General features: G+C 39.8%; 3 protein-coding genes and 1 non-coding gene across 8 annotated transcripts; 2 read left to right on the top strand and 2 right to left on the bottom strand.

The window, feature by feature from the left end:
• Positions 1-2314: 2314 nt before the first annotated feature.
• NCOA4 (nuclear receptor coactivator 4) lies at positions 2315-15243 on the top strand. Of its 4 annotated transcripts, none has more exons than XM_034062033.1 (10): positions 2315-2426; positions 8210-8363; positions 8813-8953; positions 9072-9160; positions 9637-9745; positions 10336-10407; positions 11019-11162; positions 11367-12368; positions 12846-12935; positions 13485-15243. In XM_034062033.1, the coding sequence occupies exons 2-10, from the start codon at positions 8223-8225 to the stop codon at positions 13488-13490; spliced, it is 1794 nt and encodes a 597-aa protein (XP_033917924.1). In that variant the 5' UTR covers positions 2315-2426; positions 8210-8222; the 3' UTR covers positions 13491-15243. The 4 variants fall into 4 exon arrangements, with proteins under 4 accessions (XP_033917924.1, XP_033917923.1, XP_005153695.1 ...); XM_034062032.1 differs by having other exon boundaries at positions 2329-2426; positions 11022-11162; XM_005153638.4 differs by lacking the exon at positions 2315-2426 and adding an exon at positions 2588-2753.
• A 3736-nt stretch (positions 15244-18979) lies between these two features.
• TIMM23B (translocase of inner mitochondrial membrane 23 homolog B) lies at positions 18980-34753 on the bottom strand. Its single transcript, XM_005153637.3, has 7 exons — positions 34596-34753; positions 34109-34167; positions 31006-31099; positions 30706-30790; positions 28337-28395; positions 25636-25746; positions 18980-19638 (listed from the first exon to the last, which is right to left on the bottom strand). The coding sequence occupies exons 1-7, from the start codon at positions 34690-34692 to the stop codon at positions 19523-19525; spliced, it is 621 nt and encodes a 206-aa protein (XP_005153694.2). The 5' UTR covers positions 34693-34753; the 3' UTR covers positions 18980-19522.
• On the bottom strand, positions 29000-29199 carry LOC115947304 (small nucleolar RNA SNORA74). The gene has a single exon (XR_004081250.1). It is a non-coding gene; the product is annotated as a small nucleolar RNA SNORA74 (small nucleolar RNA).
• A 112-nt stretch (positions 34754-34865) lies between the features above and the next one.
• On the top strand, positions 34866-98468 carry PARG (poly(ADP-ribose) glycohydrolase). 2 transcript variants are annotated; one of them, XM_005153636.3, is made up of 18 exons: positions 34866-35240; positions 38289-38355; positions 41393-42373; positions 44572-44755; positions 45844-45966; positions 47299-47382; positions 48328-48402; positions 63732-63824; positions 65869-66026; positions 74167-74246; positions 76261-76321; positions 76983-77058; positions 79183-79330; positions 85171-85249; positions 86065-86173; positions 89431-89536; positions 94189-94317; positions 95052-98468. In XM_005153636.3, the coding sequence occupies exons 1-18, from the start codon at positions 35063-35065 to the stop codon at positions 95216-95218; spliced, it is 2898 nt and encodes a 965-aa protein (XP_005153693.2). In that variant the 5' UTR covers positions 34866-35062; the 3' UTR covers positions 95219-98468. The 2 variants fall into 2 exon arrangements, with proteins under 2 accessions (XP_005153693.2, XP_030909007.2); XM_031053147.2 differs by lacking the exon at positions 38289-38355 and having other exon boundaries at positions 35203-35240.
• The last annotated feature ends 12852 nt before the right edge of the window (positions 98469-111320 follow it).

Here is a 111320-nt window from a genome sequence, read left to right as displayed (position 1 = left end):
CTTAATTGTGTGGTAGGGTTGCAGAACAGGGAAATTACATTGCAGGACTTTAAAAACAGAAGTTAACACAACTGATTCTCTTCAACTAAATTCCTGTAGTTATTGAAAGAGGAATGGTCTAAACAGGAAGCAGAAACATTCCTCAAGAACATGTGTGTAAACCCCCTGAAATTTCCTCAAGTCCTTTGTGTTTTGGGTTATGCAGAGTAGTACAGTTTGGCAGGCCCATACCTATGAACTGCAGGAAAAGCTTCCACTTCTCTGCTGAGGTGCCTGTTTCAGGGAGGGGTGAAGGGATGAATCCTGCCCTGCCCTTTACTCTCACACTGCAGCAGAGCAAGAAAGAATGTCTTGAAGTGTACAAAGAGGGTCACGAGGTACTTTTGCTGAATCAAGGCAAAGCCAAGTGATGGCTTGTCAGGAAGGTGTGCTTTATGCTGCAGGACTACATGTGTGATTCCCATCCAGCAAGACATAGTACAGAATTCTGGATACAGAAGCATGTTATGTGGTGTCACGCACTTCCCAAGGGAAAAGCTTCAGGCATTTATACTCACTAACTACTTCTGATGTGTATGTAGATCCCTTTTATGCATCCAAAATGCTTCTTTCTGTACTCTGGTTGGGAACTTACTGTCAATACTGATACACAGTTTTATTGAGTACTGAAGAACAACACAGTACACAAGACTCCATCTTAGCTGCTGTTTGAACAGAAGGAGATCTTGTTTGTTTTTCCATAAAATCACATCCATACCCAGCCTTTTGCCCCTCTTTGAGCAGAATGCCAATCTGTCCTTGGCTTAGGCTAGAGGTTTTTCGGTCTGCTGTGTAAGTTTGGGTAAAAGGGCACATTTGGTGTGGCTATGGGTATGGCAGAGGGAGGAGTGGTGTGTACTGACATCAGTGGTGGGAGGAAAGAGCACACTAAAAATAGGTGTCTGGCTCCTTTCTCTGAATCCCTTTGGGAGGAGATGGAAGATGTATCCAACTGGTGAATCCTCCTAGGAAAGCCTAACTTTAGCCACAGTGAATCCACACAGAGCAAATCTACCAGCACGAGTGGTTCCACAAAAACCACCCAAACCGCCTGGATGATGACATTGCCAATACAAGGCAAGTACAGAACAGCAAACTGCTTTGTCTGCTATGCCTGCCTGCCTGCCCAAGGGCGGCTGCTCTATGCAGGACAGTCCTGCTGCGTGGCTGGCTGTGGGGACACCACAAGCACATGAGTGCTGCTGGTTTTCAAGGTCAGACAGGGTTGGTATTATTAAATCCAAATACACAGAGCAGGATTATATAACACATCCTGTCTCCTGCCTGGTTAGATGGGGAAGCCAAATGCCTGAAATGCAAGTTCCTAGGGCAACAGGACATGTGGGATTAGGCGGCTGACTCTCTCTTATGTCAGCATTGCTTTATTTGTACTGCAGCCATGAGCCCTAACCACAAGTAAGGCCTTGGCCAAAAGAACCTCTCCTTGGTCTGTGCCCAGATCTCCTGTGTAGAAAATGTTGACTCAGCTACCACATGTATTCAGAGCTGCACAGCTACTAGTTTCCATTTGAAGCCCTTTTTCTGTGTTAATGTATGTTTTAAGTACTGTGTAAACACCTACATGCATTCTCAGAGATGGTGGCTGGGTGGTCCAAAACATGCTGAGACCTCCTTGCCTTGGATAACTACAAGCATGGGCAGCAGCAGTACAACCTGCTCTTGCTACCCTCCAGACCAGGTGAAAACCCTGATGGCAGGTATTAGAGAGTATTCTGCTGTGCTCCACACCTGGGGAAGTACAACACCAAACCACAGGACCTGTGTAAAGCCAACCCAGGCAATGCCCACTGGGAATCTCCCAGAGGTACAAAACAAACCAAAACCTGTGACTCGCTACATACAACCATAGAATCAGTTAGGTTGGAAAAAACCCTTAAGATCATGAAGGGCAACCATTACCCCAGCACTACCAAGACCAACACTAAACCATGTTGCTGAGGGCCTCATCTACACATCACCCAATATGTTCTCTATCGTTCTCAGGCTGCTCCCCTGCTGTGGGCCATACTGGTGCCCCATCGGGTGCTGCGCAGGTGGCAGGCCCTTACCTCCACCAGCATTGCCTCTGCCCTGCCCCGGCTGGTTTGCCGTACCGGGTTTGTGTTGGTATGTATAACAGCACCCCCGTCGCCGCTCCCCCGCTGACAGCACCAGCCGCCGCCATTATGGCACCACCGGCCGGCAGCCCCGCACCGCTCCGCCGTGCCGCTAGGGGGCGGACGGGGGCGGCGCTCTCGCGAGAGCGGCCGCTCCTCGGGGACAGCTGCGGCTGCGCGGGGCAGCGGGAGGACACCGTACCGGACACCGCACCGGACGCCGCACCGGACGCCGCACCGGACACCGCACCGGACACCGCACCGGAGCCGGTGAGCGCGGCCCCCCGGGCATCGCTGGGCGCTACGGGGGGACGGGCCCAGGGGGACGGCACAGGCCGGGGAGCCCTCAGGCCGATGCACACTGGGGGCCGGACACGCGTTGCTTGGGCGGTGCTGCCGGTAGGGAATGCGGTGCCGTTCGTCTCCGTTCGAGTGCTCTTGCGGCGGTGTCGGTGTCGCCGCCAGGCTCGGGCCCGCTCGCGGCCCTGTGCTTGAGGAGGTGGTGGGTGCCCCTCTCTCGGGGCAGGGGGTCCGCGCTGGGCCTGGCCTGCAGGGGAGGCAGTAACCGAGCAGAGGCGCTCATCGGCGGAAGGCGAGGTGAGCTGTGTCCGGGAGCCTGGCTGCGGCCCACGGGAACGAGCGGAAAGTCGCTGAAACGGCATGGGTTGGGTCGGGCATGAGCCGGCAGGCTGGTCGGGAACTAACGTTGTGTGGTGGAGGGCTAACGCTGGTGGAGTGTGAAGGCATGGGTTGTTTTATTCATCTCGCTTTCTCTTTATGCCCGTGAGAAGTTAAGCCTAGAGAAAATCTTGCCCCTTAATCGAAAAGTCAGAATCTGTTGTAAACAGCTGCGGTTTTCAAAGGTGTGTAAGCAGGAGCAGTCCGGGGTTGGATTCCAGTGACCAGGAGTGCTCATGCACTGTGTTCACTGGAGGGCTGGCAAAGGCATGTTGGTGGGTATTTGGTAAGTGGCTTGAGCCAGGGCTTGCAGGGGTTTTGTTAGGCATGCTTTCAGCTTCAGATTCCGTATTTGTGGCTGGGATCACATGTAAAGGCTGACAGAGGAGCAAGGTTGTTACAGTGGGGCTTTAGGTAAGGTATGCAGTCATGAAAGGGGAAGAAAGCTGGCAGTATGTAAATACTGTTCATAACTCTGCAAGTGCATAATGTATTGATGGATGTATCGTGAGCGTGGCCATGCTATCTCTGGGGCCATATGCTTTAAACAGAGTGAGGGATTTCCCAGGTGTTTTCCAAAGGGTTTTAAACACAGACGTTTGAAAGCTGGTTGTGTTGTAATGTGAAATCTGTGTTAAGATAATAATGTGTCTTTTCCACTCTGGGATGCCTACTTTGGTATTATATGTAATCCTGGCATAGTGATTTCAGGCCTTCATATTCAGATGTTCTGTGTTTTTACTTTTATGCCTGCTGTGTTGTACTTAAGGAATACGTTTTTGCAACTGATGGAATAAAATGATGACCAGGCTTATTGTCTCCACTGCACTGGTGACTTGCAATGCCTCAGAGCCCAGCTCTCGTGAAGACATCTCAGTACCTGTGCTCTGTGCACATGCACAAAGTTTGCTCTTCCAGGGCTAAAGTAGGCTGGAAATATAGTTGTGTGTGTTAGGTCTACAGCACAGATCCAATACAGTGCAGGCAGATAGAAACTACCTGAAGTTTAGAAAATTATTACCCGAAACTGTTAAAATTACTGTCTTTTAAGGTGTTCATTTCACTTTCTCTTATTAAGAACTCTTAGAGGTCATAAACTGACATATGGGAGATTTAGACTAGCTATAGGGAAGCTCTTCCCAGTGAGGGTGGTAAGACACTGGAACAGCTTGCCCAGAGAAGCTGTGGCTGCCCCATCCCTGGCAGTGCTCAGGACCAGGTTGGACAGGGCATGGAGCATCCTGGTCTAGTGGGAGGTGTCCCTGCCCATGGCAGGGGGATTGGAACTAGATGGTCTTTAAGGTCCCTTCCAACCCAAACCATTCTGTGATTTTATTTCATTTATTTATTTTATGCACATGGCTTGTGAGTTAAAAAGTCTGGTGGTGCCTGTGTGTTTTGGAGCAAAATGAAGTCCCCAGCAGAAGCTCTGCACGGATCCTGGCTTGTGATGTGGATGCTGTACCGTACAACATGCTTGTTATGTTTGGATGTAAATGGAATTTCTGAGATCCAGCTCATGTTCTTTTAGTACTTCGCTCCCTGACCGCAGCTCCCACGCTCCCAGTTTGGGACAGTTTCTTAAGAGGAACTACTGTTTTTTTGGCGGGGTAAAATGGAAATGAGGGATTTCAGTTCAAACAAGCCACCTGGTCTAAAACCACATGAAGTCAGGTCAGAGAGACCTTTGGAACAGCCTTATCCTGCCAGTTGAAATAAATCATTCCACATTTACAGAGTCTGTTCAACGTGAGGTTTTGTTCCCTTCAGAAGCTTTTTCCCAGTAAAGCCTGGAATCTGCCATCTTTTTGAGGTTATAACACCCGTTTGAAATGGAAAACAATGGTCTTGGCAAGCAGTGGCAGGTATGGTTGTACTGAAAGTGAAAAGCTGGTAAAACCAGTTTTGTGCTGGCCTGTGAGTGGTTGTGCAGGCAAGGAAAGGTTGTCTGTGCTCTCCAGCTGTGGGACTTAATTGGAATCTGAACTATGACTCTTGTCCAGCAGTTTCTGATCTACAAATAGAAACAAAAGAGAACAAATAGAGGAAGTTACATGTTAATAGAAACAGACAGAAATCTTTCTGCAGTTATTCTGTGGAACAGTAATATTATCTTCCTGCCTCATTCGGGAAGTTTCTTTGGTTTCATAGCTGTGACATTTTTACTGATTACATGCAAATGTATACGCGACCCTTCCTCAGCTGCATGTGAAGTTGTGGAAGCAGGAATAGAAGCGATAAGTAAGAACTGTGCATGTGTCATTCTGGCCCTTCCAGGAGTTAACGGCATCCAAGCGGTTTGTCACAGAAGGATTTCCGGAGCTTCAGAGGTGCGGTGCTGGGCTGGGGAGCCTCTCAGTGCTGCGGTCTGTGTGTGCCCAGGCCCTTGCTGCTGCAGGAGCAGTGTGTGGCTAAGCATCCTTAGCGCTCGGGTGTGCTTCATTGCATGTGTTACACAAAGCAGGTGCGTTGCCACACTTCCGAGGTTGGAAGCGATAGCGGGTTTGCTGCAGAACGTTCTGGGTTTGCGGTCTAAGCTGCCAGCGGGATGTGGGGCGGCGCTCGGACGGGACGGGACGGGGCAGGGCTCCAATGGCAGTGCCTGGCCCCGCTCCCCGGACGGGACGGGGCAGGGCTCCAATGGCTGTGCCTGGCCCCGCTCCCCACCCGCTGGATAGGGCTGTGGTGAAGGGGCCGGGCAGCAGCACTGACGTGCGGGCCGGGCTGGACGCCACGATAACGGGCGGGCGGGGGCCAGGCTCGGGTTGTGACACTCGGTTTGCGGTTGCACCGGAGCTCTGTAAAGCCCGTTTGGAGCCGCTGCTGCAGGGGAGGACATGGAGGCCGCGTTGTGAGCGGCACACCGGGAGTGAGTCGGTTCCCTCGCTCGGAGTGTAAGTGCAGGTTCAGCCGGAGGGGGGTCGAGGGCGGTGCGTCCCCCGAGGCAGTGTGCCCACGGTGGGGTAGCTCCGTGCGGGTGGGAACAGTCCCATAACACCGCAATTGCCGACGGTGGTGACTGTTGCAACCATGTATCCTGTTGCAGAAGTAACTGTATTTGTTAGGGTTGAGGCCAAATGTGGCGTTTTGGGTGCTTCAGAGCGTGGGACAGGAAAATGTCACAAAACTGCTAGTGCTGTTTGGTGGTGATTGGGAAGCAAGGAAAAGGGGGTTACCCCCACTTGTTTCTGTTAGAAGCTTGGAGTGATTGAAAAGAAGGATTGAATCTTACCCTCAACAGTAATGATGGTTTTATTGACTAATTTTTGACAAAGCATTAGAACAGCTGTCTTACAGGAGCTGTCTGGCTGGAGGAAAGCATCATTTGTTCTCTCTGCATACATTTTGGAGAGAGATTCTTGCAAGCAAATGAAAAACCAGAAAAGCAACAAGCACAAGTGCTCAGAGATCATTAGAGCAGCATATGCAAGTTCCTTCAGTTGTATGAAGTTGCTAATGCAAAGTGTGAAAAAGTAGCATTTCTTCAGGCACTGAGCTGAATTCCTTAGTGGCATAAGTTCAGCAAGCATATAAATGGTAATGGAGGATACTTGGGGCTTGGCATTTATAGATACACAGCTTAACATATGTTTTCTCAAAACATTATCTAGTCTGCAAGCAAATGTGACAATTGCATTTAGCCTTTCAGACTTCGGCTTGGTTGTTACATAAGAGTATGAGCAATGAAATGATAAAGAATGATATGAACTCTGTTGTTTACTTTTATGAAGCTTATCTCTACTGTCCTTTTGTATATCTCTTCCTTTGTATTAATACTTTTAGATTACAACTGAGAACTGGGGCTTCTACTTATCTTTTTCTTGTAGGCTGTACATGAAAGAGTTGACGAGCACGATAAAATCTAAGGGGTGTTGTGAAGAAAAAGCTTACCCTTTATTGAACATCATTCGTAAGGTGAAGTTCATGAAACCTTACAGAATTTAACCTGTGCATGAATGAGTGGGTGCAAATACAAGGACGAAACTGGCATTCATTGCAATGGAGAACGATACATTTTGGACTTCTGCACCCCATCTAACCTGGTGTAGAATTAACATAAGCTTAAAAAATAAACTCAAGGTTGCTCTCTTGTAGTTGTGCTCTGCACTTCTAGATGAGCTGTCATGATGAGGATGGGAGTGACTTGTGTGCAGGGATTTGGAGTGTCTGCTTTGTGTCCCATGGCAGGGGGCACATGGGAGAAGGGGAGCATGTGGTCTGGAGGGAACCAAGGGAGGTGCAGCCTCTCCTCACAACAAACCTTGGTTTTCTGTAAGCTTCCACTTGCAAACTACTCCTATCGCCCTCTCCTCTCTGACATACACAACTGTTACGTCTGGTGGATCTTGGCTGTAGAAGGATTTTTGGGTTGCAGGTCATGGGGCTTGGATATTGCAGACAAAATAGCTGCTCAGTAACACGAGCTCTGGTTATCTTGTCATATTCAGAATACTTCGTTCCCTCCAGAGAGGTGGGAAAATCTATGAAATATTTAGGTTGTCTTTAATTAATTCTGGGAATTTCCATAGCTGTCATTGCTGAAGACTCATTTTAAATAGAACATGTGCAGTGAGTCTTTCGTTAGTGCTTAGGAGTCACATAAAACCAACAGGAGAATTGGAACTCTTTGGTAACAAAATATCCACCATTCAGAAAAATGCATATATCAGTGCTTCCCATTTTTTTACTTAAAGTCCATATTTAGCTTTTTTCCCCCTTTCTTGCAGAATCCTTACCAGGGTAGCTTCTGTAGAGATTTTGTACTTGAGCCCCTTTTACTTGAGGATATGCTGAAGCTGAATAAGTTACTGTGGCTGTGACCACCACAAAATAATGGGCAGCTGCCAAAAGTTTTAGCCTTTGCAGCTTTGTGAAGCATGATCCTTGTATCAACACTTGCTTTTCCAGTTGGTCAAAGGGTATTGGAATTTTCTCATTTATGGGAGCCAGTTCATTGGCTGTACATGGAAAAAGGGTGACTGAAACATTTCCTGCCCCTGGCCAGGCTGTTCTCCAGCTCTGGCAGAGCTGCTGGACCTCACTCAGGTCAGGCCTCAGCTGCTGCAGTTTGCTGGCTAGGCATAAAAGCCAGGGGAGGGTTGCCTAAGTTCTTGTGGTTGAAGCTGTTGTCCAATACCTGTTGGTTTTCCTGCAACTGTGGAAATTCTGTGGGCTGAGGAGTTTGAGAGACAGTTGTTGCTCCTGGAGAAATCTTCATCTGTGTTTAGAAAATCTGCAGCTGTGTCAAGTCTTAGTTGAGGGTTTTTTTCCACCTTTATAGTGAAGTGGAGCAGATGGTTCCTTACATGATGCTCTTCCTCTTTTCTTAAAGAGGAATAGAAACTGCTACAATTTTTCTTTCCACTGTGTTTTAGGAACACTTCAAGAATGAGTCCACCACAAGATAGAAGCAGAAATTCTTGCAGCAGTGAGCCTCTGGCAAAGTGCCTTCAGGCAAAGAAGGACCTGGAAACAGCTATCTCTGGAATTGTCAAAGCTGAGCAACAGATTAAAGAGAACTGGCGGGAGGTAATTTTGAATTCTTTGTAAAAAGTGTTTTAATAACTAATATAACTCTAATGACAATTCTTACTATTCCAGAGTACTCTTATTGCAATGATAGCCTGAAACTTTCCTAGAGCCGTGCAGCCATCTTGCTGTGTAATTTGGTGATGCTTTTGATAAAGGTATTTCTGTATTACTAGCTTAGGCACACAGAATTTCCTAAAGCTGTTGGTTGAAACATCAGAATAGAGAGATATGGCAAATAACATTGTTCTTTGATATTTCTTTGAAGGGGACCTGGAACTTTTACAAACTTTAGTCGTGATGCTGTAGGTGACTGGTTTGTGTTTTAGAAACAAATTGCTCCAAAAATACCACTTCCCTGTGAGAAATACTGTTTTATCATCAGTGCAGCACATGTGTGCTCATAACGTTTGACAGATGCTCTAGAGATGCTACATGTTTCCTCACAGGTGAAAGCAAAGATTCACAGCCACATCAGCCGCCACCTGGAATGCCTGCGCAGTCGTGAGGTTTGGCTCTTTGAGCAGGTAGATCTCATCCAGCAGCTCAAAGAGGAGGCGTTGCAGCAGCAAGCACAGCAGCTGTACTGGGTATGATTTGGTTGTAAATGGGTGCACTGGAATTTAAGCAAACTTTGTCCTTGTGAGTATTTTCTCAACTTTAATCTTAGAAGCCAAGACAATGATGTGTGTTTTGTCTTTCATGCAGTATCTGGGACAATTCAACTGCCTTATTCATCAGCTGGAGCGCTCCTGTAGTAACGAACTAGCAAACCAGATTTCAGTTTGCCTCGAGAGGTAAATACATTTTATGATGCAAGTTAATTGGCATTTATTTTGATTTCTTAATTTAATCTGATTTTTTTATTTCAATGGAAGTAATAACAGATGTAACCTGCTACATTTTTAATGGTTCCCAGAAGTAAGATGTTCAGAGCAGTCTGAGATATGATTCCTTTCATAATTTTTATCTTAAATTACAACTAGCACAAGAGGTTTTTATTTGTGCAGATAATTTCACATATTAGTTGTTGATGGCAGTTGAAGTAAGAAGAACAAACTTGTGTTTTCCTTGCTATTTAGTCTGTTCTTGGTTTGTGGACAGGCATCTCTATTCAAGTATTAAAAGTCTTTTTGTTACCTAATTAGTGCCAAGTCAGTTGGAAACCATGTTATGAAATAACAGGCTGATTCCCAAAGCATGACATTCCAAAGCAAGAAGATAGTAATTTTTGGTTTTTATACTTTATGTCACTATCATCTTACTTTTTCAGACTGGAGAGTCTTACTCTTAAACCAGAGGAGTCTTCCATCCTGAATTTTGAGGCTGACACCGCTTACCTTCGCCAGGCTATTACCTCATTTGGTTCAATTAAAACGATGGTAAGCACTTTCCCAGGCTGGAATACTTGGAAAAAAATCCAAGGCAGTATTGTAACACATTCCAAGTGGTATTTCTACTTTTAGTTACAGCTTGAATGGATCTTGTGTGTGAATCACATGGTTTCAGCTGTATAATGTATACCCAGTGGTTTATTAACTATTGCATGTAGTTCTGATTTTGACTGAGCTTCAATCTAGTTATGTACATGTTATCTTAATATATTTCGGCAGAGACTGAGGGAATAACGTTTGAATTCTTACTCTATTCCAGCAACTGAAAATTAAAGTTATGGTTTTCTTTAGCTATTAATGGTTACACGTCATAGGTGGCTTTCTGTGCTATAAATATTGTGGGCTTTTTATATAAGCAGCATATTTCCTGTATTATTTGGTATAATTTTCTTAAAGGAAGTGGACTGAAGGTGGTGTTTTTATAGTAAGTCTTTCTCCATTCTGTTTTAAATATTGAGAAAATTGTTAGCCACAAAGAACCAGTGAGTTGTAACTGTGCTTTACTTCTGCTTTTGTGTAGAATACATCCTAGAAACTGGAGAAAACTGACGTTCAAATGAACTTTTCTTTCCTTACAGCAAACCTCAGAGAAAGAGAATACTTCTCCTTGGTTCCCAGGGCAGAACTGTGCCCTAATGAACTGTGAGCAGGTAAGATTGTGTCTGTGAATGGTTAATTGTAGTAAAGGGAAAAAGAGATTAGATTGCTTGAGTAATGACTTCTGTTTGTTAACATGCTTGAGTAGCCAGTAAGTCGCTGTGGTCAGCAGTAGTGATCTGATGGTACTGCTCCAGGAACAGACATGCAGGAACATAGTGTGAAAGGGAATTTGGAGTGATACTGTCAGTCAGAATCTTTTAATTGAATTTCCTCACTGCTGTCAAGCCAGGATTGGAACTGATTCCTTTTAAGGCAGAAATTCATGGGCTGTGTAATGTTGGGCTCTGCACAGAAACAGCCTCAGTGAAAGAGGGGAGTGAATTGGTAAGTGTGGTCAGAAGGAGGGTTACAGTTATCAGAACTGTGCATTGTAGAAGTTGTCACTTTGGGGTCTTGTCACTTCTCTGAAGAATCTGGGATCACAAAACAATCTATCAGTGCAGTGGTTTAAAGTCATACAAGCTTTTTACTTACTTAAAAGGGGCTGATTTGATTCTGGTTCAGAAGTACTGATGCATGTCGAATGCCTGTTCTGATGTTCACCATAGATTGCCTCAGCAGTTGAGAGCTTCTCATAACCAAGAACTTTCTTTCTCCACAGAAGACACTGTATGGGACAGTGAGTGCCTCACTTGCTGACTGGTTACTCGGGAGCAGACCTCTGGGTGCTTGCCAGGCTCCTTATGTTCCTAGCACCAATCTTGCAGAATGGGTTACCCAAAACCGTGTGTCAGAGCCCAGCCAGGTAAGGCTTTTATGCACTAACCTAGTTTTTAACAAAGGGGAAAACACATGCGGTGGGAATTAAACCCTCTGTAATTCTCTTCACTCTGCCTCATGGTGAACTAAGACTCTTGCACTTGCTATCAGAATGCTCCAATCCATCCTGTGCAGTCACTGAACATTGCCTTTCAGTGTTAATACATGTGTTCTGATGTGTCTTTACTAGGATTTAAATTCTTCCAAAGTTTGTTATTTTGAGCAAGCCTGGGGAAATCTGAAGGATCTGGAAAACTGGCTCCTGCAGAATCAGCAGTGGGATGTTGCTGGGAAGACAGACTCCCCTGGCCACAAGGACTACACCTCTACTTTCAGCTCGTCCTTTTCCGCTATTGAAAAGGTGGAGGAATTAGAATCCCTTGGACAAGAAGAGATGGACCTATCTGACTGGCTGCTTACAGCTGACACAGAAAATGGAAGCACTGCTTCAGATGAGAAATGGAAGTATGAATTCAAACCTTTTAGGGAAGAGTTTAATCTGAATGATTGGCTCCTCAAGGCTGAAACATGTACTAGTTGTTGTGGCAGCCAGATCAAAAGTGTGGAAATTGAGAACCTGGGAAATCTGAAGTGCCTGAATGAGCATCTTGATGGAAAGAAATCACCCACTACATCTGCTGTGAATGCTTGGCTTCTTCAGCATCCCCAGGCCCCATTTAAAGTGGAAGATGTGTGCAAAGCTAATGAGCTGTGTGCCAGTTTTTCAGAATGCATGTGTGATGAAAACTGTGGAAAAGTGGCTCTGTGTAAATGGCTTCTGAGGAAAGAAGGGAAGGATAAAAATGGCATTCCAGTCAGCCAGAAAGATGTACCAGACCCTGAGCATGCGAAGGACAAGTCTGCTACCAGTAGCTGGCTTAACCCCACACAGCAACTCACAGGGGAACCTGTGAGTGCAGAGAAAGCAGATTATTCAGCAGAGATCGCAGAACCCTTGAAAGTATTGCTCGAAAGGCCTCTGACAAGCTGGCTAGCTAAGGCTGAACACAAAGCAGAAGGGGCAGAAGAAAAGGCGAGTAGGGAAAAAGCAGATAATAGTTTCAAGAGTCCTTTCCTAGACCTCTTCCACCTCCCCTTGAACGTAAATAGTTGGGTGCTGACTTCAAACAACCCAGAAAATGCTAACCCACCTCCAGCAGAAGATAAATGGCTTCTACGCAAGAAAGCACAAGTGAGCATAAGTTTTTGTTACTGCCCTATCCTAAACTAATGTGCCGGGTTTATTGTTTTACCAGATTTAATGCCTGCCTCCTCTTCTAAATTCATAGTTCTGGGTATTACTGACTGACAGTTGTTAGGTGTCTTACGTCTTGTAATGTTTTTGTGATTATTACTTAGTTATGTAGATGAGATCAGTGTTTAACACAAAGAAAGATAATACGTTTTACTGAACGAAGCATGTGTCTCAAAGTCTCAGAAGTCAGTTTTATTTTCTGTTTAAACACTTGACAGAATGTGAAGATACATCAGAATTGTAGAATTACAGAGTCAGCTAGGTTGGAAAAGACCTTTAAGATCATCAAGTCCAACCTTTACCCCAGGACTGCTAGTCCACCACTAAAACACGTCACTAAGGGCATCATCTACACGCTTTTGAACATGATTGTATTTGTTTTGAGATCAGTAATTAAGATGACTTCTCTTTCAGGACTTTGGCCTTCCTACAGTTTGTGACCTTTTTGCCTGTATGAAACTCAGTGGCGATAAAGATAAATGGCTGTATCAGACTCCTTTACAGGTAGGATACACAGAATGTATGAGAACAGCTGAGCCTAAATGTAGCTCGGCGGTACAGAATACAGGCACTGGCAGCTGACTGGCATCTTCACAGTTCTCAAAATGTAATGTCTAACAGCACTGTGGTTCCCTCCTACACACCTTTCAAACAGCTTGGACCATTCTAGTTTTTCATCATTCCTCCTCTTTTGATCACAAGCCAGGAAGGGAATTACTTGTGTTCTTGAGCAGATCACTCTGCAGCTAATTGACACTTGGTAAAATCCTGGTAACTACTGCAACTAGAACGTGCAATTGGTGTCTGAATTTCCAGGCAGCTTCTCTCTTATCTCAGTAGTGTATTTACAATTGACGTCATGTTTTCCTTTCTGTCAAGATAACTCTTTATCATTGTTTTTGAAGCTCATGAAGAAGTCCTTCTTAGCAGGCACATTGCAAGCCCTAGAAGGCAAGATACTCAGTTCTAGGAAGTATTTTAGTATGTATTTTGTTTTCCAGAAGTGTTGCTTTTGGGTTACCCCAGAGAATAACCCCCTTTTAATTTGTTTAGATGTGAAGAACTGGAAGGATGGAAACCGTCCCCTTCCCGCTGATGGATCGCACATCCCGCTGAGTGACTGCAGCCGGCTGAGTTCTTGTGTTTTGTGTTTGGCCATCCGCTTTTTCTTCTCAAATTCTAACAAAAAGATTACCCATATAACCGAGTTACAGTGCAGAAGATGCCTTTTTGTCATGATTAATTCTGAAATGTAAATCCACTGAGCACAAACAATCCAATACTATAGAGGTGTTAGTAAATTTGTATCTGTTATGGGACTGTGTGAATCTTTTTAATGGGTTGTCACTTGAAGCCAGTGCAAATACAAAGCAGATCTCCCTGGTGCTGTGAAACGTTCACCCTTAGCAGGAACTTTAGGAATGTTGCTGTTCCTTTCAGCTGCTACGTGTTTGTGGTGAGCTGGGTTCCACCTTACTGGGATTGCAGGATGACTTAGGCTGTATTTGGAAGTAATTTATTTTATTGAGCAATATCGAACTTTAAAGTTTCCATTTGCATCTTGTAGAAGTGCATTTCCTGGCTGAGTGTGTGTAGTCTAGACTTTGAAAAAGGCAAGAACTTATGGTATGTGACACATGGCAGGAGAATCGGTAACTTAGTTGTGAATGGAAACTTTCTTGCAGATCTTTGAGCCCTTCAGAGAACAGAGTAGGGTGTTAACCTTCATGCATCAGTAGATCGGATCCTGCTGTGTCCCCAGTACTTTATTTGAATTTCACTGGAAAAGCTCTAAGATGAAATATGTATGTTTCTGCTGGTTCTAGATAATTCATATTGAACTTTTATTGACTAAACCACTGAAAAGCAGGTGTCTTAGCCACATAGTATTTAAAGGTAGTATTTGGGGAATTAGATGCCTTCTCATCAGATTGATGTGATGCTATTTAACTGGGAAACACTAACTTAGTAAACTGCGTGGCTCCCACTGGTGCATTTTACAGACATTTCATCTGTGGAATTCCATGCTATGCATATGAAAGTGGGATTGGGCAATTCCGATTCCTATAGCTGTGGACATAATATGAACAATACCTCTTCAGCTATTTAGCATTTTGAGCCTGTAGGAAAGAATGTGGAGATGGAAATGTGGATCATGCCTGTCAGCTTGCATGAAAAACTGTGAAGTTATATAGTTCCTGGTGCAACTTATACTGACTCTTAAAGACTATAGGAACAGCCTCCCCTGCTCCCAGCCCACCACCCTGCCTGGGAATAAAAGTGGTTGTTATTCTTCACAACCTTGTAGAAATTATTAGCAAGATCCAGTGTTGGTGTCCCATGGCAGTGTGAACGTGTTCCTGCCTGACAGAACCTGTGCATTTGTTTAAAATCAGTTTAGTCTGAGAGAGGGACACTGCACATCTGAAAGAGGCCCCGAAAGGAAAGCAGCAGACCACCTGCAGTGCTCAGGCTTCTGTAGTCAGGGCTTTCTGCTGAAAGCAGTAACGTGTTTCTGAAGTTCTCTTTACCCATTGAACGTGTCCTTGCTGCTGCATGGGAAGACTGCACTGTGACTAACTCCAATAACAGCTTAATTTGATTAGCAGTTGAACTTAATAAATGTGATTGACATGCAACCCACCTTGTAATTCCTTGTAGTTGTCATTGTGTGCTACTTTGTCAGTTCATTACGAGCCTTTAAAACTTGGGGGTATGTATTCCTTTACTTACTCAACTGACTTGTTATCACTAATTGATATTTATGTAAAACATTGATTAGTCTTTTCCATTAAAAATAATTACAACGAAAGGCTGTGGTACATCTCCTTTGCATGGTGGTTCATGCAGCACGCTGTGGGGCACTGCCCAGGTAGCCCCTGCCAGGATGTGGCTGCAGCTCTGTCTCCAGCCCTGGCCTGCACTCACCTGCTTTAGCTCATCCTTTCTCCAGGACATACAGTTGCACTGAGCCCTGGCACCAGGCGTACACCAGGGTAACCCCTGTCAGTTACTGCACTGCAGCACGAAATGCAGATTTAGACAATGTGACACGTGTGTTTCTTACAGCTCTGGAATACTTAAGGAGGCTGTATGGGTCTAGGCAGCCTTTGGTCCTTTTCTCTATGGCTGGGAAACATCTCTGGTCTGGCTGTGCAACTGGAAGTTAGCTCCTCTCTGGTGCTTCTGCTTTCCTGGTTTTTGGACATTGAACTCACTGCATGTTTTGTTCCTCCTTTGAGGATTTTCCATTTCTTTCCACTGGGCTGCATTGTACCATGAAGAGAACATTGTCATGAGGCAGCTGGGCCTGGCAGCCCTTCGACCACTATACCTTGAATTTCACGTGTGGCTGTGCGTATGCAGTTTTTCTAAGTGGATTGGAGGTTCTTTGTTAGAAACAGCCATGTACTGAACTCCTGGACATGTATCCTGCATGTTTAGGTTTCAAAGATGGGGGGGTGGAGTGGGGAATACTTAAGGTTTCCCAAAGATGAGGAAGACACAGTAGTGGGAGCAGAGAATGCTCTTCTTTTGAACAATCTGAGATTATCCGATTGATGCCTTGTACTGAGTAGTGCTTAATTCCATTTCTCTCTCCTAGTGGAGCTGGAGCAGTTACTCCCTGCTTCTCCCTCAGCTGTGTTTCTGCAGCAGATGAATACTTGTGCCTTACTTCTGGGCAAAGCAACTGAAGTGCTTTGTGGCTGTGTAATGTCTGTGCTGGTGACTCTACAAGTTAAGAGTATGCCTGATGAGGACCTGTTACGTCCCTGCACTTGAGATCTGCCACAGGCATGATGGGGGGGGGCCCAGCCTGCAGACAGCAGAAGGGGGGAAAGGCCAGTACTTGATGGGGTTACAGGTAGAGGCTCCACAAGTCAAGAAAGCAAACTGCCATTTCTGCTATTAGACGCACAAAAGAGCAGGAGGGTATGAACGGCAGCAGAGGTCTCCTTCCCTCCCAAGTGCCCACATAGAGCAGGGCACCAGACCAGTCAGCTCAGACCCAACCCTGCTGTTGCAGGTCCGGGGCTGTTCTCACAGGACAGGGTGGTGGGGAAGGGACACTCAAGGGGAACAAAAGATAAGTAGTAATGATGCTGTAAAAGTACCAAAGGGCTGTGGTACCCTTTGGTGTCTTGGCAGCACCTGACATTCAACAGTGCAGGCCCCCAGAGTACACAACACTGCACTTGAAACATACTGATTTCTTATCCAGAAGTTAGTAAGCACATGGTAACCTTGTGTTAAAGCGTAAAAAAGGATTTTCCCTCTTCTTGTCAGTCCCAGATTAGGTCAGAGGTAACACAAGTTATGAACACTGGACCATGTTTTGTGCCCCAACATACATTTGTCTCTTGTTTTAAGCAGCAGCTTCTGGCTCATGGAGGAAGCTGGAGATTCCTATCACAGGACTAATGACTTTTCAACATATTCCCCAGTTGTAAGAGAGGTCACCTGCTGACAGGGAATGGTGGAAGGGGTTTGCTTTTCTCTCTTCCAAAGACTACATGCAAGCAGCTTTACAAGGTTCAGAAAGCTTTCATTATAGCTGTTGTCTCAGGCTCCCTCACTTGCTGCCAGAGCATGGAAAAGCTGTCTTGGCTTCATCAGCAAAATTAGATGCCATGACTGGCACTGAAGAGGACAAAGCATGGCTCTTCAAGATGGCTGAGGCTGTTTGCTCCCATTCATGTAACACTGCACAGCAGAACTAAAACTTGCTTGCCAAATCCTGCTTGCAACCTGATTTTGCTTCCTTTTATTCCAACTGAACTTGAATACACTTTTGGTCACAGATTTAAGGAGCAACTTTATACAGTGTTCACTATTAAATTGTGAACACAGCAAGTCTCAACACAGAACATCATAAAGCTGTTCTCTGTATTCCATAATGACAACACACCTCCCTCACTGCTGCCTCTGTGCTGGCTGTATTTCATAATTCAAGCTATACATGACTCCATATACAAACAAGTAATGAACCAAAGCTTCTAGTAGCCCTAGAAACACAGCTGTTTCACCAAAATGCACCAAGCTCTACCCCTGAAGCAAGCAATTCCAGGAAATCTGAGATCAATGGAGACTAGATAGCATGCTACGTTGTCTAGAGTCAGCCTAGCCTTAAGATCACGGCAACTTTGCTTATAAAAGCTTGTTCCTACATGATCTCCTGTCCACCATTTGTTAAGCTTCAGTTTTCCCACTTCAGCTGGAAGAGAATTATGTGATGGGTTATGTTTCAGTCCTGTGTTACGTTTCAGTCCTTAGAAAGTTTCTAGAAAACTTAAAAAGATCATTTGTTAAGTTCCTGACACTTAAAAAGCCACCCCTGCCCATCAGCCCCCAAAGCAGCCATCAGTCCTTCATCCAGCACCGTCAAGCACGCACGAGCATAAGTCCTACTAACAGTGATGAAGTCATGGATGGGAAGGAACTCACTGATGTTGAGGAGAAGCTCGGGAAGAAAGTGCACATGTCCTCCTAGTGTCCCAACTGACAGCACTGCACAACTGGCGGCTATTTCTCCTTTCTGAACTCTGGGAGGACCACTACTTTGGTGGTACAGCCCTTGAAAAATGTGTGCTAGAAGGTCTGGCCCTAACACAACAGTAATCCACAGCTCACAGAGGAAGGCATGGCTTAACAAGAAACAGCATTTACAAAGTGGGTGAGAAAAGGCCCCTTTTCTTTATGCACCTGCTGTGACCTGGTATCCAAGGGAAGCTAATTGAATTCAGCTGTGAAGGCTGATTTCCTAGAGCACTTGCTCTATAAGAAAAGCTTTTCTCAACAGCTATCTCCTGTCCTTTTTGGAGGAAGGTCAGAGCTACCACCTTGCTTCTGCTGTCTCTGTTGTTTTGATTTTGTTGGGTACAATGTAGTTCTCAAAACTGTTTCAGTAGGCAGAACTCAAACTCTTGTTTTGCATTGAGCTGTCTACTGAGCATCAAGTTGCTTGGTTTTTCTTCCTTTGCCTTCATGCTGTTTAATTATTTAAAAATGAACGAGCTGTTATACAATAACTAATCACTGAACTAATACACAACTTACTGTTTATCTGCAAGCAATGTTTGATATGTATTTTAATACTGGAGAAGGTGTCGGTTCACATGACTTCACTTTGCCAATAACCTACGAACATTATTTGGGGTAAAAAACTTGTCACTAATTAAAAATCCTGTAACAGAGAATGAGAGAGGAGTCTTTGTATGGCTTTGTATCTAACTCTTAGCTAAATGAGTTCTGAGATCCTGGAGCACCCAAGTGTTCTGATAATCTCTCCTACAACAGCCATGATACCTCATTTAGAAATAACCAGCTCCTTACTTACTAGAGCAAATAAGGGAGTGGAGTTAAGCTGCTATGCCTCATCACGAGCCCACATCAGGAGACAATCAGCCTGACAGTTTGCTTCCCCTTGCCCACTAACTCCCCCAGGATTTTATCACACTGGTCCTTCAAAACAAAACTGTAAACAAAAGTCACTTGATCAGACACATTGGTCTTATCACTAGTAGCTACAGCAAAGCATAGAAACGGTATTGCACAAGTACCACCCTTTTTATTCATGATGATGTCCCTTTTTACAGCTTACCCTGTGCTGTCAGAGTAACAGGCTTTGCCCTGTGCCAGCTGCCACTTAAGGTTCCTACTGCCTCCAGCTGCTTGGGCAATGCATGTTGAAAGACTGCAGTGAATAGCTCTATGGACACAAACTTTATTATGCAGCGCTATCGTGGTAGCACACGCAACCATACCTGGTAGCGCAGCAGTACAGCTATGGGACTTGAGCATGCCTTGTAGCTCTGGCCCAGGGCTAGCTGGTGAGCGTGTCAGGGAGACTACCTTGGTGGCCACTCTGTTCACTTGCAGGTCCAAGAAATACTTCTGCCTTTCCAGCAACTGGCTGGCAGGAAGGAAAGGGCCAGTCCAGTTACGTGATGTCAACAGGTTCTTCCCAGCATAGCTTCCTTCGGTTTCACACTAATTGTAAATAAAATAGGAAGGGGCACCAGACAGGTCTTGCAACTGATTTGATTGGTGACTGTGCAAGCATGTCCTCTGTCCCGCACTGGCTGCCCTGCTCAGAGGGACTGCCCAGCTATGGAGTCCTTCATGTGCTCCCAGTTGTTGTAGAGAGCGTAGAGGCCAGTCAGTGTCAGACCTGCAATACCACCTCGTGCTATCCCACGCACTCCACCTGGAAAAGAAACACAGATTGAAACCCATTAAAGTTACATCCGAGGGAATGGTCAGCTATAGTGGCTTCCTAGAAGCTGCTCAAATGCAGAGGCACTTCAATGAAACTTTCTTTTTTGAGTAACTTTCCAGAAAGGGTACCTGTGCTAATTCTAACCCCCCCTCAAACCTACCTCCACACTTGAGAAAGGTCATTCCTGATCCTGACACTAATTCTGCTGGTATGACTTCCTCTCTAACTATGTTAGCACTACTGCCTCAGAACACTACTGCTGCAGAACTAAAGCAAAGATGGCTTTTCTCAAGTCCTACTTTCTGTTCCATCTGTTCTCAGCACAGGTGTTTACAGATGGGGTTTATCTCTTCCTGCTTCTGGAACTCCTCCATTTGGTATTTCAGATGAGGAATAATAATAATGGTTGTCAGTTATAGGAACTGGATTTGGGGGGAAGGAGAAAGGGACAAGTGGGAACAAGTAAGCACAACAGCAGCTGATACGGACATGACCCTAAGCTCCAGAGATTCATGGGGCCCTCACATAACTTATCACTGCTTTGATATCTTTGTAATTTTAAAATCTTTTTTTTGGGGGAAAACCAAAACTTTTACCCTCAGTAAAAGGAGTGCCTTGGTAAAGCTCCCAGAATGCATATAATTGCACAGGAACCCTGACAGTGTGACCCTCAACACCAGGAAAACTCCAGAGTATGATTCTGCAATGTTAATAAATCCTAGCTCAAGCAAGTTAGATAATGTGTCCAATATATAGAACAAGGCCATGTTCTGCTTACAGCCAGATAAAGCCTGCCTGCTTTACTGGGGAAGCCGACTGGAACTTGGGTTCCTCAAACTTGAAAAGAAATGCATCTCAGTAATCAGTGATTATTTGTTTTTTCCATTATGAGTCATAAAGTTGTTTCACAGAACTGCAGTTAGGCTTTTAGTGGGGCAAGAAGCTGCTGGCGTCAGCTAGACTGAGACTGCACTACCTGTGCTGCAGGATTAGACAGATTTCATCAGAGCTGTTGAACCCTCTCACATTGCCCAGGCATGCAATGGTACCAAACAGCTGCAGAAGTGATAGCAGAAGTTGGACTTGGTACACAAAGTCATGTGTAGCCATAGCTCCAGAAATTTCACTCCCAGACCAGCTGTGATGATTCAGGAGTTTTTTTGGATATAAGCCTGAGTTCACTGCTCAAACTGTTGAGAACTCAGCAGGTCTAAGAAAAGGCATACTGTTTATGCACCTACCTGCCTAAGGGATTTAGGAATGCAAATGGAGACTTCTATTTTTGATAATTCATCCTGAATTTGTTGCATAAAAAGCTTTTCACATGAAGGGCTTGCAGCTGGGTACACAGAGCTAACCACATGCAGGCAGCTTCTGGCAAAAAGCCACAGGTGAAATTCAAAGGATATTTTGTGCAAGTATTTGAGATAATCTGTAAAAATACTAAATCCTTGTTACTTTTGGGGAAAATGAACAAAACATTAGGGAGACTGATTTTCTTGCTGCTCGTATTTAGGAAGCAATAGCTCGTAGAAGAAACACCCAGGGGGTCCTAACCATTATGCTGTACATTTCATGCACAAGATGTGGGATATCGTCATAGGGTGCAATGCAGTACAGAGGTACAACTATTCCTGTAGACTCTTCCCTCAGCCCCCAAGTTCAATTCCTCTTCTTTCCTGCTAAAATCCTATTCTTCCTAGGGAATAAAGGTAGGCTGAAGGCTGATCAAGGCTGGTTCCAGACTCTGTGAAGTCAGGGTTGTATAAAAAATGTATCTTCTTTAATTTTCACAGCTAAGCACCTGTGCACACTTAAGACACAGTGCTGCTAAGAGGTACTGCTCCTAACACAGATGTTGTTAACACTTTTCATTTGCTGGGGTCAGCCAGGTGAGGATGGCAGCTCCTATCCACTTACACAGTGATCAACCACAGGGCCAAAAGCAGTCTGCAAGTCTTGCATTCAACTTGGGCACCTTGCTGAAGATGTTTAGTGAAGTCTGTTTCATGGACAGAAACAGTTGCTAAAGGTCTTTACTGGGTTAGGAAAAATCCAAGAAAACATGAAAGAAATGTTTCTTACCAGGTTCCCTTCTGCTTTGTTTCTGCTACATAATTTTATCAGCAATTTGCTCTGTAGCAGTTGCACCTGGTTTCCGAATCACCCACAGTAATTACCAAAAAGGGAAAGAAAAAACTTCTTCTTTCCCTAAGTGGTTAGATTTGCATTTGAGTAAACAGCTCCAGGTCTGTGGCAGGCTTCAAGCAGTAAAGCACTGCAGAATGCAGTCCAGTTGCTGAGCAGAAAATGTTAAACCTTCTGAGAAGATTACCTTGTTAAAAAAGTAAATGAAGAATTCTCCATCCCACCCCAGCTGTGTTTGCATGATAGAACTTGTTCCCACCCCTCCTCTGCAATCACTTCCTGCAAGCCTCCGATACAGAGTCTGCCTTGACAAACCCTGGTAGAAACATGGTCATGAGCCTCTACTCTTGCATGTCTGAGCAAGATAACTTAGAAGTTCAGCTGACAGACACTTCTGAAAGCAGCTATTTTTGAGATCGGGCAACTTGCACAATAGTTGAATATTGCTGTGGGCTTCCAAAGCTATGTCTGAGGCTCTCTAAGTGATAATTTAGTTCCCCAGTTTTAGCTGCTGCACCCTTTCACCAGAGTACTGGCCCTCTTCTATGCATTTGAAATACGTTTCAGAGCACACTTTGCAATGACACAACATTCTAATAGTGCAGCTTTGTATTTCTTCATGGCATGATCCACTCCTAACACTGAATTTGACTTGTATAGCAGGTAAACCATTCTCTGTATCACATAACATGAGGGCGAAACCTATGTAAGACCTTACTGTCTCCAATTTCAGAATTTCTTACTCCACTATGCTGGCACAGTTCCTGGAATGTTTAAAGCAAGAACCATCCAACAGCAAACATTAGAAATACCTTAACCGAAAACCCAGGCCAGGCCCACATATTTATGCCAAAAAAACTAAGTGTAACAGTCAAGTTGTGATTAGTTTTCTGCCCTTCAATCTCCCTCTGTTATTCAAAATGCAAACAGTTTCTTTCCATTTAGGACTTCAAGAACAGGGCTTATTTTAAAGGTCTTGAATTTGGTACAAGGCAACATCAGTTTTGGTCCAAATTCAAGCACAGTGGTAGAAGTATTAAAGCTGTTACTTTGCAAACATTACTAAAATTGCCTGTCTTCTGAGTGAAAGCACCGGCACCTGACTGACAAGAGACTGCTTCAGCTACTGTAAATAGCAGCAAGAACCCTGCAAATCCCTGCAGCACTGAGAACTTCGTTCACCGTTTCTGCTTAGCAGAGCTGGGCAGAAGGCAGTGCTGCTCTCATTGGCCACATGTATTCTTAGTCATTAGCCCTCCAGTAACAAAGCTCTGAGTACCTGCTTATACTTTGCCCTTCTTTCCCCCTTATTTCAGACAGAAACAAAATCCCTTCACTAAACACTGTTTGATTAATAGTCTTCCAGACTACTTATAGTCTGTATTTGATTAATTGTCTTGCAGACTATTTAAGACAGCAATCTATCTAAAAGCAGATTTGAATAGAGGTTCTTCATTCCTAAAATGCCTGACAGCCCTGAGCTTCAAAGTTCAGAAAGCAAATCTTTTACTTCCTTTCCTCCAAATAATGCAGAAAAATAAGATATCCCAGGGCCATACCTGCAGAAGTCTACAAAAAGCTCCCCACTAAAAAGAAACTAGAAAAAACATCAACTATCTAGCCCAAAGAAAAACACAGATTGAGCCCCAAGGCAGTAGGCTTTTAAGATCAAGAAGTACTTAGCCAACACAACTGCCCTGAACTCCTACCCACTGAATGTCACAAAACTGATCTTTAGCTCTGGCCAGGCTTTACTGCTAACCATTGACCATTTAGATCTTCTTAATTAATTCATAGCATATTGACTTTTCAGGGTTGTGTTCTGAGGTTAAAATGATAACTAGTCCCTTCAGCTACTGCTATGCAATTCCCTTCTTTTTCAGGCACACCCTATTTTATACCAAATTATGTAACATCTATTGTGCAAAAGGCATGAGATGCTCCATCTAGTATTAATTTCCTACTGACAAGCACAGTAATCAAAGTAATTTAGTTTGTCCAAGACAGTATTTTTGTTCTTGTTTTCCCTAACATGGGGGGGGGGAATTATCTCAGAAAGAGTACCTATAACCTGCATAACCCTCAGGTAAGAGAGAAATGTTATTTAACTTTCTTGCTTACTGACTTCTCTGTCAAGAATTGCAATGGGAAACTAATAGCTGTCACACTGGGTCAGATCAAAGTTCCACCTAACTGAGGATATTCTTCCTGAGTGATCGACCATGCATGCCTGAGAAGGAGTGCAAGATCCTCAGCCAGCTCTGCCTTTGTGATATGATGACTGGAACCATTTGTGTTTTCAAGGTGGCAGGGAATATTAGTGACAACAGTGCACTTCTTGCTACTTTCAGAAACTAATACAATTATGAGAAAACAGAATGAAGATGCTTGATTTAGGAAAAAAAGGTTGAAAATGCATGCAAGAGGACTAAATATTTGTTTAAGTTCTATTACTGTTTGTGCTTTGTGACATTTAGCAGAAAAAATCTAGCATAACAGATCTTAATTTTAGCCTTTGCTTGAAATTAAAGAATAAAGAATAGTATCCTATTAAATAGAAAAGCCATCCTCATGGACTCAGAATATCAGACTGACTTTTAGCAAAACTCAAACAGGCAAGTTAATGGCAAGTTAACAGTGTCTGACTAATTTCAAGGACTATCAGAGGTCTTAGGGACTTAACTGATTTAGTCACTTGCAATGGGGAACTGATAGTGATTAAAGTCTCTTCCAGTGAACACAGTGAGGCTGAACTTCCACAGTCTTCATCTGCAGACCTTTTAAAGCTCTTTTATCTTCTCAGAAGTTGTGTGGTAAATAACCTTGCACAAAACTGCTCACAATCTAATGGTTTTAGAGCATGCATATTTCAGAAAGCCTTTTTTTGTTTGACTGCTGGCATTTTGGTAATGATTAACAGCATTTCAAGGCCAGGTTGGACGGGGCTTTGAGCAACCTGGTCTAGTGGAAGGTGTCACTGCCCATGGCAGGTGGGTTGGAATGAGATTATCTTTAAAGTCCCTTTGAACACAAACCATTCTATGATTCTGTAATACTTCTACAAGGATAAATTGTGAAAAATGGGACCAGTTTGGGGCAATAAACCTCAGCCTTCAAATTTCTCCCACTATTTTTTTTCCATTCATTCATCCCCCTCAGCAAAGGCTTAACAGTTTGTTTCAGAAATTCAGTTTAGGTTTTGTGGTGTACACAAGGGTATTTTTCAGAGCAACAGGGCTGCTGATGTGTAATGAATCATACAGGTACTTAAAACTAGTATTTTTTTCCTGTGGTAGTCAATCCCTGGTACCCAGTAGTCCTCCAACTCTTGAGCTTGGTATTATGTGTTAACAGGTGTTTTCCTGAAGAAACTCAGGTCCCTTCTTCTGCCAACAATTCAGTCTGCATTAGCAAACTAATCTTAAACCTATGCTGTTCTCAAATAACATTGTTAGTTTTGACCACTATGCAAAGATTAGAGTCCTACCACAAGACAACTGTTTCATAAACAGTTAAGTAACTGAATGTTAATTCAGTTTATATGTGTAACAGATATAATCTGGCTCTCATGATTGTTAGTCCTGTGCAAGTTGGAAAGAATCCGATTTAATTCAGCTCGAACTTTTTAAGTGCATGTTTTCCTTCAGTGGTCTTAGCTGGGTGAAAAACAATGTGTGGGTCAGGGGACATTGTCCTTAATAGATCTTAGTTCCTACTGCACCATTTTTACACTGCAGTTTTCAGAGCAGGACAGTATTTAGTAAAAAGTAGTGAGAATCCTAATAACTAGGATAAAAGTACAAGAGAAGAAAAACTAGAAATATTTAGTTACTCTACCAGTGCTTTTGTACAGCATTCCTGTCAAGGTTCCAGCAGCTATGGTATTCAGGTCGTCTTCTGCACCTCGTGTTTTTTCAATGATGACTCCAAATGCACTGTAAAGTAGAGCTGGAAAAGAAAAGGTATGAAATTCAAGTTAACTGAATCTCTCATTCTCTGAGACACAAAGCTTAGAATCCAATCTTGGTGTAACTATTTAGCCCATGCTTCTGCAGCACAGATTTTCTGTTTATTTAAAGGGGAGGAATCCTCAGCAAAATCCCATCTTTGGTGTTTTTTTTCCAGACCTATTTCTATTTTACAGATGATTTTTCCTTCACCAGCTGCAGTTTGGTTATAAAGTAGCATTCTTCATGGCCTCTAGTACTGCCTCAAGACATGATAAATATGTGATGTAAAGCACTGACTGAAATTTAAGCCCATTTTACTAGTTCAAATGTATCTGGAAAACTTTTGAGGGTTAAACTCTGTACTGGGAGGCTTTATACTGTCTTGTGTGGATGGTATGGAACTAAACACCACTTTCTAGGTAGCAGAGAAAATAGTTTCCCACATGTGACTGAGATATAAGTTAAATGCAGCATTCAGATCATGTTATTAAGGGCTGGGGTACAATGTGCCATATTTCCCTTACAAATTACTATTGAACTGCTTAGGATTTGACATTTACAGCTATTCCCTCTCTGCCCGCATGTGAGAACTTTGTCCCCAGAGGGCCTTTTGCTTTGGGAAAACTTTGAGGACTGTCTGGAAACAATTAGAAATGTGTGGGCATTTAGTATAAATGCATACAGAATCTATTGTTTTGAGGAAGGGTGAAGGCACCTCCATCCTCCCTCCTCATAATATATTCTTATTTCATGCTGACATGGAACAGTAGAGTATGTCATCATTTTACAGGGATAAAGACACTATGCCACTTTAGTTCATCACTTGTCCTCCAAAACTTTGAAATCTCGGCGTCTGCTGGAAATCATGCAACTCCTTTATAAGCAACTGTATTAATGTCTATGAGTTGAATGGTAGCACCTTTCTTCGCTCGCCATAGGCAGTGGTATTTTACCTTGTCTTAGTAGCATGTAGTATTAACAATAAGGGGAGGAAAAAGCTTAAGTCAACATTGTTTAGAATAGTTTAACACAGATGTTGCTACCTCTGTTCAAGAAGGGAATGACACAAATTGTCAGTGGTGACAAAAGCAATTTCTGAGGTACAGAAATGCTGTACAAGTGAAATAAGATGAAAAATAATACTTCAGCTGCTTGAAAAGAACTTCTCTGGTAGCTAGGACAAGGCAGAGCTATATCAAATCCCAAAATAACAAGTTCTGCTTAACTCTATGACAAAGGAGGCCATATTTTGTAAGTAAAATAACAATTTGTTACTGGAATGCACAAACATTTTCTCGAGTAATCTTTCTTCAAACACAGCTGAAAAAACTGTTAATGTGTCACTTAACCTGGGACCTTGAACTGCAGTGTGCCTGCGTCTCAGTTTTCAGCTGTTTTGATTAGATTTGGAATAGAAAATAAGAAAAAAACCAATCCCATCATAAAAGTCACTAGGCAGTATGCACCTGCTAGAAGTGCCATTCTCGCAGTAATTGAGCATCCCATCTCTAACAATGGCCTTTCTCTTATGCCTCAAAAGCTGATGTCCAAGTTAATCGGCAGGCTAATCTACTCTTTAGAAATAAGACTGAAACAAAATGCAATAAATGTAACTTAGCCTATGTTTTGATGCACTTCTCAAAATTCAAATACGTGTAGACTGGGTTATAAAATGATGTAGTATCTGTTTTAAATACTGCTAGCTTCTTTTCTATTACCATTTTGTAGAGCAATGAGTCTCATCATTAACCTTCAAAATATCTTCACCAGTTCTGGATTTCTCCTTTCAAAGTAACTGAGCACCCTTTGGTCTTTTAAGATTGAAGGGGGAGGTGGAGTGGGCAAAGAGCTTGTATTTTCTATGGCATTAAGTTACTGCACTGACTTTTATGAAATCATCTGAAGTTGATTTTCTAAGGCAACTGATGGGATTTTAATTTCCTGCCCCCACGCAAACCTTGGTTTACAGAAGTTTTTCTCATACATCAAGCTTTTGTTCATTTTCTTTACTCTTTTTTTCTAATCCGTACTAGTTATAAGCAATGTTTATATTTAAAGTAGGTGGTATAATACGTGATTTTTATAGCTAAAAAGGATATCATAAAAGGATAAATCTCTGTAGTCACTATCACATTTCTTCTACAGATGAACATTTTATTGATGCTTTAACTGGAATAGACATCAGGCAGTTGCTCACATAACCACTGAGTCTCTTCTTAGATTACTGAAGTTATTTCTGAAGTATTCAATTATATTTTTTGCCTTAAGTTGCTAATTAACTGCAATTTATTAACAAGTAAGCATTAACTATTATTTTCAGTTATTCCTGTTATCCATAGCTGGAGTTTTTAGTTTTAATATACTACAAATTTTGGGGGTTAACTATAGGCTTTTGGCCATGAATATTTCAAATCCTGTTTTAGCCTTTAATTTCCTTTTCAATGTCTACTGAAATGCCTTCACATCCCAAGTAAAAAAACCTGCAACTTTTTCTGATGGACGTCATAAGGAAAATTTAGAGAATAAACTTCACCATCAAACAATTACATCTTTAAGCTGTTTTCCTATGAAGTCATGACTTTACTTACCCAGAGATCCCAGAGTGTTAGCCCATAATGCTCCTTGCCGTGTCACCATATTTAGAATTCTATAAAGGAGTTAAAAAAGAATTAAAACTTTCAGCTGTCTGTGTTTACATTGAGGCAGTATTTAAGACAGGTGTAATGTGTCTACACTACACATTTGATTAATAAAACTGGACAAATGAACCAAAAGCTCTTAAAAAAAAACCAGCAAGGAAAAGCATGTAACTTATATACATGATCTCCTCTATAATGAGTACTACAAATAGCAATGAAGCCAATTACAAAAGCAAAAATTTTTTCTGTCAAACCTTATGAAAATCTTTCTCTCTTTTCAAGTCAAACTTGCCCCTTACCAGGAATTCAGTCTCTTCCCTTCAAATTACTTTCTAAACCTAGCTGATAAATGCTCCTTATGTGTTTATTGCACATGGTGACTGAGAATGACTGGTACATTTATGCTCACTTGGTAGAAGATCTCCAGGAAGGCTAGACTGATCTTCTAGAAGGTGCAAGCAATCCAAGGACCAATATCAGGGAGCATAAATGGCATGCATATTAAAACTGAGTCTGAACTAAAGCAAGTTGGGAAGAAAAGTAGCAATCTTTTGCACTTCCATTTGTCACACTTAGCACTCAACAAAAGGTAAAGTACCCTAAGTATTTCTGTATGTATGCTTCCAGACTAGCACTAAAGAGGGAAAGCAAATCTTTAGCGCGCTCTCAGGGAAGCACATTGACACTTCCTTTTGGCATTAGCTGTCTCCAGAACGGTGACAACAGCAGCAAGAAGAAATGATTGATCTTTATCTCCCAGCAGTGTAACACTATCACAGGCATACAGGTCTGGACAGCTGACTACCACTGGAGCCCAGTTTATCTTTTATAGCAATGAAAGTGTCCCACATCACATTCTTTCTGATTTGTATTCATTTTACACTATTTTGCCTTTTTTTATTATTTTCATTAGGAGACATAGGCCACTACCAAATATGGTTAGGCAATGTACTAAACAATAACGGAAAACACTTTCAAACAAGAGAAAATAAATAATCCAAGAGACTAGTGAATTGCCAGCCTCCCCCTAATTATAATTCCCAGCCCCATTTTGTTAACATTACATCAGTACTGAATTTATATTGAATATAATAACCATGATTTATTGTTTTATTATTGATTTCATAACCATGACACATTTTGTAATATTCAATGACAGGGGATCAACAGCAAAATTCAAATCAAGAAAAAATATCTGTGTACATTAAGGATAAATTTGAAGAAAATCTACCTAGGCAAGTCTTTTCCTTGCATCTGATTAGGATAACATGGAACTTAATACACTAATTGAAGGTGATGACCTTCAACAGCCTTTTCCCCTGAAGGGCGAGGACTAACAGCACCACGTGCAGCGACTGCCACCTACTGGGCTCGTCCCATCGAAGGTTGCACTAACAGCATGGTTTTGTCTGATTTAGTTCATTCTGAGTATGTAAAATACAATTCTGTTCATCTAGAACGTTATGGAAGAGTCAAAATTATGGTTGGGAATATCTCTAATAGCTCTAGAGAAGGTAAGGAAGGGAATGACAAATACAGAAAGATAACTTTAAAAGGAGCAGAGCCAGTACAAGCTATACCAGGAAATGGTAAATTCTTCCATTAACGTTGCTTTTTTACAAAATCCTGTGGGAGTGAAAATGGTTTTCCCCAGTTATTCCACTCTAGTTTCCTATGTCTTTTTCACAGGCACTAAAGTTTTCTCATAGTTATGTGTAAACTACTACTAATTCCAGAAGCATACTGCCACCAAAAAAAAAAGTAAAGATCATTCCTATCTTAACTGCATTCTTTCAGACAATCAGGTAAGGCAAAACCATGGGAATGCTATGGGCATCCATGGATGCTGTAATCCAGAACTACTTCTGCCATTCAACACTTGCTCAGCAGCACCTGCCCATGTCATCCCTAATGCAAACCCAGGCTGGCACAGCTTCTGCATTTTAAACTCTTTCTGCTTTTGAGAAGTTTGGGAAAGAAGAGTGAGCTTGCTCTCAGATATGTGACAGCAAAAAACAGCTCAAAGCAAAGTGTGCTGCTTTGGGGGTGGCAATATTTCAACCAAACCACTGGTTTGACTTTGAAGTAAATTTCTAGTAAACATCAAAGTAATCAATTCTCAAATATTTAATGTAAATCAGAGGACATACCAATTGTCACCAAATGCAAAGCAAAAAGATTGAACTGAGTATCATTATAACTAAAAACATTTAATAACTTGATGAACTCACTGGTTCTTATTTGTCCCCACTAAAGACACAAAAATACAAGCTGGAGGAAACAACAAAGGTGTACTTTTTTGCAGACTGAACACTTACTGTACATTTCTAGGTTTTGACCATGCCATATTCTGTGTCTCCTTCAAGCCAAGTCGCAAGCCATTCAGTGCACCAAATGCTGCTCCTAGTTTGCATAATAGGAGTTATTACTTTTTAAGAAGAAAAGAAAGAATACTAGAAACAAATACTGAGAATAGACTTTGGTGTACAGACTGAAGTAGCTCTTTATGTAAGACCAGATTGCAGAATAAGATATTTACAATCTTATAAATTACTGTAGTACATGCATAGTACAGGTGTTACCTGGGCAGCTGGGAAAAGTGAGAAACACACATCTACCTGTCATACAACATCCTCCAATGGTAAAAAAGGCCAGCTCAAATCTGCCTCGAGTTTTGTTGGCTCCTGTGGGCAAGATAAATTCATCTGTATCCTAGGGGGAAACAAAACAAGTTTGTGTATTTTCCAAGTGTACCTGCCTCAGAATGTAGGCCATATAATTTTTGTTCTGTACTCCATACAGTGAACTACAGAAAAGATATACAATCAGTGCTCCTGGAAAACTGCTGTCTAAACTAGCATTCTCTACAGAGAATGGAATAAACTATGTGTATACTTTAAAAAGAATTAAAAAAAAAAACCTTAGAGTTGCCTCTTTTTTCCCCTATATTTCATAACTTTTTATAAACTACATCAGGCCGCATAATACTTGAGATGTTCACTGTTTTTTTAATAATTTGCTTATTTATTACATCTTGCATCAGGCAACATAAGACTCACTGCTCTCTAAAAACCTTTATTGCCTGATTATGCAGCACTGAGCAACCTATACCGATGCAGTAATTAAGTTTCCTGCTATTATGACACTAAAGGAAAATTGCCTTTGTACTGAAAAAGTACTTCCCTGCACTAAGTGACCTATTTTGGAGACATGAAAAAAGCAAGGAATACACTCAATACTGGTAATGATCAGGCATGAAATGTGTGAGGTTGGCAGTTGTTTTTACTTATGTATCTTTCTCCCACAGAGCCAGGCTTGTGTTCTCCTAAATAATATTGTTCTAAAAAGCTGGAGAAAAGGGCTGAGAACTAGCATTTGTGAAGGGATAAGGTGGGCCAATGCACTCTTGGTATGAGACACTGACAAGATGCACACGTGTTGACAAGGTGCTAAAGCATTAAGATCTCTTTCTATGCTTCCATGCTTTCCAGTCATAGTATTATTCACCACCAGTTTAACTGGTACATGATTGCAACAACTGCAGGCTCAAGTAATTACATTCTAAGGGGTTTCTTAGTCCATACTTGGCACTAAACATGGATGGCAATACAAAAAAAATACAACTTCTGAAGTTCAACTTTATCAATAAACTGAACCTATAAGGTGGTTTCTCTCTTCCCTGTCACTAATTATTTGGAGAAATTCTATGTGTACACTAGTTACCAGCTTCAAACAGTTTTCGCTATTGATCAGTCAGAATGAAGCCATCATTGGCTGCATGCAACCTCTGTGTTTCTATACAGACAACAACCTAGGAAGCCCACCCTTGAGCTTTCTGACAAAGGCTGGCATGTTATTTTATAATGCATATCTACTAAAGGTAACAAAATCACTGCAAAAAAACATATGTATGCATGTCTGCATCAATGGACTAATGAATAAAGTGGGTTTTAAAGTCATGAGCAGCATTGTACCATTTGCTGTTATGGGAAGGCCAGGATCAAAATGTAAGGTTGTCAACAGTAAGGCTGACTTCCCCTCTGCATTCTGAAAGCAAATGGATGGTCTTTAAATACAAGAGACTCTCAGCCCTCTACGCACACCTCCACATACAAACTGGTTTTTTAAAACTCAGAGATTCTAAAATATTAGCTATGTCTTTTTCCTTGAGCTTTTGGAATCACAGAATAGTTCAGATTTTAAGGGACCTGTGGAGACTGTCTAGTGCAACTTCCTGCAAAGCAGGGCCAGCAAGTGCTGGGGGTTCAGGGGTTTTTGCTTTTCCAAGGATGGAGACCCTGCAGCTTGTGTGGGCAACTTGTTCAAGTAAAAACATTTCCTCCTCGCATTTAAATGTAATTCCCTTTTATTTCAATGTACTTGCTAGTGCTGAACATAAAGAACAGTGAAGTGTGGCAACATAAAATGCAGCCTCTAGTGTTACACCAATAGGTGTTTTTATAATTGTTTTATATGTTATTCCTGACACTAATGCCAATAATTTCTTTTCTTTTAAAGCAAGCGTAAAAAAAAGAAAAACCTATTAGTACACATGCAGTTTGTTCTAAAAAATATTTTACCATTTTTAACACCAACATGTTCCCAGATGTACTGTACTAAGTAAACAAGGCAACTTGAGAGGGTATTTTTGGGAGAGGTCTAAATAATCACTAAGCATTTTCATAGAATAGCATTTTCTTACTACTCAACAAAAGCAGGCCAGATAACCATTACAGAATCCACTTCAGAGGTACATTTCCTGTTTTATTACATGTTACATTGTAATCTTGGCAATAGCTTCTAGAGAAAGAGAAATATAAACACCAGCTCCCACTAGTAGCAGTGACCCAGTGTGCCATGAAACAAAAGGTACCCAGATTAGCAGATACTATACAACTGTTTCCTTCAGTGCTACTTCTGCAGAATTTCACATTATAAGGTAATATAAGCCATATATTCATAAATGTATAGGAAATATTAACTAAATAAAATCATTAAGCCATGCACCTGTATCAATTAACTTACATCATTTCAGCTATAGTTAATATTGTTGAGAGGAAAACATAGGATTTGAAATTATTTTATTTTCCTTATGGTGGCCTATGGGCAATGTGAACTAATATTAAGCTATGTATGTAAAATAGATCCATTATTGTGCAGCCTAAACCAGAAAGCTCTACTTCATTATGTTCTCCTTTCAGCTGGGAAATGACATACAGAAAGTGATATGAAATTTATTGCTGCTGTGATGACAGCTTGCATTACGACAAAGCCTATATAAGGTCTGGGGTTTGGCTGAATACCTCTGTAAACTCATCAAACTCAGCACAGAAAACTAATCCATCAAGTAAGCGGAGTTTCTGCCTGCTAGTGCTGATTGAAGGAGCTCAATGGAGGGTGTGACAAATGACAGAACTTGTACAAGGGTGTGTTGGGGCTGTATGCCTCAGTACAGGGAGGAAGACCTCTGTTTTTCAGTAGCAGCAGGCTTATATTAACACAAGTCTTACTTATCCTCTATATTAAAGCTGGTTTTCTTCTCCCAGACGCCATGGCACCACAAGCTTTTATTAGGAACAATACTGGAAAAATCATTCCTTTCAACTGCACATCACTTCAAGATTTCAGTACATAGTATGCAACAGTACAGCGAGGTCTTCACATATGGCCATAAAAACACTGGAATCCAGTTCAAAACAGTAAAACAAGCCACTTTCTCACCTGTACTAGATATCTGGGGTCCAGGTTTAAATATGGGGACAAAGGGCTCATTCCAGTTACTGAAAGAGAAAAAACAACAAACTTTTAACACCCCTTTTCCCAGCAAAAAATTCACATCCGGTAAGTTAAAGGGGGACTGATATCGTGTCTCGTAATAGTGAAAATTCAGCCGTTAAGTTGCACAACTGATTAACATAAGGCACCGACGGACACCCCTCGGCAGTGCGGGCAGCGCTACAGAGGCAGCACGGGTGGGATGGACACAACGCCTCTGTAGCTGGTGCCACCGCCGTGGCGGACCCGGCCTCCTCCAGCTCCAACCGCCGGCAAGTGCGGCCGCTGGAGACTCCGCGGCCCCTCAGAATCCGCGCTCGGCCGCACCGGCCTCCCGGGGCTGCAAGCATGTGCCGCAGGCCCTTCTGGCTGACGGGAACTGGATACCGACACCCACCTCCCCAGCCCTAGCCCCTTTGCCACCGGTACTCACGGGGCACCCCGGCCAGGTCGGCGTTGGAGTACCCGACCCCGCCGGTGCCGAAGAGCCCACCGAGCCCGGTGCCCTTGGAGTTGCCGCTGCCCTCCATGGCGCCGCGGGGCCTCGCGCCCGCCGCACGGACGACCTCCGCGCGATGCCGTAAAGCGCGCCGCCGCGCTGCTTTCCGGCCCGCGCGCCGGCTGCCGGCGGAGGTGGAGCGCGGTCGCCATGGTGACAGGGCTGAGGTGGGCGGGGAGCCATTTTGCTGCGTGGGGCCGCGGAGCCGGCGACCCCGTGTAGTGGACGCGGCTCTGTCCCGGCTCCGCCGTTCCGTCCGGACGAGCCCGGTGCTGCGGGCCGGAGGATGCGGAGGAGTAGAGCCGCTGCCGCCGCATCGTCGTACGGTCCCCGGGGGGCGGCTGCCGCCTGGCCCTGGCGGCCGCAGGCGGGCCCGCGCGGCTGAGGCGGGCCCGCCGAGGATGAGTGCGGGCTGCGGGCCGGACCCCCCGAGGAAGAGAGTCCGGTCGAGCTCCGCGAGCCCTGTCGGAGACTTCCAGGGAGAACGGCAGCTGCCGCCGCCGCTCGGTCCCCGCCAGGAGGGGCCTGGCGGCAGTAGCTTTGGCGGCGGCGGTACCGCCACCGCCGTGGGGAACAAAGGTTTGTACTGGCCGGGGCTGTGCTCTCCCTGGAGCAGGGGCAGCGGACAGGCGAGTGCTGCGGCTGGGCTCCAAAGGGGGCTCGCTGAAGGCCTGTGTCTGCCCATCTCCCTTCCCTGCGGCGGCTTGGGCGGTTTCAGGGTGCCCGGGGGCTGGGATGTCTCTGCCCAGAAAGCCTGGGCAGTGCTGAACTTGCCCCAGCTTGGCCGGAGCCTTGCTTGGCCGCCCTCGCCAGGCCTGCGTGAGCCGCGGTCTCGGCGGGAGGAGACGGTCGGGTCTAGTGAGGGCTCTGCCGAGCCGCTGTGTGTTTCCTAGATGCTCACTGTATCTCTGTTGTGCTTCTGTTCCCGTGATACGCTTGAGGGAAGGCAGTGTTTAATGGCGAGAGGCCGCTTGTTACGGTGCACGTAGCCTCGCCGGAGCTGGCCTTCCGAATCGTCTCTAACGTGGCTTCGTCGTGCCAGCGTGTCTCGTGTACGCGACCCCAGTGGTGTGGGGCAGTGCTTGTTGCTTCCCTTTGGAGATGGCTTTGGGTACAGGACGTAATTCTGGCTTTGTGCCTGATTCCTTAGAAACTGTCAGTGACTGAAACCATCCAGGTGAGGTGTGAAGGTAGTGTATTTCGTATGTGAGAGCACAAGTACTTGTTGCAGGAGAAATGATGTTCAGCCGGGCTGTCACGGCAGGGAGAACTTAAGGGTAAGAACAGGAACCCACATGAGCATGTGGCTGCAGGCCTAGAGCGCTCTAGGTGGCGTGTGGAGCTCCTCCTACTGTGTAACAGTGCTGTGTTGAAAGTTCCCACATGGCTTCCTTAAGTTATTTTTATTTAGAGCTAAGCTTGTCAGTATGAAATTTTAATGCACAATACAGTACCTATTTCAGGAATAGAAAAGAATTCAGGGAGGGAGGGAAAAAAACCCAAATTTGCTATGGTATTTGGTTGATGTGTTAAGTGTCAGTAACCTGTAATGAAGGTGTAACTTTGTATAGATAATAGTGTAAAGTTATTATCTACACATAAAGTGTATGTACTCCTACAGAGTGATGAATAAGAATATTTTAAAAATTCAGTTGTTTTCCTCATTGGCAGTTCCTGAGGAATGGCTTGTCATATGGGAATGATTTGAGGAATCTTGAATAGAAATTTAGAGACTACTTTAAAAAAAAGAAAAAGAAATTTATGCCAGAGCTTGGGTTTATTGTTTACTATGAATGTAAGCAGATGTTGTCTTTTTGTTGCCTCTTAAGTTTTTACCACTTTATCTGTAACAAAAAGAGATGTTAGTAGCATTAAACAAAAATTATGTGTGTTGGTTATAGAGCTTAAATGGCTAGTTGGATGCTAAAATTCAGACCAAAGCCATTTCAGTTCTGTTCTGCATCTGCTGCTATCGTTCCTGTTTGTTGTGCTAATGAGTAAGTATGCTTTCAAGTTCACAGCTGAAGAGGTAGTCGGCTACCTTTGAAGAGATTTATTTGTCCCATGTTTTAGCATGTCTCTATTTTTTTTTTCTGGCTGCTGCTTTCCTCTTTAGGTAGTATGGGTTAACACTTCAAATAGAAGGGGGTAAAATTTGGTAAACAGACTAATAAACTTCAATTTTAGTAAATCTTTAGAAATAAAGATGTTTTCATAAAAATCCATCAAGTTGATGTTTTTGTCTGTGTGGGATGAAGCTGAGTGTTGAAAATTTGGATGGCTGAGTATGACATAGGTAACCTTGTTCCTGTAATCCACATGCACTTTGCATTACTCCCTGGTGACCTAGTCACATGGCGGCAGTTCTGCACTGAATTAGTGCAGCTTCAAAAGAACTTCAAACGATTTAAACATTTTCTGTTGATTACTTTTCCATTTTAGAAATTCTGCCTTGTTGATGGGGATACTTGGTAACCAGCTGTGGAAGGTTCAAGGCCTTGCTTGGTAGCATTTATGAAACAATGTCTCTGAAGTTGCCCCTGGCCTAAGCTATCCCTGCTACAAGTTACATAATCTCCATTTGCAGTAAAATGCTGAGTCTTTCCATAGTGACCATTAATAAGAATAGTCAGATCTGCTATACTGGTTAAGTTTGCAAAACTATTGTTGCAGTTAGGGGGTTACACATTTTTCTTACCCATTTGAAAGCAGTGAGAAAACACCTTGCACAGTCAGCAGTGGCAGGTATGTAATTTCTCTTGGAAAGGGAACTAAAGTTAGTTGCCAAACTTTCAAAATTACCTTTAAATAACACCAAAATTCAAAAACCCTTCTTATACTAATAAAGACTACCTTCCAGTTGTGAAATAATTGATTTGATTTTTTTCTCCCTATCCTCCCAAGTCTCTAAATAATGTGCTGCTGTATTGAGCACTTGTCTGAACTGCAGCATCAGAGAAATAAGACTGATCGAATTCACTGGAGCTCTGTCATTGGCAGTAAATCTGAGAAAGTTGTGTCACATTTTGTTGCTATTTAGGGGAGTAAACATCAATAGACTTTACAAGTTATGAATGAAAGGGAAAAGAAAAAGTCCTTTTCTCAGCACTTCCAGTGTGTACGATCTTTATATTAAGTGCTATGTTTCACAGTATGCTACTTACAAATAAGGTTCTCAGCTGGCCCTTCTAAGATGCTTAGTTGTTAGATTTTTGTTTGTTTAAGCTATGTCATGTTGCCTCTTCATTCCAAAATTCATCAGAATTAAAGGTGGTAATGAGAGCTGGAAAGTTCAGTTTGCCTTTTTTTTCTTTTAAACTAGTTATTCACTCTTTTTTTTTTTTAACCATAGTGAAAAGAATGTTGGATTAAAAAAAACACCACACACCAAGCCTGGCTTTTATAAAGATTATTACAGAAGCTATAGCTGCTGACTGATGTGAATTAAATATTGCATCACATGTAGTTTTAATAGTGTTAGTGCCTTGATGTTCCCTGTATTAGAGATGTTAATGAGAACTTGAGGTGTTTTTATCTTCATCAAGTACAAGCCATCTTATTCATATGCAATCATTTTGCAGTTTTATCATGCTTCATATAATAATGTAGTGAACTGTGGTTTTTCAGTTTGTAAACAACGGACAATTACCAGTTGGTTGGAGAATAAAGGACCCAAGACAACTGAGTCCAAAAGGTAAAATGAACAGCCTATCTATGCAAAAGTTGTGTTGTTTGAGTGGTCCTGTTGGGAGCTCAAATTGCAGGTTGTTGGTACAGCTAGCTACTGAAGAAAAAGACAACCCCATTTCTGCTGCTTTCCTTACCTTGGCACATCATCTTGAATATAAATAACTGAAAGATTTTCACTACAGAGAGCTAACTAGTTGCCCATCCCTCCCATCTAGCCCCAGAACTTTATTGTTGACTTAGCTTCCTGAAGCACCTCACTATTTAGGTGAATAAATAATGCTGTTCCTGCAAAGAAAAATATTTGAACATGTAGTGAGGGCAGGCAACTGCTGCATCCTGTGACAGTCAACCAGTTAGCTGTAATATCAGACTATGTCCTTTAGTCAACAGTTCTGCTTTTATTTTTGTTTAATGTAGGACAATAACAATTACAGATTTTGGCTGATGTTCCTGTATTTAACTCAGTTCTGTTGTTAATTTACAGACAAAAGTCTGTTTTGGTTCATCTCATTGGACTGTGATTGTAGTATAAGCATGTGCAGCTTGACTTAGTTTGGACCAGAATTTACAGGTACTCAAATGTGTCTTCAGGTTATTTTGTGAAGGATGTTGTAAAAGTTTTGCGGTTGAACAGCACCAGGTCAAGTTTGGTATCTTCTGCTCATGTAGCCTGTCAGGAAAAATATTTGCAAGGTAGCATTAAAGTTAAACTTCTAAGAGTTTAACTATGTGATGCAGAGGAGTAACATATTTTTCTGTAATTACAATTGTAAATGTAGTGGTTTATTTTTCACTGATGTTTGTAAATAAATAGAAATTGAAATCTGTAGCAGTCCTAAAATAGCTGGGAAAACTTGTGATAATTATTAATACAGAAGTACACAGGGCCAAGGTACCAGCTTACAGGTTGCAGAAAAGCAAAGATGTTAAGAGGGTGCTTAAGGAGGGAATGTTTTTGTTTTTATTATTTTTTTTAAGATGCTCTATAGGGTATTCCTTTTATATGCCCTCTTCAGCCTTGCTGACAGATTACAGCCTAGCCAATTTCAAATAGCAAGTTAGTCATATAAGCATTTCACATGTCTTTCTATTGAAGTTAACATCACAATTTTAAATTGTCATAGAATTGCAGATTGGCTTGGGTTGGAAGGGACCTTAAAGATTATCTACTTCCAACCCCCCTGCCATGGACAGGGACACCTTCCACTAGACCAGGCTGCTCAAAGCCCCATACAGCCCAGTCTCAAACACTTCCAGGGATGAGGCATTCACAGCTTCTCTGGGCAACCTGTACCAGTACCTCACCACCCTCAGAAGAAAGAATTCCTTCCTAACAGCTAATCTAGATCTGCTCTCTTCTAATTTAAAGCCAGTTCCCTCTGTGCTGTCACTGCATGTCCTTGTAAAAAGTCCCTCTTCAGCTTTCTCTTAGGCCTCCATCAGGAAATTGAAGGCTGCTCTAAAGTCTCCCCAGAGCCTTCTCCAGGCTCAACAAGCCCAACTCTCTCAGCCTGTCTCTATAGAAGAGGTGCTCCTGCCCTCTGAAGATCTTTGTGGCCCTCCTCTGGACTCGCTCCGACAGCCCTTGTCCCTGTTGTGTTAGAAGCCCCAGATCTGGATGCAGTACTCCAGGTGGGGTCTCATAAGAGTAGAGTAGAGAAGAAAAATCACCTCCTTTGACGTGGTGGTTACAATTCATTTGAATTTGAACACTGTTCGATTTGGTGTTGTCAATACCTTTAAACAGTCACTTACTGAGATGGCAGCAGTAGCATAACTTTAACTTTTGTTCATCAGAATTTTCAGTGCAGTAACATGCATACATGGGGAGTTAAATTATCATAACATAAGCCCCTCTAAGATTGTTTTGGTTTTAAGTAATCTTCCTGTGGATGAAGTTCCAAGCTATCATCTGTTGCTCCAAGCCCCTTTATTGTTTGCTTTCTTTTTGTTCTGTACTGGTAAAGTTATGAATGCTATCTCTTTATCCAGAGCACTCTTTTAGAAGAGAATATGTTACCATTCAGGGAGGCAATTAGTGCCTTCAGGAATCTATTAAGATGTTCAGTTGCTGAATTTAGGACTGTATAATAATTGCATATTTTCCTATCTAGTAGATATGGGAATCTGGGCAGCGAACCGATACAGAGTTTTTAGCATACTTAGCTTGCACTGTTGATATAAAATGTTGTCACAATGCATTCAGAAAAAGGTATTGACAAAGTGATATATTCACCAAAATTAGTCGGGTTTTTTAATATTCATATGGCATTTATGTGTTTTCATCAGTACACTGACACAAAAATTAGCAGGTATGAAATGACTTTCTAATGTTGTCTTGGAGAATTTTGTCTGCTCATACAAAACTCACTTAATTTCCCTGTGTAACCATTAGGACACATTTTTTTCATGCTTTGTGTAAAATGGCACAGGGAAAACTAGATAATTTTTCTTAAAAAAATTTTAATTGATTTAATGTCATGTAATTTTTATCATAATTTCTTAATATATTTTGCTCTTATGCTTTGTATGGTGAATATTTTTTAAATCAGGGGCAGCTTGTTAAAATAAGAAAATAATAGGATGGGTTTGAGACTATGGACTGCTCTGTCCTGCTCTTGTAAATGATGGATTTGTAGCTCTGAGGGAATGGCTACAAAACCATTGATTTCCTTGCTCACTGTATTTAACCAATTAAAATGAAAGCGAAGGAGTACTTTATCATGACTTCTGAAGAAAATAACTACATAATATCGTAATACTGTTTAGATTTTAGAATAAGGATAAGGAATCACTGGAACATGTATCTAAGGTAAGCAACTGATTCATTATCCTTTGGAGCTTTTAAATAGAAATAGGTTGTTACTGAGCTGCATTCCCCAGTGAAGTAGAAGCTGTTGATCCTAGTAGTGGTCGCATATTATAATGAGTAAAATTATGCAGTTATTGTATATTTATAACAATTCCTTTAAAATAGTGGTATATGTACAGGAATTCCATTTGGAGATAAGGCATTTAATTCTTCTACTTGTCTTTCACAGCTTACACAGCAAAATTAGTAACAATACTGAAGCAAATTCCAAGATGACTTCCATTAAAAAAGAGAACTTTTGTGAGCATGATGTGAAAAAGCTAGAGAATATTTGTCAGCAAAATTACTCAAAAATATCTGCGGAAGTTGGTGCAAAGCATGTAAATTTGCCTCAGACAGGCAGCGTTTGTAGCTGGGAGGCTGAGGACAAAGATCCAGTCTTAGACACAGAGCCTGTGAAGGGGATGCAGTCTGGAGACATCTTTAAAAATGCCAACATTGATCAGATGCACAGAACTGGCAAGCAGGTTCAGAGAGGCTGTGAGGAGAGCAGTGATAACTGTGCTCAGAGGAAATCATCATCTAGCCGGTCTTTGAAAATGGGAAATATGAAACTTTCTTCAAAAGACACTGAGACAGATGGACAAGTGCCTTCATGCAATTCACAGAAGCTGAAGACTTGCGATTCTGTCTGTTTAACAGGTGAACAAGATGTGGATGTAGTTCCAGAAAGTCCACTTTCAGATGCTGGTTGTGATGCTTGTATATCTGATGTTGGGGGTCCTGGGAAACTGAGCAAATGTCAGAGCAGTTCAGGGGATTCTCCTGCTTTTGAGAAAGAAAGTGAACCAGAGTCACCGATGGATGTAGATAATTCCAAAAATAGCTGTCATGGATCAGAGGCTGATGAAGAAACCAGTCCATTTCTTGATGATGGAGAGGAAATTAATATGTCAAAATCCATAAACAAATCTTTTAGAATTCAATACGGAGATGCTGAACTGGAGTCAAGAAAATCACATTTTTCTGCCAAGGGCTGTGAAAGTTTTGAGGAAATAGATAATTCCGTTAAAGAGGATGGTCTGCATACAAAGTCACCTGGGACCTTTCCTGCTCCATCATCAGAACTCAAATGTGCAAAGCAGAGTGTGAAGAGGGATTCCAAAATCACCTCTCACTTCATGAGGATACCTAAAGCTGAAGAGAAAAGGTAGTGTTCTCTCTGCCTCTTCATCTGTTTTTTTCGCGTTTCAGAATTTGGAGCCTGGATTGTGTAACGCATTTTCAAAATGTATGTTAAGTCACAAAAGACAGCTTTGATGCAAGCTTGCAATAACTTATTTTTAATGGGAGTACTTGTGTGTTGTTTTTTAAGGGGATCTTTGTCCAGTCCATTTAATTATTTTTTAATCATTAGAGATCTATTAAAATTGAGAGTTAAAGACACTGTAGGAAGTTACTTTCTTTTAATAAAGAAGTGATTTAAGACCATGGGGCTTTTAGAGCTTGAAAGTGAGTGATAGTACAGGAATGCTTAATGGAGTGTATCTCTGGCATCCATTACTTCATTCAGAATGTCTGAGGAGACCGATGTTTTCTTTGTGTTTTTTTTTTAGTTTCATGTGTCAAAAATACTGTATCTAGTTTGTTAAAGCATCAGTGCTATGTGAAATGAACAGCAGTGGAAATGGAAGCCCTGAGCGTGACCCAGACTTCACATGCTAGGTGTTGTGCAAAGACAAAAGGATAATCTCTGCTCTGAACAGCTCGGATTTCAATGAGAGCTGAGGAAGTGAATGAACAGTAAAGGGAGTAAGCAGAAACAAGTGAACTGTGTGTGTTATAGAACCATACAATAGTTAGGGTTGGAAAAGACCTTAAGATCATCTAGTTCCAACAAGCAGTTATCTCAGTAGAACTAACGTAGGTCAAGGAAGTAGTTTTGCACGTCTTTACTGGGAGATCTTTTCTGGATGCAAGGAGCAGCACAAACCATACTGTTCAAGGAAATGAAGAGGGTGGCTAACTCAGGGTGGGAGTTTGCATTTGAGAAATCTTAAATGAGTGGGTTGGTAGTGGAGTTGTTGGAAAACAAAAAAAGGAAAAAAAATGAATGGGTGAAGAATTTGCTAACAAAAGTATGGAAAAGTGAGTCATAAAGTTAAAAACAATAGATTTAGTCTTTTCACTAATTTAAATGAATTGCTGTTGTAGCAGAGCAGCTTATATTTGTCAGTGCTAGAGCATTGTGTGTTATGATAAATCATGTTTGAGAAGGGAAACTCATGCAAAAGTTTTACTGTATAGGGAATCCTAGAAGTGCTTTACAGAATAATTAGTAAGGTAGAATATGAGGCTGTAGAGAGATTACCGTTTTCATTTTTGGGGCCTAAAATAAGCTTATGTGAAGGTTATAAACCTCAGTGCCAGATGAAATAGTACTGCCTACAGTGCTTCAGAGGGCAATTAGAAAATGTTAAAGCTTTTCTCCTGGTTTTTGTTAGACCAGGTCTCCAGCAGGCAATAGTGTGTCTCAGATCTTAACTTGTTGTGAAAGAAGCAGTAGAGTACCAAACACATTTCAAGTCATCAGTAGTGCTATGCCAAAACTGTCCTTTGGCTCTCAGATGAGCACCTGGACCTGTACCCAGTGTCAGGTTATGTGTCACCATTTGCATGTGATCGGGCAGGTTGGAGGCATTGTCTACACCTGAAGAGACTGGTATATGCGTAGACCGAACAGCTTGGACAATGTCTTTATTGAAGGGTGGAGTAAGCTTGCTAAAGGGAATTTAGAGGTCAGAACAGTACCTCAAAGTGTAGGCTTTTCACTTGTTTTGCATTTCACTCTGAGAGCTTTGTCTTGCATGAGAAATGTGGTATATTACACCAGACATAGAGCAGATTGAGATTTTTCTTCCTCATATCATCTCAGGTATACAAAATACCTTTGATCACTAAAGACGATTAGATTAGTTCATCTGCTCTTGCATATATTTGAATTTTGCAAGTGTTTTTTGGATTGCTTTTCAATTTCTACTTCCATTGCAAGTATCATATGCCTGGTGTGAATAATAAAATCCTAGTGAGAAAGGGTGGTTAAGAAGTTGGAATTAGTTTTGTTGGTTGCTTGTTTTGTTTGTGTTTTTTTTTAGTTTGAAGAAGGAGTATGTGCATCTGTGTATGCAGGTGTGCTTTCTAATAGTTGAAAAGGGGCTGCAGAGGGTATCCTGACAAATGCAGACCAATCAGTCTGTCTCCTGTCCCCAGGTAAAGCTTTGGCCTGGGGTCACAGCAAAGGCTAGCAAATAAACTGTTATAACTCTGGAATGGAAATTTTTGTGTTTGCCTAAGAGGTTTTTTTTTCAGTGGAAATAAAATTTTTCAACATACTTTATTTAATATCAGGAAAGAAAAGTGTGAATTCGAGCCCCAGAGGCCAGGAAGGAAGATTCCGAAGTATGTGCCACCTCCTTTTCCAACTAATAAGAAATGGTTTGGGACACCGATTGAAGACATGAGAAGAATGCCGATGTGTGGGACTCGTCTGCCACATCTGCGACCCTCAGCCAACCATACAGTAACCGTCAGAGTATGATCATTCAGTGTATTACCTGAAATCAAATTTCTTACTGAATTGTTCAATAATATGAAATGCCAAATGTGAGTCTGGTAGTATTAGCAGGTTGTGGAAAACAATGTGTGCCATTCCTTGCAAGCAGACTGGCTGATTTTCCTAAAAACTGGCTTTTCTGTTGCATAGGATTTAGGATATTAAGATCCAGAAGAAATGTAATTATGGTTTCACTGCTTCTGGCTTGTTAGGGACAAGTATTTTTCTTTTGCATAAGAGTGTGTGTACTTCCTTGCCTGAGTTGTAAACTGGAGGAATTTAAATACGCCTTCAGTGTTGTCATGTTACGTTCTCATTTTAATATTTTGGTTTGGGTTCAAGATACATGGAATTTTCAAGACATTTGAGATATGAAAAAGACAATGAAAGATTTTCTGTTAATTTTACCACCACATTTTAGATCCGATCTGATATATTTGAGTTTAACATTTTGGAGTAGTATGCAGTCAGATAATTGTTGAAATGAAGCATGTGAGCAGAAACCTATGGAGTCACAGATAAATCCCAAACAAAATAAAGCACATTAAGTTTAAATGTAAGTTCTGAGAGAATCCGTGCTGCTGGAAGACTGTATAGCAGATTAAGTCATATTATTTATTTTTATGCTTCTGATATTCTGTGGAGTACATTGAAACATTGCTATATCTAGAAGGATTTCTCATCCTCTTCAGTGTTAGCTAAAGAATGTTTTTTTTCTGCACATGACTATAGTTGTATTTTAAACTACCTTTTGAAAATATATGGATGAAGCTATGTAGACACTTAAATACATAGTTGAGGAAATCTAGCTGATAATTGGACATAAAATTATTGCACATATTACCTTTATTTCAGTATGTTTCAAGAGGTTAAATGATAAGGTGGTATTCTTTTCACCAAGTGTAAAACAAGGCTAACAGATTTTCTAGCTGGTCAGTTTGTAGCTTTCCCGTTTTCAGAAAGGATGACTGTAGAGGAGAGCTTTTCTACTTACGTTTTTGTTTACTTTCTATTTCTTTCATTAAAAAACTTAAGAAGTGAGCTCCCCCGCCCCACCTTTGTTGCAGGTTGATCTTCTGAGGGAAGGAGAGGTGCCTAAACCTTTTCCAACTCACTACAAAGATCTGTGGGATAACAAACATGTTAAAATGCCCTGCTCAGAACAGAATTTTTACCCTGTAGAGGATGAGGTAAGATGAAGTATTTACGGTTGTGTAATCAAATAAGTTTGTTCACATATAGGTGAGTTTTCAGTTTACTGCATTTGTTCAGTTGGCAAACTGTGTATAGAATTGGAAAATCAAGTAGATGAACATAACCTGGTCTGAAAAGCCTTATTCTGGGTTATAATGCTTCAGGCAGAGCAGAAGACTTAGTGGTGGTTGCTTTGTTATTGTTCTTTGTTTGTTCTGGGTTTTTTTTTTCCTAGTTATTTTACCCAGACATTGATTTGATGATGTACATCTTTATATATACTTGGAGTATAAACTTATACTCTATATATATATTTCTATACTTTGCTATTTATATGTTACATATATTGTGTGTGAAGCAATTTGGAATACCAACAGATGTGAATGAATTTGTGACCATGTTTTGATTGCAATACTCTGTCAGGTATTGCTGATAGTGAGGTGTACCTGCTGTTCTGGTAAAACAGTGGTTGAGAGCTTAGAGTTGGCCTTGTGTTGCTTGTTGATGTGGTATTTCTTGTCACTGCTCGAGGCTTACTTAAACATACAAACTGAAAAACTTTACATTGGTGAGTAAAATCAGTAGTGTGTGCTATAGCAAAGGCTGTATAATAATTACTGATACTTGAATCTGGAACAGACAATTTTTATAGCCTCTAGGAAGTACTCTGTCTTTTCATTTATCTATTTAACATATACAATATAAATTGAATTTAGTTGATGTTTCAGAGAGAAAGTGCTGATAAGATTTTTGTTGCTGCCAGTCAAGCAAGAAGAGTTGTCTCTGTCCTTTTGGTAGTCTAATAAATGTCATTATTGCTTGCAATGAGCAGTAAGACTTTTGTGTCGAGGCAAAATATCACAGAAAATACAAGTCTTAAATTTGGGTAGGTAGAAGAGTCAGCCACAGCTATATGCTTTTATAATCTGTGCCCTTATTATGTTTTTTCCCAAGTCCAGTTTATATTTTTGAGTTGTAGATTTTATAACTGTGATCATGTTTTGTCTGCAAAACCCGCTTTTTCACAAAGAATATAGAGAACATTATTTGTTCTTGAGAATCCATGAGGAAGAGTGCTGCATATGTGAAAGGCTCTTCATGAAATTTGTGACTTCTTCAGTTAAAAAGGAATTCAGGGAAGTAAAATGCAGTGGACTAGAAGTTGCAGAAGTGCTTTACAGTTACTCAAAATGTGGTTTATCTTTAATGACTTTCACAAATGAAGCAAACTTTATTTAAAAAACTGTCAGGGAAGATAATTATTAGTAAATATGACTTTCTGTTTTGCATAACTTCATCTGACTTTGTTTTGGGGTTTTGTGTTAAAGAATGGTGATAGAACTGCTGGAAGTCGATGGGAACTAATCCAAACTGCCTTACTTAACAAGTTTACTTGCTCTCATGATTTGAAGGTAAGCTGGTAAATTTGAAATCAAGTCTATATACATATAAGTACATTCAGGTTCTCTGTGTGCTATTAGAGATTCTGGCTCAGTCCTGTTTGTTGACTCACTCACAAAAATGAATTAAAAAATTTCATGCTGTTCAAGGTATTCTCTAATGAATTAAGTGTCTTAATGAGTCTCAAGTGTTACCACTGAATATATTAGTTATTTTTAAAACAAATTGTATTTTATAAATCTATGTATAACTGTCCAGCAATATCTAATAGTTTGTGACAGACGTAGCATGGAGGACTTTCCTATAACCAGATGGTAGAGCAATGCACAGGTGCGAGAGTTTGAAACCTTAACTGTTGACACCACTAAAACTGCAACAATTTAAGCTGCTGACAAAAATCTGTAAATCATGGAGATTAATGTGCTGTTGAAAACCCTTATAGTTCTTACTGGCTTTTAATGAATTGTGGTTTGGAGCATCTTAGAATTGCTATGTTTTTTGTGAAGAATAATATAATTTAGATTACACCTGAAAGGCAAGAAAGGAGGAGGGAGGATGTTGTTCTAAAGGGTCTATTTGTTGTTTGGATTCTTTAAGCTCTTAATCTGGTAAAACATCTGCTGTATTGCTGAGGAACGCTTTTTTTTGGTATTTTTAAAGACTGTGAGCACAGGGTGAGGAATATTTACATTGCATGTTGTAGGCAGATCCAGACATGCCTTGTCTGGTTTTGTGCTAGGAGGAAAAACCTGTAGATTAAAGCTTATTCGATGCTAAACCTAAAATAATAGGATTCAGTATTAAGGAGTTGCACTGTATTAATCCAGATCTATAGATTTTGGTAGGCTCTGTGACAGGTTTTAGCCACTAGATGGTACTGTTCCTTCACAAAGGAAATTCCATAAAATCGGTTTTCTTAATATGTCTAAGTTTTATTTTGTTTGCTCTTTCCCCAGGAGGCTATACTGAGGTACAACATTGCTTATTCCAAGAAATGGGACTTCACTGCTCTTAACGACTTCTGTGAGAAGGTAAACCAAGTTGACTTGAAATAGGAACTAAAATAAAATAAAAGTGATTGCTTTGTCTATACATCTCAATGCTTTTGGCTTTATTCCCCTTTTCAAGAGTAAAGGTTTTGCAGTCACCTCTGTGGATGGTTATTTGCCTAGTAACTTCAACTGAAATGATAGTTAAGATTTCTAAACTGGATTAATTTTAAATCTTGAGCAGATAATTTGAGTGCTTCAGTAATACCTAAGGTTACTGAAGGCAAGGTGAGAAATGCCTTTATGAAAAGCAGACTTACTAAGAAATTGTATTAATATTTTCAGTGTATTACTTTTTGTGTGTATGTGGTTTGGGTTTTTTTAAAGTGTTGCTCTTTTTCCCCTTTTTTTAAGCAACTTTTGCATTGCAGTGGTATGTGTATAGTCTCTGTTTTGCTGGTCTAGCAGTAAATTTTTCTGTATGCTGCGATGATGAATTTCAACTTTAGAGCCTTTGAAAGGTTGGTGTGGTTTTCATGACTTCATGTTACCTTCCTGAAAGAAGAAAACAAATAATAAGTGATAAATGCAAGTTGGACTATTATTAATGTACATGCTGGCTGAGAATGAGAAACTGTGCTAGCTAAATCAGATTGAGGTGCAATAGAAATTGTTGTATTTTTCTTCCACCAGCTCAGAATTGCTTTTAAAATGTGTGCTTGTTTTCTTGGGAGGGGCTTGCTAAACTGTGTTGTTGAGAAGTGGGGATAGGTATAACTGTATTGAGGTTCAGCAAAACTAAATTTGGTTTGAAATTAATTTTGTTAGTTGGTGTGTTTAAAACAGATGTCTTTTTAATTTATGTGATCAGAGGAACTGTTTTTTGTATTACCTGTTTCCATTGCGTATAGGGACAGTTTTGCAGGAAAAGTTTTGTTTTGCATGTAACACGGTGTTGTTACTGACAGAAGGTACCTATAAAAATACCAGTGGTATCATATTTACTAGCTGTGAGAGCTACTGTGTTCACTCATCTTGCTATTTTAGTGCTCCCTCCTCTCCTTGTGGGAGTCTGTTTTTCAGGCTGCAATGGATAGCTGGATGCTAGAGGCTGTGGATGTTTGGTCTCTTTGCTCCTGTTGACTCTTCTACTATTTGAACTGAACTTGCCCAGTTCAGCTGTTACTAGAGAATCATATTTAATTTATTAGAATGTTTTAAAGTACTAGCACTATTTAAAAATCTGACTCGGAAATGTACCAGATTTGCACTGTATTGCTACAAACACAACTGAGCTTGTCCTAATGCGATCATATTATGCATCTGGGAGTTCAGAAACTATGGGTGATTAGATTCAGAGATCATCAGCCAGGGAGAGTAAATGTTATCAGCTCCCTCCAGAGAGGAGAAGAATGATAGGGAAATCAACTACATGTTGGGTATCAATCTTTCACTGAGGGTGAAAAGGCAATTTCTGTCACCTGGCAATAGTGATGTATTTGTGAGGTTCCCAGAAGAAGTGAGGAGACCAGTTTCAAGATAAAGATTTTTGGACCAAGGTGAAAAACGTGTAGCCATATATATTAAATAAGGAACAGTGAAGCAGTACAAGACAGTGGCTCCTTGTAGACCACAGGAGCAAAATCTTACCCTGGCCTTATCGAATATATTAAGTTTAGTGAACAGAATATACAGAGGGGATACATTTTGTAAAGAGGTGTAAACATCTATTATGAAGGGATATGTGAACTCTTCTAGTTTTGTAAATTAACAAGGCATCTGCTATCAAAGACTATTCACAGTCTGCTTAAGTGAGCAGCTATTGAGTGGAAAGCTAAGATCCTCTGTGGAAATGACCTAAATATACTAGCTGTAGTGCAGTGAGGCTTTTGAAGTGACTGTGTTTGGGAGTTAACAATTAATGGCTTACAACTGGCTTGTGTATTTTCTTGTTTATTTTATGGTTTTGAGGGAGCAAGGGAACTGTTTCAGATTATGTTTGCTCAGCAAAAGTTGAGAGGGTTGGCTGAAAGAAAAGCTGACTTGAGTTATCAGCCCAGAAGGGAGGGGCAGCAGCAGCTCAACAAAGGGAGAAATAATCACAAGTACTACAGAGTTTATGATCCTTAAATATCTATGTATATTCTTGGGTACTGTTGACTTCCAGTGCATTCTTAACCAAGAATTCTGTGGTCTGATTTAAAAGGGAGCTGGGTCTGATGGTGTCTATTTTAATGATTTGTTTACTGTATTCAGATAATTACTTCAGTAGGTCAATGGATCTGTGTTTGGTACATTATAAAGTAACATTGGTTATTTATTTTAAATTCTGATTCTGGACAGAGCTCACCTTATCTATTAATCTGTTAAATGCTTTCATGTTTGTCTTAGGTTGTGTTTCTTGTTTTAGACAGTTTCCTTCCAAAGTTACACAGGCAAAATGTATGTTACTTTAAAATCCTACTTATACGATTAAAACCAGTCCTCTCATAATAATTACCAGTTTCTTGGATTGAAGTTCATTTTCCTTTAAGATTAAAACACTTTCAGCTTTCTTAAAAAATCCTGGCTCAAATATATGATAGTTATTTCTAGTCAGTTCTTTTCAAAGTGTACCTTGACACACACAGGCTGTTTGAAGTGTTGTCAGGAGGGGGAGCCCTCGCACTATTTTAAAAGGATTCCATAGTTAACCAGTGGAATTAAAATTCCTGTTTGTACAGTGAAGTAAATGTGGAAGCTTGGAGGTTTTTTAATTCTTTAAGTTCATAGCACCCACCAGTAATGTATGTAAAACTCTTGGTGGTTTATTTTCTTGAGACATCCCACAGTTCTGTTGTTCTCTACAGGATTTCCACACTGTTGTATTGGTTTGTTTTGCCATCTGTTTGCTTATGTTTGGCAAGCAGGCTTAGGATTTATTCAAGTTATTGCTTAGTGGATGAAAATTGTTAGTGCTGACATTTTTCTTCTTGCTTGCAAAACTCTTGTCACTTACAAGTCATCCTTGTGTCTGTTTCTCTAGAATTTACCTAGAAGACAGACAGCAAAGAGTAAACAACAAGCAGAAAAGGAATGGTGAGGAAACTGCTGTGGATGGAGCTTTCTTGAGATCCACAAAGTGCTGTAGATGAGCTTTATTTATATGAATGATAATAGGCTGGGAATGTATTACATGCTTTGGATCAATAGTGCTACGTGCTGTGGAAGTGTTTTTTTTCTTTCTCATAGATTTGCCCTTCCACTTCCAGGCAGAAAAATCCTTTTGCTTTTTCCAGGTGCATGAAATAGTGTCTAGTGGGGTCATTGAAGGTTTATGTCTTAAATTAATCTGCTGCAAAAGCAACTTTATTTAAAGGGAAAAATAGAGTTTTATCATTTAAGACAGTTTCATGGTCTGCAGCTTTAGATTGGGCCTTCTTGTTCTGGACATGCTTTGTGTTTACTGTATTGCTTTAAAGTCTCTTAGAGCTTAAGCATAATTCTTGCTAATGTTGTTTCATGAACTCTCCTTATTGCTGGCACCTGTCTTGCTCTTTCAGGAACAGAGGAATGTTTAAACCTGACAATGACATGACATTGTATAAGCAGTGCATAAGTTTCTTTGAAGGTTATCCTTCTTTTAAATTCAGCTTTAGTTGCATAGTATACAGGAACTTAAGTCATCAGGATTTATGTTGTGTGGCTTCAGGAACCTTCTTGATACAGAACCTGTGTTGCCATTAAATTCTGAGCTCTCTTGAGGTAAACCAGTTGGTGACCAGCCTCATAACTTGTTCTTGCCCATTACAGTAGAGCAGTTTTGAAGAATTATTTGGTCCCATCTAAAACTTGTGAGATTTAGCACACATATTTAAGTTAGTAACAAATTACTGAAAAATATATGACAGACACTTAAAGTGGCAAAAAAAGAACTCTGCAGGCATTGAAAGAACAATGTGCGTTTTTATTGCTTATATGGTTTAATTTCCGTTGTCTCCTCAACTCCTTTGAAACCTGGAGAAAACTGTAGCAATTACATCATTTTTGTATCAGACAACAAGAACAATGTTCTATGCTTTTTAATTCTTACTTGCAAGCTAAGTTATACAGGCTTTTGTGACATGCTTCAGCAAAAGGAAAGAATCAGATCCAGTTATTTGATTTTTAGCCACTCTTCCTGCCTTTTTTTTGGTATATGCAAAGCAGAAAGAGAAGGACTCATTATGTAAGGACTGCTGGCATTTAGAATCCCCTAATATCTGTGTTTGAAAAGCTACTTGGTGAAATTATGTCTGTATGCTGTCAAGGGCTGAAAATTATTAGATCCAGTACTGAGGTATATCATTAAAAGACATGTCATCTCTGGTTATTGCTTGTGTATTGGAAATGGCAAATAGTTTAGACATAAGTTTGATCTCTTAGGCGTAGACTGAAGATTGGAGTTTATGTAAATTTGTGTGGCATCCGCAGGGATTGTCTCTGAGCTTCTGTGTGTCATCTGAAAAATGGATCACAATACATCTTGGAGATGTTCACATTGTGTCCATAACTGTTTTTGTGTTTGTCTGAACTGCTTGAGCTTGAACATCTTGGTGGGAAACTTGTGTCTGTGAAATGGAGAAGATACTATGAGAGGAATCAGGAATGGTGTAAAGGTATGTAATAGTTTCCATATGAGGAACATTAAATAAGCTAGTACTGTTTGATGGTTCTTATCTTGGCTAAGAGAAGTGAGGATAAGTATAACAGTGCCATCCAATATGAACGTAAGGGAGGGTGAAGAGAAAATGCCTAATTATTTGTCTAGTGCAACAGTTAAGGGACATCAGATGGGTGTTTCTAGCCAGGTAAGGGTTTCAAAGCCAAACAAAAGTACTTATTTAGATACTGAATAAAAGGCTGTGGAACTCCTCAGTGGATGTAAAGGATGCTATGACTTTACATCAGGTTTTGAAGGGATCTGGAGAAATTGCAGGTAGAAAGACCCCAGTGACATCTACACAGATACTAAGATGGGCTCTGGTACTGAAAAGAATTACTGCAAGTAAAGAGCATTGTAAGGAAGTGCTGCTAATTACTTGTTTTACTTGTTAGACTTTTCCAGGCATCTTTTATTGATGGGATTTCATGAACTTCTGTCCATTTTTACATTCTTATGACTTTGCTGGGTGGTAGATGAGAGGCAGAATTTGCCTTGTCACACAAGCCCCACTGTGGCAGAGTACCAACAGGAGGTGTTGCTGGCAGAAGGGCATGGGGATCTATATACTAACCTCTTCTGGGAGAACAAAATAATAATGGTAACTGACATTTTAGCTGAACCTCACTTGAAGGTACTTACACCTTTTAAAATGTACTTTTTCCAGGCTCTGCAGAACTTGGTGCCTACTTGATGCAAATAGGGTATGCTGCTGGTATCTTTACAAAGATAGTCTCTCATTCTCCACCTTGTAATGCCCAGTTTCCAACTGTTAGATTTGGCTTTTAGTATAGGAAAAAATATGTATGTGTCTGCAATGCCTGTTTATGGGTGTCTTGTGGTGGTCTTGTCTATTGAGAAAGCTGTTTGAACCAATCCATGTATTTAATGACCAGGATTTGCACATTTGCTCTTGATTCCTATATAAATTCAGCATTCAGGAAATCCTTTTCTCTTATGAAAGAAGTTCTATAACTCTTAAATTTGAATTTTTCTAAGAGGTTGAAAGAAACGTGATAATGCTCTTTAAAAAGACGAGTGTCTCTGCTGTCTATACTGAACTGCAGAGAAGAGCCTTCAGCATGAAGGAAGAATGTACCAGACCACTTTATCTGTGCTCCTTTTCATCTTTCCAGTCAAGCATGAGCTCACTCATTTTAGCCTCAAAATTGGCTGTTAGCATATTATTTTTTTTTATGGCACAAATCTCAGCTTATCCTAGAATCTGATAAAAAGCTATGCAGCAAGAAAACAAGGTCAGTTGTCAAGCTGAAGGAATATATTGCTATTTTTCTTCACCTTTTAGTTGTTCTTTTACATTATATAGAATGTGGGCTATTAAAGTTTGTCTTACAATTACAGCTGTAATTAGTTTTGAAACAGGATTAGAAAAGTCCCATTTCTCCCTGCTTTCTGTTAAAACTTGCATGACAATTATACTTTCTGCATACTAGGTCCTTTTAGAAGTCCAAAACAGTCAGGATGAGAGGCTGATTTTACATGCAAGTGTCAACTTGTAAATTTCTAGAACCTCACTTAATACCTTTTTCACATTTTCTATAAATTTGATTTAGAAATACCTAAACTTACATAATATGCAGTGCAAATACGTCAATAAGTTAATTTATAAACACAACTTTATATTTTCCATAAATATCACACATCTCTATTACAGATGTTTTACTCATTCCAAGAGTCTGGCTTCCTTTTCTGGAAAAGAATTGAAGTTAATTGTTGTATGAGAAGCTATGTTTCAATTGGACAAGTCTTAACTATTTAAATTTTGACCTAGCAATATTCATATGGATATGTGCACATGCTTTCTAAGATACTGCTTTTTCTACTGCAGTTATTCTGCACAGATTCCAGAATATAGGAGAATATTCTTAAAGTGAGGAGTGGTGAAGCATATTACAATGAGGCTCATTTCTGTTAGTCAGTGTGTTGCACTTAGGAATAATTAAATTAAATAGAAGAACAATCTTATATTTCACTGGACTATGTAACAAATGTATTACTGAATTGCTTACTGAGACCTGGGATAATACTTGCAGAATGTGCTTAGTGCATTTTATTCCAAACTATATTTTCTAATTTGAATGTATGTTACTACATAGTATAACAGCACATTTAGCCTGAACTAGGTACTTTCGGAAAATGTGTCAGATGCAAGTAACAGAGTTAAGATGGAATATATTAAATGTTAGAGAACTGAGCGTAAAAATCAGATGTGCAAATATTAGCAGTATGTCTGCTTCCTCTCTAAGAAGATTGGTTGAGTTTTGGGATCACTGAGTGGATTTGAATGAAATTAAGAACTGTCTTTTCAACAAAATACACCAAATTTCAAGCAGCCACAGGACCACACAGCCTTTAAGTGTGTATGTGTGGTTTTAAGCTTAATAACCTTAATTTAATAAAATGAAACTTAATAACCTTAAGAAATTTTGGAAATTACCTGGAAAACTCTGGAAATTATACTTCAATATTTTTTACTGTTATTTCCCTTTTGAAAGACTACAAATGCAACATCTGAAGATGATTTGACTGTCGGGTAGTCTAAATGGTTTATATGGTTGAGCTCTGGATCTTCTCCCATTTGGAAAAGCTTGAACTGTTCGAAAACACCTGCTACTGTTAAGTCTTGTGCATAGCTTGGGAGAATTTTATGTTCTAATATGGTTTTACCCGACTCTTGTTTCCTAGGAGGTCTTATGAACCATGACAGTCTTTCCTGTGTGTTTTGTTGTTTGAATGACTTGCTTGAAAAATGATTGCTGCAATCAGTGATCCTGGAATAGAAGGAATTTTAGCGTACCAAATTGTTCTGGTGACTGGGTTTTTGATAAATCATTTTTATAATTGTCTGGACAGTACTAACAGAAGTGGGCATTGTACAGGGATGTCAGCACTACAAATGTAGGCTTTTAAGCAAGAAACAAAATGTCCCAAGGCTGAAAATAGCCTATCCATTGCTCCTTGCTGCATTTCATTTTAGTCCAGATGTTGTCAAACAATTTTCATTGCATCAGATTACCTTTTTGAAAATCTAAACTGAAAAGGTCTTTTGAGTGTGCCATGAAGGGTTTTCTTTTCACAGTAGCAGAAAGGAATTTATCCCCATATTGAACAAAATGTGAACTTTTCTGGGGTGGGGGAAATATGCATCCTGTACACATTCAAAACATTAGAAGCAAAGCATTGTACAGGAGAAATGGCATTGAGTGCTGAATTACAGGCTTATTTGTAGTTTTCTGTACTTTCTCAGCAAAATAGTTGGGTATCTTTTAAGTGGTGTTTTGTAAGCACCATCACAATGGCTATTGCATCAGACTGTTGACTCAGAATTACCAGGCAAAGGATATCTATACATACTAGGTGCAGTTTTAATTCTGTTGTATCTTAAGTGTTTTGAGATAATGTAGATATATCCTGAAGATCCCTTTCATAGTTTTTCTTCACTGTATTGTATTTTAATAATTAAGAGAATAAAGGTTTCATATTTCATAAAAGGCAATAGCTGTGCTGTTTCATGAAGCTTTGAGTGCCAATGTTATTGGTTTCAGAAGCGGTTGAACAAAGCTATGTAAAAGTTAATTATCTGATGTATCATGGCAGTACTTAATACTATCCCCCCCAACCCTCTCCTTCAAGTACTGTGTTTAGAGAGCTAAGGGTTTTGAATGAACCTAGAAATGAATAAGTTGCAGCCTTAGCTTGTGTCAATCAGATGAATGATACTTTTTATCCTTGTTACAGCCCTGGTATAGAAACAAGATCATTGTCCTTTCCACTACGTTGTACTTCCTCAGAGTAGCTCAAAAAGTATTTAGAAAGCAGTATTTGACTATTCTTCCCAGGACTGCGCCAGTGCTTTGGAAATGGTTGTGATGCTTCTGTTTGTGATATAATTGCTTTGCAGCAGGGTACAGGTAAAACCTGTTGGTGGCCTGTAGAAATACGAGGACTGAGATTTCACTTATTTGTAATGAAAATGACTGAGGTTAGATTTCCAGTACCTTGGAAGTATAAACTTGGCTTCTTAAACCATTAAGAGGAGATAAAAAATAAACATACTTTTTTCTTTTTTCTCACACGTTTTATTTGCAATATTGAAAAGTTTGAGAACAAACCTGTTTGAAAGCTGCAGGGATGATACACCCAAGAGATCATTCCAGAGTTGGATTGGCAGATGACTTGAATAAGCCTTCATGGGGGGAAAAATTAGGCAAAATTGAATTAACCTCTGCCTTGTAAGCTGTCTTCTCTTTTTCTTTTGAAGTGTCAGTTTGTGGTTTTGATAAATGTCAGAGGCATTCTTCTTCTCAAATAAGATCTTTCTCTGCATAATCCAGCATTATGGGCTTTTTTCTTCTTCCCTCTAAAGATTACTTTATCCTTCCTTTGGTTTCTAATCACACAAGTGCTCAAGAAATGGGATGGATTTGACAGCTAAGTGTGTTTCCTGCTGACTTAGTTTTATAAGGAAACTAAAAGAGGCAGATGAGAGTATCTTCCCTGCAGTTCTGGCCATTCATTAACCCGATAAAATGGGAACTAACACACACCACCTTGTGCTTTGCTTCTAGATTCCAATCTTGTTTATATGTATAATATTTGACATTCTGACAAAGAGTCTGTTTTACTTATCCATACAAGTTAGTGGACTGCACCCTAGTATCTCTGTCTAGGTATCAAATACAGTGATAGTCATGGCAGAATGCGTTTAATTCATCTACTCTTTGTCCAGGAGAAAAGGCTTTGTAGAGAGTACGACTTAGTGAAGCTTTTTTTGGGTTACTTTTTGGGGGGTGTATTAGCTTAAATATATTAGTTTTTTTAAGTTGCTTGATAACAACTTGTTTAGGTTGTCCCCCTCTTCCCCCCCCACTCCCCAAGTGTACCTGCTTTTAGGATTATAGGGTTATGTTTAAAAGCACTTATGGCAAGGGCTAGGGGAAGAAGGGGAGTTCAGGTGAGCAGTCTGACATTGATTTACTCTAAGGTAAAAGACATAAAAGTTATAGATAGTGGCTTGGTTGCTTTTTGGCTGTGAATAAAGTACATAGAAGTTATGCAGTTTGTCTAATTGGTTAAGGAGGCCATTACCATGTATGATATCTTACAGTAAAATTATTAGGAAAGCTATTACTGGAAAGGCAGATCAGTATTATAACTGATGGTACAGAGCACTTACAAAGTGAAACAAAGTAATTCTGAGAAACTGCATGAGGCTTATGGCAGCCAGAAAGGAAAAAGTCAGAAGGTCAAAATCCATTAGAATTAGGAAGTAAGACACAATCTGAGGGAAGTACTCTGGTGTTCTCCTTTATCCTTAGGAATGTGGTTCAGTTGGTCCCTGTCCTGCCACAGAAGTTAATATGGGGAAATAAAACCAAACAAATTGAAAGCATTCAGCCATTGCTGTTTTAGCACTCTGGTTACCTGTTGATGTGATGACTCTGCCTTCCCATGTGATAGATAGAGCTGTCCAAATTTGTGTTCTCTATTTGCAGTTTGTTTGGTTTGATGAGCTGTCAGATTTAGATTTAAACTCTCTACCATCACTATCACCCTGTGCTACCTCAGATCCTTCTTACTAGGATGGTTGGGCATACTCGTTCATTATGTTTTGGAAGACTGGTTTATAGTGACAAGAGGACATTACTTATGGCTGTGTTTAGTCAGGCCTCTTTGCTGCAGTATAAAGTGTTCATTTAGCAAAATTGCAATGCAAGTTTGGCCAAAAGCTCTTACCTCTGCTACAGCTCGCTGGATCATTTGCATCTTATGAATTGGAGCCCAAAGTCATGTTCATTTAATCAGTTGCTGCAGTGTAAGTACTGATGAAATTGCCAAATGATTTCTTTGACAAAAGGCAAGTCATGCTCTGTAGCTCTGATTCTGTATACTTTTCCCATGGGCTTTAATATAAACCGTGCTTTGATTTCATTTCTAAATGATTTTTCTTGCATGATGGCAGGACTATGAATAAAGTCAACAGTATAGGTTTGTTTTTATTTCAAATCCTGGAGGAAGCTGCAAAGGACATATATACGTAATAAAGAAAGGAGAAAACTGATCAATTGTTTAAAAATAAAATTGCTATGATGTTTAAAATATTGTCCTTTATCAAAAGTTGACAACCTTTTAATATAGTAGAATTCCTTAAGTTATAAAACAAATGTTTTTTTTGAAGAATGAAAATCCAGCCCTTTCTCCTGCTGTTTGTGTACTTACAGCCTTTAAAAAAACTGTAACCAGTTTAAAGCATGTTACTGAATCAATAGAGAGATTCCTGTACTAGGAGATGGACCTCAAAGTGTGATGCTTGTTGTAACAGCTTCACACTAACTAGAATATTAGTACTTTTTCAGTGAGAGGAGTTGCAACTGGTAGCTGCCTTTGTAGCCCACTGACAAGGGGTTTGACTAGTTCTGTTTCACATACCGTCCACCCTGCACAACATTGATCAATGTATGACTCTGGTAGGCTAGTTTGACTTAATGCCTCCCCCCTTCAGGTTATTTTTCTGCAGTGTTAGCAAGCTGCAGGATCTCAGGATATTATCAAATTAATATGGGTGAAAAATATGGTTGTGTGTGTTTGAGGGGGGATACAACACCACATCACTCTTTCAGCAGCAACAAGTAAGTAGAATATGTAATGTGTCTCTAAGTACTCTGGATTCTACCTCAGTACAAATCACTGCTTCTTGAAGAGAGTTCCCTTCTAATAAATCTTCATTTGATTCTGTGACCAGGTATTCTTTGTGCTTAGGGTAAGTTCTCCCAGATTGGCATTTGCATCATAGGATGCCTGCCAGATACACATGTGGTGTCAACACTCCACATCCTGGAATCCTCTTACTTTCCATGATTGAGTGCTCTTTATTGCTGCTTTCAGAGTCTGGAAAGACTGTCACAGATAAAACCAGGCTCTGTGTTTCACTGAGCGTAGCTGAGAATATGCAGTGGTTGCTTTACAAAGCTCCAGCTGTGGTGGTGTGTTGGTTTAGTGGTCAAAAGAGGATGAGGGCCAAGTAGCCAGGGGTTTGCAGCTGGGTTTTTGGTTTCTTTTTCATAGAAACCTCATAGGAATTTTACTGGTACAGAAAGAGTCCATGGGCAGAAGGGGTAGGTTATGATTACATGGCTATGTCCATGACTGCAGTTACTTAGGTTTTTGTTTTAGAAACCTTAAGCAAGGAAGGTTATATATTTCTCTCCTACTGACAGAAATTTCTGGCCTACTGTTCAATAATGGGTTATAGCTTCAAGACGTAAATGGGAAGCACGGGACAGAATACTTGCCCAAGGAGTTACTTTTTTTTAGGGAGAAGGTTTATTATGGAGAAAGGTTCCTTAGTTTCTTTAGGGCTTTTTTTTTGTTTTTAAAACTGCACCTGTGATTGAACAGCAAGTTCGTAAGTTATGTACTGCAGCAGCTCTTTTGTGAAGTTGTAACATATCCAGGAAGAAACAAACTATGTTTGAGCCAGAAAACTATTGATGTACTTCTCTGCACTATATAAGAAACCTTTGGCTAAATAGGGGAGTAGTCAAAATAAGGTTGCTTGGGTTGTTTGGTGGTTTGATTAGAGAGTTAAGAGTTTCTTGGCAAGGTCTGTGAACTCACAGTGATCATCTTAAAGTTGTGTGGTCCTTAAAGTGACTTGTGGAAAATGTATTAAGATTTTCATGCACCCAACACTCTTCACTAACACACACCTCCTCCGCCCCCGTTTGTCATTTCCCTGTAAGAATAATCTGCCTGGAGTCAAATAAGAACACTTCAGGGCATTAACAGTTCCAAATATTGAGGATTCATTAGTGGATGTCTAGTAAAAACCATGCATAGAAGTAATGTAGAGGGGAGAGGATATGCTGATACAACATCAGGAAGGTAAGGAGAAGTAGAATTTCAGAGTTTGAGAAATGACCTTTGTTTAACAAGTGACCTTTGTAGTTATGCATTCTGCATCAGATCTGAGCTGTGCAATTGCTGGCCCTGCTTCTGTTTTGGGAAGAAATTGTCTCGTACTATTATTCTGTTGTTTTCAAAGAAGCATAAAGAAAAGGTTGAAGTCTTGACAGCTGTGACAAAGTCCAGTGCCATAATGTGTCACCAGATAAGTGATACTGTATAGTCTGTGGCAGTCAGCAAAGCATAGCAGCCACTATTTATATGTCAGCTTTAAAAGAGAGAAAGTGTTACCCGAAGGGGAGAGAATATCAGAATTTGACAGCCTGGTAGACATCTGAGGTTGAATGCCATCTTTTGATTAGATTTAACTTACATATTCATTTTCTGTATTGAGATTTGAAATTCCAGTCTTTAAAAGCTCACTTTGTTACCTTATGGCACTTAAGAATTTTGTGCCTAAGAACAGAGTTTTCTGCTAGAACAGATGATGTTAAAGGTTAGGTCATAATTTTTAATTTGTGACTTATACTGCATAAGTATGTAGGTGCATATGCAGCCAACAGCAGGAGAGACGGATGCATACTGGTAATTTCTTAACCTTAAAAAAAAGAAAGCTTACTTTCAGTAATAATTTGTATATTACTTGGATTCCTCCTCTATTATACCAAATAATTTTGATGTTTCCTAAGCTTGCTGTTCTTTTTAAGTTCTTGTTTCAATTTAAAACTTCAAATTAAAACCTTGTTTGTATGTCTCCATGAGCAGCATACATAATGCATGAAAAGGAACTGTGTAGGTATTTGGGGTTGTTTTATTTCACCCCCACATTCACTATCATAAGTTGTTTGCCCTTTGAGCATTTGTTCATGTTTTAACTTCCTTCGTAGTCTTAGCACTTTATATCACTTGGAATGGGAGTGAGTAGAGCAGAGATACTCCTATGGTTATTGTAATGGTCATAGAAGAATAGAAGTTGTCTTCAAACGATACTTTGCTTATGGGAAGCAGTATGCTTTGAATCAGAAGCACTGTATTTTCCTCTTCCCAACAAAATCATCAGTGTGTTTTTTACATTCTGAAGTCTGTGAAACTTTCCATTGACGTGTGAATTACAAAGCTTTGATTATGTGACTAAAACGATCGCTTTCTGTGGCCATTAGTCTTAAGTGTTGAAGAGACTAAGGTTGATAATCCCCTGATGCCATTTCATCCATTTTTTTCTGCTATTGGTTTTGTGTAAAACTGGTAATAAATCCAATTATTTTCTAACAGTTTTACTTGAAAAATAATATTCTGTACTTTTAAAGCCACAGTTTCAGAATTGTAATGATTTTAATGTAGAAGCAGGTAGCAGATAGTTGTCTTAAAGACAGAGTTTCTGGATGCAGGGGAAAGAGGGAGGCAGAGGGCTGACCTGTGACCTTCTGTTCCTTAGCTGTAGTGCAAGCAGTGTGTTCTCTTTCCCTCTCCATTTCCTCCTTTTTTCTCTGCGTTTTGCCTTAAACACAGCACACAAATTTAACAGCCAGTCACATCTGATGCCTGGATCCTTAGGTCAGGGGAAAAACGTGCCACTGCACAGGAAGATGGAGAACAGGCATTTATCTCCTTGAGTTTACTTCAGCCTGTTCACTGGTCAGGATATGGGACTTTGGAGGATATTGCATGCTTTTTTGCTGCTTTGCATTTTGCAAAGACACTGCTTTATGATACTTTTCTTTTTACAGGCTCCCATTCATGTGCCTGTCCTAGCTTTTCTTAGAAGAGCATTGTCCTCTGTAAAGAACCGTTCATACCTTTTAAAAACAAGGGTATGATATATGAAAGGGGATGTGAGTTCATCTAAACCCTGAGTATGTGATGTTGAGCTCAGATCTAGCAGTTGCAACTCAGAAGATAAATTTTGGACTTTCTCTGAATGCCTTCATTTTCTCTGATATGTGTTGGCAACCAAACATATCAGCAGTGGGCCAGACAGTGTCAGAAAGGGAACTGAGAATAGGACAGAGTTTGGTATGACTTGGTCTCGAGTTTAAAAGCCTTGAAAAGCCTTTTGAAACATTGGTGTGCCTGTTTTTTTGAGCATTGTCAATTCTGATATGTCCTTCTCAGGAAGAGTGTTAGAGCAGGTAGAGAGGGGTCGCTATAATAGTCATGGGATCAGCTATCTTACAGGGAGAGTCTGAAAAGATTGCAACTTCAGCATGTGAGACCAGACAGGCTGCACCCTTTAATATATGTAATCCAGTGGCTATAATTCGTGACAGAGCATGATGAGGATGGACATTAAAAAGTGCTCAAAATAGCTTGCATGCTCTTCTTAAAAAGCATTTCCTGCTGCTGTGGACCACTGATCTTGACAGAAGAATGTCACAGTTACTTGTCTTGGACTATGACCTGAATATGAAAGTTCAGTAAATCATTCCAATACTCTTATGGAGAGGTAGTGATTTTTATAAATTGAGAATTTGGTTCATTGCTTTGGAGATTAAGTGGTAACTTAATCAGTGTTCCTTTATAGGGCATTTGGTGACCTGTTTTCTCAAGTGCAACTGAAAGTTATTTCTGTGTTTCAGGTAGTAGACTATTGCAAGGTAAAATGCAGAGAGGTACCACCATGAAAAATGCTATAGATTTGCATGAAACTAATGGGACCATTTTTTTTTCTCTCATTTCTTTTGGATGGGTACTGATTGCACCAACTTTTTGTACAGTTGTTATTTCTGAGGTAAAAACTTTCTCCCCCTCCTTTTATTTTTAACAGGTTCTTGAAGATGCAGAAGCTCAACATTTGTTCCAGTCCATTCTTCCTGATATGGTCAAGCTGGCACTCTGTCTCCCTAGTATCTGCACCCAGGTAAGCAAACACAGACAGCTGTGTGGCAGAGCACTTTTGTGCAAACTGCAACTAATGGCTGAGGTCAAAACACCAGGACTTTGTTATGTTCTTAATAGAAGCTAGAGTTTTTGTGTTGAATGTAGCTGAGGTCTAAGGAGCAGAACAGACAATGCACATTTATAATGATGTAGCGGAATGTAAATATATCTCACTGTCATATTTTTAGCCTGAATTTTGGTAACACTTCTTATATGTTGAAGTTGCTTCTTGCTTTTCTTAAATGTAACTATGTAACCTTTCAGATTTGAAGATGACTGTTAACTGAAAAACTTAAATAATCTTAGAGCATCTAATTTTTCATTTTAGTTTTTTTTTGATCCTAGAAGACAGTATTTTCATTAAACCTTCATATTTTATCCTAGCTGGAGCACCACAGTATTTGTGCACGTACAAACCTTAACTAATTCTTCATGATTGTAATGAGAATCAGTGCTGTAAGTAGTAAAACTGCTAAAAGTGAATAGGACTGATCAAGTGAGGATGTACGCTGTGTAACACATTAGCAGGATAAGGACTTGAGTTTTTAAGCTCCTTTGTTACAACTTTTTAAATTGATTTTGTTGGACAGGGGTAAGAAGGTCTCTCCTTTTACTAGTCACTTGATGGGGGAAGTTTTTGAGCAAGCGACAAAGTTTCTACGCAGTCAAGCACAAGACTCACAAGTTCATGTAGTAATCCCTTTTATAAAGATGATGTACTGCTAGGCAGCATAAAATGATGAAGAACATTGTTGGACTAATTTTTTGTTAGGCATAAAGCTAAATTTGTTCCAATATAACACACTGTCCAAAATATTCCATTTTTATAGGCATGTGGAACGCATTAGAAAGCTTCTTGGGCTTTCCCCCCCCCCAGCTGTGTGCCTTCAGACATCACAATAGAGCTTATTAATTAAACAACCAGATGATGGAATGAGAATCAGTGAATGTGAATGTAGTAGTTATAAGAATGATGGAAAACATGTTTGCTTTGTGGATTAAACAGGGCTGTATACTCAACAGTCTAAATTAGTAGCAATTTCTGTATTCACAACTAAAAGGATTAAAATGTAGCTGCTCAGCTCTCCTCGACCTAGGCTAATGGTGATGGCTGAGAATACTGGAAGAAGTGAAAACTGTTCTCTTTCTCCTGTCAAGTGGCTTTATCGTAATTGATACTGGACTTCTCAGCAGTCAGATTGATATCCCTCCCCCCCATCCTGTATTATGACTTAGTTTTGAAAATAAGTAAAATGCATGGATGTGGTGAGCAAAAATTCCATATCAAGAGGCTAACACCTGGTAAAATGGAAGATGTGTAACTCTTCAGGGGATTGGTTTTTTCAGTTCCCTGGACTCCTTCGTTTCTTTTTATATTAAAGAAACCCTGACTAGAGTCAGATAAAACTCCTAACTGAAGACCAAAGTGAAACTGAGGTTTTTGTCCATACTGCATATAAAAATAATAGACAATCATACACTTTCTGCAAATATTGTCAGTGTTATTTCTTCAGGTAGGATGGAAAAAAAATCAAAACAAGTCATAGAGTGGTGACCTCTAGTATGACTTCCGCATTTCTTTGTAGAGTATTAGGCATGGTTATTGTAGCTGAAAGCATTCCTTTAGGATTCTTAAGTATACAGCTATTGAAAGTGGACTTTTACTTCAGGTTTTAGGTTTGCCTAAGATTTGCAATGCCCCATCTATATTTTCCCCTCTCTGTTCCCTATGGTTTTGTTTGATAAATTCTATTTTCTTGGTCTTTCGTTTTGTTATTGATTAGAAATCTGCACTTCGTCAAGCAAGCTTTTCCTGAATTGTCTTGAATAAACTGTTCTTGACTTTAATGGTGCTGCTGATTAAAGGGTTCACCCATGGCCTGAATTACTCTTGCTTTAATTTAACAAATGTAATTTTGTGCTCCTGGTTTTTTCATTTCAAAACAGGTAAGCTAATTATTTTTCTCTCTCCTTCCCTCCTTTCTGTCCTGCCCCTCCCTCCCCCTCACTTCTTTTTTTGGTAGCCAATACCTCTCCTGAAACAAAAGATGAATCACTCCATCACAATGTCACAGGAACAGATTGCTAGTTTTCTAGCTAATGCTTTCTTCTGTACTTTTCCACGTCGCAATGCGAAGATGAAGTCTGAATATTCTAGTTATCCAGACATTAACTTCAACAGGTATGGCACTCTGGAGTAAATGAAGCTGATAACCCTTCAATGAAAATATTATTGTTGTCATTTAGAGGAGAAACTTACTGTTTCTTTCATGTTTTTGTCAGTAATTTCAGTAGTTTGCTTTCTTTCTTTTTGCTTCTAAGTGACAAGAAAACTTAGTAAGAAAGGATATTGTGCACAGGGAAGGTATGCTTAGCATTCCAAATTTTTCTGGTTTTCATGCATGCACATGTGCAGACATGTTCTTGCTCTGGCATAATTAGGCTGAAAGAATTCCCAACCTCCTCAAAAGCCATGGGATATTTAAGTTGTGCTTCAAGTGTTCTATATATATATTCATATATATATATATATATATATATATATTTAAATTCAATGTCAGTGTTTCCCCAGCCATGTTTCTGTTGTCTCCTTCGTGTCAGCAGTCACGATCTGCACTTTTAAGTCAGATCAATAAGACTTCCTTCTTCAGCATCCATACAACCTCTTGTTGTTTTAAAGCAGTTAGAGCTGCATGTTAAAATAAGTTTGTCCTTTTTCTATAAGTTAACCTAAAAAGGTTTCAAGAACACTGTAAGAATTTAATTAAAGATACTGTGATTTCTAAACAAATGCTTACAGTTATTTAGAGTTTTTCTTATTCCTCACAGTTAACATATGTAGTATATATGCTCTGAAAACTGAGATGATATACAAAAATACTGTTACTTGTGATCCAGCACACTCTGATATGTGTGTCATAAGAGCAGTATTAGACTAGCACTTCCCAGAATAAATTGTAAGGCATGCCCATGTGCTAACAACAGTTTTGGTGCTTACTGTCTAAGGGCTGGGGCAGGTTTCACTATGCTATGTATTTCAGGAGAGAAACCAGTGGGACTGTCTTGGTGTTTATTCCAGTAGTGTAGTGGGTTACCTAAGAAAAATGTGGGTGGGCATTACTGTACCATACAATTCAGCATATTTTTCCACCATTAGTTCATAAGAACAAATAAGTGAAAAGCACTATCAATATATAAAAATGTTTCGTGTTCAAAGCAGTGAAAGAGGACAGTAAAGTTCTGGAAAGAGATCTCTTTGGCTGCACCATCTACACACTTGTAGCTGAATTTTATGGTTTTCTTGGTGTTTTTTTTTGTTCTGGCTTTTTTTTTTAAGTACTTAAAGGTACCAGTTTTTGTTATAACTTAAGCATATTGTAAATTGAGCAGTTAAATTCTTGCCAACTATGGAATAAAATGCTGTTAAATCACTGGAGTAAATTCATAGTGTCTTCTGTGAACATTACACAACAGTGTAAATTCACAGTAATGCACTGTAGTAGTAGTGATTAACTTGGGGCATATTGTTTTGGGCTACTTTTAAACAAAGAAGTATTGGCAAATTGTTAGGAATATATTCTCCTGTCATAGACTTAAATAATGATCAGTATATACAGGATTTTTTGCCCTATTCCCGTCAGTGCTCCTTTGTTCTCTGACTTGGCTTCCTAGTGCTATCACTCATAGGGAGTTCCAAAAATGTTATTTAAAAGGAGTAACACAGCAGACAACCTTCAGGCCTTCTTCTTGCATTATGGATGAGGTAATGCTCAGCTTTTATTCACATAGTGTACAAAGCCACTTTTACTCATGTAAGTGCAAGAATATTGTTTCCAGAGAAGGGATGCTGGTGTCCTCTGGTTCTTGAGGATTAAAAGTGGCTCTTCTTCAGTGTTCCAATGTAGGTGATTTTAATATAATCAGTTTCCTTTTTCAGTCCTTTTTTCACTTAACTATTTGTTGGATCAGAATCATCGCACCACACCCCCCACACCTGCCCCCATGTATTTTGAGTTTGCTAATAAGCAGATTAGTGAAGTATAATATATGGTGTGACAGGCAGTGGATAAGAGGGGGAATGGTAGGGTATGTTTGACAGAACAGCAGACAGTCAGTGCAAGATGTTGAGAATTTACTTTTATTTTGGGCATTGGGTTTTTTGTTGGTTTTTTTTTCTTCTTGTTTTCTTTCTCCCTCTGTTAAGCATTTTCTGGTGCACCAGTGCTTGATGCTGTTACCACAGTGGTGATAGCAGGTTGTTTGAATGCTGGTGGTTGTGCTAATAAGTGCAGCTGATTGGAAGGAAGGCTGTTGTATGTGTTAGTATTAAGGTACATAATCAATGTTTTATCTCTCCTCTCCTGCCTGTTGGTCTTGCCAAGAGAGGAGAAGAAAAGCAAGCATTCTTTGTTTGACACTGAAGCACTTAGTTTAATAGTATATTCTGACATTAACTGTCTATTTTGATTGTTCATCACATTACAGACTGAAAGTCACCTGTGTATAATGAATACTGAGTACTTTAATTGAATTCTTCCCTTTTGTACTTGGCAAGGATGGGCCTACTATGATTGGACAGCTTTATGCAGAAGTATCACATTGCAAAAGAAAGAAATAATGACATTTGTGATTTATTCTTCTTACTGATAAATTTACCATTGAAGTTGCGTGGTGGTTGAATGTAGAGCATGAATTGCATTGATTCATCTGAGATCATCTTGACAGGTACAATGTTGGTTGCACAGTTTAAAGTAGTTTCTTATGGGGATGTTCATAATTGATCTTCTTTGTGAATAGTTTGTAATTTATTATAGCATTTTCATAAAAAATATCTTTCTCTTGAAGTTTGTTAAAAATGGACTATGCTTTCTTGCATTCATTTTTTTATAAGATGCTGGGATGGGTGCTATCCACTGTCACACAAGACTTTGTGCTGTGGAGGTTTTTCTTCCCTTCCCTCTTGACCAAGTTATCAGACCTTTATCTTCACACTATAGAATTTGGTAATTTAGGAAGCTACCTAGGTTGTTATATGTAAAAGTAAAGTAAAAGGAAGAAAGTTTCTCTTCTGCCCTTTTCAGTCAGTGTTCTGATTGAGTTTCCCTTTGAAAAGGAAGGGTTTGTCAAGTACCCACTCTGCTTTTGCTGTGAGTTTGACCTGCTACACATCCATTCTTAGCTGTTGTGTCAAGTTACAATAACTCCTCTGTTTGCCTTTTTCAAAGAACTGCTGTAGTTAAACAGGACATGGTATGCATCTGTAATAGCTCCCATCAAAACAACTGAAGTCTTAATTCAAGTTGGTATGTCTAATGACATAAGCATGGTAGATCTTTTGGCACATACATTAATGCATGTTCTGGTCTGTAACCACTAGTATTCCACCAGGACTGAATTGCTTCGTCTAACAAACCTTTAAAGCAATTTCAAGTGACTGGGAATTAGGTGGGAGGAACAAAAAGCCCACTAGTTAAGATATATGTCTCTTATGGCATGTATAATATATGAAAGGAAATGGGCAAACTATAGTATATTTATGCGGGAGAATTGAAATCGAATTTACCAGTAATGCAATTGTCTCTTCATAAACAGTATCTATTTTGCAACACTAATGAGTATTCTTTGGGGAATAAATTATCTGATGATTTTGAGAGAACTTGGTTTTGGCAGAGAGATGTGTTGCTCCTCTGATGAGTGGTTGTAGATTTCCTGAGTTTGCAGGTACTGCTCCTGATTCTGTTATGCCTTACTTGGGTGTATTTCCTAATTGGCCTTGAATGGAGTACTTTTATTCTAAAAAATTTAAAATCTAACATTTGTGTATGGTAAATGATGAAATAGTTTTTAAATAGACAACTTCAAAAAGATTCTATTCTTAACAAGTCTGGTGTAATTACTTTGCTGTAGTGATTAAACCAGTACTTAATCTGACTATTTTATTGTTAGGTTAGTAAAATAGTAGTTTAGTCCAGAATGTAGCTGTACCATGCTGTAGGATGTCTCTTGATTCAAGTCCTCATGGTAAAACATTTTACACTGCTTTTCATTGGTGCCGAGTACTTGGAGTTAGTATCTTGTCATTTCATCGAAGTCAAGCATCAATCTGATGTATTTTAAGACTCCTAAATCACCCAAAGTTTTTCTTAAACAGAAATAAATGTAAGAAATTATATAAGTATATAATCAGCTATAGCAGTAAAGAAAAACACACTTTTTAATATCTGTGGTATTCAAGAAAAGCATGCATAATTAACTGTGGAGACTGTAATATAATATTGTGTATTCACACTTCTGCAAACAGAGCACGTGAAGTGCTATGGATTTATGAATGGGAAATAGTCTTTGAAGTATAATCCATCTTGCAAATTTTTGCATATTATTACCACATAGACGGCTTTCTGAATTTTGTGATGAGTTCCAGATTCAATGTAAAGACATGATTATATCCTTTGGAAAAAAAGACATTCAACGGAAACCCAGCCTGGGGATGGGAAGATAAAGACTGGGGATGGAAGTAACCAGTATGAAATTATTTAACTGGGAGTTTAAAGCATATGACTGTAATGGTTCCTTCTGCTTGTAAAAATTACTGGAGCCAGTTCTTCAACTAATGTCAAGGGATCAGTTTAGCTTCTTGGAAATTAAATTTTACAAGTAAACTACTGTATTTTACTCATACATTAATCAGAACCCATGAATTTTGGAACTGTTTACTTAAGCTGGTTCAACTTTTCCCCAGTAAACTATGTGCATGCCAAGGTCACTTTTGTGTAGCTCTTAATGTTATTAAATCATGTTGATGTTGTGTCATTGAAAATGCAGCCTTTGAAGTACTTTGCAAATCTGCTGCTTGCCTCAGCACTCAAAGGTTTTAGGAGCAGGTTCTTTGCAGCTGTTGCCTCCAGCTTTCTAAGGTGGAAATGTTCATTGAAAATAAGATAATCGTGAACTTGTGTTCAATGAGACTGCAAAAGACAGAATATTGATTGCACTTTTAAAATGCATTTTTCCACCCTAGAATTTTAGGAAAATGTTAAAGCAAAACAAATGCATTTTTGTAATAATTTTTTTAAATAGCATAAACTATTGCCTTGTAACTCTGTGTTTACTGGCAGTTGATGAGAGTTTTTAAAAATTGTTTGTTTTCCCAATCTATTTTGTGTTTGACACTGTTCACATATGTACTTTCTTATGCTGTGAAATCCGACTTTGATTCCTTGATTCCTTGTGTGTATCTCTGTAGAGGTTTTTTATTTGATTAACATTGCTGCTACCCTGGCTGGGAGACCAGAGAGCCAGAGATAAATTTGCAGCAGTGTTTGGTGATGAGCCCTGCAAGCTTTCTTAGCTCCTGCATCCACTAAATTGAAGTTAGCTGCATGGCAATGGGAACATCTTGTACAAAGCAAAACAGCTTACATATGCAGGTGCCTGTAGTATTTCAATTACTTTGACTGAAAGTGGGCTTGCAGTGCAATGCATTTGATTTACAGTGCACTTCATTTGGATGAGTTCTTTAATTGGAATTAATGGGTTTTGGCCTTGAGTTATTCTGTCAGGAAATTGATTATGTGGTTTCCACTTACATTTTCCTGTGGTGGGTTGGTTTTTTGGTTTTTTTAGTAGAATATATGTCTCAGAGCTTGAAGTAGAATTTTCTTTATCTTAGTAATGCTTTCATCTAGCTTTGTTTTTCAAAATAGAGAGATTTCCTTCAGAAATAAAGTTTCTCATGTTGCCTAATGAATTATTTCAGAAGTAAGGTTCAGGGTTAAAACATTCATAGCTTTGTCATGTTATATCCTCACCTAAGCTTTTATTGTTGCATTCACATAGATGACTGGTTACTCTGTGCTGCACTTAAGGAAGCTTGGCTGCCTGCATGTATGGGAGGGGAAGTGTTTGATTTTCTCTTGTGCTTTTGTTCTGACTTTAGCATAGCTTCATGAAAGTCTTCTGAATCATTGATGTCCTTGTGATATGATTTTTCTGTGGAAATTTAAAAGAACATACGAAGCAATCAAATTTAACTGAATGAATATCAGTAGCTTTAAAAAATACTATGAGAGTCTAAGGCCAATCTGGGGGGATTTTTCCATGGTCTGATTGGCCTTTAAGACAGACTTCTAATGTTTTAAACCACTTCAGCTATTTTGAGTTTCTTGGTCTGGTTATATGAAAATATGCAAGCAATATACTAGTGTTTTTGTACTTTTCAAACATATATAATAAAAAGCATGTTTGCAGATAACCATCTTCAGTTTGCCACTAACTCACTTGTAAAGGAAAAGTCTAAACACAGAAAATATGAAGTAAATCCAAGCATGTTCATCTAAGACTTGGAGTCCTCAACCTGCTGTAAAGGGTGGTCCTTTTATGAGTGTTTTTGAAGAGGAAGCACAATTTATGTTATGTCATAGTGAAGAAAAGCACTGTCAGGAGTGGGAGGTGATGAGAGCTCTTGGGCTAACTGCTATATAAGATCTGATGCATGTAGTTACTGGTTTCATATAGGTACTAGATCAAAACACAGATAATTTTGAATGCCGCAGTATTCTTCTATCCCCATTGTATGGGGTATTCCTCTGCAGCAAGGGATGCCTGTGCCAGAACTCAGAGCTTTTCAAGTTCTTCTGTGCTGCCCCATGGTTTTTGCCCAGTTATATAGGGCTAGAACAGAAATACACAATACAGATATCTTTCCTCACTGGTAATTATGTAAGGTGTTTTGGGAAATCTTATCTGCTGTAAATGAGATTTCTCAGAAGCAAATCAGCCTTACTCTAGCTTTGATACCAGAGGAGAAAGAAGAGAGGTGGTTATCACAGTGTTTAACAAAAGAGAAGCCCATACTGAATACTTCAGATGTGAAAAAATAATAGTTGAAATTCCCTACTTGGCAGAGAGTTCATTTTAATGGAACAGTTGTGCTGCATTAACTTCATTTCATCTGCCTTGCCGTTGCCTTTTAGCTTGATCTGACTTATTTCAGGCATAGTTTTTTGCAGTTCTGGACTTCTGCCTGGTCTGCTAGTTATGCAGAATCATGTATCACCTTTGTGACGTGAAGAGCTCCCTCCCAAGAATTTGCAACATAAGCAGGATTTCAGTTTGATGTAAACAGGCAAAAAACTAGTAAAAGCTTGACTGGGCTAATAGGTAAATTAACCAGTTTAAAGGAGTTACACCAAATGAGACTTTCAGATAAAAGGTCAGAGTTAACTTACGCATTTAGGCAAGACCTGCACGCACACACACACACATATCAAGTCTTTATTTTATGAACCCCTTATTACTGGTACAAGCACAACCCCTTGATAGACCTTACATATTGGGCCATTTAAGATGGACAAAGTCTGGAATCTAGTTCACTTCGCTACTGAAAGCTACATTCATCTGGCAGCATTCTGGTTTTAAAGGCAGGTTGTCATTCCAGTACATGGAAACAAATGAATAATGTTGTGTCATTCCTTTACTTAGACTGTTGCAGAGGAGTCTTACATCCTCAGGGCTTTCACTGTATTAGACATCTTTTAGTGCATTTCCTACTCAAAGGATATTATTTCTGAAGTTGCCGGTATTCTTCCTTCCAGATAAATTCCATTATGTATTGTCAATAACAATACCTTGTCGCTTTGTTGGAAGGGAAATTAAGTAATGTGTGTTCCAGTTGCTGGAGGATAGATGACGCAGTGAAAGTATTTCAGCTAACCTTAAAATAATACATTCACTTAATGGCTAAAAATAGATGCTTCTTTTTAATGCTTAGGTTTTTACAAATGCATGTTAGAATGCTGATAGTAGCCCAGTGGATGAAGCCACTCCTGTTGGGGGTAGGTTCTTTTCTTTAGGAGCACTGCTGGTACAGTGCATCTCTTGAAAGCAATGTTTGCATTAATTCTCCACCACTCACTGAGCTGAAAGTAGGGTAAGACATTTGGATCTTGGAATGCTCAGCATACATGTCTTCACCCCTTGGTCACTTACTTTAATCCAAGCCAGTCTGTTGCAAATAAAAATAGCATCTTTCCTGGATGTTCATGTTGAAATTACATGTTTTTGATATTATGAAATTCGTACGAGTGAGATAGCCATTCATGTAACATCTTCGTCAGAAACTTAGCAGATGAATGACCTTGTTACTCCTAAAGGCCTGTGGTACAGAGGGTCTGTCTAGAGGGTTCTTTCCAGAGCAGAGTACTTAAGTACAAGGCTAACAGAAATACATGCATAATGCTAAACAATGTAAATTGCAGTAAGTAGCCTAATTACTATGCATTATATCCCTGAAATCTAATTAATTGCTTTTATTTCTTTTTCAGATTGTTTGAAGGACGATCACCAAGGAAGCCAGAGAAACTTAAGACCCTTTTCTGCTATTTTAGGAGAGTCACAGAAAAAAGTATACCTTTTATTCTTTTTTTGTTGTTTTCTTTTAACTACAAAGCAGATACGTGAAAAAGTCAATCCCATTACATTTAGAACTGGCCGTGCAGCATTATAGTGGAAGTGTCTAACAAAAGCCAGCTTGCTTTTGATATTCATATTAATGTCACTTCTCATATAGATGATGCATACAATTAAATCTTTGGCACAGAGCTTATTGTGCTTTTTTTTCTGAGATACATGAGTGTGGGTAAAATATATATTTTCAGCCCTCCTTATGCGTATATAAAGCGTGTGTGAATATAAATGTGTAAATATAAATGTATGTATAATGTTTGTAATATATGCAACTACTTGCTGCACGGCATCAGAGTGAGAGTGCAGAGGAAACCTAGCACCATATATGGTCGTAAAAATCACAGGCTTAAAGATTAAAAACCAAGTTTCAGATTTCCTGCAGAATGCACATTTAGTCCTTTGACTATAATGTTTGTACTTCTTAGGGATTTCCCCTACTTATGTTGATACTTTAGATTTTTTGTCTTCTATTGTCCCAAAGCAAAGCTGTTGTGAAGTTTGCCTAGTTCAAATAAAACAAGTGATAGCAAGACTCTTAGAAGTTAGTGTGATATTTTCCTTGGTGGACACAGTCTTATCTTCTGTTGTTACCATGAATTTGAACATCTGCATAAGCCTTCCGAGATAATGTATTTTTCTGAGAACCGTATCAGAGCTTATATATTGTATTTTGGGGAGAAGGAGGTTTTACTGCAGTAGCATACTTCACATCTGCAGAAATACCCTTTTTGTTTTAAGAATTTTTTCTTTATATGTTACTATTTCACTATTGGCATTATATTCTCTCAGGAAGGTTTGTTTTAAAAGAAACACAGGTTTAAGCAATTAAACATAAAAATCCCTTTACTTGGTTTAGTCCATCTTCAGTTCCTCATTTTAACTCACCACAAATTAAATGCAGCTGTATTCTGTTTAAGCTATCAAACTTTCAGCAATGCCAGTAGAACTAAATCTCTGCAGTAGAAAATAAATTGATCTATGTGTGGAACGAAGAAGAGAAATATTGTACTACCTTTTTCTTAATATTAAGTAATGATTATTTTTCATATAAACCAAATACTAAATTTACACAGCTGTCCCCAACTCTCTGTGCAAATGAGATGTTAGGAACATGCTTTATAAAACTACTGTATTAGATTTCTTAACATTATAACTTTAATATTTAATAAGATTCTTGAGTGCTCTTTTCTTGAATTCAAATTTTTTATCATAACTTTAAAAGACCCTATTTCTTGTTCTTTTCTGTCCAAGGAATTAGAAAGACTAAAGTAATTTAGCTCTATAATTTGCTGTAATAATTTTGTAACTTTTATTGTAAGCAACTTTTTTTATTGTAAATGGTAATTGAATGAAGGAAGGAGTCTTTTCGCTGAAATACAATGAATTTCACTAGCATCCTGTTAGGGCTGAAAATGGATTGATTTGGAAATCCACTTATACTGCATCTTTATTGACATATAGGACTTCTTGGACATATGAGCTGCCGGTTCATCCATCCATAGGTTGGGTACTCTGTGTTGCCTGTTCACACTGAACAGTAGCCACCTCTATAAAGGTTCTCGGTTTCTTTTTTACTCAGTGGCAGCACATTTTATTTCAAGTATTGAGTCTTTCTAGTAGTGTTTACAAGTGAAAAATCACATAAGTAGTAGGTTTTTTTTAGATCTGGAGAAAGAAAAAAAAACTCAAACTGCAGAGGGGAAAGAAATTAATATTAATTAATTAATATTAATTAATTAATATTAATTAAATATCTTTCTACTACTTGTTTTCAGTTTGAACATGGGCTGTCAGGGGAAGATGCAGGGCTACTCTTGAGGAAAGTTAAGCTTTTCTGTTTCTGCCAAGAATGTTGTTTATTGTCATTTTAAAAGCTTACCACTTAAAATAATCTAAGGATGAAAGTTCCAGCAGTTAATGCTTATTTTTCTCTGGGGTTGGTTTGCCTGTAGAACCCACGGGATTGGTGACGTTTACAAGGCAGTGTCTCCAGGAATTTCCAGACTGGGAAAGGTAAGTCAAACATCTTGTTAATATAAGGAATTTCTTAGTCAATGATAACTGAATCCCATTCATATAGTACTGATTCAGGCATGGAAGTACTACAGAAAACAATGTTTCATATAGATTGTTATAGAGAGAAGTACAGAGGAAAGTAGGTGAACTGCTACAAGTAGCTTGAGTTTTTCAGTAGGATTTGGGGTTTTTTTGCCTGTGAAGTCAACGAGTCTTAAGTGAATTTTTAAAACAGCAGCACATTTTTGGTGCTGTTGTTTGAATGGGAAAAAAGATGACTCAATTTCAGGAATGACAGGAAATCCAATAAAGTACGGGTGATAACAAGCATGAAAACACAGGTATTGCAGCTTTCTTGCTGGTGATCAAGGTAATATGCGACAAATTTTTTGTGAAAAACAGAACTTCCAATTTCAAATTTGATGTTTTATGGTGATAGAGGCAGAGAAACTGAACAATTGACTATGATAAACCTCTTCAAATTGTTTCTGAAAGGCAGGTGCATTTTCTTTAATCCAGCAGGGTTTTTTTTTTAACCACCTGTTGTTTTTTGTTAAGATGTGTAAAAAGTTTGGGTTTGGATGGGTTAGTTTAGAATGGATGTCTTTGTATGGAGATTCTGTAATCATTGTTCTGTACGATATTTTTTCTCTGATAGATCTCAGAAAAAGCTGTCTCGATTGCATGTCACATACGAAGGCACCATTGAAAGCAATGGGCAAGGTATGCTGCAGGTAAGTACATATAATAGTAACTGTGGCTTTGTCATGTTTTTGTCATACTTTTATGATATGCCAGTTCAATAAAGTTATTTGTTTATCCTCAATTGACTTAAATGACAAGATGTTATGCAGTGTAAAAGAAACATCAAAATTAATTCCATGGGCAATCTTAGTACTGTCAGCAATCCCCAGCTCATCTCCATGTGTACCTGGTACAGAAAAGGCTGACAGAAAGTCACAAGTTCTGGACAGCTTCAGGTCTTTTGGTTCAAAGCAATATCGAAGATTGACAAGATAAAAGTTTCAGGTTGTGATCTTGATGAGTTGTCAAGGGGTTCAGTTTATTTTTGAAGGATTATTCTGGTGCCCTGGCCAGTGACCAGGTCAGTGGTTCAAGAGATTTTATTGCTGCTGCCAGCACTACTGTTTTGGTCTGGGAGGCAGTCAACAAAAGAAATGCATAAGGAGGATGTCCTGTCTGTATCTATGGAAAGGAACACATCTGAGTTCTCTGTTTAGTTTTTGCTTTTCCAGCAGAAAAAATAAAAAGAAAAAAAAAGTCTGCCTTCTAGAATTCATTTACCAAAGAAATTACAGCTTCTTTAGCCAGGAGGAGAAGAGCAGGAGAGAGACTTAGAAGACTTCTCTATAATTCTTTTGGCTCAAATTATTAAGAACTCGACAACTGCTCCATAATAAACTGGTTTTGTGCTGTCTGCCTTTTCAATTCTCACTCAGTGATGAGAGAAGGTTGAATTATGCCTTTTTGTGTACTGTTTCTCTTGCATTCTGTAAAAGTGAGTGTCAGAGTGTAGCTAGGAGGAAAACTATCACATCCTAGGCAATTTCAAGTCTTATCAAACAAAGTATCTTTGCTCAGACAAAGAATGCTTACTGCAGGAGGGAGCAGGATGGTGAATGCAGTGCAAGAATTCCCAGTGACCCCAGCCTCAGTAGGCTGGCTGGGACAGATCAGGGGCGGTGACAGAACAGTTCTGTTGACAGGCTGATGGTCATCATTCAAAAACAAGGTGATGAGTCAGGGCAGTCCTAGACAAGGTCAGTCCTAGAGATCTTACCAGCTAGTGGGAGTCAGCAGAAGACAGGGCAGGACACGGTGTGTGTTTGTACTGGAACCATGAGCCGGGGGTGAGGATGGGGGACCAAGGTCCTTAGCACAGTTTAAAGTGTATGTGGGATCCTGATGCACTGAACATCTGGGTAGCTTTCATGTTACTTTTTTGCTCAAGTTCAGCAAGTGTTAAACAACTTGTTTAGGTGTGTTGGTATTTCCAGGATAGAATTCAGGACTACTTGTGCTTTTAGTGGCTGGCTTTAGACTGACTCCTGAATCAGTTTTTAATCTACACAGATGTTCATGTCATTCCTGCAACTTTTGTTCCCCTCCTGTAAATGTGCTTTCATAGGTGATATAAATAAAAACCAGTGAGAAGCCAAGAGCATTTGAAAGATTGGCTTAAAAATTAGATGTATATGGCCAGTTAATTTGTATAAGCCAAACTCTTAAAAGGAATGTTGTCTATTTAAAAATGTAATTTGCAAAATATGTATTATTGCAACAAAAAATAGAATCCAGAGCTGCTCTGTTTCAAGCAGAAACCTCAATGATCAAAATTACTTGCCTTGTTCAAGTGCATTCAAAGAATTGATAAGAGATTCTTTAAGGTACAGAACAACTGGTATGGAGGCAACGCTAATCTAAAAATCCTTCAGTGTGAACAGCTGGGGCAGAATGCTATGAAAGGACAACTTAATAGTTCTTCAGTGTCCAAAAAATGCAGAAAGAGTACTGTAAATTGTTTTTTTCATCTTTCACATTTACTGAAGTGTGTTTTATTCTTAAATGGGTGCTCTTCAAAGAAAACTCACAGAACCTGGATTCAGAGCATTTGAGTTGCAAAACTGTTCTGCTGTGTGATTTCTCACTTGGTTTAAGTTTTCTGAGAAGTAGAAAGGGACAAAAAGGAATGCTGTTAATCAGGTTTTGTATTTTTAAGCTATTGCAGCAGAATTCAACAGTTACTGAAGTTTGTACAGGACCATTTACTTTGGTAAATGAAAGGGGTTTGTGCTGTTTGCTTTATATCATAATCCTTCTGAATATATTTTTGTTAGGTTGATTTTGCAAACCGTTTTGTTGGAGGTGGTGTGACTGGGGCAGGACTAGTACAAGAAGAAATTCGTTTCCTAATCAACCCAGAACTGATTGTATCGAGGCTCATCACTGAAGTCTTGGATCACAATGAATGTCTCATCATCACGGGTTAGTCTCTGCAGAAAACGTTTCACATCTTATTCTGGTTTTGTATGTACAAACTATATTTCAAGTTGAAGTTTAAAGTTTAAATAAAAACATCTTAGAAGGAAAAAAGGAAGAAAAAAGCAAAGCCAGTACTCATTTGACAAAGAGCCTCCTTCTTCACCTCACCTCTTAAGACCATAGGGCTGCTGTTACAGATGTTTTGTGAAGGAAACAGAACTTTTTTACCCTATATAAATGTATTTGAGATCCTTAGTCCTAGCTAAAGAATATCATGGGTGATACAGGTAAAAGCCACAATTATCAACTATTAGGTGGTCCCAGCTATTAGCAGGTAATGCTCTGTAACATTAAAGCAGGGTTGTTTTTGTTCCTGTCTGGAATTTGTAACATTTGGTGTGATCAGTGGGACTGAAAACTGAGAAGAAGAACAGCCTTCTGGTCACCAAAAAAAAGGTGGAAAAGGAGAAAATTTGCATCCATTAAAAGGGGTAGAAAGTCAGGAAATCTCTTAAAAATTTTGATTTTGTAAGTTACAACCATGTGTTTGTTACTCGTAAGTTAGTTACAGGTTTGTGATTACAACATCAAAACCTAAAGGCTCCTGCAGTATGTTGTTGAGAGGCTGTGTATGGAGCTGTGCTGTCTGTCCAATGCTTTGCTTAAAGTGTTTTTGATCTTGTTTCCACCTGTGTAGTAGAACTTGAAATGCTTTATCATCCATTGGATCAAACAGCTAGCACCAAAACACCAAATGTCACTATGAAGAAGTGGAGAGGCCCAGGTCATGCTGTGTCTCAGCTCTATACATGGGAACTCAGTGAGCAGTCATCATAACCGGAAAATGAAATGATGCTATAATGTTTATTTACGCTAAAGGACAGCTACAACAAAAAGTGTCTGATCAGAGAGATCCTCTGGGCAAATATTGTAGTAGAATATTTATATTTTATATTTTTTGGTCTGCTGTGGTCAAAATGTTGGATGTGGTTATCTGAGCTGCCTCAACAGTCAAGCATTTGTGCAGTTATTAGAACAGATTTCTTGGAAGAGTCCTTCCAAAGCACTTCTTTCTCTCACATGCATGCACAGTAGAAATTTAAGCTTGGATCTTGCAAATGTTACTCTGTCCTGAGCTATTGATTGTCCTGGACAGCACATCTTTTGTTTTCAGTTTTATGCTTGGTAACCTTTTTTAGACAGTGTTCTGTTTTGGTTTTGCACCCTGTTTTGCTTTTCCTGTGAAAATTGGCTTTTGTGATTTACCTTTTAGCAAATGAGTCAGAAAATTCATGGCCATCACTGATTTCTGTTGTGTACTTTGGATATGATACTATAACAAGTTTAATTTGTTGGAGTATTATCTTCTGGGTGAGGCTCTTCTGGGGAAAGGGTAAAAACAGAACAGTTGTAACTCTCTGTAGTAACTGACTGGGGGAAACACTAAATGAATGTTTTTAAAGACCTTCCATTCCCCTGGAATAAAACCCCAATGATTTGACATGAAGGGATAAAAGTGGGGATGTTTCTTCACTGCAGTAATGTTCTTTTAGTTTCCTTCAGTACTTTACAGTGATTTGCAATTAGTATTTGTGATGTGGTGTTCTTCTCTAATGGAAATGGCCATTCCATCATTTTCATTTCAGCCCTGGAGTTCTTCCACCTTGGTTCTTAGCCAAGTCTCCACTGTGTGTCTCACAATCCTCTGGATAAATTACATTCTGTGTGATGCATCTTGATTCAGTGGCCTAATGGGTATAACTATGTAGCTTAAATTTGCACAAGAGTCTGAGAAATTGGAGAGAAATTAGATTTGTTGTGATTGCACAGTATCTGGTTCAGATCACTGCTGTAATGAGTATGGAACTGGTCATGCGAACAGTCGAGTTCTTCAACAAAGACATCTACGTACAGAAATGTCCACAGCAATGCCCAGGACTCCCACAGCTGCATTTCTTTTAGAGCTGTAAGTGTCAGTGTGGTTTTCATTCAGCTTTTCTCAGTTTTCCTTTTCTTTTTCCACTCCTCGTCTTTGATTTTATGTTTACTCAGGCAGTGCTGAGAGCAGATGAAGCTGTGTTCCGTGATTGCTTTAAATCTACAGACTGAACAACAGCCAGTCCTGACTGCATCTCAGCAATGCATTTTCAGAGCCTTCTAAGCATATTAGCTGTGCAGTAAATGGGATCAGATAATTGGTTCAGTTGAAAACTTACTCAGAGGAGAAAAACTGATTTTCAGCTGGATTTAGCAGTGTGGCTTCCCACAGGGTCACAGCCTCCTTGGGGCATCCACCTGCTCCTCTCTCTTGGGGGCCTCCCTGTGCAGGTGGAGATCTGCTCCTCTATTAACCTACATGTGCTGCAGGGGCAGCTGGTCCAGTGCCTGGAGCACCTTTTGCCCTCTTTCTTCACTGACCCTGATATCTGCAGAGCTGTTTCTCTCACATATTCTTAATGTTCAGGTTCCCCTCCGCCCAATCCCCTTCCTTAAGTACATTATCCCAGAGGTGCTGTCGCCATCGCTGGGCTTGGACTTGGCAGTCTCGGAGCTGGCTGGCATTGGCTTTATCAGACACAGGGTAAGCTTCTAGCAGCTTCTTACAGGAGCCCTCTCAGCTACCAAAACCTTACCACACAAATCCAATGCAAGCAGGCTGATCATGCCACTGTCTGGAGAGAGCCTGAAGACTAGTGGTGACACAAGATAAGGATCAGAAGAGCTGACTGAAAGGAGGAGAAGACCTTCCCCTCACTTTTTGCAGTAAATGTGGAACTTTTCACATGCTTTTCACATGTACTCTGTTCCCTTGAGCGCTAGTGGTACTGCCTCTTCACAGGCATAATTACTACTTCTTAAGAAATACTAGAGGGACGGTATGGTGGGGTTTTTCCCGATCCCTGGGAACTTTATGATGCCATACAGGTCATATGCAAATGGAAAGCTAGACTATGGAGGCCAAGAAAGTTATGTTTATTTTTAATAACGGTTGCTGTTCTTTTTAGGTGATGAGGTCCCATAAGCACTATTACTTGGCAATTTCACTGTTTGTCTGATGCAGTAATTATTACAAGTTTCACAAAGGATGTTATTTTTGAATGATACATATGTTACATTTGACTTTAGGTAGGCTTTTTAGGGCTTGTAGCTTGTTTTTAAAGTTCTAATGGAACTGTGCTATTATGCTGTAGTTTTGCTTGGTTTTTTTACTCCTTTGTATTCTTTTAGGGGAAGAAAAAAGATTCACCAGAACCATTAGCATGTCCAGTTTATCCTGTACTGCTTCTGTTTTCCCAGCAACTGCCCTTTGTATCCCAGTAGTTCACAGGCAGAAGTGCTGCCAGTTAAGTAACTGGTTTTGTCTGATGTGTTCCCAGAGCTTCACTTATGATGAAAATGTATTGATTTTCAGTAACTTTGGGTTTCTGGGACACGAGTTTAGAGTTTGTGTGATTTCTTTTTTTAATTTCTCTGTTATTGACTTTTATATATTTAAAATCTTTTGTGTCTGTATTTGCTTGTTTCCTGGTGCTTTTGTCATCAGTCAGTGCACTTCCATAAAAATGAATGAAAACAACCTTGATAAAGTCAGCTTAATACTTCGACTGTCATTTAGTCTATCCTGTTACAATGTCTTGATAACCTCATCTTTTCTTTCTACATGCTAGAGACCAAAGGAAATGCTTCCTTTTCAAATCTGGGGGTTTTGCTAGGTTGTCCTGTTACGAGAGCTCTCAGTGAAGTCACATACTTTCCTAGTTTGTCTTATCTTACTACTTGTTCAAACACTGTTTCCAAGCATGTCAGTCTTACAGAAGATTGATAGCCTACAATTTGATTAGAAGACTGATTTACAGATATTTAAACTGCTCACAGTTGTTGTTTGTATGAGGACATGGATGTGTGTCAATATATAGGCATATTCTGCCATCACAATTTTGGGGACTTTGAATTTTGTAACTGGAAGCGAATTCTTGAGGAGGAGTCTTTTACCATCCCACTCATTTCACATAGCAGCTTCTCAAAATAGCCTTGAGTGGAATTCGTGTGTCCTCAGTATGGTTAATCATCTTGACAAATGTAAATAACTAATGAGTGGGTAGTAGGGCATATGAGTTAAGGAAGCACTGATAAGTCTTTTCAGTTAAAATGAATTTGGGTAAATGGGGAAAATGTCTTGAAGTATACACATCATTTTAATCAGGTTTTAACAGCTTGTGTTTCCTATGCTTGAGCCTTCTGAAAGCAGACATTCCTATTCCCTTGTCTGATGAGGTTAAAATTGAGTAGTTTTATGTTTCTGATTGTTCAACTTTTATTTAGGGATTGAAAAACTTAAATTGAAACATTTGTATTCTCAGGGTATCACTGATATATGCAATAGTTGGCATTATTCTTGTCTTAGTAATCAGATGTTTTGTGCTGTCAGCTTAGACATCTAAACAGTATTTTTCTGTTATATTTATAGGTGTAGGTAGTGTCACTGTTTGCAATTAAAGGGTTGCTTAACAGTTCTCTTCTTACTGTTTGTAACTTACACCAAACTGTACCTGGGAGTTGAAATTTTCCAAACAAGGTATTCTTCTCAGTTCCCTACTTCTGAAATTCAGCTGTTGTGAGCTCAACCTAGAGGGAAAAGTTGTGATTTTGCTGTGGCATTGCTTTAGAAGTATCTCTTCTTTGTGTATCCGCAGGTTTTGAAGCAAGTTTGGTAAAGTGAGGTAAAAGGCAGCCTTTCAAGAAAGGTATTGTCAGTTAAAATGCGTCCTTCTTGGTCTTGGCATAAAACTTTGAAAGGGAGATGGCATAGCACAGCATAATAGCTAACATGACTGTAGGTTTTAATGAGTTACTTCCTTACAGCCCTTAATGCTTGCCAAAATATTCCACTGGAATTTTTCATGGGGAAGCCACATATGTTCCAGACCATGGTTTTATGGCTCCTCGAGCTTTCACTGAAGTAGCTTCTTGGTACCAGCTGTTGCAGCTGATAGCAGTGGCCTTTTGGTCCATTCAGTGCCATTAAGCTGTGATATCTTAGAATTCACGTCAGGAACCATAGTGCAGAAATCATGCTGATTAAATGAAAATAAGGGGAAGAGGTGTATTGGGTAAAGAGACTAGGAAGCTTAGCAGTCCTACCTGTCCTTCTGTAGGACTGTCAAGGCACTGTAGGTGAACAAACTGGGTAACACTGGTGTGTTGGAAATCTGCTTGGTTCCTGACCATCGGATTTTCTTTGTCCTTATGGTTTGTAATTTTGTTAAGGAAATAAAACTTCTTGGAAAAATAAAATGTATACATGTATAACTCATCACATACTCCTTTGAATCTCTTTATATTTCTTCTCGTGCATCCTAAACTGTCAACCCAGATGTTTGCTGAATTGTGATGAAGTGGGGTTGCCACACTTCCCATAGCAGGGTAACTATTTTATTATTGTGTTTACAGGCAGTAACCTGAAAAAAAAGAAAAGCAAAATGCTGGTGGTGCAAAGTCTCAGTCTTTGTTAACCAGATACTAGCCAGTAAAGCTTTAAAGATGAGAGGCAGTTTATTGAGAAGCTATTGAACTTGAGAGTTGCAAAGTTGAAAATCTTGTTATATCCTGAACAGCATACGTAGATCTGCACTTGTAATGTCCTTTGGTAGATGCTACACATATTTTGTGGAAAAGAAGCTTCTACTGGTTACAGGCAGAATTTGTATTCTTGGTGTAGATATGAATTTTCTATTCTCTGTTGCTGTAACTTCATCTGGAGACTCAGCGATTTCTGTGAAAGATGTGCCAAGTGCAAAAAAGGTACATATTTTGTGTGCAATATGGAAAATCATTTCTTTCAGGTACTGAGCAGTACAGTGAGTATACAGGCTATGCAGAAACTTACCGGTGGGCAAGAAGCCATGAAGATAAGACCCCAAGGTAGAGTTCCACGTTAATATTTCAAGTGAAGAAATAAATGTTATTAATTTGAAAAACTGGTGTTTTAAGTATTTCCTAGCATTTGCCTTAATAGAGAAATTGACTGTTTGGTCCTGCTCTCTTCAGAGCCAGCAAGCTAAGAAAGTTCTCATTTTAATAATGAGGTATTAGTGCTAATAAATGATACCTGCCAATATGTCAGTTCTTAAATCAACATGTTTTAGTTTTATGTATTTAATCCCAACTTTTGTGAAGATACTGACTGAGCTATGGACTGTAATGTCCCAAGAAGTCTGACAATGATACCTCAGGTGCCACAGTACCTGATGCCTGCTGATGTGTGGCAGTATAAGACCTAATCTCATAGATTTGAATAGAAAGCTCTAACATCTTGAGTTTATTTCTCTGACAGTATTGTTATAGTGTGTACACAAAATTATTGATTTGGAATTGAAACATATGCAACGTACTCTTTTTTTAAGTGTTGGAAGAAGAGAGCTAAAGTGTTTTTCTTTGAGGTTGTGGTGTTCTTATGTACTTATTAAATAGTGCTGTGTGATTAGATTCGTTTCATATTTATGCCTAAGGTCTAGCCAGTGTATTTCTAAATTTATAGAGTGACCTGTCTCATTTTTGACCCTGTTTTCATTCCCTACACACAAATATTAAAAGTGCTCCACTGTCTGTTATGAGCTCACCTTTCCAGCTGCTTCTAACAGAGAAGCTCTGCAGGGAATTGCTAATTTTGGATCATGATTATATGGCCAGTATAAAACAACTAATGTCATCTACTTTTCCTCTTCCTTCAATTTTAGGGATGAATGGCAGCGACGCTATACTGAAATTGTTGCGATAGATGCATTTCACTTCAGACGTTTTCTTGATCAGTTTGGTCCAGAGAAAATTAGAAGAGAGCTCAACAAGGCCAGTAATTACTTTAAATCGCCTACAGTCTAATGTTTTTAGTACCTCTTAAAATACTTTGGTATCATTATCTTAATCTAAGGAAGTCCTTGCTTAGTTATCTCTTGTAAAAGGTGTACTTCAGTGTTTTGCTGTTCAGTGTTAAAGCAGATGCTTGCCAAACAGAATTACTCTTACCCTTTATGCTATTCAGAGGTGTATTTTAAAATATAAATGAAATTTGGATATGCATTTTGTTGGCTCTTAGCTTGAGGCCTTATCCTTCAACCTGTGCCAATGATTCCAAGGCCTTTACTGTTATCCCACACATAAATTTCATCTTCTAACACAAGATGCTTGGTATGTATCTCCAGTTTACAAAGTAAGTTCTTGTATGTTAATAAAGAAAGCTTATGGACCAGAATGAAGGTCTTGCATGGCTACCCTGTGGCATGTTGTAGGTAATGCAATGCTATTTTTACTGGGCAGCTGATTACAAGAATGCTTATACAGTTATACTAGTGTGCTTATATTTGGGTTCAAAGCATGCTAGCAATAAAGTCTGCGTAGTATGCTTCCATGTTTGGGGATGCAGTAGGCCTGTCTGTTAGCTAGGGTGTTAAATATAAGAGCACAATACTACTGTTATCAAAGTCTCCTGCTTTCTATAGGGGGTATAAGATGCATTTAAAGTCAAACATAAGGCAGTGTCTTGCTAATACTCAGAAGGAAAGGCACTATAGCTGAAAGCTCATCTCCCCCCACCCCTCCAGAAATGATGTACAGGGCTGAAGCACTAATTTAATTTAGTCTGAAAACCTTGACTAAAGTAACATTCATCAGCTCGTTTCTTCAAGGTTGGTTAATGAAATTAGCCCTGAAAAAGACAGTAAATAAATTTTGTAAACTTCAGTGGTATCTCTGTACAAAAATTAAATTATCTACTCTGGTGAATTTATGATCTGCCCACACTTCTCAATATTATTGACTGGGGTTGGAGTTTTAAACTATGGTAGATCCATGCAACTGTATTATAGTGTGTTGGTTTGATTGATGTTGTTTGATGAGGACTGATTGGTATTTAAAGAAAATTTTAAGCCTGAGTTAATTCTCTATTTACGACAATAAAAAAATTAATTAGATTTATTGGAGTTCCTATAATACTTTAACAAATCAAGTGTTTTTTAACCTATTGTGGGTGTTTTTCCATTTAATTTAAAATTAGTATTAAGCCTAAGACTTTTCTGTGGGTGCAAACAAGGTGATGGAGTAAGGTGCAATGCTTTCTATTATGATTTAATAAATCAGGACTCAGTAAGCACAGCATATGTACACAGGCTTTGAAATATGAGTCTACTATGTATTAGTATGCACAGCTTGGTGTTCAGAGGTTCTTTTGTCTGTCATTTTGTAGACATTAGGAAATTATTGAAACAACTTTAAGTGATTCTTTTTACAGCTTGTATTTTCTTATAAGCCTGTATGATTTCTCCTTTATAAGATGCATTTAGCTTAAAGAACCAGGTGTTCACTCTTGGTTAGTCTTCTCAAAAGGTAGCTGTCTGACGTTGATCTTGTGTGTGATTTACCCATAACCAGAAAACAAGATTAATATTGGCTGAAGTCAGCTGTTCAGAATAAGAAAAATAAAGTCATTGTATCTGACTTCATCATTAAGATTTGCAGATATATGTGGAAGAGATGTCACTGTTTTATCCTTGCTAGTCCCTTGAGATTATTGCCTAATAAAGGCTCTCACTAGCAATAACTCTTCCAGTTGTAAGTTCCACTTTCCAAATCCTAAGGAGCAACTGACTTATCACTGGGCTTGCCAACCCGCTCACAAATGTCATTAAGCCTATTTTGATAGTCACCGATTACAGAAAGCTACAGCTTCATATTTGGCAAGAAATGCTTCCCTAAGAATTATGCTGTGCTTATATTTCAAACAGTGTTAGCTGTGAGAGCTATATGTAACAGTTTTATATGAAAACAAGTTGTAATCATCATACAAGTTCTAAATCATTTGTGATACCACATATTTGAAGTGGTGTACAACTTAAAACCAAATTAATTAATGTAGTTCAAAAGGAACAGCTCTTCTGCTTCCCATGTATAAGTAATTGCTTTAAAACTGTACAGTAAGCTTTCATATATCTGTATTCCTAGATGAAACCTATTTAAAATATTGGTGCAATGTTATATATTAGTTTTATCTTCATTCTTTATTTGCAATGAAAAATCATACAGGAGCACACACCTGGATATTTTTCTTCATTGCTGCTGAAGTCCTTCCAAGTGTTTGCTGACTTCAGTATTGTGTCTGATGAGACAGGTTTTTGTTCTTTGTGTTCTGGCAAGTTGAGAAATACATGCCTGTTAAGTAAAAGCTGAAAAGAAAGTGGTATCTTACTGCAACACCAGTCCATCCCTCACTGAGTGGAGATGGAGTTTGAAGAACTACTGTCCACACAGCCTGAGAACTAGGTTGCTTGGCCCACTGTTTTAATACCAATGTGCTTTGGTCTTTAAACACGCTAATAGCTCTGACTTGAAAGAGCTCAAGAGGCTGCATCCTGATGATGTGGAAGCACTCCTTATGTAAATTCTGAGTCATGGCACCTTGCTAAATCATGACAAACTAAAATCTGCATTTGCAGCTTAGATCAGATTGAATGAAACTGGTGGTTCCACCAGACAGTTGTACCTGTTCAATAAACTTTTGTGCTGTTGAAAAGCTTCCCAAAGAGATTTATCCTTTTTCCTTTCCTACACATGGAAGCAGCTGCCTTTACTCAAGATTTTTTAGTGACTTATGCACATTTTTCTCTTTCCTTCTGCCTTCATTTATTGCATTAGACCTGAACGCTAAGGTGCTATTTTGTCTTTTATTTTCAGTGTTGAGGGATATCAGTTGTAGTGGGCACAGTTCAGCTGTCATGTTGCATGCTAAAGGGGCCAAAAAGCAACAAATGTGGTACAATCTTCTGTTAGTTACTCTTTGCTCTGGTTATCCTGGAAAGTTTCCCACAGCTGTGATAAAATCCCTAGGAGTCAGCACATGTATCTGATTTTTAGTTTGGATTCAAATCAGGCAAAATTCTTCTTCCTGTAAATTCTTTAGTGATTTACCTTAAATTTAAAGGAAGACTAATGGGGTATTGAAGCAGCTGGAATTTGGTATTGCTAGAAGACAATACTTGTTTTCATCTTATTGTTTGAAAATACAGCACCAGATTGCCTGTCAACTTCATCTTCTGACTCTTGTCTGCCTGCAGGCCTACTGCGGCTTCTTCCGACCCAATGTTCCACCTCAGCATCTCTCTGCAATAGCCACAGGAAACTGGGGATGTGGTGCCTTTGGAGGGGACTCCCGATTAAAAGGTAAATCCTAGCACTAGTTAAAGTCTAAATGAATCAAATAAGATTCTCATTCCTTTTTTTAATAGTTAAGCTGTCCATAGAACTGGTTTGTTAGCTTTATCTTTAGGCCATGATTAATGTGGCCTTAATGAAAATGCACACTGCTTTTATATGCTGTTTTCAGTTTAAAGTTTGAGGTAAGTACACGATAGTGAAATGCTGGGTTTACAGGGATGTGTAGCACAGAAACCTTCAAAAGCAGGGATGTGCAGTATTAGTTCACAGAAGAAAATGTTCATTGCAGTTCTCAGTCTTATCAGTTGACCTTTCTGGAGCAGTCGTCTTAAGATTATGCCTAAAGTTTGTATCTCTGCAAAGCTATTGAAAGCATGTGGTAATTTGCAAGGCTTCACAAACCTGCTGGCAATGCACAATGGTTGTTTTTTCTCCTTAATATATTACTGTTTGCCAGAGAAGTTTCCATTCACTCAGCCATGCTTCTTTCTTTCCTGACATGCCTGCTGTCTTACTTCATGTGCTTTTGGTTTTAATTGGAGTATTTATAATGCAGCAGATAGCACATGCCAACATTCATTTAAGACTTTTTCCCATCAAGTCAAGAACTGATGGATCCTGACATTTAAATTGATATTCTGATTCATACAGTTATAAATAGAACTTTACATGTTTATTGTTTTCAAATATTTAGTGAACGTTTAAAATTGGCTTTTCTGAACAGCTTTAGGTAGTTACGTTGAGACAAACAGTCATCAGGCTACCAGCTTCATTAGTTTGCTTTCTTCATGTGTTTTATTCATTGAGCATTTATTTTTTCTTAATGCCCATTGATTTCCTGACAGTTAGTTTCTGATTTCCATTAGATAAAATTGTCTGCCAAGTGCAGATCATCAATATCTAAAGTAGCATTTACTGCAGGATCTGATCATATGTGATTATGATTGTTAGGAAAGTTTAATAAATGCTTTGATTTGCATAAAACCTCCTCTTGGATCTGAACTGTAATATCCTGTATTGATAGATCCTTGGATCTATCCTGTAATATCCTAATGGTGTATAGGGTTATTCTGATTGCAAGTTCCCTCAATGGTTTCACTTCATTATAACCAAATTTTTTGCACTGGAGAGTCATCTTTTACACTTCACAGAGAGTCATGACTTCTTCATTTCAAAATATGTCTGAGAAAACTCTATGATGATGATCATTTTGGGTCACAGAGATCATCAGTGTCATGGTTTTACTGAACCCATATGAATAGCTTTTGTTGGCTACTCAGGCTTGACAGAGTATTGCAATGACAAAGTAGTTTTTGTAGTTTAAAGTCTTGGTTTTTCATTTAATGTTCTTAAATACACACCCGTGTCCTATCTGGATCTCTAATAGAGACTTCAGAACCACTTCAGTATTTGATGTAATTGAATATAATTGGATAAGTGCCATAATGCATTATGATATTATATCCTTTTTTTTAGTTGTGAATTAAAGGAACATGATTGTGCATAAAATATGGTTTCAATCAAGGTCACAGAAGATGCAAAAACTGAAGTCATCCTAAAGGAGTTAAAAAGAGAATCTGGCTTTACAAATTGAGGACATGGTGTGTAAACAAACCAGGTTCCAGCTCTCTTAGGGATAAACTTTTAGCATAAAGTTAAGACTTTTGGTACTAAAAAAGTATGTTTATATAAGTGGGAAAAGTTGGAAGATCTTGTCTTGCTTTTGGAAACCAGAGGACAGTTTAACAATTACTAGTTGCAGGGGCTCTATACAACTGTCTGAAGATTGGGAAAGTGCTATTTTAATCTCATAAATACATAGATTTAACTTCTAACAATAGTGAGAAAGTACTCTTTATCTGAACTGGCGTTTTCATTTGGCTGAGAAAATAAAGTTCAATAGGAGGACTGCTATCAGCTTTTAAGAGACCCCCTATAGAATGAGTAGGAGAGAAAAGCATGCATCTTGCCTCACTTATATGTGCGATATTGAGGTGCTACCATGATAGTACTGCAGTTCTGAACTTACTCAGTAGGCAATGACACAGGGAGTATTGGGTGTTTCACCCAGTGTAGCATTGCTGCACCCGCATTTGCAGAGTTCTACTCTGCTTGCCCCTGCTGTGTCTTTGGTGCTGCTTTCCTCGCACCAGTCTCTGCACTTTGGCTGCACTGCTGCAATAGTACTGCAGTATGGAAGTCCCTGGTGGTTACATCCTTTCCTCTGGATAAAAGGGACTGAACATGCAGGGCCTGTGAGGATAGTTGGGTTCCCAGAGGGATTTGTATTATGCTTCTACCACCCTAGCTGGGTAGTAGAAGAAAGTATGTGAGTACTGCCTTCAGGTGCAAGTCCAGGAGACTTAAATAGGGTCACACCAGCTAGGTGCAAGGGTCAAGAGGGCCCAAATCCCTCCAGACACCACTTCCTGTGATGCTCCTTTCTTTTTCAGTAGCATGGAAATGTCCCATGGTGTTATATATATCATTGGTGCCCAGAAGACTGTGAAGCCTGCTGCTTGACAGAAATTTTGATCCTTGTTTCATAAATTTTACAGCAATTCAAAATAAACAGTAGGATGTTTTTAATATCTTCTGTAAAGTGAAGCTGCCTTGTTTACTTGGAATGAATAATAAGATTCATTAGGTTCCATTCCCCTATGCAAGCTAGTTAATTAGACCCTTTCAAAGCTGACCTACTGAAGCTTTACCAAATCCACAGCTGTTTCAGTAGTTTGATTAAAATACCATTCCCAGATTGAGATTAATTTCACATGCGAATAACATGATTTATAACTTCAGCTATGTGTTTACAAGAGTGCTGTTTGATTAAGGAATGCAGTATTTTATTAGGCCTCTTTAAAAATGTGAAATACTCTTGAGCTGAGCTATGAGCAGCATTCTATTTAGTTTCTACTAGCAGGTGGTAATGCAGTACATACGCCATTTTAGTTAAAATTGATCTTTACAAAGACAATATTAATCACATTTTAATTAACTCTACTTACTGGGTAGAAAAGGAAAGAATTAATATCAGAATTGCACCCATAGGCTCTGAAATAAGGCAAGCAGCAATAGATTAAGTCATTGTTGGGCTCCATTATTTAGACTGTGGTAACATTACCCAAAATGAATGTGTGATTGATGGCATGTGTGACACTCCAGCCTCGCAGTGCTGGTTGGTGAAAAAGCTGTGCTCCTGTAAGTTTGGTGCCATCTAAAACGATCCTGGTTTCTCTTCTCCCCTTCCCTGTTCCTTACTGTATGATCATGTGCCCTCCCTTGCATGAGCTCTGGCTCTGAGCAAGCTCAATTCACTCAGCCAATTCTAATCTAGCAGAAAACAATTAGTTTTTACCCTTTTGTCATATAACTTTAGTGCCAGGTTGGTGAACGGAATTTGCTCTGATGAGCTCCTGAGAGCTGCAGAAGTCAGGGAGTGAGAAGGGAGAAAATGTAGCTGGACCAGAGCCACTTTCTCCAATTGCATAGGGTCATTAGCTCATCTGGACCATTGATCAGTACTCCAGATGATTTCTTGAGTCTTCTGAAGAATGGCTGAGGGAATTGTGGGTGTTTAGTCTGGAGAAGTCTCAGGGGGACCTTATCGCTCTCTACAACTACCCGAAAAGAAGGATGGAGAAAAGAGGTGGCTGATCTCTCAAGTAGTAAGTGATAATACAAGAGGTAGCGGCCTCAAGCTTTGCCAGAGGAGGTTTGGATTGGATATTAGGAAACATTTCTTCACAGAGAGAGTGCTCAGCCATTGGAACATGCTGCCCAGGGAAGTGGTAGAACCACAGTCCCTGGAAGTGTTCAGAAATCGTGTAATTGAGGCCCTGTGACATGGTCTAGTGCTAGACTTGGCAGTCCTGGGATAAAGGTTGGACTTTATGATTTTAAAGGTCTTTTCTAACCTTGTTGATTCTGTAAATTTGGGTGCATGTTGGTCAACTAAGCTTTATACAAAGCTGGAAGTTAATTAACTTAAATTGTATTCCTGGCATCACCACTCACTTTTTATAGGTTGCAATGAGCTGTCATATACCATGCTGTTTACTTCTATAATTGATAAAATGGACACCTTAAATTGCACAGTAAGAGAATGCACAACCGTAAGTCTCATCTTAGGAACTAAAAGTTGGGTCAGGTCCTGCTTTGTGTAGCTTACCTAGTGAAAGGTTGGCACTCTTCCTTCTGAAGGGTGACAAAGAATGGAAATCATGATGTGCTTAATGGATGCTTTTTACCCCACTATTGGTGACTTGATGCAAGCAGTTTAAACCAGGATATGAGATGGTGCTCTGTCATTTGTGCTGCCTTGCATGTTTATTGGATTGTTAATGGCTGCAAGCTGCTTGGGAGTAGGCATGGACCAAAACAAACCCCAAAAACTTAAACACATTGTGTATCTGGAAAGTAAGGGTGGTTATCACTAGTGACTCCAGCACAGAGTACTTCCACACTGAGCTGCAGTGCCCAGTATTCTGTACGTTGCTTTAAAAGTGGAACTAATACTTACCTACCCGTTATTGTCTTGCAGCATTTACTTGGAGATGAGTGGTATGATTATGTGCTGTAAACTTCAGGCTGTGTTTTTTCCCTTCACTAAATTGCTTTATCCTGTATTCATGTGTGTAATCCTTTTGTTGTTTCAGCCTTAATTCAGATACTGGCAGCTGCTGAGGCTGGACGTGATGTTGTGTATTTTACCTTTGGAGATGTGGAGCTGATGCGGGATATTTACAGCATGCACACTTTTCTCTGTGAGAAGGGCCAAACTATTGGTGAGCATAAAGAAATCTCATGCAGTGAAGAGACTTAACTGTCTCTAAATGAAAATTGTCCAGTAAGAATTATTGCCTTCAAGTCCTGAACACAAGCAAATGGGTCTTGGTTTATTTGTACCTCTTTCCAGAGTGGGGAGCTCTTCTGATTCAGGGTCAGCTGTACAGTGTTAATCTGTTAGAGGACTTCCAGAATCCTCTTCTAATTCACTGGGAAATTACAGTCCAGAATTTAGAAATGCATATGATAGACAGAAGGTTTGCAAAAGTTAACAACTCAGACTGCTTTAAAAAGGGAAAATGTGCTTGTGCATTCCTGATGTAGGTTTGTCTTACAGTGGTTCTGGCTTGATCCCACAAGATGCAGTCAGATGTGTTATAAAAGTGGTGTATCGGTTGCCCCGCTGTAAATGTTAAATGTCTGGGACAGAAACACAAAGCTAGGTAGTTGGCAATACATTGTCAGTAATACATATACAAGCCTAAATGTTTGAGTAGCTCATGCAGAAAGCTCAGCAGAAAGTTGAGGAGCCCACCATGTGTTCTGAACAAACTTGGAAACAGTCACGTTCCCTTTACACTGTTGTCTACCTCCTCTTTCACTGCTCCTTTAAAGAGATGTTCCAAGCCACTATCTCAGCATGAGCATACATTTCTGGTCTTTATTTGCAACCATATATTCTTCACATGACATGATCTTAAGTGGTTTTTAATTATTTCTTTTTATTTTAAAGGGGATATTTATAGGCTGTTACTGAGATACTACAATGAAGAATGCAAAAATTGTTCTACTTCAGGACCGGATGTCAAGCTCTACTCTTTTATATACAACACCATCGAGTCCTATGCAGATTCTACTGATGATGATGATGAAGAAAAAGGGTTGTGCTTTGATGATTAAAATACTTGAATTTGATCAGCATATTGTTCATCTCCTCCCTCTGGTATATCATGTGAATTACTGGGTATAATTGGCTTAATGTATATTGACTGCATTTGTAGTTATGTATACACTCAAACAAATCCCCCACCTGTTAGAGACAATTTTTTGGTGGTTTTATACATGAAAACCTTGTTCATGTGTGTACAGAAAAGATTTCTTTGGTAAATCTGGTTTGCGTTATACCTTGTTAAGCAGGACACGTTGGAACACGTTTGTATTTCAGTTAAGACATTGCTGAAGACCTTCAGAAGATTTCCCTGTATTCCATTGCCTTTAGTTTTCAGAACTTGTATCTCGATTTCTCATGTAAACTTAGTGCTGGAGTACAGACAGCCTTGCAACTGTTGGGATGATGTTAAAGAGAAGTGTTGTAATGGTCATTCTGACTGAAAATTGTCATAAGTTGATAACCTCCTTAAGACTGCCACAATGCCATCATTGTTCTTAACTTTTCCATTGATTTAACTTAGTGTCCTGGATTTAACCTAATTTTTTTAGTAAATGGTTAAAAATTGACAGATTCTGGAGGAGCTGTAATGCATTTCACAACTGCATGGTCTTTATTGAACCAGGTGTAAAAGTTATCATGAAGTAGAGAGAACAGAGTATGGGAGGGTGTGAAAATGGGAAATGTGACCAAAGTTAGAAGCAGAGAGAAATGTTTTCATATGAAACTCTTTAATACCATTCTGCTGGTGCTATCTGTTACAACATTGAACAAGGTCTTAGACACGTTATATATTTGAAGTTTCTCAAGCTTCACTGTTGTTGGTGATATTATTTGAATTCGGGTCTGCTAGTTGTGTTTATATTGTCGTATCAGTTCTCCTTTATTGCAGTGTGCATACATGTGAGCATGAGATCCCCATGGGATAACTTGAGTGAGGAAATGGAAATCACATATCTGTTGGAGGAAAGTCTGCAGGCAACAGGTAAAAACACAAGTTAGGAGTTTGCGCCTGTGTCATTTTAGGCATGGGAATAACAACAATGAAGAGAAGGCAAAATACATGTAAAACCTGTCCAATTACTATCTCTGTGAATACCAAACTAGTGTGGCTGTAGTTCATTAATAGTTTACACAAAACTGTAGATACGTCTGTGATAAAACTTCTCCGTGTTTGTGTACGGAACCAATCCAATGAAACTGTCTATTCATGGTTTAAACCCAGTCTAAGTTTAAGCTCAAATTGCTAAATTTAGCCTCTTCTGTGTTAGAGTTTCTGGTCTGTCATGGTTGCTATCACAAGTTTAGCAATACAAGTGAAAACTGCAGCAGGAAATGTAGTGAGCTAAGCCTCTGGTATCGGCAAATCCTTTTGGCTAATGTCAGATAAAACCTCTCAAAGCCTGAAACACAACATGGTAATCAAATACTGGAAGCTGTTGGCAGTCTGGCCTACCATAAAGCACTTTCTGCTTGAGCTGCTCTTGGTGGAAGCAATAACAAAGAGTTTGGGTCATTTATAAAATACCTTTGGAGTGCTGCACCTTGGCGTTAATGCTAAGCAGCAGCTTGGAAGCATGTTGCTTGGAAGGTGACAGCATTTCAAGGGTTTCTTCCTATTCTTCCCACCAGCTGTAGTTTTCTCCACCCCCCATTACAAGGAAAAGATTTGGGCTACTGTTTCAGGTGTTTTCCTGTGCTTGCAACTTGTGTCCTCAGAGTTAGCTGAAATCTTTTCTCCTGTTCCTGATGTCCCAGTGTTGGCTCAGATTCTGGCAATAGGAATAACAGTGTTTTGTCAAAATCTCTTCTTTGAGCATTTGGCCTCAGCTGTGACAGTGCTTCTAGAGGCATTGCTGATGATAAATGTACCTTGTTAATTAAGACAAATGACGGAAAACTGGTGCTATCTGCTAAACCTCCTTCACCATACTACTCAGGATTTCCTATAGAAAAGGTGAACAGAATGTTTTCTGCAACAACTGGAAGGAAACATAGCAAAAAGCCTGAAGTGGCTGGGTATGATCTCCCCTTTATTGTAAATAAATCCATCTTTATTAATGCAATATTAATTTTCATTGAGATTGGTCAGGTATGAAAAATGTCCCAAAATAAGATGGCTTAAAATTCTACTACAGCTCTAGAAACAGAAAAATGTATTTAACTTTGGAAAGATTCTCTGAAGATTGTATTATAGGGTATCTGGTTAAGAGAGTTTTCGCAGTGTCAAGTATTTCCAGGATAATCCTATGTTTTGTGCAGTTTATATTTTCATTGATACCTGATGGGGAAGATTGTCTTTTATTTGAGGTCATTCTTTAGGATAGGCTTACCTTACATTCCTGCCCTCCCTCCCCCCATGAAATACATTTACATGGATGGGAGAAAAGGAAAATAACTTATTTTCTGTGTGATGTGTCACCTGAGTAAGAGTGATACATCCTGCATTCTGCTGTGTGTCCCTGATCTGGTAAAGGGCAATGTTGATTTTGAATATGACTTTGTTTGCAGACAGGCTGAAGATGATATTTTTCTCAGTTTAGTGGCGATTAACTCCGGATAGCCCAGAGTTAACAAATGAGCCAACAGTGTTATATCCTCATGACTTCCTAATTCAATAAAGAGCTAAACTGCCCAGAATGCTGCATGTGGGAGCAGGAATTTTGCATCAGCCCAGTATGTGTTTTGCATCTCTTTTCCTCCACCTATCACTCTGTTTATAAACTCCTTGAAATGCTTTCTTTAGCTGGAGGTGCCTTTTGGTGCTTTATTTGAAGTAGTGTGAAATGGAGACGCCGAAGATCTCTGTGCAGCCCAGTAAGCTTCAGTTCCACTCTTCAAGAAACCTGTTTATGCAGTAGTCCCCTTCTTGGGTTTTGTATTACTTTAGGGATGTTTGCTATATGATTTCAAATAAAAATAAGATTCCTACCAAAACTTCTGTTGTATACTTTTTAGTAGCCAAATTGATTGCTTAATATGAACAACAGGCAGTCATGTAGATTGCATTGTTGCCTCATAGTCATGTGTGGTGTTGGAGCACCTCTGTAGTTTTACAGCTCTTGCACCTAAACTCCTCAGTTTTGAGGTGTTCTTATCTAATGATGAATACCCATTACTGTATATATTAATTTATAAACCATTCAAGTGTTCCTGACATTCTGAACTTACAGTTTATGCACCATTATATTGATTTTTCTGGATCTGTATGCTAATGTTTACATGATTTTGTAGGAATATGATTAAAAAACTCTGACTGAAGCAATACTGTGTGCATTGTCTGGTAATGTACTTCCCAGGGCAGAAATTCCAGCACATTTGAAAGCACATGGCACAGAGATTTCTAGCAGTAAATGTAATAATTCAACTATTTTGACATGTATAGCTGATTCGTTCTTACTGTACAGTATTGTAGCGCTTACTCCCATCTGTGTAGTGATGGAAAGAGGAAATAACCACAGGAAATTGGAAGGGTGCTGGCATGAGCGTGAGATTTCATATGTGTGTATGGCCATTTGCAGGCATTTCAATGCTATTTTCTGGCTCCTTTTGGTGAGAAGTGTTTGATTATTCTTTGAACTTAGTGAAGGAAATAAAGCTAAATAAAAGCAAATAAAATCTCCAAAATATATAGATGAATATGCTGCATAAATGTTTGCATGGTTTGTAAACTGACATACTCCTTAATGAGAAAATTTAGATCTGTTTTTCAAAAATCTTGTTCTAAGTTTTAATGGTAAGGAACTCATTATTTTTCTAGCATTACATGAAATGAGGATAGGATAGAATACAATTTTTGATTGCTCTCAAGGGTTTAGATGTGATGCTGTCTCTGGCTGCCACATGCTGGGTCTTTGCTCATGCTCAAGCATGGTTTGTCATTCCTGAGTTTTAGCTCTCATGTAAGTGGCCAAAATGATACTGTTCTCTGTACTTGGCTGAGTGCTGGATAACCTGGAGATGGCAGACTTCTGGTAGCATGATGCCTGGGGAGGGAATGGTTGATGCCCTTTATGTCGGACCTTGTAAATCCCAGGTGGTGGGGTAGCAGAGGGAGCTCACGCTGCTGCTGTGGTGGGGAAGCTGCTGTCCAGTCCCAGGCTGTCACTGGTCTAACTGTCTAGCAGCAAACATCCTCAAGAGTATGCTTTATTAATTCTTAAAGCCACTGGAGCCTGTGGAGATAACTCCTTGGGGATGAAGCACAATTGCAAGGGCTGCTTCCCCAGGGACTCTTCCCATTTTTCTCAATTGCAAGCCATTGGCTTCCCACCTGTGTCAGTGCTCGGATATAGAGGAGTCTCAGACAGTGGAATTTCACAACTTGACTTCTTTGTTCCTAACATCCTCTTGCCCATAGCAGCTTTCTGTGACAGGATGGACAGATGGATGTCAGACCCTGGGACAGCAAAAGCTGTGATAACCTCTATGAGGTTCACCAATGTATTAGCCAGTGCAGGTGATGCAATGGATAACTGGGTTTGTGGGGTTTTTTTCCTTCTTTTTTAAATCTCCAAAAGTCTCACTGATTTTGTGATACATTTTTGACAAGGGTGACAACATCCATAAAATCATGGCAACCACAAGATGCTAGAGCTGTCTGGAATTGCCTGGGTTTTTAACTGAGAACTGAGTATTTATGATCTTGTTTTGTGCTAACAGTGTTTCATGCTCATTTATCATTGCTTAAGTGAGTGTGACCTGGAAGCTGTGCAGGAGGTATCTGTCACTGATAACTCCATTACAGCAATACCATCAATTTGTGCTTAACAGAGCTGTCAGCTGGGGTTACATTACATGTTTCTGGCGAGTGACGCTTGGTACGTGGTTAAAGGAAGCACTGGTATGTTCCAAGCCCTCTTGGTAACACTGTGATACACTGTCATGGTATTTGTGGATATGCATACATTTTGCATTGCTTGCTGGCCAGTTGATGTTACAGGAGCTTAAAGCTGTCACAAACTACAGGGTGTGCAGATCATTAATATGTAGTTAATCAGCTGTACAGAGTACAGCAAAACCTGCACCTGATGGAGAGAGAGAGACTGTGCTGTCTTTACATCTGACTGCTTGTCTGGGGTCCACAATTCCCACACCTCAGCCCTTCTCTCCATCAGATGGAAAATGATCGCACTGAAAATCCACAGCTTATCTGCTCGACAACAACAAGAAAAAGACAGGTTTGGGGTGGGGTGTGATGGGGTTTGGGTTTGAGGATTTATTTGTTGTTTTCTTTGCATTTTTGTGGGTTGGGTTTGGGTTTTGTTTGGAATTTTTTCTAATGGGAAACGGAACAGGTGATTTTAAAATAGGGTACTTGTTACCAGTTTTTTATTTCCTTTTTGGGCATCTAAGACAATGACTGATGTTCAGTTTTTCAGAGCAATGGAATACAATGAATGGATTTCTTCACTGGGTGTAAAATAGTAAAAACGTGCCTCATTTAAGTAAAACTTACTTACAGGCCCCAGCTCCTCTTTCTGCCTGAGTGTTGGTTTGTATGAATCTCCTCTTGTAGGGTTTGTGTAGTGTGGGTAACCACCTGCCTACCATGAACAGGATTTTCCACAGACCCTTGTCCAGCCGGTTCTCAGTTATATTCACTTGGAAGGTCCAGTTCAGTGGTGCCTTTGTTTTGTTGCTCTTTAAAGAGACACCTTCTGCAACTGCCTGGAATTCTTGTATCTACTATAGCTGCTTCCTTTTGCAGTTAATATTATCAAAGTGAGATTCTGCATAGATAAAACCTGCATTTGCTAAATAGGAAGGGAGCAAAATAACAGTGGAGCATGTTTGTAGTTAAAGTCTGTAGAGTTCTGTTACCAAGAAACAGAATCTAGTGCCACACCAGTCTGGATGTACAACATTACACACATTAACACTTAATCACCGTCCCGACATGGGATGACCCAGCAAATGCTGAAGTTCCAAAGGCTAGTTTTGTAGGAATGCAGTTACGACAATTTGCAATGCTTCTTTAAATGTATTCTTATGTCATCGTTCCAGGCATTATTTTTGCCTGGAAGCACAGCATTTGCTAGATTTTGTGTGAACTGTAATTTACATTGGAACAACAGCTGGAGTATGTGAGAAATTACACCTCTGGATGTGTTCTGTAATGGCTACTGGGCATGGATTGGCTTTTCAGGACTGACAAGGATGAAACAGACTGTGAAGACCTTTTCCCATTACAGGAGTTTGACCCGCTTCACTCATAAGGGAAGTCATTTGTTGGATTAGTCTGTTGTGCTATTTCCACATTAGGTGTTACGTACAAAGGGACACTTAGGAATGGTACTGATCTTGAACTATGGCATTAATGCGGATTATCACTGAGCAGGAAGAAGCTTTGTTTACTTCCATTTGAAAGCAGAGGAAACTAAAATAAACATTGGAGAGTGTCTACTTCAGATTTAGATGTAGTTTATGTCATCTGCCTTTGAGATGCTTCAGAAGAACCTTCTGCCATGGCCTCACATCAGTGATGACATCGCTTCTCTGCACTGTGCTTCCAGTTGCAAGTTGAAGGGATGTGCTGAATTTGCTTATTTCTGTCATTCATCAAAGCATCTTGGCACACCAGGTACAATAAAGATATTCTATAGATTAAAGTGTTTCACCACGGCACAGAGTTAATTTTGCTAATACTTGAAGACTTACCTTTTCAAAATCAAAGGTTAAGAAAATAGCTTTGAATAGCTATCCCGTTATTGAATAATGACAAGATTTTCCTTAATGTGCCAGGGATTGATTGGATGTAAACTAAAATATCATGGAAATAATATAATTGTGTTTCACACCTTTTCATATAGAAGATAAGGTCCTAAAACATTATATTTGCAAATCCAGAGCTAACTCTGTCTTCGAAATGCCTGCATTGTAAGGTAATTATCTTGTTGCAGTTTTAAGTCATTATTTTGCCTGTTGCCTGAGGAATTCTACAGCAGAGCAGCATTAATAAGGTGCCAGGAGTACAAATTTCATAGCTTAATCTCTGTCATAATTGGAACTCATAAACAAAGTGGTATTTTCATTCATAATTACTTGCCCTGTGGCAAATGTGGGTCAGGAATGAAGGGATCATTGATTTTACGTTCTGTGGAAAATCAGAATCTTCCTATTTTGAGGAGAAGTGTAAAATCAGTCAGTGACTACTGAGCAAGGATTGAACACACTATGTAACTCTGTATGTAACACATTGTGAAGCTCAGCTAAGCAGCATTTAGACTTTACTCTTGGTGATGATAACTCCTCGGGCATTCATGATGAAAAAGAGACCTACTGATTGTGTCCCCCCCTTCCATTCCACCACCTCCCTGTACACAAAAACTCACAGCTGAACCCAGCAGATTAAATTTACAGTGCAACTGATCTGGAGCTTTCCCCCCACATCTGAAACTTGACTTGGATTGCAGGCAATCATGAGGACTAGGTATTTCTGATGCCAACTAAGTACCTCCTGAACTCACCTGACTTCAGCATCTGGGGCTCTACATCTTTCAACTGACTGAAGTTTTTGAAGTGTTAAAGTCATTTGTCAGTCACTTGTGTGACAGCTGCACCTTCTGCACATAAGTTTTGGAGGGGTTTTGTTACCCTGACAGGCAGCAGGAACTTCCTTTGTCTGCTTGGAAAGCTTTTGGTCCCAGTAGCTTGAAGGGTTTCAAGGCTAATCAAATTACTGTTTGCTTTAAGCAAGCACCCCCTCTGTTTGCCTTATGAGTACATATGACCTTCAGATAGCCTCAAAATGTTAATAAATTACTTTGAGATTGCTTTCTGCTACAGTCCAGTAGCTGCTGACAGATCTCTGCAAAACTGTAGCCCTGAAGAATGTTTAATTGTGACCAAAATAATGCATTTATATCCTTAAAGGAGCAGGGGAAGGCTTTGCTGGAATTCTGCTGCATAGAAAATTCATATAGCAACTGACAGAACTGTGACGTGAGGGAGCCAAATGCAACCTCAGATTCTGACCTCAAGCAATACTTGGCCAATGAATGGCTCGCACAGGAATGCATGGAACATGATGACCAGCATCTTGAAAACAACAAATGGCACCAGGTATTCTCTGTGGCCTTAATACTTCTCTAGGGCTGAGACATAATGCAGCAGTGGCCTAAGTATCCTAATGTTGTATATAGTAGATTGTATCTTAAAGCATTTCCAAAAGTGAGTATTTGGTACATTCTCTGGAGTGTGCTGAGGGGGAGAATGAGGTGAAGGGTTCGTGCAGGTCCCCATTCAGTGGTGTCCCGCAGACACAGGCAGCACCTCTACCTTACAGAGTAAGGTAAAGCACACAGGTGCCACAAACCCAGACCCAGCTCCTGAAACCCATGTGTACTTTGTCCCAGCTTGAGAAGGTGTTAATTCCTTGCAAAAGCCTCTTTGTTTACTGAAACGCTTGCTTTGTCTCTCTGTTCTGGTCTGATGGCCTCACTGCCTCTTGGCTCCTCAGCAGTGTCTAGCCAATGATCTCAGCCGGCCCGAAATGTTCACCCTGTCTGCAGGAGGAATCATAATTCAGCCTCCCGGCTTACTCCTGCTAAGCCTCTATCACACACAGAGTACCCGTGGTGACAGTGTGTGCCATCTGTGCTTAGTGGCTTTAGAGTATTGACTGAACTGTCACCTTCAAACTCATTTACTTGAGACTTGGTCTAATCACAGTCCCCAAAGTGACATGCAACCCTTGCTCTTCAGAGCTAGATCCTTCCCTTGCTACAATGTGCAAGGGTGGTAATGAGCATGGGTTGTGATTTGCTAGCTGGACTGAATAAGAAATGACAGGTAGGATTTACTTCTCACTTTCCACAAACCTTTATGGAGGTTTTGATTTCTTTTTTTCTCCCCTTTAATTGGCTTCAGTGCCAGCCTTCCACAGGCAAGTGTGCACATCCAGGGAAGGAGTCTATGTGGGAAAGGTCTGTAATTGCCTTAGGTTGCTACAGCAATAGCACTAAGAATCTAAACCTAGCATCATTACAATCCAACCTTGTTTCACCATGGCTTCTGCCTTTCACTTAATGATGTTGCTCTTCATGTAGTCTACTGGGCATTGAAGGAGATACTACAGTTAATCAGACTAGGATTGCACACAGCTCAAGATGTCTTAAAATGAAGCTGCAACAATCCTCTTTTCATGTTAGTAAAACAAGCACCATCCAGGCACTCGCTGATAACTGCAGAGAAGACTAGAGAGCCAGGCACCATTATGGTGCTGTGTCCTGAGCACCACAACTGCCTCGTGTTAGTAACACAACTCTGAGCTCAGTATTGGTGGGTGCAGACTTCATAAACTGGGAGGACCTGTGTAATGTAAAGCCTGAAGTGCACTCTGAAAGGAATTGAGAGCAAAGTCCGAACAATGTATTCTGTGTTGATAAACAAGCTCAGAACAACAGGCCAGGGAGATGTTTGGGGTGAATGGGGCATTTTTCCTACACCACCACCGTTATCTTTCTGAGAATCTAGTCAGAGATATGGTGGCTGCCAATGGATCTGGAGTCCACGTGACTCTGGTACGCTCACCCTGGTCACTGAGGCATCAGTTACAGCAGCTCAGATGTTCCTACTTTACTGGAGAAAAACTGTACAGTAAAACACAGGTAACAAACATGAAGGGAAGTGTGGAACTGTTTCAGCTGTGAACCAGAATCACTCCCTAATACTGTCCAGCTGCATCCAGTGCTGTGAATGTAGTTTTCAAATGGTCACCATCAGGAACATAAGGAATGTTTGCTGCTCTGCATGTGATAAATTGGATGTTTACAGCCCACCCCTGAGCCCTCGGATAATTTACATTAACACTTCTGCTGAAGGTCGCTTTGGCTCAGGCACCAGAGGAGAAGGGGTTGGGGCTGCAAGAGGAAAGTGTTAGAAAGAAATGATGAAGTTTTAACTGTACAACAGGTTTGGAGAGCAGCTTCAAAGGATCCCATTAAGAAACAGATATGGTGCCAGAAGTAAACAGAAAAGTCTGTTTCGTTATTGCAGAATAACTCAGTAGGGACAGTGCATCTAAGGGAACTCTAGCTTTGAGGCACAACATGGTGTTGATTAGTGCAAATAAACCTCTTCAAGAGTCACCTCTCAGCAATTACAATCAGACACCTCTACTGTGGCTTCAAAAGCTTCATTAGCAAACCCTGCTCCCAGTGAGGGCCACAGATCCTGGATACCTTAGAAGCTTTAACTGATGGGAGAACTGTCTTGCCTTATTTATTTTCTTCCAATTTAAAGAAGTAGGAAGATAATGACACATTCCTTCATCAGGATAAATAGCATTAAAAATCAAAATAGATCCTCCTGAAGAAAACACAGCCAGTGGTATAGAATAAGAGATGAGGATAATTCGCCAGTTGAGTGTGATGAAGTCAGGGTACCTTCATGTTTTATTTTCACCAAAAGAGGCAATCTAAAGAAGAAAAAAAGAAGTGTTTTATGTGTAGCTAAAAGAAAGCTACCAAAAATAAAAGACTGTTTCTTTATTTTTGTTACAATTCTCTTTTGAATCTCCTGCAAATACTGAAAACAATTTTCTAGCAGTTTTCTCCTAATCCACTGGTAAAATAGAAAAAATAGTCTTTGAACTTCTGTCCTGGTTAAGGGAAGGGCAGTTGGCAGTCAACAGTGCCAAATGCTGGCAGGCTCTTTTTGCAGTGATAGTGGGAAAAGTTTTGCTGTTTCTCCTGTCAACATACTGACTTCCCATTACAATGCTAGGACAAATTAAGTTCAGTGCTCTGGCTAATTTCAACATGAATTCATTATTCAGCACTACAAGAACTGTTGTATGCCAGAGCTCCTCCCTAACCTACCTCTCTTATTGATTCACTTGCTGCTTTGTGTATGTGGTAGTTCTTTACTCTGAGATTTTAACAACAATGCAGTGAGATACCAGAGAAATAATTACATCTAGAGTTGCATTTGTTCTTGTAGTTGTAGTGGGCTAATTTGCTAGCAAAGACCTGTGGAACAGTGATGTTGAAGTTGTGTTTTCCTGATTTGCATTCAGCTCTGTTTATCTCCAACAGATCTGCAGCCAGGCAAATGGGCTCCTGCATTTTGGTTCTATGCAGGAACAAGTTTAGAGAATAAAGTCACTTGAAAATCATCTGCTGTCCGGAATCAGTTGAGGAGACATCTTTGGTGATCCAATAAAACAGTATGTACATCTAAGCGACTGTCTTCTCCAAAGCAATACAGCCTGAAATTTTAGAACAGGGAGACAGGGGGGTTGGAACTAGATGATCTTAAGGTCCTTTCCAACCCTAACTATTCTATGATTCTATAATTAAAACCAAGATAGATGCTGTCTATGTAAAACTATCAATATGAGTTTGCCTGTTGATCAAATAATGATTGCATGCTTAACCCTAGATCTGATGTGACTCCTGTTGTGAAATTGGTGCAATTATAGATGCTTCAATCAGGTCTGAAGGAACCTTGGAGGTCATCCACGGGAACTCCTGTTCAAAGGAGGGACAACACTGGAATGAGACCAGATTGTTCAGGGCTCTGTTTGTTGGGTCTTGAAGGGTGCAAGATCCACCATTGTTTCTGAGTCCCTGTTGCAGTGTTTGTTTATCCTCTGAGACAGAAGTGTTTTCCTTGTATCTAGATTGAACTACTATTGTACTGTATCTCATCCTCCCGCCATGCAGCACTGTGAAGAGCCTGGGTCTGCTGCTTCTGTCTTCCAGCTGACACCTCCTCTCCCCCCCTCCTCCCTTGTTACCCTTACTACTAAGGTAAGGGCAGTCATTGCTTCCCTCCAGCTACTGGCTGTGCTTCTGTTTGCACAGCCCAGCACGCTGTTGGCTTTCCTTGCTGCCCCTCATTTAAGCTGCCCAATACAAGAAACTGTGAAACTGGGACCAGTTTTTATGTCTCCTTCACCATGGGAAGTTTGTCCTGGGAAGTCAGGGATATCACTGAAACTTGGGGCACACAAAGCAAGGCTTCAGCAAGGAAAGGGAGTAGAAATAACCCATGTGAGATTCCCCACATAAACTTTGCTGCAGGAGGTGTCAGAGTTAATTAATATGCTTCTCCCATGTAGAACTGAGGAAGGGGGAAAGCCTGATACCAGTTAACAAAAAAAAGGAAGATAAAAGAGACTGGTGGAAAGCACTGAAAGCACTGAATTTGCTGCTAATTCATCAGGGTCATGATTTCACCTGTTGACTGGAGAAGTAGTAAAATGTGCTGAACATGGCTGTGTAGCTACTCCGTGGAAGTATGCCCAGATGCTGGAACCCACTTGAGCCAACTGCTGAGAACACCAGCATGAAGCACTTGTGTTGTGCTATTTCAAACAAGCCTTCTGCCAATGCCTGAGCATGTGCCACTTTAGGGAGTGTAGTAAGTTCACCACAAAATGCAGTACTGTTACCCTGGCTACACAGCAGCTCAAAGCAGATATGTACTAGTGCTACAAAAAAGCCCCATTTTCCTATTCAATGCAGCTATGTCTACTAGAATAAAAATCCAAGCCATGGAGCAAGCCCAGGGAAGTTTGAATTAGAAATCTCCCAGAGGAGCTGCCTGGCAGCAGTCAGTAGTCATCAGCTGCTGCTAAAAGTAATTTGGTTTCTCCTGAAAACATGATAAGAACTCTAGGCTGAAAAGTGTGCTTGCAATTAATATCTTTTTACAGTAATGGATGTAAGTGGAGCATTGACAGTGCAGGGTGTTTAACAGCAGGCAGTATGCTCGATTCTGTACAGGGAGACTATAGCATACGATGACAGCAGAGGATGCTGGGCTGGAGCTGTAACACCCTGGCTGGGGGGTTAAGCCAGAATTTGTGGTTAGCCTTCCCATATGAGCTGCTGGAGTGATAGAGCGCTCCTGGGGGAAGGGTCAAAGCAGCTGTGGTCAACTGAAGTGACACACCCTGCCCAGGAAAGCTCCTGTGCTTAGCAGAAGGGGTTAATCTGAGTGCCTGTTGGATTACTTTCAGAGTATTCCAATTGAGAGCGTTGCAGAAAAGGGGGATAAATGTTGTACAAGGAATTGGTACAAATTCGAACTGGCAGAGTGTGCTGTTACTCTGCTACTCTTTAGAGGGGTTTAAAAAGTTTTTTGGCACTTACTTGAAATGTCTAAATAGGATAAGCAGCAAAAACCTCAAAGCCTCTCCGCTGAAAACTAAATCATTTGTTGGAGCTGTTTGGTCTAGGATGCTCCAAGGTTTTAGGCTTCAAATTTAAAAATTAAACAATCCTAATTGTTTAATCATAATACTGTTTAATCCTAAAAGCCATAGCCCAGGACATTCACTGTGTTTACTGGTAGGCTCAAAGTGTGAGGATGCTTTACCATTTCCCAATCGCTTTAAGAAGAGGCGATACTTTAGATTTGAAGCTGTGTTGCTTTGTAGTTTTTCTTGTATAATAAACACATTGAAAAGTAAAGTCAAATTAAGTTTCTGTGTTTGGCTTAAGAGAACTGATAAACTTTGTCTGTAGTGGAATTACTTTACCAGTAACAATGAAGAGTTGCCAAAAATACATAAATGTATCTATCTCAGGAGGGGAAGCTATTAATGAGATTGTCCTTAAATGAGTAATCCTGTATCCAGACCACCTCCTATGACATTACCCTTTGAAGAAACAAGCCTACTGAGCAGTCATGCTGTGTTGGAGAGAGAGTTGTGTGAAGCAATTAACCACAGGAACCTCAATGCTGATTGCAAGTAGCTGCTGAGCTGGCAAGGAAAACTGACGTCCCAAACTCAAGTGAAGACAGGAGTAAGGCATTAGAGAGTCATGTAATGCCATACTGTGGAAAAACAGGTGGGTCAATCGTGTGCTGCCAAAAATAGTTTGGTTCTAGTTGTGTTAAAACATGCTTTGGTTTGTCCAAACAGGTTGGTTCTAGTTTTATTAAGTGACACCTGAGATAAGATATAAAAGAGGCAGAAATAAGTAAGAAAGTATGTCAGATTCACACTGACATGCTGGACATAATAAGGATAAATTTAAATCATGGTGAGACAGTGTGTCTGTCAGTACAGTAGACAGTTTCACATCTGCCTTCCATTTCTGGGGTGCTGTTGTGACTATCCTGCATTATACATTTTATCCAGTGCAAAACTAACATTGTAACACTTTTCCAGTGCAAAGCTGGTCTGAGAATGATGCCAAGGGAGTTGGAAAACTCGGCTCTGTGTTTGTTATGAATTGCAATTTGTCTAAGTTTTCAATCCACTGAGAGATTTTCATTCCAGCCGGTATCAAAGTGTGATAGTTTAACAGGAACCAAAGCCAGTGGATGTATCTCCCTTTAGTTGGTGGGATGGAGAGGTAAGCATACAAATGGACACACAAATGGGTAGGTAAATTGGAAATTTTAAGAATTAAAACTAGAATAATGAGAAAATACCTGACTGTCCATCACAGGGGCTCACTGGAGAGCAAGCAGATGAGGTACACAGAAGGTATGGCTCAGGAGGTGCAGACCAGTGGCAACGAGACACTGAATGAAGAAAAGCCAGCAGCACTAAGAGAAACAGGAGGGATTCCAGTTGAAATAAGTGTTGGGGAACTGGGAGTTGCACCAGAGCACAATAAACCAGAATTTTGCTGTTTGAAGCACACAAATTCACATTGTGAGAGAAGGGAAGCAAAGAAGCTTCTTGTGAATTTGGGCAAACGCTTCGGGGAACAACATAAGGATTTAAAACATAGTGTAACATCTTGGTGTCTATCGAAGCGTATTTACCCTGTTCACTGCAATGGTATTCAAAGGGAGACTTGACATGTAGGTTTCCCTCTGAAGAAGAGGGGAGGTCTGCTTGTCCTCACAGTAATTTTTAATTGAATTTATGTTCAGTCAGCATAACATGATTGCTCTAAAGATGGCTTCTGTCTGCTCCTAATAAGGTTAAAACTCAGTAGCTGCAGCATTTCACAATATTTCACCACTTGCCAGAAGGCTCAACCAGCATCTGGCTAGCTGCTAGTAACTGGTTCAGCACGCACTTCACTGGGGGGGGAATAATGGGCTACCCCAGCCTGCCTGGCTGTCTCCTTCCTGTCCCACAGTGCCTCCAGTGCTGTCCCTCTCTGCCTAGTCTGTTCTCTGCGCTAAACACTGTATCCAAAAATGTTAACACACAACCATTCACACCTTCTCTTTGCAGTATTTAGTATATCCTCAAAGATGGACAGCTGCTAGGGAAACTGCTGAGATGATAATAGGGCTTTTGATTTATTTATGTATTACTGTTGTTTTTTTGCTTTTTTATTGTCTAAAAGAAACGAATTTTACTTAAATCAATAGCTACAATAACCAATAAGCCTCATGAAAATCTGTGTGACCATTAGGAGCTGAAGTCCCAGATGGAGCCATTGTGTTCCTTCCTAAGGTTTTTGCTTCCCATTTCTGCCCAGCTGGCCCTGCCAAACTCATTTTTGTGGGCACAAACCAGATTATAGCTTCTCTTCTCCTTCCTGTCAAGGTGTGCCCATTTTCCCATTATTCATATCTTTTTATTTACCCAGGGAATTATTGAACTTTGGTATTTATGTGATGGTGTCAATATTTACCTGAAATATACCTGTTAGACAACTGACCTTGGTTGTATGTACTGTGTAACTTAAGAGCAGGTAAATAACAAATACGTTGTGCTCTGAATTACTACAGAAGATGGACAGACATTTGTAATTTGAAGACATACAGGAGAAAAGAAGACTTTAAAGATATAAATAAAAATTCTGCCAGCAAAGAACACTTGAAATTGTATTGTCTTGTGTTTTACATTTGGCCACATAACCTGGGGCAATAACTCATTCAGACAAAAATGCCTCAAACGAAATTCCAATCATGTTGTCAAGGTCTACTACTTTCATTCTACTTTATTTACGGATTTTGGAGAGGAAGTGTGAGTGTCCTTGGAAAGCTTTACATCTCCTTTCTGCAGCTGCTACTCATCCTGGGAAGAAGCTGCGGGAACAACTTGTCCGTCAGATGCGTTTTCCTTACATGTTCCCTTCACGGCTATTCATTTGACCGGTGCTTTTGTTTATACTTATATTCTCTTTTTAATGAGAACTGTAGGCCAGGGATCACCAAAGGACTTTATATGTACACACATGGTTT

The sequence above is a fragment of the Melopsittacus undulatus genome, chromosome 4, assembly GCF_012275295.1.
Source record: "Melopsittacus undulatus isolate bMelUnd1 chromosome 4, bMelUnd1.mat.Z, whole genome shotgun sequence".
Taxonomy (NCBI): Eukaryota; Metazoa; Chordata; class Aves; order Psittaciformes; family Psittaculidae; genus Melopsittacus; species Melopsittacus undulatus.
Note: the sequence above shows the minus strand (reverse complement) of the source record. Positions and strands in the feature narration are given on the sequence as shown.

Excerpts from the sequence above, each read along its gene's own strand:
- TIMM23B (XM_005153637.3), bottom strand. The coding sequence starts at position 34,692 with ATGGAGGGCAGCGGCAACTCCAAGGGCACCGGGCTCGGTGGGCTCTTC. Across the intron at positions 31,100-34,108 it reads ACCCCAGATATCTAGTACAG|GATACAGATGAATTTATCTT; the intron begins GTGAGAAAGTGG and ends GTTTCCCCCTAG. Across the intron at positions 30,791-31,005 it reads TGGAGGATGTTGTATGACAG|GAGCAGCATTTGGTGCACTG; the intron begins GTAGATGTGTGT and ends TATGCAAACTAG.
- NCOA4 (XM_034062033.1), top strand. The coding sequence starts at position 8,223 with ATGAGTCCACCACAAGATAGAAGCAGAAATTCTTGCAGCAGTGAGCCT. Across the intron at positions 9,746-10,335 it reads TTGGTTCAATTAAAACGATG|CAAACCTCAGAGAAAGAGAA; the intron begins GTAAGCACTTTC and ends CTTTCCTTACAG. Across the intron at positions 11,163-11,366 it reads GTGTGTCAGAGCCCAGCCAG|GATTTAAATTCTTCCAAAGT; the intron begins GTAAGGCTTTTA and ends TGTCTTTACTAG.
- PARG (XM_005153636.3), top strand. The coding sequence starts at position 35,063 with ATGAGTGCGGGCTGCGGGCCGGACCCCCCGAGGAAGAGAGTCCGGTCG. Across the intron at positions 42,374-44,571 it reads CCTAAAGCTGAAGAGAAAAG|GAAAGAAAAGTGTGAATTCG; the intron begins GTAGTGTTCTCT and ends ATTTAATATCAG. Across the intron at positions 85,250-86,064 it reads CATGAAGATAAGACCCCAAG|GGATGAATGGCAGCGACGCT; the intron begins GTAGAGTTCCAC and ends CTTCAATTTTAG.